The sequence below is a fragment of the Vitis riparia genome, chromosome 1 (assembly GCF_004353265.1).
Source record: "Vitis riparia cultivar Riparia Gloire de Montpellier isolate 1030 chromosome 1, EGFV_Vit.rip_1.0, whole genome shotgun sequence".
Taxonomy (NCBI): domain Eukaryota; kingdom Viridiplantae; phylum Streptophyta; class Magnoliopsida; order Vitales; family Vitaceae; genus Vitis; species Vitis riparia.
In genome coordinates, this window is record NC_048431.1 from 11,278,912 (window position 1) to 11,413,516 (window position 134,605).

The 134,605-nt window shown below is 32.1% G+C and overlaps 9 protein-coding genes, 1 long non-coding RNA gene and 2 pseudogenes across 12 annotated transcripts; 8 read left to right on the plus strand and 4 right to left on the minus strand.

The window, feature by feature from the left end:
• Nucleotides 1–16,705: 16,705 nt before the first annotated feature.
• LOC117920146 lies at nucleotides 16,706–23,199 on the plus strand. Its single transcript, XM_034837516.1, has 4 exons — nucleotides 16,706–17,038; nucleotides 17,146–17,517; nucleotides 22,125–22,472; nucleotides 22,566–23,199. Exons 1-4 carry the CDS (start codon nucleotides 16,721–16,723, stop codon nucleotides 22,944–22,946), a joined length of 1,419 nt encoding a protein of 472 aa, XP_034693407.1. The 5' UTR covers nucleotides 16,706–16,720; the 3' UTR covers nucleotides 22,947–23,199.
• Nucleotides 23,200–29,262: 6,063 nt separating this feature from the next.
• Nucleotides 29,263–30,935, plus strand: LOC117920154 (annotated as a pseudogene).
• Nucleotides 30,936–46,411: 15,476 nt separating this feature from the next.
• Nucleotides 46,412–47,479, plus strand: LOC117922110 (glutathione S-transferase U17-like). Its single transcript, XM_034840136.1, has 2 exons — nucleotides 46,412–46,796; nucleotides 46,922–47,479. Exons 1-2 carry the CDS (start codon nucleotides 46,479–46,481, stop codon nucleotides 47,303–47,305), a joined length of 702 nt encoding a protein of 233 aa, XP_034696027.1. The 5' UTR covers nucleotides 46,412–46,478; the 3' UTR covers nucleotides 47,306–47,479.
• Nucleotides 47,480–64,564: 17,085 nt separating this feature from the next.
• LOC117913829 (tetratricopeptide repeat protein 38) lies at nucleotides 64,565–70,677 on the plus strand. 3 transcript variants are annotated; one of them, XM_034828925.1, is made up of 14 exons: nucleotides 64,567–64,814; nucleotides 64,923–65,075; nucleotides 65,158–65,256; nucleotides 66,253–66,354; nucleotides 66,575–66,718; nucleotides 67,641–67,735; nucleotides 67,820–67,949; nucleotides 68,022–68,126; nucleotides 68,865–68,971; nucleotides 69,048–69,099; nucleotides 69,856–69,945; nucleotides 70,039–70,123; nucleotides 70,196–70,260; nucleotides 70,381–70,677. In XM_034828925.1, exons 1-14 carry the CDS (start codon nucleotides 64,722–64,724, stop codon nucleotides 70,465–70,467), a joined length of 1,407 nt encoding a protein of 468 aa, XP_034684816.1. In that variant the 5' UTR covers nucleotides 64,567–64,721; the 3' UTR covers nucleotides 70,468–70,677. The 3 variants fall into 3 exon arrangements, 2 of the variants coding, with proteins under 2 accessions (XP_034684816.1, XP_034684895.1); XM_034829004.1 differs by having other exon boundaries at nucleotides 64,723–64,814; nucleotides 64,885–65,075; XR_004651186.1 differs by lacking the exon at nucleotides 70,381–70,677 and having other exon boundaries at nucleotides 64,565–64,814; nucleotides 69,856–69,940.
• Nucleotides 70,678–73,010: 2,333 nt separating this feature from the next.
• On the plus strand, nucleotides 73,011–73,752 carry LOC117920161 (annotated as a pseudogene).
• A 3,334-nt stretch (nucleotides 73,753–77,086) lies between these two features.
• LOC117923793 (LEAF RUST 10 DISEASE-RESISTANCE LOCUS RECEPTOR-LIKE PROTEIN KINASE-like 1.5) lies at nucleotides 77,087–79,689 on the minus strand. The gene has a single exon (XM_034842247.1). It carries the CDS (start codon nucleotides 79,321–79,323, stop codon nucleotides 77,401–77,403), a length of 1,923 nt encoding a protein of 640 aa, XP_034698138.1. The 5' UTR covers nucleotides 79,324–79,689; the 3' UTR covers nucleotides 77,087–77,400.
• Nucleotides 79,690–84,033: 4,344 nt separating this feature from the next.
• LOC117920169 lies at nucleotides 84,034–84,639 on the plus strand. Its single transcript, XM_034837550.1, has one exon. It carries the CDS (start codon nucleotides 84,034–84,036, stop codon nucleotides 84,637–84,639), a length of 606 nt encoding a protein of 201 aa, XP_034693441.1.
• Nucleotides 84,640–87,771: 3,132 nt separating this feature from the next.
• On the plus strand, nucleotides 87,772–93,429 carry LOC117917899. Its single transcript, XM_034834368.1, has 5 exons — nucleotides 87,772–87,879; nucleotides 88,046–88,648; nucleotides 90,607–91,188; nucleotides 91,270–91,558; nucleotides 92,861–93,429. Exons 2-5 carry the CDS (start codon nucleotides 88,070–88,072, stop codon nucleotides 92,893–92,895), a joined length of 1,485 nt encoding a protein of 494 aa, XP_034690259.1. The 5' UTR covers nucleotides 87,772–87,879; nucleotides 88,046–88,069; the 3' UTR covers nucleotides 92,896–93,429.
• A 1,010-nt stretch (nucleotides 93,430–94,439) lies between these two features.
• LOC117912264 (pentatricopeptide repeat-containing protein At1g59720, chloroplastic/mitochondrial) lies at nucleotides 94,440–96,530 on the minus strand. The gene has a single exon (XM_034826795.1). It carries the CDS (start codon nucleotides 96,378–96,380, stop codon nucleotides 94,551–94,553), a length of 1,830 nt encoding a protein of 609 aa, XP_034682686.1. The 5' UTR covers nucleotides 96,381–96,530; the 3' UTR covers nucleotides 94,440–94,550.
• A 7,014-nt stretch (nucleotides 96,531–103,544) lies between these two features.
• Nucleotides 103,545–105,350, plus strand: LOC117921954 (dnaJ homolog subfamily B member 13-like). Its single transcript, XM_034839931.1, has 2 exons — nucleotides 103,545–104,048; nucleotides 104,591–105,350. The coding sequence occupies exons 1-2, from the start codon at nucleotides 103,669–103,671 to the stop codon at nucleotides 105,030–105,032; spliced, it is 822 nt and encodes a 273-aa protein (XP_034695822.1). The 5' UTR covers nucleotides 103,545–103,668; the 3' UTR covers nucleotides 105,033–105,350.
• Nucleotides 105,351–107,796: 2,446 nt separating this feature from the next.
• LOC117911573 (thioredoxin H2-like) lies at nucleotides 107,797–108,675 on the minus strand. Its single transcript, XM_034825984.1, has 3 exons — nucleotides 108,457–108,675; nucleotides 108,234–108,356; nucleotides 107,797–108,114 (listed from the first exon to the last, which is right to left on the minus strand). Exons 1-3 carry the CDS (start codon nucleotides 108,562–108,564, stop codon nucleotides 107,977–107,979), a joined length of 369 nt encoding a protein of 122 aa, XP_034681875.1. The 5' UTR covers nucleotides 108,565–108,675; the 3' UTR covers nucleotides 107,797–107,976.
• Nucleotides 108,676–126,299: 17,624 nt separating this feature from the next.
• On the minus strand, nucleotides 126,300–127,295 carry LOC117912551. The gene is made up of 2 exons (XR_004651026.1): nucleotides 127,186–127,295; nucleotides 126,300–127,102 (listed from the first exon to the last, which is right to left on the minus strand). It is a non-coding gene; the product is annotated as an uncharacterized LOC117912551 (long non-coding RNA).
• Between the last annotated feature and the right edge of the window lie 7,310 nt (nucleotides 127,296–134,605).

A 134,605-nucleotide genomic window follows, 5' to 3' on the forward strand; every position in this document is an offset into this window, starting at 1 on the left:
CTTAAGCCCACAAATGTGTCTATATAAACACATTTAGGGTTTAGAATTAGACATTTTGATTCACTATTGTTTTCTAAAGAAAAACTATAACCTGCACTACTTTAAAAAGAAGTCTACCATTTTCCATTACCAAGATCCAAGGAAGAGCTAATGGGTGGAAACATTTATCATTGTTTATTACATTGTCAATTTTGTAGTAAGGTAAAGGGAGACTTGGATGGAACCTATGTCATTTGTTGAATAACTAAAATAGATTGACTAGGCAAATGAAGGAGTTTGTTCCTTACATGAGACTTGAAGCGAAATTCCTTTATTAATAATTCAGTAACCATTGAATCAATTGAAAGAAGAGGTTTGTGAAGAAAAATAAAACCCCGATGTGCTTTAAAACCCGATCTAAGTGCATTAAAAATTGAATAAATCATTATTTGTCTCTACAAGTGATATAAAGTGCATAAGAACCAAGTGTCACACTTTCCATTAAATGCAAGTTAGTCTTAGAAGGTTATCATGATATTATAAAATTCTTGAATATCTCTTTTGTTTGTAGCTTGTTTACCAATATCTAATTGGAAGTACTTGTCAAGATTAGACAACATATATAACTTCTTTAGATGCTCTTAAATTCTTTAAGTAATTGGAAAATTTTTGTGTTGCATTTAAGAAAAAAACCAATAGAGTTATTAATCTAAGTGATAATCTTTGAATTATTTATTATCCAAATTTTTAATAATTAATATACTTTTTTACCGTAATGTTAGAGGGCTTCGCAATATCACCAGATGTATAACCCCACATTTTTCTTCTAATAAAATTTTTTTCGTAAAATATTCTCAATAAGCATAGTTATTTCTAGTCAACTTCACACTATGCCCTATTGGTGAAGTGAATCTTGAATATCTTTTGACCTTTTGCTTGATGGCTCTTTGGACCTTGGCACTAAAGAATGATGGATTTCCCTTTTATAGGGGTGAAGACTAAGACTTTTTTTTTTTGGAAGACAATGAATTAGAGTATCTAACCCAAAACTTTTAAGGGGGTCTATATAGATTTTTTTGTGAACTTAAGTGACTTAAGCCTATCTTGGACTTAGGTACTTAATCTAACTAATTGGGTCCTAATTAATTCATTAAATCTATTGATTTCCAATTAATTAGCCCAATCTAGAAAGATAATTCAAAATTTCCTATACTACCAAAACACCCTTATGCATACAGATGACTTATAAACTCATTGTTAGGATAGAGCTCTTAAAAGCATGACATGATATAATAAATATATGGATTTTTATTATTTATTTAATAAAGTTTTAGTTCACTTTTATTTATTCTATTTCCATGTATTATACCTTGTAAGCACTTTAACTTGCATATTTTACATTGTATATGATTTAGGTGTATTATAAGTTGTACAGAAGACCCAAGTCATGGGTTCCTTGAAAATAGATGACTAATTCACAACTGGTTCATGGGTATAAGAAACCTATTAGAGGTTATAATGCATCCATCACCTTTTAATTGGAGGGATGATTGATTTTGGCTATTGAGATGAGTTCCCCATGGTTAGTGTCTAGTGTGTATGGTTACACATTGGATAGGACCTACGGTGAGTCATGACTTAAGGTTATCAAGTAGCCATGACCTCACCAAAACCACTTCATTGAACTTTGAGAGAATATTAAGCTTGTGTTGAAATTGACAGTGACTTTGACCTAAGGGTGAGATCATAAGTTGATCATATATTCCATATGAATTGGGTCATTGCTGATAGAAGCTAGTAGCAATAGGTATTTCCAATAAAGGTACCATGATATCTCTTGGGATTGAGACAATGTGTCATCTTGGTTGATCATAAGGAGGTATGTTGATAAAAACTATGGCTATAGTAGTTCCTTAAGTGGAACTTAACATATGCTCTTAGAGAGTTAGGACATGTCAATTGAACACATAATAGGAGGATCTGTAACTCAAGGATAGTATGTAGAAGTAGTCTTGAAAGGTTGATAGTTTTCACTTTGTTAGACTACAAACACCAATTCATGGGGAGATTGAATGCAATGGATAGCAGGTCACAAACTTAAGCACATGGTTTCTCATTGTTATTTAGATATGATATTGAAGTTCAATTGATTATTTGTAGTAGAATGTTGAATCAACTTCAAAATTGAATTTTGAGGGAGCCAATACTCCTATCAATTTCAATAATCCTCTCTTTAATCTCATATACCGTGTTAACACAAGTTATAAGGATCAGATTAGCTTTAGGTTCACTTTTGTACATAAGGGAGTTTTGGTAATTACTTAAGATTGCATAGAGGTAAGTGAATAAGGTCTCTAGATTAGGGTAATTGATTAGTTAGTAGGCTTTATTAGGCTAATTAATCAATTAGGACCCGTTTAGGGCTAGAGTAAGGACCCAAACCCTTAATAGGCTCAAGTTACTTAAGCCTAGGTGGGAACTCTATAAATACCCTCTTAGGGGTTAGTGTTTCCATAACTTTTTTTAGAGAGCCGTTTTTCATCTTTAGAGAGAAAGAGAAAACCATAACCTTCATCCTCCTTTCCATCCCCACTGAAAGTTTGTCAAGATCAAGGTTTTAAGTCATTGAGTGGAAAACTCTAGATTTACGAAACTTCTGCGATTTTGTTCTTTATCTTCATTACATGGTTTTGATTCGGGAACATCCAAATTTTAGGTATGGTTTTCTTAACATATTCTAAATTCTTATAAAGTTAATTTTTTTTTCTACTGTACATATGATTTAGAAAAGCCTAGGATAGTTATGCATGCTTCTAACTTGATCCGAGCTTGGAAAACGAAGAGATTTGAGATTTTCCTATCACTCATAAGTTCTTGAAAATAATATGCCACTAAGGAATGTGAGCTTGAGCAGAAATTACTAAGACCCATAGGAAATATTAGCTATCTTGGAATCTAATTCTAAAATTGACTTAATATCCTCCTATAGAGAGTCAACTATACTTTAGTATCCTATGATATTAAGTCTATGACCTACTAACCATTGTATACAAGCTCCTCATGAACTAGTGTTCATAATCTAATGAAGTAGATGTTATTAACCTCTTAAGATGACCTCCTATTATATGATCAACTAACATACTCTAATTCACAAAGAACAAATATCAAACTCCACTAAAGGAATTACTATGACCATATATTTCATGATCACAAATCCTTAAGAACACTAAACGGACTTTTTGTTTCAAACCTATGAGATATCATGGTGGTTATCTTGAGAATACCTTTTGTCACTTGCCTTAGTCAATAGTGATCCAATTTATAAGGACTATATGACCACCTTAAGATCTTACCATAGATCAAAGTTATTAAAGACTTTAATATTAACTCAATATTCTCTAAAGGTTGAGAGCCTATACAACATAATAACTTGGTGAATCATAACTACACAGTTGTTAATGACTATTTATTTGATCTATAGCATTTGTGTAGGGTGGCTACACACTTCTTGAGGAAGAGATACGGAGATTAGTTCTCTAGAAGACCAATTATTTGAAAGATTAGAAAAAAAAAAAAAAAAGAATTTAACCATAAAACCCATGGGGTTTATATAGACTTTCCTATGAGCTTGAGTGACTTTACCCAAACTTGGGCTTAGGTTACCTAATCTTTCCCACCGTGTTATAATTAATTAATTTGCCATATTAGTGTCCAATTAATAATTAAACCGATCTAGAAAAAAAAAACCCATAAAAATTGAGCAAGTCAAATCTATAATATGTTTGAAGGCCATGATCCCATCTTTACCAACTTATATTCAAAAGTGGAGGAAAAGATAAATGGGCTTCAAAGCTTTTCATAGGCTATCCCCCCTTTAATTGAACAAATGTTAAGCTTTAATAGTAAATGTTTAACTCATTAGCACCAGTGGTCTAGTAGTAGAATAGTACCTTGCCACGGTACAAACCTAGGTTTGATTCCCGGTGCATACTTTTGACTATTTTATTTTTTGGGATCTTTCCTAACCCAATTCTTATGAGGCTATGTTAATATGATAATGAATCACTTATTGATTAAATCATTCATTACCATATTAACATATCTTGAGGCCTAATTTAATTTAAACGTGAAGATTTATGATTTTACTTATTTCAAGATGCACATATTAATGATAATATCTAATCAAATAAGCTATGTTGATATTTTAAACATAAGAAATTTATGATTGAACTTATTTCAAAATCCATATATTAATGATACCTAGTGAAATAAGTTATCGAGTAAATTGATAAATTTTATTTCTCCAAGATATAATATTATGATTTTATTTCAAATTGTTGAGGGATAAGAATTAAAGGGTATTAATGTTAAACATAAATATATTAATATAGTTTTAATATTCCCACTCAATAGATAACAAAAGAGGAATGCCTAAGAGTTTTACCAACAGCAAAGGGTATTTGCATCCTAACAAATTGTAAAAGAATATAAATACCCTACATTTCTATGAGAGGATTCTTGTCTCTTTTGTTTCTTATGGGCATTTGAGAGATAATAAAGAGAGGAAAAATCTACCAGGAACATTTATAAAGGAGAAGAAATAAGAGAGATCATCAAGAGGTGAACATTATTATGTCTCTTAATTGTACAGTTGAGGTAAAAAATGTCATTATCGAAAATTTAGTTTGCATAAATGCCTTTGTTCTTCATTTGGATTCATTTCATTGCAATCCCCAGAGGTTTAGTGTAAATATATTAAATCACTACTGGTTTCAAATTCCGTCAGTTAGTACTTTTATAGATGTGTTTCATGTATGAATTTTATTTTTTAGAGAAAAAAAATTATTTTTTAGAGAATTTTTAAGCATTCTATCAAAATATTTTTACCTGAAATGCTTTAAAAAATAAATTTTATAAATAGAATATATTTATAGGGGTGTTAATTAATGAAATTTGAAACCAATGGTGGTTAAGTGTATTTATACCAAACCTCAAGAGATCTTAATGAAATTAACCCTTATTTATTTTCATTCTACATCTTTAGGAAATTTTATTTAGAATTAATACACTTGGTCCACATGTCATGCACGTGAACTACTTAATTAGCTAATAGTATATTTTTTTAAATCTAAAAATACATAAATAAACCATTTTATACTATAAGTCTCTTATAATTATACAAAGTTAAAGTTTAATAGAATAGTTCTACATAATTAAAACTTAAAGAAGTGAATTTTATGTATATCCTAATAGATCATGTAGAACACATGTATTCTATCCTAGGCTTCTTTAGATCTATCTAATATGTAACCATACACACACTAGTGCACTCACAATAAGAAACTCATCCTGATGACCAAGACAAGTCATCTTTCCAATTAAAAGGTAGTACACATAATTTCAAATGGAATGCTTAATTTCATAAACTAACTAAGAACAAATTATCATATTGCAAGGAACCCATGACTTGGATCTTCTGTACAACTTCAAATGCATCCAATATTAGGTGATACGATATCTATTAGAGCTTTAGGTTACATTCATCTAAGATCCTAAGCATAATAAAAGTGATTAAAAAAATAAAAACTTAGGCCCATAGGGTGTATTAGAAACCATACCTAGGGTTTGGATGTTCCCAAACCTAATATATATATATATATTAGAAGATGTCTTGAAACCTAACAATCTTTCACTAGATGACCCATTCTTTGATTTATGACACTTGTGTAAGGTGGTTACACATTTCTTGAGATAGAGAGATGAAAGTAAGGTCTATGGAAGACCAAGTCTTTGAAAAATTAGAAAAAACTAAAGTTTAACCTTAAAACTCATGGGGTTTATATAGACTCTCCTACTGGCTTTAGTGACTTTAAGCCAACTTGGGTTTGGGCTACCTAATCTTGCTTATTAATTAATTTTCTCTATTAGGGTCTAATTAATTAATTAGCTCAATTAAGAGAAAAAAACTCATAATAATTCATCATTAAATCCTATGCAACCTTGTGCTTTTACCAAAATATCTTTTTACATGTAAATGATTGATTCTCCATAAAGCCTTAAAATAAATCATCATAAGTTCTTGTATAGCCTTGTGTCTTTACCAAAACACTTTTATGCACATATATGACTAAATCTCCAATTTCCCTCAAATCTTTGTGTTAACAAAGACTATAAGATCAAGTGGGGACCATTGAGACCCATGGGAAAATATTGGCTCCCTTAGAATCCAATTCTAAAGCTAACTTAACACTTTATTAAAGAGAATCAATTGCACTCAAATATCCCATGTCATTATATCAAGGTAAGAATTTATTAAATCCAATTTAAATTAATTTCTCCGATTTTTGACCTACTATCCACCACATATTGACTCCTCATGAACTAGTATTCATAATCTAACAAGGTAGATGTTATCATCCTCTCAAGATTGCCTCTACAATCCTTGAGTCTCAAATCTTCCTCTTATGTGATCAACTAATATACTTTAACTCACTAAGAGCATATGTCAAATTTCACTAAAGTAATTATTGTGACACTATAGATTTCATTATCACAAGTCTTTAGGATCACCCAAGGAGACACAATGTCTCAATTCTATAAGATATCGTGGTGCCTCTATTGAAAATGCTTATAGTCATATGCTTTAATAAATAGTAACCTAATTCTTAGGAAATATATAACCACTTTAAGGACTCACCTATAGGTTAAAGCCATTAAAAACCTTAACATTAACTCAACATTCTCTCAAGGTTGAGAATCTACGTAGCATAGTAGTTTGGTGAATCATGACCACCTGATACTCAATGTCATGATTCACCGTAGGTCTTGTCTAATGTGTAACCATACACATTAGTGCACTCGCCATAGGAAAACCATCCCAATGACCAAGACAAGTCACTCCTTCATTTAGGAGGTGCACTATAATCTTAGATGGATTGCCTAAGTCCATGAATATGTTGTGAGTAACTCATCAACTTGCAAGGAGCTTATAATTTAGATATTTTGTGCAACTCCTAATACATCCAAGTCATGTACAATACAAAAGATATGAGCCTAAATGTTCAATTAAATATCAATGCAAATAAAGATAGTACAATGGAAACTAACTTACTACCAAAAAATTAAGTATTGTCGACCCACTTATATTTACTTTTGCAATGGATTTAAGTTATCGCAAATGTCTAATATACTTATTTCATCACAAATTGAATTGTCTGTCACTTATATGTAACTAATTATCAACAATAATTGCAACAACAAATGCCCATTGGTAAAAATATTATTGTGATAAATTTAAACTATTGTAAATGTTCAACTAATATCCTTTGTCACGAAAGCAATTTACTTGTAAAAAAAAAAGTGAACTTTCATAAATAATTTTTTCTATGAAAATTATTACTCACAAAAACAATATTATTATAGTGGATAATAATACCACACATAATTTGTTCCAAAAATAATTGTTGTCTTATGAATATGAAATATTTTTACCATAATTGTATGATAAATATGATTTAGCCAGTGACAAAACAATTTTATGATTTTTTTTTTTAGTTTCATACAATATTTTTTTAATCATAACATTTTTAACATTTTAATATTTTTAACTACTTTTATTGTCCATTTTAGAAAGATATTAATGAAATTTTGTTGATATATATCTTGATGAAAATGTTGATTTTTACGGATATATTGGGAAACATTAGTGAATATTCTGACACAAAATATCGATGAAATGAAAATTGATCAAAACTTATGAAATTATTGAGAAAAAAATCTAAATAAATGATATAAAAAGTAATAATAGAAAGTTTGAGGTTGTTTTATTAAAGAAATTGGTATAGGTATGATATAATTTGTGACATCCAATAATAATATTTAAAATTTAAAAATACATTTTATCAAGATTTATCTAATTTGAATGTATCCAATAACATAAAAAAATGATAATACACACAGAAGTATTTTTATTTTAAAATATTGATAATTTTATGTATAAATTTATATTTATTTTATATTTAATTATTATACAAAATAAACAAGAATTAAAATTAATTAATTTATAATAATTTCATTTTAATTATATATATTAATTCATGCATGTATAATTCATAATATATATTTATATATGGATAATATTTATAATATAAATGCATAAGTATAGAATATTTGCATTTATGAATCTTATATATATTCTTCATTTTGCAAATAACAAAATTGGCCTAATGGCATGGTTGCTTCTTTCAAATTTGAGGTTTTTAATTATTTACATTTCCAACCAACTTAATCCATTGTTAATAGCTACGGTCTAAATCCATTAGATAGTCTGTCGACAGAAAATTCTCATCAATAGACTTTTGTCAACACGTCTTTCCTCGACTACCATGTGTTGGGGATCTTTTGATAAATGTTTATTTTGACAGTGTATATTAGTAGGAAAAAGTCAAATTTCTTATAGCACATCATGTCTTGTTTTTACGGGTTCTATTGTAACATTCAAGTCATGTACAATGTAAATGATACAAATATACATACTCAAATAATAAATAATGCAATCAATGATACAATTGGGAGCTAAAAATAATAATATATAAATGTACTAAAAAAAATTATTTATTTTTATATCATGTTATATCTTTAAGGTTTCTATCCTAACAGTTCTACCTTACAAACTCTTGTTCATGCTAAAATACTATAGATAATCTTCTTATTCAGTTTTTCCAATCTACTTACTAGTATAAAGACATTCTATGAGAGTTGTTTTGAGGAGCATGTTAAGCTTAGGTGTAGAAAATTTTGTCTGCATAGACTATCCCACTCTTAAGATATTCATGGAGCGTTATTGGGAACCTCTTACATCTATTCAGGAAGTGGTGTACCCTCATTATACTTGAATGTTCTATGTGTATATTTGTCACTTTAACTAATACTACATTTAATGTTTCCATATGGAATCTTACTATCATAGTGACCCCTTATTTGTCAAACTTTAGGACTTCATCCACATATTAGAATAGCTCCAATCATGATTATAATGTTTTGACACTTTCTCCCACTAGGATGAAGTTATGGCAAAGAACTTGTGTAGTGAGTGGAGACCTCATACTCCCTACATATTGACAAGTATAAAAATATTAATTTTTACAAAAGTATCGAAAATTGGATTTTGCTAAAATATTGGAATATATTGAAAAATATAGACGAAAATTTTGATAAAAAATTTTTGTGAGACAAAAATAATCAAATCTCACAAAAATGTTAAAAAAACCTAAAAAAATAACTAAAAAAATACTAATCATAGCGCATATTAAAATTATTTTGTTAAAGAAACATATATATATATATATATATATATATATATATATATATATATATATATATATATATATATATATATATATATATATATATATATATATATCAAAATAAGTGGCCTTGGTGAAGCCTAAAAAATATTAATGGGAAAATATAAATTTTATTTCATTAATAACATATCATATTTCAATATTTAAAAATTTAAAAGACATTATATTTATGAAATAAAAGTTAACCTTATAATTTATCTTATCAAATTAATTTTTATTTAAAACTTATATTTATAAAATTTTATAATTTCATTAATTATTTTGATATTTTAGTTATTTAAAATAAAATTAAAAATTAAAATGAAAGATAATTACGCATATTTCCCTCAAAAATGGGGAGAAAATCGCCAACTTATGCACAATAAAACCCTTATATATAATGGCTAATAATGTTATCTAATAAAATCGTTCCCCATTTTCGTCGGACAATTTTTTTGAACTTCATAGATTTTCGCCCTATTTTTTGCTTCGGTTTGATCCATGGGAAATTTCACGGGGATTTATTATGGTCTGTATATGACTCACAGACATGACCAAGAGGCAGCTTGTCTATTGGGTATTTTAGGGACCAACATATTTTATACTACATTACATAGGACATAGATACCTTGGTTGGGAGTTGATTTTGTTCAATATGTGCTTGTGCGATGTGAGCTTCCTGTTGTTCGGTAGCTTAATTTGTTGGAATTTTTTATGTGTGGACTTACATAATCAATGTGATAATGTCATAAATCAATGCTATTTTATTTTTGCATTATAGTCCATAATGAGGTTGGACACATATTGTTGCTTGATTTTTTATGGGCTCACCTTAATTCACTTGATTGACCCATTAAGTCAAGTGGTCCAAATAATGTGTGATATATATATAAGTGAAAAGACCTTCTTCTTTGGCTTATTTTTGGCTGGAGAGGGCACACACTCTAGAGAGAGCACACACTTGGATTGAATCTTGGGGAGGAAAGGACAGAGCTCATTGAACCCGAATTTTCATACCATCACTGGACTGAGTTTCTTCTTGAACACTAGTAGAGAAAGAAATGGCTTTCCATGACATTAATCAAGGTGAGCATTTCATTTATTGACATTTAATGCATGCTTTAATGTCTACATGTGATCCTATGTAGTTTAAATTTTCATCAATTGGTATTAGAGCACTACATGGATGACATTAGAGCTACATATTTAGGTTATTTAGGGTTTCCCGTTTTCTGGTTTGGAAACCATTTTTTTTGTTCGATGTTGATTCTCGGTTTTCAAGCCTGATTGATGTCGGAGACTTGTAGAGAATATCGTTTGGAGCAAAACCCATCATTTTTATGGTTTTTTGGAGCTCATTTGATGGGATTTAAAAAATTAGAGCTTATTTTGGTTCTTCCTTTTATGCGTTTTTTGGGTTTAGATTGAATGATTGATGTTTGAGAACGAAAACCTAAGTGTTTTTGTCGGAAAATGCACAAAATTTTGGCCGATTTTTTTTTTTCTCCAGAAGAACCAGGTTGTGTTCAGGTGGAGAAGATGAGATGACGTCATCATGACATCATAATATATATATATATATATATATAAATTTGGTTTTGGTTGTTTTGGTATTCTTGGAATTATTGTGCATTTGTTAAATTTGGTTTTATTGGGACAATTATTATTTTCATTATTCTTTATGGTATAATTTTTTTATTTTTTTTTATACCAATAATGTTGTCATAGGCCATTTTTGTTAAATATTTAAATTTATTATGGCAATGAAGAACACTTGTGTGATTGCCTATCACAATTCCAAGTGTGTCAAGTTGTGGAAATTAAATATTTGAGTTTGTCATGACAATAGTGAACATATATGTGGTTGCCTATCGTGATCCTATATGTGTCAAATCGTCTTTGTTAAGATATTTTATCTCCCAATTTTGGTTGCTTTATTATTGTGATTACTAAGGTCCATACGGGTATTGTAATTGTCATATCGATAATTATAATACTTGGTAGGGTGCTTAGATTGGTGAAGGAAATTAATCATATCTTATGAACCATACTAATTTTCATTTGCCCTTTCGGAAATAAAATTAGTGCATCTTGGTTGTGACATTTAATTAGTTGTCCTTACTGCTATGAAATTTCAAAATTCCAAGTTATTGCTAAATTGAGGAATTTTGGAAACTAGCAAATAGCATGATATTGGAGTAATATACATATTGTTTAATTTTGCTATTTTCCAGCTACTAGCAATCCTGGAATTACTCTACAATTATCTACCATCAAGCTTCTTACTGGAAATAACTTTGAGGAATGGTATGAATCTTTCAATGTGCATATGACTCTGCACAATTTAGACTTGGCTTTGAGAGTTGATGAGCCAAGTAAGCCCACTGATGTGAGCTCTGCTGATGAAAGATCCTTTTATGAGAAATAGGAGCACTCCAATAGAAGTTGTTTGATGGTGATGAAGTATACTATGAATAAATCTATTAAAGAATGTGTGCCAAAGACAGAAATGATCAAAGACTTTTTGGAATATGTGAAGGTCAATTATACCAAGATTGATAAGGCAGAAATGACAACTTATTTGAAACTTCTCACAACCACTATGTATGATGGAGTAGGTGGGGTTAGAGATCACATCATCAAGCTAAAACATTACTTCAACAGGACAAATGAGATGAAAGTGGAGTTGAGTGAGAAATTCTTAAAATGGTTGATACTTGAGTCTCTTCCTACTTCCTTTGATGCGGTGAAGTTGACTTATAATGCCTTGAAGGAAGAATGGACTCTGGAGGAGTTGATGTCCATTATGGTGCAACATGAAGTCTCACTAAAGAAAAATGAGACTCATTCTCTTGCTCTTGTTACTGACCAAGTGAGCAATATGAAGAAAAAACCTCCACATAAGAATTTTGGAGGCTCTAAGCAATTCAAGAGGAAAGGGAATTCGAGTCAAGGAACCTTTAATGCATCTGCTTCTTCTAATGCTACAAAGAATGGGAGATTCAAGGGGAAGTACAACTTTTGCCACAAGATTGGCCACAAATAGGTTGATTGCTTCAAGTTTAAAAATTAGCTAGAGAAGAAGAAGAAATGTGAAATTGTGGTTGTGGTTAATTTTAATGCAAACATGATTAAGACTAATATTGTTGATGTTCATGCCAATTCTTGGTGGTTAGATACTGGTGCCATTATTCATGTCACTAATTCTTTGCATGGGTTAACAAACAAAAGGAGTCTGTCAAAGCATGAAGAATGTGTGTATATTGGTGATGGAAGCAAAGTGAAAGTAGAATTTTTTGGCATGATAAAGCTAAGATTGACCACATAAAGTTTTTTGTTTTTACACAATGTTGCTTACATACCCTCACTTAGGAGGAATCTGATTTCTGTATCTATTTTGGATAGACAAGGTAACACTTTCCACTTTGGAGGAGGAAAAGTGGATATATTTAGCAACTCAGTTCTAATTGGCAATGCTGTTTTGTTTGGCAATCTTTATAGTCTCAGTTTGCATCATGGTCATTTATGTGATTCATCTTCTATTAATTCTGTTATTGGTTGCAAGTGTGCCAGAATGAATTTGAGTTCTTCCATGTTATGGCATAAATGCTTAAGTCATATTTGTAGGCAAAGATTAGAGAGATTGGTTAGAGATGGTGTGCTTTCTAATCTTGATTTTTCAGACTTCGAGACTTGTTTCGTTTGCTTAAAGGGGAAGATGACAACTAAGATCAGAAATGAGAAGATTGATAGGTGTGGAAGTACTTTAGACTTGATCCACACAGATATATGTGGTCCTTTGACACCAACTACTTTAGAGGGTTATAAATATTTCATCACTCTTATTGATGATTTCTCTAGATATGGTTATGTTGAACTAATCCATGAGAAATCTGACTCCCTAAATGTGTTTAAGACCTTTAAGGCTAAGGTGGAGTTGTAGTTAGGAAAACCCATTAAAACTGTAAAGTCTGGTAAAAGTGGTGAGTATTATGGGAGATATGATGAGATTGGACGAAATCTTGGACCATTTGCTAAGTTTCTGTTGGAATGCGGCATTGATGCTAGATATACAATGCTAGGCATTCCTCAATAGAATGGGGTTGCAGAAAGGAGGAATCACACATTGTTGGATTCCTCCTTACCAGAATTTCTATAGGGTGAACCCTTAAGGATTGCGACATATATTTTGAATCAAGTGCCCAGTAAGTCTGTGCCCAAGACACCTTATGAGCTATGGTCAAGGAAGAAACCGAGTCTTCACCATTTTCATGTTTGGGGATGTAAGACTGAGGTTAGGTCATATAACCCACAGTCAAAGAAACTTGATCCTAAAACCATTGGTGGTTTCTTCGTTGGTTATTGCATTGGCTCAAAAGGTTCTAGATTTTATTGTCCATCTCATACTACCAGGATCATTGATTCAAATAGGGATGTATACTTTGAAGATGAAGTTAATGTTGATCCCAAGTTTGTGTCTTGTGAGATACCTTTTGGAGAAGAACATGTTATAATTCCTTTTTCTACATCTAACGTTCTAGATGTGGATGTTCCTATTGTCCAACAACCGACCACTAATCAAGGAAAGCATGGTGATGGTACTGTTGTTGATGGGATTCTTTTGAGAAAATCGCAAAGGGTTCGTAGGCCGTCTATTTCAGATGATTACATGATTTATTTGCAAGAGCATGAGTATGATGGTTATGATGCTTTTGATCCAGTCACTTATTAAGAAACAATTCATTGTCCTCAATTCACTTCTTGGAAAGAAGCCATTAATGATGAAATGAACTCTATGTATATGAATTGTGTTTGTGATTTGGTCGAATTGCCACATGGTTGTAAACCAGTTGGATGCAAGTGGGTCTTTAAGACCAAACGTGATTCTAGCGGGCCAATAGAGAGATATAAAACTAGACTTGTGGTTAAAGGTTATAGTCAAAGAGAAGGAATTGATTTAAAGAAACATTCTCACCTATGTCGACCAATGACTCTTTTAGAGTGATTATGGCCATAGTAGCTCATTTTGATTTGAAGCTACATCAGATGGAGGTTAAGACAACTTTCTTGAGATCTGGATGAGGATGTGTATATGGAGCAGCCTACTAGTTTTGCAGAAGTTGGAAAGGAAGATTTAGTTTGCAAGCTCAATGAGTTAATTTATGGTCTTAAACAGGCTTCGAGGTAGTGGTATATGATGTTTGATAGGATTATCACCCAAAATGGTTTTAAAGAGAATACACTTGACATATGCATATATTTGAGGGTCAGTGGGAGTAATTACATATTTCTTGTTTTATATGTTGATGATATACTACTCACATCAAATGATTCTAACTTGTTGATTGAGATAAAGCACATGTTGTCAACCCATTTTGACATGAAGGATCTTGGTGAGGCTTCTTATGTTTTGGGCATAAAGATTCTTCGTGATAGGGCTGATGAGGTGCTTAAATTGTCTCAAAGAACCTATATTGAGAAGATATTGAAGAGGTTCAATATGCACAACTGTAATTCTACTAGAGCGCCAATTGTGAAGGGTGATAAGTTTCCAAAGGCTTAGTGTCCTAAAAATGATGATGAGAGAGAGAAAATGAGAACCATTCCTTATTCATCTTTGGTTGGTAGCCTTATGTATGCTCAAGTATGTATACGCCCTGATATTGCTTTTGTTGTGGGCATGTTGGGAAGGTACTTGAGCAATCCTGGGAGTCAACATTGAAAAGCTGCTAAGAAGGTCCTTAGGTATTTGCAAGGAACTAAGGACTTAATGTTGACATATCAACGCACCAACATACTTGATGTAGTTGGGTTTTGTGATGCTGATTTTGTTGGATGCATAGATGATAAGAAATCCACTATGAGCTATATTTTTGTGATGACAGGAGGAGCGGTATCTTGGAAAAGTGTCAAACAGACACTTACAACATCCTCAACTATGGAAGCAGAGTGTGTGACATGTTATGAGGCTTGTTGTCATGCTATATGGATGCAGAATTTTATTTCAGCTTTGGGAATTGTTGACTCCATTTCTAGACCACTGAAATTATTTTGTGACAATTCCGCAACTGTTGCTTTCTCTAAGAACACCAGGAGTACTTTTCACTCTAAGAATATTGATGTAAAGTTCTATTTTGTTAAGGAGAAAGTGGTAGAGTCTTTTATTGATATTGAACACATGTCCACAAAAGATGTTGGTGGATCCACTAACAAAAGACTTATCCATAGTTGTGTTTCATTAACATGTATCTCAAATGGGGTTGTTGGGAGCCTAGATTGCATTAAGTTAGTGGGAGCCTTTTTTTTTTTTTTTTTTGGTATTATAATATTATGCTATTGTTGGAAGGAATGCTACTGTTGTATATTTCCCTGTGAATCAAGCAATGAAACATATGTGATTGCTTTTGATTATTTGTTTTGATGAGATTCTATGAGATATTGATTTATGATTATGTATATGTTGTGATATTTGATTATGTAGTCCAAGTGGGAGAATTGTTAGAATTTTTTTATGTATAGACTTACATAATCAATGTGATAATGTCATAAATCATTGTTATTTTATTTTTACATTGTGGTTCATAATGGGATTAGACACATATTGTTGCTTGATTTTTTATGGGTTCACCCTAATTCACTTTATCGACCCATTAAGTCAAGTGGTCCAAATAATGTGTGATATATATATATATAAGTGAAAAGACCTTCTTCTCTGACTCCTTCTTGGCTGGAGAGGGCACGCACTCTAGAGAGAGCACACACTTGGACTGAATCTTAGGGAGAAAAGGGAAGAGCTCATTGAACCCGGATTTTCATACTATCATTGGACCGAGCTTCTTCTTGAACTCCAGTAGAGAAAGAAATGGCTTTCCATGACATTAATCAAGATGAACATTTCATTTATTGTCATTTAATGCATGCTTTAATGTCTACATGTGATCTTATATAGTTTAAATTTTCATCATAATTAGCACCCATAGATGAGATATCTTGGTCCAAAGGCATGTTGGTCATGCCATTTGGTGGTTCTGTAATTTGGAGCAAGGAAATGACTGGGGTCCTTCCCACCGTCGCTCTCGCTTAGCATTTTCTCACCTAGAAAAGATGGAAATTTAGGAATGTGCCGTGCTCCATTCTGATTTCTGAGCCACAATTCACCAACCATTTCTTGGGCTTTGAGAGATTCATACGGATCTTGATTAGATTCTAGAGCTACATTATGGACGGTTCTTATCCTCTTCGATTTCACTATACTCTCGATCTTCACGCCCGTAACAACGGCCTCAACACATGTAATACCTATTTACATTCCCTATTCACAGAGTGGCAGAGTTACTGATTATTTATAGCTTTGTGTTTGCTTGTTTTTTTGGTACTTCTTTCCAGATACAGTGGTTATGGCTAAGAACGATGTGAAGCTTTTGGGTGCATGGCCAAGCCCATTTGTGATGCGAGCACGCATCGCCCTCAACATCAAATCCGTCGACTATGAGTTACTCGAAGAGAAACTGGGATCTAAGAGCCAACTCCTCCTTCAATCCAACCCAGTGTACAAGAAAGTGCCCGTTCTCATCCATGAGCACAAACCCATATGCGAATCCCTCATCATTGTCCAGTACATCGACGAGGCTTGGTCCTCTGGACCCTCCATCCTCCCTTCAGACCCTTATGACCGCGCTATTGCCCGCTTCTGGGGTGTCTACATTGACGATAAGGTATGTTTAATTAATTCTTCGTGTTTTATTACTCCAAATATTATAGAAATGCATGCTAAGTGATTCTTGTTATTTGATTATGATCGATGCGATTCAAATGGGTGTAGTGGTTTCCGTTGCTGGGTGGGATCGGGAAGGCTCAAGGAGAGGAGGCGAAAAAGGCGGCAGTAGATCAAGTGCATGAAGGGCTTATGCTGTTAGAGGAGGCGTTCGGGAAGTGCAGCAAAGGGAAGGATTTCTTTAGCGGGGATCGAATTGGTTACCTTGATATCGCTTTAGGGTGCTTCTTGGGGTGGGTGAGGGTGTCGGAGAAGATGAATGGCGTGAAGCTGCTTGATGAAGCCAAGATGCCTGGTCTGGCTAGCTGGGTGGAGAAGTTCTGTGCGGACAGTGCTGTGAAGGATGTGATGCCGGATACCGATAAACTTTCGGAGTTTGCTAGGATGCTAATCCAGTTCAAGGCCAACGCTCATCCGCCGGCTTCTTAATTATAGATGGGAGGTATCCTAGCTAGGGTTCATCTTATTCATAGGATTGAAAATAAATTCTAATTGTTAAGTGATTTGATGCATTGATCATCTTATTCAGTGGCTACTTCTCAATGCTGTAAACCTTCCTCTTCACACCTCACATTTTTCTACTTGTTTTTTGGCAGCTCTTCACTTCATTTCGATTAAGGTTTTGGCCAAATCTAACCTGCGTTGATTTGAAATTTGATCAAATATCTCCTGTTGAAGTGAAAGAAGGGTATTTGTTGAGAATATCCCTTTATACTATGGTAGAGAAACCTAAATTATTAGCGTTCATAATTCTCGATTAGACTAATTAAGATGTGTCTATAAAGTAACTATATATATATTTTTTTTATGTAACTCTTTATTTTTATAAATATTAATCATACTTATTGTCTTCTGCTCAATTGTATGTCAACTCTCATCTATAATTTTTTAAAAATAAAATATTAAATTTGGCTCATTTGTAGCCGAATGGCCCTGACTAGGCTTGGACAATTTCAAGGCAAGTTTGCTGATCTTTAATTCATATAATACATTGTTTGAGCCACAAAAGTCGTACAGAAAATTGCATAACAGCCCTATGGAAGTTGATAAAGCTGATTGATTCTAGTAAAGCAGCGAGGTGGTGAAACTATTCTTTTCAATTTCTGGTTGGAAATAGACCTTTATTGCAATTAAATGAGAAGAAAGTGGACTACTTAGGCAGTGTTGTCACACTCGATTTTCACTTCGTTTTTTCTGAAAGATTCCTTAATTTTTACATGGCTTCTAGTGATATTCTCTGAATCTTCATTGCCGTATTCATAAGAAAATGACTTCGTCTTAAGTTCTTATACTCATGACTAGATAGGTTGTGTTCATAAGTACATGGATTTCTAATCGTGTTCTTATGAAAACGGCTTATTGTTTTTGTACATAAGAACACGATCTTTAATTCATTTTCTATTTTTTGTAGGTAAAAAAAGTAAGAAAGTAATTCAAAGTTTATTTGATAGTATTTTAATTTTTAGTTTAAAAAACGTTTTTGTCAATGTTTCTAAATTAACAATCTAATATTTATTATAAAACATCTATAAAATGGTTAAGAATGTGATTAAGTCTAAAATCAAAATAAAACAAAAGTTTGAAAATATAAAAATAAAATATTACTTCCACCTTATAAATTTAGGGGTGCCTTTTCTTTAGTTTTTTAAAGGTTGATTTTTTTTTTTAAATAATAGCTAAATAAAAAGTGACACAAAATGTAATTAAAGATGAAAACTCCATAATTCTTAATACTAGCTTTTTCTATTAATAAAAATGTAAAAATAAAACCAAAATTTTAATAAATTATAATGTTAGTTTGAATGTAGCACTACTCTATATTTATCTTACATCCCATAACTTCACTTATTATTTTTTAATGATTCTATCATCTTAATTTTATTATAAAAAAATCATGAATTTATTATCTTATTTTTATTTTTGAGAATAATCCTTAACACTTGACTAACTCCATTATTATTATTATTATTATTATTATTCTAACTTAAATTTTTTAAGCCTTAATATTTGTGTTAATTTCTTTTAGGCTATGTTTGGTTCCATAAAATTAGAGGGAAAATGTAAAGGGGAAAAAAATAGAGAGAAAAAGTAGAAAGAAAGAAAAAATGAAAGAAAATAAAATCTAGGTTTAAAATCAATAAATTATTTTTATTTACTATTTCAAACTTATTTCACTTATTTAACTTGCCGATGTAAAGATTAATTAATTGATTTTCTTTGGTATTTTTCATTAGACAACCAAATATGATAAAATTATATTTCTTAACATTTTTTTTTTTCTTTGTTAGAATTTTCTAAGAACCAAACATAACTTTAATGTTAAGGTATTCTTACTTTTATCTATTTTTTATCTATTTTTAAAAGTTTTATTTCATGAAATAGTGATGAATTAAAATGGTAGTTATCAAATTATTGTAGATCACTTGTGGACGAGGGAGGATTTTTGAAGTAGAAGATAATTTTCACTTGCAAAAATTCATCAATAATGATGGGTAACAACTCAAACAAAATTCCAATAGGTTTAATTAGCCTATTTTCTCCCGTAAAAGAAAATTTGTTAAAATTAAGGAACTAAATCCCTTAAATTAAGTAATTAAAATTGGAGAATTTGAAATTTAAATTCCCTATCTATCTTCATCTATATAAATAGAGGTGTCTTTTAAAGAAATTCAGAAATTAAAATAATTCAAAAAGAAAAATCCTAAGGAGAAAATTCAAAGGTAACTTAAAAAAGAGTTTGGCAAAAGAACTGCTATACGCATTAAAATTAAGAGCGTCATCGTCGTCTTCCAAAGTGTAATCAAGGAAAAAGCAATGCTATAAAGAAATCAAATCTAAAGAATTTAACTATGGGACAACAATTGATAAGAAGTGTTGTGTTCACATTTAGTAGAAACTCACCTCTAGAAACCGCTATCAAGGGTAGGTACATAAGGGATTCAACTGAGTCGTTACATAAATCTTTCTCTAGTACTCATCCCTTTCAACATAAGGTATATATTTGTGGTTCAAGCCTTCAAAAGATTGACAACCTATACACTTACGGCCATTTTTTTATTTATAGATAAGGTATATATCTTCTGAAGTAATTTAAAGTTTAAAGAGTTCTAGTAACCGTCATACAATCAGCAACCAAAAAGCCATTAAGAAGATTACATTGACAAAGAACACTTCAAATTTTCAAAAAGAACAAAAAAAATATGGAAGGTCGATAGTAACCCTTTCTAGCTATAGCCACAATTAAAATGGAAACATGACCAATCTAAGGAAAGAATCAAGCCATGATTCAAATGAGGGATACCATGTAAAAGGTGGTAAACACAACCAAATTTCAGCCACATAAAAAGGGTCAACAAATTGAAGCTAAAGATCAACCTCTCCCTAGGATTGATGCTTAGGACAAACTTGAGCTGGATAATCAATCAAAAGATCGACCCGACCATCATGTCAGCCTCAAGTCTTCAACTATTTCATCAATCACTAATCAGTGATTGTTTATCAATTGAAGATTTTTGTCAATGCAGACAAAAAAAAAAAAAAAAAAAGTCAAATATGGAAGCTTCAAATCTTCTACGTACGTTTTGAGTCGACCACCAAAATGTGCAAGAATAAATCAGTTATTGATTGATTAGATATGGCATGTAAGGGGGTGAAGTGTTTGACTTTTTGGGAAGAATTTGTGAACGGTTGATCTGCATTTGAAACTGTCCAATTCAAAATTATTTTATGCTTATTTGGAAGATATTTAGAATCTTTAGTCACTAAGGAAATATCCAAAGATTCCACATTAGTAAATGAAAGATGATCTAGAGCTACGTGGACTCTCTATATAAGAGAGAAACTTGAACAGTAATAAGCTCTCCTCTCCTGAGAAAAGACCCTCACGTCCCTTTCTGTTGATCTTTTTCCTTTTGGAATCATCAAGTTGAAAGATCCACGAGGTAAGAATTGAAAGTCAACTCTATTTTTCAGTTTTTGGGTTTCTATTTTTTTTTTTAATTTTTTGGTCTTGATGATATGAGGCTCTTGGGAATTCAATTCTGAATTTTCCTATTTCGCCCACCAGATTTAAGGTAATGAAAAAGATTCAATTCTGAACCAAGTAAAGGAGAAGTGTTCCTTCAAAAATAAGAGAAAACTAAACACGTGTTGGGAGATTGTTAAAGAAAATTGCCTTTTATACATATTTCTATATATATTTTTAAACTGAAATTAGTCTTTAAAGAATTTGTTTTGAAAATATTTTAATTTTTAAGAATAAAATTGAATTGTCTTTTTGGTGTTTCTTTTGTAAATCATTTGAACAAACAATTGAAAAATATGCAGAAAAATTGTGAACTTTTGACAAAATATGTTAAAATGATTATTTTTTACATTTACATTTTTCAATAAAATTTTATTCTTAAAAATAATTCAAAACTCGGTTTAAAACCTTTCTTTGAAAAAAATTTTATATTAGAAAATGTTGCCCAACAAACCCTAATTTTCCTTCTAATAAGGCAATGTGAACACGGGGAATACAAGTCCTGCAAGCAGGACTCTTCGACTTCTTGTGCGGTGGAAATTTGGAATCTGCGTGTTTCATTCTCGGCCACTTGTTTGGCTAGGATCAGTTTCAACCACGTAGACGTATCCTTATGGGGTGGCATCTTTCCGCTGTATTTTAAGTCAGCTGCAGCCTCGAGAAAACTGCTTTCAATCCTTTGATGATTCTGATCTACTCGCAATTAAACCGACTTAGCTCCATTCAACTGTATATTAGTTTCAGTCACAGTGGTATACCGCTTCACAAAATTCAAAAGTGGCAGCATGGTTCATAAATGAACTGCGGCCGTCCTTGTCCTCTGCCCTTCCCACATTTAATTTTGATATCTACTCTCTTCCATGTTCACACCTACATGTTCACACCTATAACGAAGCCCTCATTAACTCGTTCTAAATAAGACCTCTTTATATTTATTATTCATATACAGCGCCACCATAGATTTAATAGCTTGTGATTTTCTTTTGACATTTCTGTATTGTAGAACTCGGTTGCTCTGCTTGAGATTGTAGTCATGGCTGAGAGTGAAATCAAGCTTCTGGGTGCATGGCCAAGCCCATTTGTGATGCGAGCTCGGATCGCCCTTAACATCAAGTCCGTAGACTACGAGTTCCATCAAGAGAAACTGGGATCCAAGAGTCAGCTCCTCCTCGAGTCCAACCCAGTTTACAAGAAAATCCCAGTTCTCATCCACGATCAGAAGCCCATATGCGAGTCCCTCATCATCGTTCAGTACGTCGACGAGGCTTGGTCTTCCGGACCCTCCATCCTCCCTTCCGACCCTTATGACCGCGCTATTGCCCGCTTCTGGGCTGCCTATATTGACGACAAGGTACGATTTTCCTGTTCCATGGCTCAAACTATTTCGATAAGGCTGTGGTAATTCTTCTTGTTTGATTATGATGCGCAATTCAAATTGGTGCAGTGGTTTCCATCGCTGAGTGGATTAGCGAAGGCTCAAGGAGAGGAGGCAAAGAAGGCGGCGATGGATCAAGTGCTTGAAGGGTTCCTGTTGTTGGAGGAGGCGTTTGGGAAGTGTAGCAAAGGGAAGGATTTCTTTGGCGGGGATCGAATTGGGTACCTTGATATTGCTTTGGGTTGCTTCTTGGGGTGGCTGAGGGTGTCGGAGAAGATGAATGGTGTGAAACTGCTTGATGCAGCCAAGACGCCTGGTCTGGTTGGATGGGCGGACAAGTTTTGCGGGGACGATGCCGTGAAGGATGTGATGCCGGAGACTGATAAGCTTGCGGAGTTCGCTAAGATTCTTTTCCAGGCCAAGGCCAATGCTCCTCCGCCGGCTAATTAATTACCATGTATTAGCTAACGGGATCTTTTAAGTGGAGTATGGATTGGTTGCAGTGTTCATCGGCGCAAACTTGGTTTGTTGTGCCTGGTTTTTCTTTTTTCCCCCCTTTTCTACGTGAGTACATGATGATATTCTGGTTAATAGACGCTATCCTCATAGGTTTATTTACCACGATTATAGCTATTCCTCCTGTCAACATCCTTTGAGGCAAGGTTTTTATGATAAGATTTTATAAATTATCATTTTGATGAAACCTTACTTTTAGGGGTAAATAATGATCCATCAATTCATATAAAGTTACATGATCAAAATCCATTCTAGAAATATAAACTAATATGATTTGATAACCCTAAAGGATAATTAGTTAATTGTCAATTAACTAGTATCATATCAGAAATAAATAAAAACATTTCTTTTTTTTTTAAAAAAAAAAAAAAAGCCCAACTAAAACATACTTTTGATAACCTGTTACTAATTTATCTCTTTTAATTAGGAAAGAAACTAGAAAAACAATAAACCCTATAGGCTGATATCACAAATTCCACCCAAAAAGCCATATTTTGACTGTGCCTTAACCATATTAATTGTACTTGAATTGTTAGATATTCGTAATCGATGATAACATAGCTCTCATCCTTATTACAAAACTATACATGAGTGAAAATTTATGTCCTTATGCAATTAATTAGCATAAAAATAGATTAAATTTATGTCCTTACGGTGAAATAGTTAAAACAAAAGACAATGTCCTAATAAGACAAGTAGTAGCACGATAGACTTGTGGTTCAAATAATATAATTCTTTGGAAGAGGAAAACATATAAAAAAACTTGTCACTTTTGAAGAAACTACAAAAATGATTAATCAATTGAAAATTAATGAACCTATAGCCTTTGAAGAGGCACAAATGACCCAAATGATCTTTTAAGAGACACATATTGAACAAATAACTTTTGAAGAGGTGCAAATTCAACGAATAACTCCTCAAAAAGCATAGATACCTCCATATTTAAAAATAAAGAGATCTCTATTAGTCATGTACATGAAAGAAGAAAGATGATACCAAAATAATATTGTCATTAACAATACATCTTTTTAGACGAGTCTTGACATCATGAGGAATAATAAAGATTACAAATCATAAATTGTGCAAGAATATTGACATAAAAATAATTTTTCAAAATGGAAAAATCTAATACACATCAAGCTAAACTTGTTGACGAAACAAGGAGTACTTGGACCAAATACTAGAAGATGTGAAAATTGTTGGATACTAATAAGTTATAATACAAAAGTGTAGTTGAGATAAACACAAATATAATATAAGATTTCTTACAAAGGCCTTGTATTAACTTTTGTAATAAATCGGTCATATTCCTAACTAACATTATTAATCTTCCATGGAGGATTTGACACGTATTTTATAATGATTAATAGATATGTTAAAATCCTTGATGGATTCAAAATGCATAAAGTGAAAAAGTATTTGAAGGATTTAAAATGTTTGAAGCAAATATATCCTTGAAGGACTTAAGATACTTGAAGCACATAATTTGAAACCTTGTAGCATGTACTCAATTAAGCTACAATTAAATACCTTTATATGGATTAAAACAGCATGGATGCAAATGGTATAATCATCTTAATGAATATTTATTAAAAGAAGGATATGTAAATAGTTCTATTTGTCCATGCGCATTCATTAAGAAATCAACAACCAAATTTGCAATTGTTTTAGTATATGTAGATGATTTGAATTTTATTGGAACTCTTGACGGGATCATAAGAATAGTTGACTATCTAAAAAATGAATTTGAAATAAATGATCTTAGAAAGATAATATTTTATTTTGACTTATAGCTCAAACACTTTCCAAAGTCTTGACATGTTTTTATATAATTTTCTTATTGTTGTTTTTCACTAGATGTGAACATAAACCCTTTTGTCTTTTGTCTTAAAGAAGATAATGATGAAATGTTTGATGAAAAAAATACCATATCTATGATGCATGTATTGACATATACGACAAATTGTACATGACCAGAAATAATATTTTTCATCAATAATTTGTTAGCAAGGTATAATTTGACACTAACTTGAAGACATTAGAATTATATCAAACATATGTTATGTTGTCTTTGTGGAGTTATTGATATAGATTTATTTTCTCAAAAGAAGCACAATTATAACTATGTGGATATGCATGATAATGCTTTTTTTTTTCAAATCCCTATAAAGTTAGATCTCAGATAGGATATTTATTTATCTGTGGACTACTATAATATAATGGTAGTCAATAAATCTGACAATGGTAGTTATTTCTTCAAATCCTTAAGACATGCTTGCAATTCATGAACAAAAGTCGGGAATGTATGTGGCTGAGAAATGTAATAAAATATAATCAAGAATCATGCATACTATAATCTATTAAAGACAATATAATAATGTTAGATGAAGATAATGTTAAGGGTGATAGAGCTAAACGTATTTCTCTCAAATTTTTTTACACTTGTGAGCTCAAAAAAGTGGTGAAATCATTATTCAAAAAGTAAGATGAAACGACAGTTTAGTAGACCCATTCACAAAGTATTGCCAATTGTAACACTAAAAAAACTCATATATAACATTGGGGTGTAATAACTCAAAGATCTTTATATTGCACTACTAGAAAGTAGGAGGGCAAATTAATAAGGATGCTATTATGTGTATTATATTCATTTTTTCTTCATCTAAGTTTTATTCCACTAGGTTTTATTGGTAAGATTTTTAATAATGCAATTGTAGTGAGTGGTTGTCATCAAAGAGGGAATGTTGTAAATGTTTATTGTAGTTTATGAATGACTACACTTGTTCTCAAAGTTGTGTTACACTTAGCCTATAAATAAGGTTTTTCTGGATTAATGAAAGATAACAAAAACAACATACTAATACTCCCCTCTTGTTTTCTACTTTTATGTTTACTTTTAATCATTTCTCACAGAGAATGGATTAAAAGTTATGAACAATAAAACAAATAATCATGTAAAAAAATTACCACTTCACTTTCTATTATTTTGTAATATATAAAGAAACAATTATAAAACCTTAATAATAATAATAATAATAATAATAAACTCTTAATAAAACTAGGATTTTGAATCCTAACAAAAACAAAAAACTCAAATATTAATAAAATAATTGTAATAAATTAAGCAAACATAGATACTTTAATTAGGACTCTAAAATGTTTTCCTTAAACCAAATTCTTAACTTTAATCATTTTTATCTGCTTCTTCATGGGTTGATTGGTTTTTTTCTAGATGTCCGCGATTTAATTTTCAGAAAAACAAAACTTAAAGATATTTTTTGTTGTCTTTTACCAACTCACAAATATTGTAAATTTTGATGTCTATATATTTGCTTTTTCATGAAAAGTTAAATTCACTATAAAAAAAAATAGGGTTTTGCCATGAATTAATTTATAATTAAAAGAGAGTATTTCGTGCTTGAAGACTTATTTTTTATTTTTTATTTTGGAAAAAATTATTTGTTTCAATGTTACTATGAATTCATGAACAATTATATTTAACCATAAGATTTGAAGTTTATATATATAACAAAAAACTCTTATTGTAAATTAAAATTTGTGACAACACGTCACTTTCACGATAAAATAAAATTTATCGTGACATATCACTTCTCACTGTAAAACAAGTTAATAACAACATGTCAGTTTTTTTTTTTTTTTTTTTTATGAAAATAATCATGATAAATTTTTCCAAAAAAAAAAAAAAATCATGTTGAATGATCACCCTTCTATTTGCATGGTACAAGAAATAAAACTTGGGATGAAACGTATTTTGCCATGAAAAATATTCTTATGTATCTTACCTATTTTTGTTTTAATACATCTTCTATGTTTCCCTCAACCATCTAGCTCATCATACAATTTAAAATATGTTCTTCCTTGCCAATTCCATATTAGCCTTTTAAATTAAACTTTTTCTTACTCAACTTAACAAAAGCATGAACCATGTGAATTTAGAGTGACACTGTAAACCAGTATATGCCTGCTACAACCTATCATTCGACGTGCACCATAATGGTCCATGGATTCAATACTACTTCCCAAGAGCACCCTTCAATGCCCACCTACTTTTTGAACAAATAAGGTATACGATCATATTGACTGCTACCAACTAACCTGCACCAGATTGATCAATAGATTTAATGCTACTAATATGGGTATATGGCATTCTTGCCTGACAAATAATTGACGTTTCTATTAATGGAATGAGGAACGGTCATATCTATGCCTTGAGAAATTATCAATTTCTTCTTCCCACTGTGGAGGAAAAAAATAATAAATTCTAGACTATACTCTCTACCTTTAGAATTAGCCACTTGTCAAAAACATGTACTGAACCATGACTATTTTTATTTTATTTTATATTATTTTTTTATTTTTAATTGAGTCGGGAACCCACTTGCCCACTTCTTCTTTTTTTTTTTTTCTTTTTTTTCTTTTCTTATCTTTTTGTTTTTTCTGATTTCCCTTTTTTCTTTTGGTTTTTTCCATTCTTTAATTTCTTTATTTAGTTTTTTAAATTAAAATTGTTAATTAATTTAAAATTTTTCAAATAGATGGAAATTATAGAAAAAAATTATGTTAGAAAAAGCTATCTTAAAAAATAAGATGTATAAAAATCATTAAATATAAATTTATTATTAAAGATTAATGTTAAAGAATAAAGAAATTGTGTGTTTCGATAGGACTTTCTTAAGGGTTCAACTTAGGAGTACAACCTTGAAAAATAAAAAATAAATTAAAATAAAATTGTAGACTCTCTATTTTGTTCATCGCACACATATTTTTATTGTCATTTTTCCTCACACTTTGCTCGTTTTCAACACGTGTTTAGAATCCCTTTTTGCTCAATTTTTCATGGTCTTTTAGTGGTTTGCGTCTACTTAGCTCATTATCGATTTTTTGAGCTACATTTTGGGAGACCATTAGAGGATTGATTTGGATCCGAGCATGATTATTGAAGGCATGTTAGGATTGGTTATTTTAGAGTGTGTTTTTAGAGCATTAAAGCTCTTTTGGGCTGTTTGGTTGGGATGAGGACACATGTCCTCATCTTGGCCGTCTATTTTCTTTGTTTTTTTTGGTTGTTTTTGGCCTTTATGAGGCTTTTCCCCCACTTTTTAGAGACAGTTTTTTTTAGGAAAGTGGGAGACAATCTCTGAAGAGGGTAAGCTACGAGAGACACGTGGCACAGGACACTATTGTCTTGGGCATGGTGTGGTGGTTAGGAGTTCAGGTGAGATTCCTAGAGGAAGGGAGGAGAAGAAGAGGAACTACAAATGGAGATTCCGAGTGAAAAGTGAAGGGGTGAGGGAGGCATCATTAGAGGAAAAAAAAACACAAAGAAAATGAGGGATTTTGGGTTGAGTGTTCGTGAGAAAAGAGAGATAGCTATGAGTATAGGAGAGAGTTAATTTTTTTTTAGAGATGAACCAGAGTGAGTTGTAGAGAAAGATGAATAAGTGTTCATGAGAGTTTGGAGGAACCAGAGATAGTTGAGAAAGAGGGAGAAAATAAAGAGAGCTAGACCAAAAACAAAGGAGGACCAAAAGATAGAAACTGTTGATGACATGAAAGGAGGGGCATTTTGATTTTTCTGGTGGGTTTTGCTTGGTGAGATGAAAGAGTAGTGAGGATTCGTTTTTGGTGGGTTTGTGCTAAGCAAGCAGAAACTGGAGAAAAGAAAAACAAATAAGGGTTGCAAACTAGAGTGGGTGGAGTTCCTAAGCTTTCCTTGTTGGCTTCTAAGAGTGGACACATCTAGCTCAAATCCAAATAGACACTTGTTTGGAAAGAGGATCAAAACGTAAGTATGAGCTCCATGTCTCTGTTTTCTTTATCACTCTACATTGGTTATTGCTGGTTTTAGACAAGTGTGGGTCTAAGGTTGTACTTTTGATCTTCTTGTTGATCTTTAAGATGATTGTAGGCTTGTTGTTATTGTTTTATATATGTTGAAAATAAAGTCTATAAAAGACCAATAATTTAGAATTCCAAGTCCAATTTGGTATGCCCCGTGGCATCTCTCATGGCTATGTCATGTTGATTTTATATGAAGAATTTTACACCAATCTACGTCATTGTAGGCGACGCTGCCAACCGACAGCCACTTTCATTCCCATTTATATATTCACACATTCACCCTTACATGGCGACCTGAGTTCCAACTCTACGTTTACATAGCTTGTGTTTTTTTGTTGTAGTTTCTAACGACACTGCTGGTTTGCTTTTTGAGACTCAGACTGTGGCTATGGCTACAAGCGACATGAAGCTATTAGGTGCGTGGCCAAGTCCATTCGCCTTGTGAGTTTGTATCACCCTTGTTGGTGTTGAGCCAATTGAATTCAAGTTCGTCCACCTTCACTGAAGTCAGACAAACTTCTTCCTTGAACAGAAGGATGTCCGAACAGGTGGTTTGGGCACGCCCCTCCGAAACTTAAGTAAGAAATCAACAAGGATAATTCTAACTATTTTTTGTGGGAGAGAATGAGCGTGTGTACCGTATTGGTGCTTCTTAAGGGATTTATATAGAGCAGATGACATCGTCATTATAACGCTAATTATATACTCTAACCTTTCTTGTAATGATGATTGCTTGGTGGAAATCGAGCCTTGATAATACGGTCAACACCATCACTGCTGCGTGGATTGGGCAATCACATTAAGTAAGGGTTGCTGATTGGTGCCTTTTGCTGACTATCGTGCCGAAATCTTTGACCATGTAGCTGATTATCCATTTAGCTTGCCAATGTATGGTATTTTGTGTAACAATTAATTGACATTGATTTTTGGGTATAAATGACATTTAGTTTGTCACTCAAACATCAGGAGTTTAGTCCAGCGGTCAAACATCAAGCGTCTAGTCCAACACTCAAACATTATGCGTCTAGGCCAGTGCTCAGACATCATGCGTCTAGGTCGACGCTTAGACATCAGGCGTCTAGTCCGTCGCTCGAACATTTGGCATGGTTAACCATACATGTCAGAAATCCTGAGGACTTGGACTGAATTGATTTGCCTGTCTAAAAGGTCCAACCAACTTGGTATGTCCATTCCGTCTAGCATTATGGAAAAAAGAAAACTTCCCACTTCTAGTACTACACGGAGCTTATTTTGGTCCAGACGAAGTGATCCCAAACGGGTTACTTCTAGTGTCAAACGGAGTTTATCTTGGTCCAGACGAGTTATATATTTGTCTTGGTCAGTCAAAAGGTCTTGAGTCTGGGATGGACACATGTAGGGAAGCCCCCCACAACCCTCAACATCAAATCCATTAAGTACGAGTTATTGGAAGAGAACCTGTGAGCCAAGAGCCAACTTTTCCTCCAATCCAACCCAGTCCACAAGAAAGTCCCAGTTCTCATTCACTATGACAAACCCATATGTGAGTCCCTTGTCATTGTTCAGTATATCGACAAGGCTTGATCCTCTGCTCCCTCTATCCTCTCCTCAGACCCTTACAACCACGTTGTTGCCCGCTTTTGGGCTGCTTATATTGACGACAAGGTTTGCCTAATTCTTCATGTAGAATCACTCCAATTATGTATTTCAATAGGGCATGCAATTCCTCTTGTTTGACTATAGTATGGTTCAAATGGATGCTATTGTTTTCAGTGATATTTGGGGTATGGAAGATTCAAGGAGCGGAGGTAAAAGAGACGGCGTTGGATCAAGTATGTGAGGGATTAATGGTACTGGATGAGGAGTTTGGGAAGTGTAGCAAATGTATGGATTTCTTCGGCAGGGATCAGATTGGATATGTTGATATTGCCCTAGGGAGCTTGTTAAGGTGGGTGAATGTGATGGAGAAGATGAACGAATGTAAAGCTACTTGATGAAGATAAGATGCTTGGTCTAGCAGCATGGACTAAGAAGTTTTGTGAGGATGGTGCTATGAAAGATGTCATGCTAGACAAACGATAAGATTTTGGAGTATGTTGTACAGTTCAAAAAATCGGCCGAGTCCGGTACGACTCGACCGAGTCATATACGTCTCGACGCCGACTGTGACAAGTCTGATACCATATACAATTTATACCTAGACTCGGCCTTGAATCGGTTGGACTCGGATGACTCGACCGATATTACGAGTTAACTCGGTCAACTCGAAAAAAAAAAAAAAAACCAATCAACAGATTCCCTGCAAAAGAAATCCATCACAACAAGAATAAATTTTTCAGAGAAATTAGAGATTCCTTTACAAAAGAAAACCCGTGAAAATTTGAAACAAACCTGTGAAAATTTGAAACAAACCCGTGACCCTTTCAAAAGCCTTTAAAAAGAGCCTCGATTGAAAAATAACTTACTTAACCCTAAATCCACCATTGTCAAAGTGTAGAATCTTCGTCTTTGGTGTGTTGCCGATGGGAAAGTAGCAAATCATGGTTGTATGGTAGTAGTGGGAAGGTCCGATAGTTTGAGAGGCTACAGATTGTGGTATTCATGGTGTGTTGGGGAAGAAGATAGCAAGGCTACAGATCGGTCTTCATGGTCTTCGTGGTGTGTTGGGGAAGATAGCAAGGTTGCAGATCGATCTTCGTGGTGTTGGGGAAGAAGATAGAGGGCAAGGATTTCAAACCAGCATGTAATAACTAATAAAGGTAATTCCCCCTTTTTGCTATATAGTTGTACTTAATGAAGCATGTGAGTATATATATACTCCTCTATATACGGTTTAACACTTTATTGTTGCTATATATAATCTATCATTCCTTTTCAAATATTGGATGGTTATAACATTTTTGTTTTTAGGTGCCAATTAATTTGATTGACTTTCATCCATCACATAAATGAGAAAACATAAATGAATATCTTTAATATTTTAAAATTATTTTCACCATTAAATTATACATTTTATCAATTTCTCAATACTCTTAATAAAATCAATGATTATTTTTTATTTTATACAATGACAAGTGACATTAAATACTAATTTATTTATTAAGTGACTAATCAAAATTCATTTTAGCCCAGTTGGGTGATTGACCATCCTTGAGATGTGATCTATTTGTCTTTGGTTGAATGGTCTTTGATTTTTGTTTTATATTCTTCAACTATGGTATAATCTAATTTTCCATATATGAGTAAAAAAATTATAAGTACTTGTTTGTAATAGATATTAACCCTTCATTTAGGTTATATTTGATTCCCGAAAAATTATTAAGAAAATTTTATTTATTTATTTCACTATTTTTATCATAAAAAATATAAAAGAGAATCAACTGCAATTAAAAATTAGCTAAACATTTATATATTTTTAAATTATATAATCTTTATATAGAAAAATAAATAAATAAAATGAATTAAAAGAGCCATACAAAAATAAGTTATTAACCTTAAATTTGTTTAGTTTTCTTTCTTTTTTTCCCTCTAATATTCATAAACCAAATATAGCATTAGTAAATGACTTATTTAATTAAAAAGGTTATTGAAAACCCAATTTTGGAAATCTAACCCTTCATTATTTTTTTGGCATCATTTTAAAAAAACACTCTCATTTTTTTTCTTATAAAAATAATTATTTCTTTTAAAGCATTCATGTAAATACTTAAAATAATCAAGGGTATTTATATATATATATATAATATATATATATATATATATATATATATATATATATATATATATATATATATATATATATATCTATATATATATATATATATATATATAAATGAGTTACTCTTCAAATATAAGGATTATTTTCATCATTTTTAACTAATTAGGTTTTAATAAATTGAGTAAATCTCAAGATAATTTTAATACTCGATCTTTCGTTTGAATTAGAATTGCCTAGTAGTTACTCACTAACGGTAATCACCAATGTTACAACATAATTTCAAAGCATCTTATCATACAAGATATTAAAATAAATTAATTTTCTTTTCCTAGTTGTCTGCTTTATTTTTTATGCTAATAATATTTTTTTTTTAAATTAATAAGGAGAAAATTTGACATTTGACATATAATTAGTCAAATAGTATTGAGTAAAATTATCATCAAAATCTTTTATAATATTATTATTGAGTGATATCATGAGCTCTGAAATGTTACATTGCCTGGTTGAATAAATGTTATATATTTTATATAAAATTTTGTATAATGCTACAAAATATAATGTATAAGAAATTGTATTGAATACTTTAAAAATATCACTCAATTTTATATTCGTATAAATAAATTTACATTATATTAGTGACAAAAAAATTCCCTATTACTCAATTACATTAATACTATATTGCAAAATTAAATTACATTAGAAAATTAATAATTATTTAATTTTTTTTTCAAATAATCATAAATGATTTAATAATATGGAATGAAGGGTATGACATTTACATGGTAAATTACATTTATATTTGAATTAATCTTACTTCATTATATCATGTAGATTTTTTATTTTATAATATTCTACAATTAAATTACAATAGGAAATCAATAATTATCAAAACAATAAATTGGTTCACTAAATTATTTTTGTATGGTATAGAAATATAAAGTACATTTATATGGTAAACTTTATATGGTATAAATATTGTATTTTTAATTTATATTTTTATCTTATAATATTGCAAAATTAAATTACATTAGAAAATTAATAATTATTTAATTTTTTTTTCAAATAATCATAAATGATTTAATAATACGGAATAAAGGGTATGCATTTACATTTATATTTGAATCAATTTTACTTCATTATATTATGTAGATTTTTTATTTTATAATATTATACAATTAAATTACAATAGGAAATCAATAATTATCAAAACAAACTTTTTTAAAAGATTTTTTTTATAAAAATATTCATTTATTTAACTATTATTTATTTTAATTAAAAAAACATATAAATAAGTGGAATACAAAAGATGATGAACTTAGGTGAGATCGTGTTTATTGTTTTTTTAGTAGAATTTATTTTTATATGGTAACAATATGAAACATATAAGTGAGTGGAAAATTGAATATTATAATTCTTATCTAAATGTGTTTATATATATTTAATTTGAAAAGTAAGTTGTTTTCCTTTTATACATGATTATGTTAAAATTTCAAAATGGCTTCAAAACATGATATTGGTTGGGAGCATGTAGAACCTGTTGGTGGTAGTAGAAGAACCACAAAGTGTAAATATTATGAGAAAGTTATACATGACGGTATAACAAGATTAAAGCAACACATCGCACATATATCCGGACAAGTGGAAGGATGTCCACGTGTATCGGTAGAAGTGTCACATAGTGTTAAACAACATATGTCTGATACTTCAAAAGAAAAAGCACAGTTAAAGAAAAAAAAAAAACGACTTTTGAGTTCCTTAAATAGAGAAAATTTCTATGAAATTGATGAGGGTGCTTCTGATGATGAAATTGAGGAAGTTGCTATGGCTAATTTTGAAAGAAGACAAATGAAACAAGTAATGAAAGAAAGTCGTTGAATTTTTTAAGAGAGTGGACAAGAGCATCAGAAGGGTGGTAGTTCCTTACAACCTTCTAATGCTAGGATTAAACACGGACTAACGCGTAGCTTCTGTGTAAGAGAAAGAGCTAGCATACCTTCAAAAGGAATTGATCCCTACATGTTCCCATCAAAGCAGAAATCAATAAAAAGTTTGTTTTCTACTGAATGCGTGAAGAAAGTGGGTAAAGTTATTTCTAAATTCTTTCTTTTTAATGCAATACCCTTTAATGCAGTTGACAGTGGGCCTTACTATCAATCAATGATTGATACCATAGCAGAAGCAGGTCCATGCATCAAAGGTCCCACGGGATACCAACTTAGAAATACATAATGGAAAATGAGGTGCAAGAGTTTGAGGCATACATAACAACATTGAAGGCTAAATGACCTATATATGGGTGCACAATCATGTGTGATGGTTGGAGTTCTAGGACTAGAAAGTCTATCATCAATTTCATGATTTATTGTGATAGAAGTATGATATACCATTCTTCATTTAACACTACCAACTTACCTAAGACAGCAGACTACATCTTTTCCCTTATGGATAAAGTTGTAGAGGAAATTGGGGAGGAAAATGTTGTTCAAATAGTCACTGATAATGAGGCAAGTTTTAAAGCAACCGATATGTTGTTGATGGAGAAGCGGAAGCATTTGTTTTGGTCTCCTTGTGCAGCCCACTATATTGATTTAATGCTTGAAGATATTGCAAGCATGAAACAGATTAAGGAGACATTAGATCAAGCTAAGATGATCACAGGATTTATTTATAATAGCTTGAAAGTAGTGAATTTGATGAAAGTGTTCACCAATGATAGAGAGCTGTTAAGGCTAGGAATAACCCATTTTGCCACTAAATTCATTTCATTTGAGAGTCTTATACGTTATGAGGTTGATTTGAAGAGAATGTGCACAACAAATGAGTGACATGAATTCAATAAAGATAGGAGTAGAAAAAGTCTAAGAGATAAGATATCCAATCTTATCTTAACTGATCGATTTTGGAAGAAGACAGGGGAAGTTCAAACCATCATGGAACCTCTCGTCAAAGTATTGAAATTGGTTGATCAAGATAAAAAGGTCACACGATCAATCATTTATGAAGCAATGGATAGAGCTAAATTGGCTATCAAGGCATTGGTCAAGCAATGGGAAAAGTATTGGGAAGACATTGATAGAAGGTGGGAAGGTCAATTGCACAGACATTTGCATGTTGCAGGTAATAAAAAAATTCTTTATACATTTTTTATTTTTTATTTCAAGTACAAATTGTTATAAACTGATCTTTATTTAACTTATGCCAGCATATTTTTTAAATCCAATGTTCCAATATTCAAAGCATTTCTCCAACCATCTGAAAATTAAAGTTGGATTAAAGAAGGTTATCAAGATATTAAAGCCAGATTTGGATAGACAAGCAAAAGTTATTAATGAGGTATAATAATAGTTTGTGACCTTTATATAATGCATTTTGTATATGTAATGTGCATTAACAAAAAAAAAAAAAATTGTTAATGATGTAGGTGAAATTATTTGTTGACGGCCAAGGAGAACTTGGAAGTGCACTTACAAAAAAAGCAATAAATCAATTTCTTCCAGGTACTCAATACATTTACGTCATAAGAAATTATCATCATTTTTTGTTAAATATATCATAGTGATTAATAAGTATGCATTTTCTTTATTATAGCCGAATGGTGGAACAACTATAACAATAAAGGTCCACATCTACAAAAGATTGCTGTTAAAATTTTAAGCCAAACTTGTTCTTCATCAGGTTGTGAAAGAAATTGGAGTATATGGTCATTGATTCACACAAAGTTGCGCAACCATTTGGCAATGAAAAAGTTGCATAAGTTAGTATATGTGCACTACAATATGCGACTTCGAGTTAAGAATTTGATGCAAGAGCAAAGCAATGAAGATTTATACAATCCAATTGATCTGAATCATATCTTTAATGATGATGATATATTAGATGAGTGGATACGAGAAGGAGAGGAGCCTATTTTATCATCAGATAATTTGGATTGGTTGGATAGAGGTCTTCCCACTAATGAAGAAAGTAGAGAAAGAGATGTTGATTCCTATCATAAAGGTAAGGCTTCTAGAACAATTTCTTCAAGTTCTAGTAGTGATGATGGTGACAATGGGGGCAGTAGGCGAGGTGGTAGCACTAATGGGGGCAATAGAAGAGTTGGTGGCACTAGTGAGGGTACTAGAGGAGATGGTAGCATTGGGGGCGGTTATGTTAGTCAAGTATATCCTAGCATGTCATGGGCACAAAGAGGTGAAAATTACTATGCCACACAAGATATAAATCATGGATATCGACCAGGAATATGGGAACAACGAAAGCATTTGGAAAAACTAACTACATTTCCTAGCGATGATGATTATTTTAGTGGGCATGATTATCATAGATCAAATTATCACTGTATTAATGAGCACTTACAAAATTTGGGTATAGGATCAAGGCTGTATTTCAGAGGGGTAGATGATAGATCATATCACAACTTTAGAGATCGTGATAGCTCTTCTAGTACTTTTAGTAGAAATGATTTTGATCGATTTCCAATGATGCATCCAGAGGGATATTCAAATACTGGAACACAAGCTAATGACTCATATGGATATGATCAATTTTCTAGTAGCAGTAGCATTGCTTATCGAGGTTTTGGATACTATCAATATGGTGTTGATTCCGAGCAGCCTTCGAAACCATATTTTCCTGATTATGGATCATCAAGCCAATCATCTCACCTAACATATTCGAGTTATGAACAACTCTTTCAACCATATCCTCACTACGGGAATTGCCACCCTAATTTGTATACTCGTCGTAGGACTGATGATGATGATTTTGAATCCCCTCGTCATTCAACATGGAATTGATTATTGTATTGTATGTTTGTTAGTAAAAATGTTATTATATTTGAAATAAAATAACTTTCTTTTATTAGCATTATCATAAATAACTTTGAGCAGATACTTTTATAACTATTTAAATAATGTTAAATGTGAGACAATTTTATTTTATTAATTTTTGAGCTTATTTAATTGTATATGTTTTCTGATGATTTACATAATATTTTTATATTTTTTGAATTTTCTAATTAGCTTATTTTACGTATCGCCCGATACCAAACCGATACACTGAGACTGATACACCTCGAGACCCTCCGAGTCAGTGACCAATACCACGACTTTGAACCAAGGCCAACACCAATGCCCCTCATAACAATTAATTAGGAAAAGTTGTGATCAGATCAATCAGGAATACGCTACTGGATTGGTGACACCTTTTGCTTCATTTTCTGTTATTTTGAAAATAAATGTTGTTATTGTTTATGGAATTACCAAAGAAGAAACGTCTTGTTAGAATGAGGAAATCTGGTTTGCCACAATAACAATATTGATCCCTTCCTTTTTATATTGCAATTTCTTCTATGGTACTAATTGCCACTTAATTTCAAATGAATACTGGTTTGAAGGGACAGTTTCTTTAAATAAAAAAAATGAAAAATTATAAGCAAAAATAGTCTTTAAAGAGACAATTTCTAAAAATCTTCAAAAAAAAAAAAAAAAAAAATCCAACCACAATTGTCTCTTCAAGAGACCACTTTGAAAAAAATATAAAAATTGCTAAAGACCAAAATTGTCTCTTCAATCTAAAAAAATAAAATCCTTAAAGAAATGCTTTCTTTAAAAAAAAAAAAAAAAAATTGTTTTGCCCAAAAAAAATACAATCTAAATTTGTCTCTTACATGTTTTCTTATTTGGATAATATATATATATATATATATATATATATATATATGATATTTATAATGAGTTAAAAGATTAATTTATATTTAAATTAAAGATAATCTAGATAAACATGATCAAATTAATTTATATTTAGAAAAACATAACCCAAAATTTTTAAATCAGTTTTATTTTCATCAATTTAAATTTATTTTAAAATACATACACTTTTTCATAAATTAGATAATTATTTCTTTAAATCATCTTTTACTTGATAAAATTAAATAAAACTATCAAAAATTAATTTATCATTTTATGTTATAAAAGTATCTTACAAATAAATATATTATAAATTTTTATTGTATAATTAAAGGTACAAATCATTGTGAAAAAATTCTTGAGATCCTCCTGTGATAATAATTTTATATTTTTTATTATATAAATCCTCTCATCTTCTTATCTTTTTTCATAGAACTGAATAAAAAATTTTGTTGGTTGACACCAACAATAAAATAATAAATTTAATTTATTTTTTTTAAAAAAAAAAAAATTAAAGCTAAAAATATGAAAATAAAATATTGACTTTCACTTTGCTTATAAAGTACACTAATTGAAAATATGGATATAAAAAAAGAGATTAGAAATACAATGAGAATCAATATTTTATTTTTTATTTGTTAAGTTTTTTTTATTTTAATTATATTTAATTTTTAATATTTTAGTTTTAATTTTTAAAATTTCTTATTTTGTTGTTATTCAATATTATTAAGGACGTTTGTTTCTATAGGGAAAAAAAATTCTAAATCATGTCGTACAGTTATTTAAAAAAAAAAAAAAAAGAACTAAAACAAAAATTAGTTCTTTATAATTAAGCATCCAATTGTCTACTTGTTAATTAGTGTTATTAACATAACAAATAAAAATTCATTTTGAAAGATAATTATCTAATTTATGAAAAAAATATATAGATTTTAAAATATTTTTAAATGGATCAAGATAAAACTGATTTATAAAATTTGAAATTCTTTTTTCTATATTTTTTCAAATTAATGAGTCCCAACTTCTTTTATAAAATTATTTTATGGAGAGATTTTACTTTCAATAGTAAAGTTTTTTTTTAAAATTTATTTCATGTTTTTACATTTCTCTCATATCTCTTTACCTTAACATTCCAGATAATACATATTCTTTGGAGCATTACAAAAACTATTAGTTTACTTTTAGATTTTTTTTTTTTTTTTGTCTTGTGAATTTTTTCCTTTTAATATTTCCTCTTTTTTTTTTATCCTAATACTATTCATTTTTTAAATTTGATTGTATGTTTTGAGTTAATTTTTTTGTTTTTAACCTTTTAAAATATATGAATCAATAGGGATTAATCTTCATTAAACTTTCTTTTTTCTTAAACTTTTATATTATTGTACACTAAAATCAAATTTTCATTATATTCTCATTCATCTATAACAAGATTCTTGAAAAGTGTAAGTACATAAAATAAATTTTTAGACATATTTAATAAGATATATTATTGTATATCTTCTTAATAATAATAATGAATCATAAGTAGAATGCATTTCTTTAATACCACTTAAGGATACAAATATTTTGGTAACGATACATTATTCTTTTTCTTTGTATTTTTTTTTTTTTATAATCAAGTCAAACATTTGGTTTAATTTTATTTATATTTAAACAATATATTTAAGTGACTTATGAGTTGAATATGAAAACTCATAACCCAAAGTGTTGTTAGTAGTGAAAATTTTATATTGTCATCGTTTCAACTATGATTTGTGCACCATTTGAAACGTTGAACTCCTAACTTCTTGAGTTTGGAAAGATATGTAGCTTGCCTTAAATGCCTTCCAAGAAGTGGTATAGAATTCAATGCGAAGTCAAATGTGCTATAACTACTTTTGTTTGAGTTGAATCTTCATTTTAACTTTGAAATGAGACCTCAAAACTTCTTCCTTCATGGCTTCTTGCTCTCTAACTCTCTCCATAATATTCATTCCTAATATTTCATGCTCATGAATCACTCATTTCACTGTTGTTTGGATTCCTCAAGGTTCACAAGTCTCAAGTCTCTCATTCATGCATATTTAACTCATTCATCTTCCTTAGTTGAACTTGACACTTGTAACTTGTATTTTTTTTCTCTTTTGAACTTGAAATTAAGCTCAAAATATATGTTAAATCCATAACTAGAACCTTAGCACCAATTCAAGTTAACTTGAATAATTTGAGTCTTTTATGTTGTATATATCATATCATATATGTGCTATTAGAGCACATTTTTTTTTGCTCCAATTAATACCAATGTCCACAACAATGGAAGAAGCCTCCTTCATAGAGCACACATTGACAACTTTTATATCTTTCATTGAACATATATTGATAACACATTGATTTTTTTTGTTTTTTGTTGATTTATTTGTATTGATGATGCATGCATGTTAATATTTTGTTGGTTATTAGATTATTTATATTGATGACATAGGTTGATATGTAGTTTGTTAGCACTGAAGTTACCATTAATAATGTTGAATTTTAATTTTGTAAATTTGTTGGTGGTTAGAATGTTTGTTGGTTTGTTACTTTATTTATATGGATAAGGTATTAGTTTTTTTTTGTATTCATGATAGTAGTTGATATTTGATCATTTGGTATTTGAAGACATTTGATTGTTTAGGATTGAACATATTAATACTATTGGTTGATATTTTTTTAGTTGTTCGATGCTTGTTGGTTTGTTAGTATATATTCATATAAACAAGATTATTGGTTTTTCTATATTCATGATGGTAGTTGATCTTTGATCCTTTAATTAGTATTGAAAACATTTGATTGTTTAGGATTAGATATATATCCATACAAGTTATTTGATTGATACTTATTGATTGTTGGGATGTATGAAGTATTTTTATGGACAAGATTATTGATTTCTTATATTCATGATGCTAGATAATCTTTGATTCTTTAGTATTCAAAACAATTGATTATTTAGGATTAAACATATCAATATATGTTATTGGTGTTTTATGTTCATAATATAATGTATTGAAATTGTAAAGTTGTTATAAGTTGGATTTAGGTTTTTTTTTTTTTTTAAAAAAAAAAAAAAAGAAAGAAAACGTTTTCCTTGTTTTTCTGGTTAGTCTTTCTTTATTTGAACAATCCCTTTGAAACCTATCATACTAAAAATTTAGATAATTTTATTTTTGAATAATTAAAAATTGAATATTTTATTTCCCTCAATTTTTCTTAATAAAAATAGATTTTTTTAATTCAAATAAATAAAATTTGAAATAATTTAAAATTTAATTATTTTATTTCCCTTAATTTTTTTTTCCTAATAAAAAATTATTAACCATTATTGGAATAATTTAAAATTAAATATTTATTTCCCTTAATTTTTTTTCCTAATAAAAAATTACTAACCATTATTGGAATAATTTAAAATTAAATATTTATTTCCCTTGATTTTTTTCCTAATTAAAAATGATTAACCATTACTAATTTTAAGTGTATTATATTATTTTTAAACAAATATTAAAAAAAGAGCAAAGAGCTTACTTCTTTATCATTTATTTATCATTTATCATTTATAAATAATAAATACAAATTTTATTATACAAATTACCTTATTTTATTTTTGTCAAATTACCTTATTTATTTATCATTTATAAATAATAAATACAAATTTTAATATACAAAATAATTAATATTTTATTTTAAATTGAATAATAATTAAAAAAATCTTTTAATATTGAATATTAATTTGTATCAATTAAATATAAATATAAGAAATGAATTCATTTTTCTATATTTTTATTCCTTTTACGATTAATTTAACTTAAAATATAAATATTTTTAATTTTAAAGTTTTTTGATAAAATTAATTTAAAAATTAAAAATAAAATAAAATTATTCATTAAAAAAAATAATTCAATACACTAGAAAAAGAAATAGATAATAAATTTATTTTTAAAAAAACTCAAATAAAATAAAATTTATAATAGATTTATTTTTTAAAACTAAAAAAAAAATCCATAATTTATTTAAAACATTTTATTTTTAATTTTTCAAAATTTTAAACAATTTCTATAACAAGTTAAATATAATTTAACTTAATGTAAGGAAATCACTTATAATAAAATTTAAATTTTATTTATGTTTAAGATTCTAAATTGATTGAAAATAATTGTAATTCAACTAAAAATTACATAAAAGAATATTAAGAAGTAATGTGAAAGTGAAATGAGTAAAAAGGTAATAAATAAAGTTTTAAAAAATATTAATTATTTATTATAGAAAGAACAAAAGAGAATAAAACTAAATTAATTTCTATTTTTAATAATAATTAATTAAATTAATTTAAAGATCAAATTTAAGATTAAGACCAAAATATTTTTTTAATCAATATCTAATTTAATATAAAATATTTTTTTTTAATATGAGATGGTGATCATAATTTATACTTTTATAATTATTATTATTTATAAATAATATATCTATAATAGTTATAATTATTTTTATATAATGAATTTAGTATATAAAATTAATTAATTTTATAATACAAATATTTATTATAATATTATTATTAAAAGACATTACCAATTAAAAATGTTATTAAAAATAAGAAAATATGTAAGAGATGAATTTAGCATTGTATTTTTTTTGGAGAAAACATTTGTTTTTTTTTTAAAAGAAATCATATTTTTAAGAAATGAATTTTCTTTTTAAACATTTTAAAGATTTTTTCTAAGCAAAATCGTCTCTTCAAGAAGCAATTTTTGGTTGGAATTTTATTTTATTTTTTATTTTTTAAGAATTTTTAGAAACCATCTCTTCAAGAAAAAAATTGTCTTCTTCAAGATACAACTTTTTATTCATTTGTCAATTATGTGGCAACTCTTACCTTAATTAGTTCCTTGCTAATATGGCTAAAATGACGGTAGTTTTGAAAATATTTTTTTTACCACAGTATTTTACAAATTATTTTAAATTTGTCGTACAATTATCATAAAATCAAGAAAGTTGGATGTTGTGATAAAGCTGCCAATGTCCTAAACTCATAAAAATATGTCAAACCCTTTTTAGAATTGGGTTTTGAGATTTGTCATAGAAGCAATCACATAAGTCTCAACCCCTAATTACCGTTATATTTTTATTCTTTATTGTAAAACACCTCCTCCCATTTCAACCTTTCCTCCTTTGTATAAGTTGTTCTTTAAGTAACTATTCTTCTTTTTCTGAATGCATGCTTCAACCTTTAATCCCGCTAGATGTATATGCCACAGCTTCTTTTACTAAGGACCTTGGCATGCACGATAATCAAAGAATTCTCCATCTCTCACAAAAATCATAGCCTAGAATTTGGTTTTAATGGAGTTTTTTATTTTTCTTTTGTTTTTTATGTTTATTTTTTGTTACCTATAGTGTTTATGTTGGAAACTATCTCAAATTTTATTTTGAGTTAATTTTAGGTGATGTAATTGGGGTTTTGAGATTTAAGAGTTCTAAGACTATAATCTCCTTGAATAGTAACAAAAATTCTTCTTTATCTTCATTTCATGGATATAGTCTTTAGGTCAAATCATGTAAATCGGTGTATGCTTAATGTGCCTTCTATTTTTGTTTTCTTATTTTCTTCTTTGTTATTATTCTTTGTCATTGTTTTTCACAATAAACTAGTATTAAAGTTTAGGTTCTTAGCTTGGAATGACAACAAATTTTGAGGTAATTGAGAAGTTTGATGGAAGAAATGATTTTAGTTTATGGCACATTAAGATGCATATTTTGTTGGTTCAATAGAGGTTATCCAAAGAACTCAAAGGTTGAGAGATTCTACCAACAATGATGTGTGATGAAAATAAATATGAACTTATAGAGAAAACATATAATGTTCTTCAATTGTGTTTAAGTAATAAGGTATTTTATAAGATTACAAAATAGGTTAAGCTCCCCAGCTATGGTTGCAGTTAACAAGTTTGTATATAATAAAGTTTCTTATAAATTGTTTGTATTTGAAAAAGTGATTATTCAAGATCTAAGGGAAATAATAAATGTTTCAATTGCAACAGAGAATGACACTATGTGAGAAATTATACAAAACATTAAGAAAAAGAAAATGAAACAACTTCTAACCTTGGTGATGTGGTAGTTTAGAAGAAAATTTAGATGCTACAAATGGCCCTTCAATTACTGTTGGTGATAACTCAATAATGAGTGGATCTTTGATTCAAGGTGCTCATATGTTATGTCTCCTAATAAGGATTGATATAGTACCTACCAACTTATAGATGATATGAATGTTTTTATGGGAAACAACGTAGCCTCCAAAGTTGTTGATATAAATTCAATTCGAATTAATATACAAGATGCATGACATTATAAAAATAATAACTGATGTAAGATATATTTGAGAGTTGAAGAAAAATTTAACTTCTTTAGGAACACTTGACTCTAATGGATCTACGTATAAAATTGAAAATAGAGTTATGAAAATTTTAAAGGGTGCCCTTATTATGATGAAAAAAAAAACAAAAAATAATGGTCTTTATATATTATAGGGTAGCATGATTACAAATGCAATTGTAGTTTCCACCTCAAAATTGATTTCAAGGACGAACATATTATGGCATATGCAGCTTGAACATATGAGTGAGAGAGGGTTGACAAATCAGAGCAAATGAGGTTTGCTTCGTGGATAGAAAATAGAAAAATTAGGGATTTATTTGTTAACAATTCTCAAAAACATTTTTAGGAAAAAAAAAATCGAAGGCTCAATTCAATTTTTTGTACATAAAAACAGAAAATAAGGTGTTTTATTGATAACATATTTTAGTTGTTTTCCATTATTTTTATTTGTTTTATGAGGATTATTTTAAAAAATAATATGACAAATATGAAGAATAATTGAAAATAAACCACTAAAAATAAAATTTATTTTTAAAAAATATTTGAAAACATAGGAAAAAAGTTGAAAACATCATGAATTTTTATTCTATGAAACATTATAGATTATTTTTTAAAATCATCATGAATTTGAAAACTGTTTTTTGAAAATCATTTTAAAAAAATGTTCCTAAACATATTCTCAAATTTTGTAATATTTTAAATTTGGAAAACAATGCAAGATAAATTGAGTTCAACTAGATTTTTAATAATGCGAATATGAAGAATAATTAAAAATGAAACACTACATATAAAAATTAATTTTAAAAAAAAACATGAAAACATAGTTAATGAATTGAATAACATTCAAAGTTTCCAACCAAACCTTTTATTTTATAAAACATTAATAACTGTTATCAAAAACTATTTTTAATTAACCATTTTAAAAAATATTTTCAAATATATCCTAAATTTTTGTAAGCATTATTTGTTTGGGAAATAATGCAAGTGCATTGAATTTTTTAAAGTATTTGTTTAAAAGGTTATTATTTAAATAAAAAATCCACGAAGAGGAAGACCTCTATGGATGATAAGTTGATGGATAATTTTCTCTTTAATATAATAAAAAATTTCATTAAAAGGATGTAAAAGGATAAGTGGGTGCACATATAGAACTCGGATAGATTTTCTCTCTTTGGGGTTTAATCCTACATCATGTCAAAAGAAAATATTTTCCCTCATTTATGGTCCGGCGTCCTGGACCGACCGAACCAAGGCCTTATTCAACACAAGTTGACATTGCTGTGGGATTATTTATGATAATATATACCACTATTTTTAAATAAATAATTACATTTTCTCTCACTAACTTCCCATTGAGAATGAATTTTTATGTTTATCTTCTACTTAGATCAAGCATTTAACATGACGAATCAATACCTGCTATTAATTAATCTCTTGGATCCTTACTCTATGCACCAAGTCCTTATTTTTAATTAGATTGACATCCTTCTTCAATTATGACAGTTTTGACTTTCTATTTATAATAATGCTCAGTGTTCTATCAAATTAGTCTCTCTGTCCACATTGGTAATTTAGAAGGCCAAGTCCAATTTGGTATGGCCTCGTGGCATCCCACTGTGATTCCATCATGATGGTTTTATATGGACGTTTTACATCAATCTCCTTCATTGTAGGCGACACTGCCGCATCCAACACCTAGCCCCTTTCATACCTATTTATATTCACGCATTCACACATGGTGGCCCAAGTTCTAACTCCAGATTTATATAGCTTGTGTGTTTTTTGTGAGTTTCTCCAACGACTCTGCTGGTTTGCTTTGAGACTCAGACAGCGGCGGCCATGGCTACGAGCGACGTGAAGCTACTGGGTGCGTGGCCAAGCCCATTCGCCTTGCGAGTCCACATCGCCCTTAACATCAAATCCATTGACTACGAGTGTCTCGAAGAGAACCTGCTAGCCAAGAGCCAGCTCCTCCTCCAATCCAACCCAGTACACAAGAAAATCCCAGTTCTCATCCACCATGACAAACCCATATGCGAGTCCCTCGCCATTGTTCAGTACATCGACGAGGCTTGGTCCTCCGCTCCCTCCATCCTCCCCTCAGACCCTTACGACCGCGCTGTTGCCCGCTTCTGGGCTGCTTATATTGACGACAAGGTTTGCCTATTTCTTCTTGTTGAGTCACTCTAACTGTGTATTTCAGTAAGGCATGGTTCGCAATTCTTCTTTTCTAATTTTTTTTTTTCATTATTATTATCATAATATTGTTCAAATGGTTGCAGTGGTTTCCATGGCTGAATGGGGTAGCGAATGCTCAAGGAGCGGAGGCAAAAAAGGCGGCGTTGGATCAAGTACGTGAAGGGTTAGTGGTACTGGAGGAGGCGTTTGGGAAGTGCAGCAAAGGTAAGGATTTCTTCAGCGGGGATCGAATTGGATACGTTGATATTGCTCTAGGGTGCTTCTTGCGGTGGGTGTATGTGGCGGAGAAGAGGAACGACGTAAAGCTGCTTGTTGAAGACAAGATGCCTGGTCTGGCTGCATGGGCAAACAAGTTTTGTGAGGATGGTGCTGTGAAGGATGTGATGCCAGACAAAGATGAGCTATTGGAGTTTGCTAACATGATCCTTGAAGCCAGGGCCAAACTCAATGCCTCTTCTAATAATTAATTAGGACAAGCTGCGATCGGATCAATCAGGAAGACGTTACTGGATTGTTGACCATTCTTGTTCCTATTTCTGATATTTTGAAAATAAATCTTGCTAATATTTCTGGAACAAAAGAAGAAAAATATTAATAATATTGAATCCTTCCTTTTTATTCTCTCTGCTATTTTCCATATGTATTCATATGATTCTCTATTTAGATAGGATTTGATTTACAATCACTACTGTGATGATTTTTTCAAATGCATATGGATTGTCATATTGAATATATCGTGTACACATAAGGAAAATGTATTGGATATATTCAACTAAAAAGGAAAAATGTTTTTGAAAGAGAAATTAATCCCTTTCCAGAATTGGTGGTCTCAACCCATAATGTCTGTTATACTTTTCTTCTTTATGTAAAACTCCTCCCATTTCAACCTTTCCTCATACACTTATTTTTTCAAATTCAGCTTTAAGTAATTATTATTCGTTTGATTGCACGCTACATCCTGAATGCCACCCGGTGTGAATGCAGCATCCCTTTTGATTAAGACCGGAGTTTGGACAGAAGTATCATTTTTATTTAAAAAAAAAAAAAACATTTAATAAAATATGAAAGTTTTGAAACTACTCTAAATCGGAGACATTTTTTATGACACCAATTGAAAGTTAACTTTCAGTTGGATTCTTTTAAAATGTTATAGAATTGAATTTTTAAAAAAAAAAATTGTTAAACAGTGTTTGGTTCCTGAAAAAAAATTATTAAAAAAAATGATTTTATTTGGTTTTACTATAAAAAATATTTAAAATAATAATAATAAATATAATTAAAATTATTAAAAAATTTATATATTTTAAAATTATTTAATCATTATATAAATTAAAGAGTGAAATAAGTTAAAAGAGTTTTAAATAATATATAAAAAAATATTAATTTTAAATTTATATTTTGTTTTCTTTGATTTTTATTTTTTCTATTTTTTTCTCTTTATTTTCTTTCTCTCATATTACCCTTCAAGCTTTTCGAGAATCAAAGATAGCCTATATTTTAAAATTCTACTTTTTCTTTCAAATTTCCTTAGGACCTTGGTTTGTTACACTTGATAATTTGTTGAAGAAACCTTTTTCTGCCACAAAAATCATACCCTTGAACCTAGCTTTAATGGATGTTTTTCTTACTTTGTTCTGTAGTGTTTCTAGGATGAGTCAAAGAAGCAATGGACACCGAGGAATTCTGTCTGTCTGTTCCTATTGTCGTTTCTTTTGCCAACTAAATGTTCGAATCTTAATCATTAATTCAAGCACCCCTCTATTGATACCTTGGTATAGCACATTGGACAGCTCCATGGAATTCTCCCCAAAGGTTGGGCAAAGTCAGCAAATCCAAACCAAGAAATTGGACCCAATTCAATCGAATCAAGTCGGGGCTTTTTTGTCTTTCCTCTTTTTTATTTTCTTGTTTTTTAATTTCTTTTCCTTTTTATAATTTTAAATTTACTTAGTTAATTTTAATTTCAATCCACTTTACATGTTATCATTTTTTTTAAACCAATTGAATCCACTATACGTGTTTTTTTTTTTTTTTCACAAGCACAATCAGCAGCCGCTAACTCATTTCTCTTCATCCATAACCTACACATTACCCTTTTTAAAAAAATAAAATAAAAATTCTTAAGCATAGTATGATAATGTTTATTATTTAAATTTTATGACAAATTTGAATAGAAATGTGTGGACCCAACTTTGCCCCTACCAAATAGGGATGGCAATTTTGTGGGCTACTTGGGTAACTCACCCCTATGGGGATAGGTATAAAATATAAAAATCGGGTATAGATCAAGTTTGAAGATATTTTAAAAACCTGAATCGGGTTTGGGACAGGTATGGATTTTGTCCCAACTTGCCCTACTTTACCTTGAATATAGATTTATGAAATTATCCTTAAACTACTACTAAAATGCCAAAAAACTCTCAATATTTATACACTTCATTCTTCACATTTGCCTTAATTCCAATGGTCACTTCTTCTTCTTTTTCCTCTAATGCACTGCCTGAAATCCTATCTCCAAGATCAATTTGCTTCTTCTTCCTCCCTCACACCAACTAAAGACTCCAAAATCAATTCCATGTTGCTCTTATTTTAGCCTTAGCATCCAAAACTCCTCTATCGCGACATCAAACTGGTCATAAGTCACATTGTTCCTATCCACTACTCAATCGTACCCATGTTGGCATCTTCAAGCTTCCCTAATCTCTTTGCCCTAAATATGTGCGATGCAATCATCTTGAGCCTCACTTGAAGTCTTTGTTCGAGAGCACAACTCAAGAGGAATGCGAAAGGCTTTGAAGTAGTAGATTTGATTAAGTCTTGGTTCAAAGATTAGCTTGGAGAGGGATCCAAATCCATGGTTCATGTTGACCCATGTTCCTATTTGATTCAGTGTTCATTTTTTTCTCTTGTGAATTATTCATATGATTTTTATTTTTACTTTTTTTGTGTTTTGCATTAATTTTTAATCATTTAAGCTAACTATGGACTTAAGATTATTGATTGTTGTGATGTTAATCTGAACTTTGATATTGTTTTTTCATATTTGGTATATTATCAAAATCTCATTATTTTGCCATGAAAGAAAAGTGAATTTAGGTATGATGTACACTCATTACTAGTTAGGGTTAGGGCTTAATGCACATATGGGAAGGGGTGGAGATGGGGTTATTAATCCTTTTGTTAAGGGGGTGGGAACCAATCAACCTGTCCCGACATGGGTTTGTACAAGGAATAGGAGATAACTGTGTAATCGGGGGTGGGAATGGGATAGGAGTGACCCGTCCCAAACCCGCCCTATTGTCATCCCTAATACCAAATTAACCAAGCTAACCCAAATGAATAAATAGTAATCATGTTGGTTAGATCAATCAAATCATCTCAATACTCCAATTGATTAAAAACCGACTTAAATTGAACCATATACCCATTTTAATTTTCATCTATAGTATCATCCAATTTAGGTGGATGACTTGACAAATAGACATCACAAGCATTACTTGTCAACTCTTTGAAGTTTATTATATTTGGAAACAATTTGGTATTGAGCATTCCCTATAAATTGTGCATATTCTCGTAGTAATAACATATTTTGCTCATATAATTTTGTTAAAGAATGAACCATTTTCATTATTACTATCACAATTATTAAAACTAGGTCCGTTTGTCTAAGACTCAACTTCAATAAATCCAAGTCAAATTATGATCCCCATAATAAAATAAATTCAATAAAACAACATCTAAAACTATATTATTTTTCATTTGTTCGAATTTGTCTTATTGTATTATTCTAAGTGTTACTGAGCCTTTACGAAATTTGGTATACTAAGACCAAGAATGAAAATATTGGTTTTGACAGACATAGCAAGAAATATCGGAGTGAAAATTGAATAAACTCATATAGATTTTGGAAAAACTCTAAAATATATATATGTAAAATAATAATAGATATTTTGAAGTTGTTTTGTTAAAAAAAAGGTTAATATATATATATGATATAATTTATTATATTTGATAATAATGTCATGTGAGTCGATAAGAAATATGAATTTTATAAGAACACATTCAGTATTAAGTTACATTAAATATCATTCAATAATAATATTGTGACATTTGATTATAATATATCTAATTTTCAAATATATTTAATATTAAAATCATATTGCATTTAATTCAAATATATTCAATGACATAAAATAAGATGATATATATATCTATCTATCTATATATATAATTCTTTTAAATATTTATATTTTTTATTTAATTAAATATAAATAATATAAAAGACTATTAAGAAAATTGTCAGGATAGTTTTTATATTTTTTGTAATCAATTAAATGAAATTTAAAAAGAAAATAATTAAAATTTATTTATTTATTAAATCTTCTTTTAATATTTTATTTTTATGAGTAACTATAATAAACATATTTTAGTGCATGTACATAATTAAAAGGCAAACTTGCCCTAATGGTCACCCAAGATGTTGTGAAAACAAAAGCTATTTGACTAAGATTTTTTTCATTCTTGACTAAGACCATGCTTTGTTCAACTTTGGAGAAGTCAAAAGCTTTTATTTTTTTATAAAGTTCAATAAGAACTTTTATACCTGTTAAGTTAATTTTCTTTAAAGAATTTATAACTTAAAAAAAAAAAACAAAACAAAAACAAAAAAACCTTAATATGAAAGTAAAAAAAAATGTTGTTTTGTTGACTTCAACTTCAATATCCAATTAAAGCTAAAAATAAGAAATTATCTTGATTGTGAATAAAAACAACTTTATTGAAAGCTTAATATGAAGGGCTTGGGTATCTATGTAAAGGATATTTTGTATATCTATAATGTGAAGAGATCACACATTTCTCATGAATGGTATTTGTCACTTCATCTGGGTATGAGTTGTTTTATCACTAGGGCACCTTTGACCAACAAAGACCTTGATCGAGGTACCATTGTTGTGTCTGGAAAATGGGAATTTGGAGCTTCTAAGCAGAAGGGCTTCCTAGGGTCTCTAGAATTCATTAGGCATCAAGTTTTCTCTTTTTCTTGATATTAGATGTTTTTCTTTTTCCTCATCTTTTCTTTTAATTGTTTCTTTTTGTTTTAGTGGTAGAGGACATTGAGGTCTTGAGATTGAAAATTCCCGTTTAGAAGAAATTTCTAACTGTTCAAGATCAATTGTGTTTTTCACAATCAACAAATCTTATTGAAACCTTCTTAATTGTATCCCACATTTATCTCATTGAGTTTGATATCGCCTAGTTGCTACCTTTTGAAAAAAAAAATTACTGCCTCCTCCACCAACTACAATAGATCATTTAAAAAAAAAACACAAACAACTTTCCCTCAAGTCATCATCCTCAGAGAGGAAGTCTTAAAATATTAGTTTTAGTACGGGTGGCTCAATTAGGTCTCCTACAGCTTACAGTGTTTATTGTAGGGTTCACTCTAGTAAGAGGGTGACTAGGTCTTCTTTAGGGGTTATTAAGGGCAATCTAATATCATTTAATTCCCCAATTGACTATAGAGGAAAGTTTGGGAGGGTTCTTCCAAATATGAGACTTTTAGATTAGCTATTAGCCCATCCAAGGTACCCAATTCGGATGAATATCCATACCTATAGAAATCTTTTATTAAGTCTCATTCACTTTCTCATATAGGCTTGGAGGAAATGGAAGACTTTACTATTTGGGGTTGATGTTATGGATGAAGACTTACTACTTGCTATTGAGGTTATGAAGAGATAACAGGTTATTGCTATCTAGTTATGAAATTAGTTACACTGTTTACCTATTAGTTACTCATTGTTAGAAGTAGTTAGATACAAAGAGGGTTATTTAAGTTGTAAAACTTTATTTTCTCATTAATATGAAATACCATTTTATCAATTCTAATATGGTATTAGAGCCCTAAATGGTTGGAGAGAATTCATTTTCTTCTTCGTTGGAGAACTCTCCTTCCATGGTGAAATTTGTTCCAGTTGTATTCGTACACTCGTTGTCAATCAAATTAGATGATAGAAATTTTTCTTCTTTGGAAACAGCAAGTTGGAGTTGCAATACGAGGTCACAAACTGCAAAAAATTATTCTGGAAAATGAAAATCCACTAGAAAAGTTTCTTACGGCTGGAGATCATGTTCAAGGGAAGATAAATCCAGAGTCTCTTGACTGGGAACAACAAGATCAACTGTTCTTTTCATGGCTACTCTCTTCAATGACAAAAACAATGCTCACACGAATGGTTGGGTGTGAAACTTCCCGTCAAATTTAGAAAACTCTTGAGGTGTTCTTTGCCTCACAAACCAAAGTTAAGATATCTCAGTTCAAGACTAGGCTCCAGAACACAAAGAAGGATAATCTATCGGTAAATGATTATCTATTAAAGATTAAATCCTTAATTGATCAGCTAGTTTCTTTCAAAAATATTGTTACAACCAAAAATCATATAGATGCAATCTTTGATGGATTGTCTTTCAAGTATGATACATTTGTTGTTTCGGTGAATTCAAGAAGTGATCCGTATATAGTCGTAGAGATTGAATCATTATTGTTAGCACAAGAAAGCAGGATTGAAAAAAAATCTAAGGAGCTTGATTCAGACAATCAAGTGAATATGGCGAAGATTTCTAACAATCAATAGCCCCATAAAAAGTTTAATGGAGAACAAGGTGGTTTTCAACGCAATTTTACTGGACAAGGTAATTACAGATCTCAAAATTTCACTCCTACTTCTGGCAGACAAAATTAAGGAAATGGAAGAAGTGGTAGGCAACAATGGAAACCACAATGCCAGTTGTGTGGTAAAATTGGGCATGTAGTTGGAAAATGCTACCACAGGTTTGATCCAACCTTCATTCCAATTCAATTTCAGCAGAATGCAACTCCACAAATGCCTGCCCAGATGGCTGCTATGGTGGTTATTCCTAAGGTTGTGATAGATGATATCTGGTGTGTCGACTCTGGTGCAACCAATCACTGTACATCGGATCCCAATAATCTCATTATTCGAGACACATATGCAGGAAATGACCAAATTCATATGGGAAATGGTACTGGTCTTGAAATTCAACACATTGGTCAGTCAACTTTTCCTTCTCAATTTTCATCTAAACTTCTAGTTCTAAAACAGCTTCTTCATGTCCCATCCATTTCGAAAAATCTTTTGAGTGTCTTTAAATTTGCTCATGATAATAACGTGTTCTTTGAGTTTCATTCAAATCAATGTTTTGTTAAAAACCAGGTCACAAGAATTGTCCTACTTCAGGGTAAAGTAACAAATGGACTGTATGTTTTTTATAGCTCTAGCATTCAACTCCAGCCCTAGTCACTCCAGTCCTCGTCAGCTTATCTTGTTCCATGTCTTCCTATAAATCCAAAATGTATGTATGTACAAGCTGCAACAACAGTCTCTAATGCTTCAACTGGTCCTATTTTTCAACTCTAGCATAATAGGTTAGGTCATCCTAATGCTAAAGTGATTTAAAAAGTCTTGTATCTTTGTAATATTCCAATAATCAATAAAGACTTGCTTGATTTTTGTAATGCTTGTTGTCTAGGAAAGCATCATAAATTTCTTTTTCTTAATTCTACTACTGAGTACACTAAACCTTTAGAACTCATACATTCAAACTTGTGGGGACCTTCCCCTGTTTTGTCTTCTAATGGCTATAAACATTATGTTCACTTTGTTGATTCCTTTTCTCCTTTCAATTGGGTTTACTTACTCAAAAATAAATTTGATGCCCTATAAACATTTATTAGCTTCAAAACTCAGGTAGAGTCACAACTAGGTTGTTCTATCAAGAAAATCCAAACTGATTGGGGTGGTGAGTACCAAGCTTTTACAAATTATCTTGAGTCTAATGGCATAATTCACCGAGTTGCTTGTCCTAGAACCCATGAACAAAATGGTCTTGCTAAATGCAAACATAGGCATATCATTGAAACAGCCTTGACACTCTTAGCTCATGCCTCTTACCTCTACGATATTGGGATGAAGCTATTAGAACGCCAATTTTTCTTATCAATAGGTTGCCTTCTTCAGTACTTTCTGGTCAAATTCCTCTCCAAGTTTTGTTCAAACAAAAACCAAATTATTTCATGCTGAAAGTGTTTGGTTGCTCCTGTTTTCCAAACCTTAGACCCTACAACAATTCTAAGCTCCAATTTCGGTCTGTGGAATATACTTTCTTGGGCTATAGTATCAAACATAAAGATTTCAAGTGTTTAGATCCTCAAGGTTATATCTACATATCCAAATATGTTCAATTCAATGAGAAATCATTTCCTTTTTCCAAAACCAAGTCCATTACTTCTCTTTCCTCTATTCCTAGTCCAACACCCACTTTCCATTCTACTCTTATTCCTATTCATTCCTCAATTCTATTTGTACCATCACCTTTCACTTCTTCTATTACAAACACACTTGCTGACCAATCTAATTATGATCAAACTAGTGCTAAGTCTGTATCAAATGTATCTAGAAATGTTCATTCCATGAGAACCAGATCTAAGGTTGGAATATTCAAACCTAAAGTCATTATGGCTTCTAAAGAACTAGCTTCCATTCAATAAGCTTAACTATAAGATCATTGGAAAGTTGCTATGGCTGAGGAGTATTCAGCACTTGTTAAGAACAAGACTTGGTCATTAGTACATTTACCACCTAACAGGAAAGCAATTGGTTGTAAATGAGTATTTAAAGTAAAAGAAAATCCAGATGGCAGTATACTAAAGCATAAGGCACGATTGGTAGCAAAAGAGTTTCTCCAACTTGTAGGTTTTGATTTTACTGAGACTTTTAGTCTTGTAGTGAAGCCTACTACAATAAGAATTGTTTTGACAATTGCTTTATTGAAGGGTTGGTATGTAAGATAGTTGGATGTGAATAATGCCTTTTTACATGGAGATTTATAGGAGGAAGTGTATATGGAACAACCAGATGGCTTTGAAGATTCAAATTCTCCACACTTGGTATGTCAATTGCATAAAGCATTATATGGTTTAAAGCAAGCTCCAAGAACCTGGTTTGAAAAAATAAGGCATGTTTTAATTTCTTTGGGGTTTATGTCCTCCAAATCTGATCATTCTCTATTCATTAGACATTTTGCTAGTTGTACCATGTTTGTTCTAGTTTATGTTGATGACATACTTGTGACTAGAAGTTCCAAATTTTGAGATTCAAGCCTTGGTACAAAAACTCAATACCAGATTTGCATTAAAAGACCTTGGTGAAGTTGACTACTTCTTAGGAATTCAAGTTAAACATACTGCAGATGGTTTACATTTATCACAAACTAAGTATGTAATAGATCTTTTGTGTAAGACAAAGATGCAATATGCTAAAGAGTTGCCCACACCTATTTCCTATGAGAAAAATTGTCCGGCATTGGAAGCAATCCAGTTGGCAATCCACAACTCTATCGAAGCATAGTTGGAGCCCTATAATATGTGATAATTACACGACCAGAACTTGCTTACTCAGTCAATAGGGTTTGCTAGTTTATGCAAAATCCTTTGGAGTCTCACTAGAAAGTAGTAAAAAGGATTCTTAGGTACTTAAAGGGAACACTTGATCATGGTTTACACCTTAAGAGATCAATGAACTTAGATATTACAGGGTTTTGTGATGTGGACTGGTGATTACGTGCCTAGCTGGTGTACCTTGAGTTTGGTCCTCAGACAGGAGTAATCAACAAAATTTATAACCTATATCACCATGCACTAGGATAGTCTTAGCTAATATAGCATAGTGGCTCTAGGATCGTTCACTGGGAAGGGTTTTCAACTTACAACTGATACCAATTCAAAGCTGAATTGGTGCTTTTTCATTTCAAGGTTAGCTTAAGAAAAAACATAAACTTTGGTTGAAAAAGGATTTGTTTTAAGCTAACTAAAAAGAAAGTAATGGGAATTACTTATGAAGAAAAGCGTTCCTTGGAGTTTTAGGTTCACTAGGGTTAGGCTCCTCATGCAAAAACAGAGCTCCGATCACTTGAATCTTTTCCTCGCATTAGAGAATTAACATATAGTTAATTATTTAACCATTGTTGTACAGATGCTTCCCTTTTATGGATTTCAGCACTACTTCCATCTCACGGATGCATCTTACAATGGCTCGGGCCTCTTACCTAGCATTTTCCATTCAAGGTGATCATTAACCTTGGACTTCCCTTCTCAAGCTCACAAAAGATAACTAATAGATGTCTCCTTAGAGTCCAAAAGCTTACCAAGTGTTGGCAATTCTAGAAAATTCTACCTTCAAGTCACCTCCCAAAGGCTCGCAAGAAGTAAACTAGTGCATCTCCACGGACGGAGATCACTTGCCTTACCAAGTGTTGGCCCAAGTGAATTGAAAGTGTTTTAAGTTAACTAAAAACATAGAAATCATAAACAGGTCACATTTTCTCTTCATTAACAACTGAAACAACAAAACTTCCAATTCTTGCATTCGGAGCCTTACCCAGCTACCTTAGCTCCAAGGAACTAAAAGTCTAGCCACTCATTCTCTGAGGAAACATCCTCAGAGCTTGTTTGGCTAGTAAGAAAAAAGAAATACAATATAATCAAATTGAGTAGGTAAGGCAGAGCAAAGCTCTGTATTTTACTTCATTCAAAAACTATACAAAAGTTTGTCTCTAAGAACAAGCTCCCGAGATCATATCTCTGTAATGGAAGTTACAAACAATATATATGAGATTATTTACCCTTTGTTCTTGCTTAATAACTAAGGAATCCTATGATAGGTGGATTACAAGGAGAGAATGGGGATTTAGACATCAAATATCTAAAGCAAAAAATCTAAAAATGTCGGTCGCAAATATCAGGAAGCACTCAGGAGAAATCGCAGGCGTGCAAGATGGCTGTGAAATTTTGCAACCTAAAAGACACCATTTCGCAGCTAAAGGCTGATTTTGCAGCCTTCCTCTTGTGATTTTGCAACCCGTGAAATTGGTCTTCAACTTGGTGTGATTGGCTTCCAATGGCTCTAACTCCTTTATTTCAACTCTGAATTGCACACCGTTTGAAGCGTTGGATTGATGACTTCCCGAGCTTCGAAACGACATATAGTATGCATAAATTAAGCTTCAGGAAGTAGTCCAAAAGTGTTCAACAGTTGTTGTCCTCTTGAATTCTTCATGTTAGATTTCTCTCTTTGCTTTCCCTCCTTGCATTCATGATTTGCTTTTGGAAAAGGTCTATAAAGCTTCAAATCTTTGGTTCTTCATGTTACTAGGCTTCCCATTGCTTTGCCATGGATTTCAAAGAACTCTCCTCAATCTTAGATTGCTTTGATGATCAAATTACTATCAAAAACACCAAAACTTACACAATTTGATTAGAAATTATTGCAAAGGACCTTAATATGTTAATTGAGTTAAAAGGTAATAACTACTACTCAAAAGTGTTTAAAAGAGTTAATTACAAGCTATCAAATAGCACTTTTTGAGTAGTAATCAAGTGGGCTTCAGACCTGGATGATAGGAGATCAACTAACAGGCTTCTATGTATATCTTGGTTCAAATCTGATATCTTGGAATTCAAATAAGCAAAACACAGTCTCAGGGAGTAGTACCAAAGCTAAATATAAGAGTCTAGTTACTTTGGCAGCAAAAATTACCTGATACAATCCTTGCTAACATAATTACAAATTCCTTAAGGTCGTGTTCCAATACTATGGTGTGATAATTTGAGTACTGTACTCATGTCAACAAATCCTATTCTACATGCTCGCACAAAACACATTGAGCTGACCTATATTTTGTGCGTGAGAAAGTTGTGAAGAATGAGTTGGATGTTAGACATATCTCATCACAAAATTAGATTGTGGACATTTGGCCAAAGCTTTATCTAATACTCTATTTTTGTTGTTAAAAAACAAACTAAGAGTTGAACAATTATCCATTCTTAGTTTGATAAGGGTTGTGAAGAGATAACAGGTTATTGTTATCTAGTTATGAAATTAGTTACATTGTTTACCTGTTAGTTACACATTGTTAGAAGTAGTTAGATACAGAGAGGGTTATTTAAGTTGTAAAACTTTGTTTTCTCATTAATATGAAATACCATTTTATCAATTCTAATAGTTGCAAGGCGATCAACTCTCCCGAGGGATACCAAATTTATATGTGACTTATCTAACACGATTAGGATGAATAAATCTATTGGATTATGCTAGCAAGTTTAAGTTGGTTGTCTTTGTTCACTGTATCACTATGCTTTTTTACTGGTGTTTTTCCCGTTGCTTTTTTGTTTCCTTCTAACAAGTTTTACAGTTTAACTTGGATGTTTGTCATTGTCTTACTTCTTCTCATCTTAATTAGATAAGACTTAAGGCTCAAGTCAAGAGCATGTCTTCCAAAGTGGACAACCTTTCAAATGAGCTTTCTCAAGCTAAGGTTGAACTAGAATCAAAATGTAACATATCAGTTGACTTACACCAAGAAAATTTATGACTAAAAGATTAGTTAGAAGAATGGGAATCTCGTCTAACTTCTACGAATTAGAAGATGAAAGAGTTAAGTGACTTTCTTGAAAATACTAAGAAGGCCAAGGTGTTGTCTGAGATTGATTTGCTTCATTTACAGGAGAGTTAGGCTAAAGAAAAAGAATATTTATACGATAAAGTATTCAAGCAGTTGATCAAGGATCATTTAGCTCTGGATAAGCAAAATCAAAATGAGGGATACGTTTTGGGCTAGGCTGAAGCACATTTAAGTTGGGTGTCAAATCCTTCGACCCCGAGATTGGTTCAGGCAATAAATATGATGGATCTTCCAGTTAGTTTTTGGTGGATGACTTGTTGTTGAGCATAGGTGAAGGTCTAACCAAGTCCGATCTGGAGGTAGACTTTTCTAAAGGAATTTCTTTTTTTTTTTCTTCATTTTTCTTGTACAATCTATTAACTAATATTCTATTGAATATCAAGTTCTTAGTCTTACCGACAATCAAATGCTAGAAATAAAGAATTGGCTCAAAGCTTGAATACGATAGCTAGGGCTTTTTAGAGTGCAACTGAAGCCAAGAAATGAATCCATGCAAGAAATGAGGTTCCTCCAATTTATTCAACTACTAGTTCTTTTTTTGTCAAGAGTAAAGGCAGGGTTTTGGAGATTAGCATGAATTTGTCCACGAATGAGACGGATATGTCTTAAGAACCAATGAAGGCTAACCCACCTTTGTTCAACTCTATTCCTTTCCCAAAATTGTTTTGATGCTTGTAGTGGCTTTGTTTGTTTTACCTCCCTTTGTGATGGGAGTTTTTCTTACATCAAACCAATATGGTTTATTTTGAACAATGCTTAATTTCATGCTTTATTTCTTGTTGATAGATGTTTTTCATGCGTTAAAAAGTTTGTTTGGGTTTGGCGAATAGTTAGAAGAAGTTATAAGCGTTGGGATTGAGCCTTCATAGTATAAAATATGTACATTTGTTTTTTATTCTTTGTGGGTTATGTTTCGAGGATTTAATATAAATTAATGGTTTGGATGTTGCTAAGTTACCTGTGATGATACAATTTAATTAGTTGAGATGTGGTGTGAATTACAAAAAGATTCAAGAGACAATATATATATATATATATATATATCAAGGATTTCTTATTATGAACACTCTTGAAAAAAGGTTCAACATCATTAGAGTTTAAATAGACCTAATAAAAGGAAATAAATAATAATTTACCTTTACTCATAAAAAAGAAAGAGGATAATTCTAATATAGTAACTAAAATGTCTTAATTAATTTGAAAAGAATTTTAAATTGAGAATTTAAAAGGAAAAATCTTTCCAAATAATAAAAATAATTTGGAAAGAAATTTTAAATTAAGAATTTTAATTTGAAAAGAAATTTTAATTGAGAATTTAAAAAGAAAAATCTTTACAAATAATAAAAAAAAATGAATTTTAAATTGAGGATTTAAAATTAAGAATTTTAAAAAGAAAGCTTTTTCAATTTTTTTTGAATTTAAAATATAAAATCTTTCCAAATCCTTGTAAAACTCTTAAGTTTCTAAATTGTTTTTAGTAAAATATAATTCCTAAATTGATTCTAATTCTACTAGTTTTTTCCCTATATATACCCTATTTAAATGTGTTTTTTAGGGAATACATTGAGAGAGACTCAACCTAGCTTGCCCTACCCTTCCCAATCTCTTAAGAAGGATTCAAAGTGTTGAATCTTGAGTTGTTTGAAGACCTGCATCCCTTCAGTGAGGTTAAGGTGTATTCGTTGGAGCAATTGGATATTATTGTGTCGCGAGCATAGATCAAGTTGTAGGTTTTGAAGAGTAAGTCTTTAAGGTAAAGCGGTCAAGTAAATATGTGTAACTTAATCTCATATAGCGGATTTAGATTTGAAATCTTAGACCCCGTGGTTTTTTATCTCCATATTTAGTGTAGAGGTTTTTTCATGTAAAAATTTATGTGTCTCTTGCATACTTATTTGTTTATTTTGATTATAATGATTATCCTTGATATCTCGTAGGTTAAAATTGGGTTAAGAATTCAACTCCTTATTTAATTTTTTTTTTAAAAAAATCACCCATTGACCCTCTTCTAGGTGTTATCCTTCTAAACAACGGTTTTTCATAGTGCCCGAGAGATACTGCAAAATACAAAGAACAACAACTCAATGAACTATAGTAGGAGAAGCAACAAACTGACTAATAATGTGAATAACATGAGTAATCCGAATGTATAATGGTGAGATAAACCAAGCTACCAACAATGGTACAATACAAAGTAGGGTTTGGCAAGGGGTTACTATTAGAAGAAGAATATCGAACATTAACCTCAAGGGGATTATCAATAGTCTTAGTATCAATAAGGTGAGATCAATCAAGAATATCAATTGTATACTTAGACTGTGAGAGAATAAATTTTCGGAGAAAGAGGCTACCTCAATACCCAAAAAGTATTGTAGAACACCTAAATAATTCATTTCTATTTGAGTCCAAGAGTGAAATACCTTTCAAAATTTTCTAAAATGCTCTTAGCTATCAATAATAATAATAAAAAAAAAAAAAAAAAAACAATGGGTTTCCACTTCTCTCTCATTCTCTCTTTCACTTTCTCTCTCTTCATTCACCTTACCTTTTTCTCACATATTAATCGGAATCGGTGAGACCATGTAAATTAATTCCTAATTAGGGAGGTGTCACTATTTCCACCAATTATTTTTCTCTCAAACCATGCCTAAAATAAATTGTATATTGGAAATCAATGGTTAAAAATGATTATTACTACATTTTTTAAGTAAATATTTTTTAAACACCTCATAAATTATTTTTTTCAAACTTACAAAATATATAATAAATATTTCTTAAACACCTTAAAAAATATTATTATTCTTTTTTATCTAATGTATATAAGTTATTTTTTATATAAATATCTTTAAAATTAGAGACACTTATTTGAATATTTTCTCTATTTTATGAACAATATATAAACATTGTCTTAATATATTATTTTTTAACATGACCATCTTTTAACTAATAGTGATAATTAATTTTTAATTGAATAATATATTATAATTTAATAATTTGAAAAATATTAAAATTCCTTTTTAAATATGAAATAGATTTGAACTTAACATGCTTTAAATTATTAAAACATAATGTCATTAAGGCAAGCAAATATATCATAATTTTCTCTTCTTTTTTTTTTTCCTCATACATGATTTCACAAAAAATGTAGTACCTAAATATTATAGTTAATTTTCCTTTAGATGAGATGTAAATGTACTTTAAAAAAATATTGTTAAAACTACTCAAACGAAATATACAATTACAAATTTTGGATGATGAAATTTAAAAATTCAAATTGTAACAATTTTTAGGTGAAGGAATGTGTGGGGGGAAGTGTCTAATCCTTAGGTGACAAGAAAAAAATGGTTCAGAATTGATTGAAATCTTGCATAGAGAGTAGTTTTGTACACCTCTTGTACAATTAGTATATTTATCTTACATAATTAGTACATTTGTCTTGTATAGTGAGTGTAACACCCTTGTATAGTAGTGCAAATTTTATATACGATCCATAGGTAACAAGGAAAATAAAGACGTGATTCAAAATTGATTAAAATCTTTCACAAATAGTAGTCTTGTATACCTTTGTACATTTAGTACATTTCCCTTGTACAGTTAGTGTAATATCATTGTACAATGACGCAATATATTCCTCCTAAGTAATGTGTCCATGTACGTGTGTTAATCATATTTCTAATGGTTTAGCTAAGAAAAAAGTGGATGAATCAGGATTAAATTTTTTTTCATCAAACATCATTATTGTGGAAAGTATCGGAATTTTTATGTGAGAGCTAAATAAAGAACATGATATAAGTACGCAATTTGTGGGTGACAAGGAAAATAAAGGAGTGGTTCAGAATCGATTGAAATCTTTTACACTTCTTGTACATTTAGTGCATTTCTCTTGAACAATTAGTGAATACCCTTATACAGTGTTACAAATTAAACATGATTTTAGTAGTTTGATTAATAAAAAGAGTGAAAAACTTAAATCCAATTTTTTTGCGAACACATCATATTTTTGTGAAAAAATATACAATTGACTGATTCCTTTATTTAATTGTGAACATATTATATTTTTTATTTTATTATTAAAATAACTAATAAAAAAATAAAAAAAATAATCAATAAATGAAATTTAATTCTTTTTATTATTTTCATACAAAAAAATAGTATTAAACAAGGTATTCAATTTTCATTTTTAAAAATAATTTTCATTTTTTAATTAAACATATTTTCAAAAAGAGATAATATAGAAAATAAAAATTATTTTTAAAAATTAAAAATTAAAAACTAAAACAAAAAAATATTTATAAACCAAACTCAAACATAATCTATATAATTTTTAACTACTTATTTTCATTTAAAATGAGTAAATATATCATTCAACCCTTTTATCTAAAAAAAAAAAATCAATCTCTTATAATATGTATTGATATAATTCATTTCTAAATACGAAAACATTTTAATTGGATATTTAAATAAAAAGTCTTCATTCATCTTCTTTCTCTTTTTTTTTTTTTTCCTTATTTCAATAAATTTTCAATTAATTTAAATCATTAAAAAACAAATTTAATTTTTTTTCTTAATAAACAAATTTGTAACATTTCATATAACTTATCACAAAAAAAAAAAAATCTATGTTCAAAAAATTATTTAAATTAAGAAGGAAGAAGATTAAAGAAAATAATGTTTTTTTTATTTTATAATAGTAAAAAAAAAATTAAACTTTAAAATATTTTTTAGTATAAAAGAAAAATAAATACATTTATTTTAAATAGTGTTTTAATCATTAAAATATTTACTTCTAAAATGTAAAAGATAATTTTTATTCATTTAATTTTTTTTAAAGCATTTTCAAAAATAGTTTTTAAATCATTAATATAATTTTTGTTTATTTATGATTTAAAAATAGAGTTCATTATTTTTAAAAGAGCTTAAAAGAACAATAAAAAAATGATTAAATAAAATGAAGGGAGTAGGTTTTAATTATAGATATTTGAAAGATTTTTTATTAATTATCAAACTCGGGTTGGTATAAATCACAATTCTCCAGTACAAAAAACAGTATCAATCAAGTGATACGGAAATATAAGTTTCGATGTCACTATTACTTTTATCTGGACCCGTTTATTTGTACTCTGTTTATATCACTTGGTAGCCTTCATCCTCCTACAAAGTTTCCCCATAGGAATTGGGCCTATACGTGTAGGCGCATCCATTGTGAATGAACACTCGTCAACAAAACTCCGAAAACTTGTCAGGGAAGCAACGACAAGACAGAGACATCTGGAACTTTTATCCGTCTTCGCACCTCCTCTCTACGCTACTTTCTCGCACCTTGACAGAAAGGAGAAGAGGCCAATGGGGGAGGAAGTGAAAGTGGATAAATGGGGGTATGAGGTGAACACCTCCTCCGATGCTTGCATCTCTGCCATCAACGCATACTACCACCAGGTTTGGCCTCTCTCTCTCTCTATATATATATATATTCAAAATTCAGAGTTCCAGAATCCTTGCCTTCCAGTTCTGAACTCAGTTTGGTGTTTTGGGAACTAATTGAAGTTGATGATTTACGGGAGAGAGAGGTCCGTGATTCTGGAAGCGCCGCTTCGCGATCAACACTGCGTATTAGCCAACATATTGGCTGCTCATTTCCTCTGCTCCAACGATCCTTCCCGTGCTCCGCTCCACATTCAGGCCGCCAAGTCTCGCCTCGTGAGTTCTCTTCTTTCTCCTTTTTTTTTTAAGATTAAATTTTCTAATTTCATTTTTTTTTTTTTTTTTTATGTATGCACAGCAACAAGCCTCCGCATATGAGAAAGCGGTTTTCGATGCCGTCAGCTGTTTGATTTCCCAGGACAGGGATGATGATCTTGCTCTGGAGTTGCACTCTAAGGTTTCTTTATTTCTTCAATTTTCAATCAATTTTTATTTCTTTGTTTTGGATTGTTCAGTATTGGAGCCAAGCTCAATTGGCCTGGTAGGACTTCATATCATTTCAAAACCGGTTCAGCACATTCCACAGGGAATCCTTTCAAATCGGATTAAACCAATCTTAGTGAATGATTTTGCAAGGAATATTCTCAATGGCTTTTTAAGCAAGCACCCGATTTCTGCCCTAAAAATCTGTCTTAACTTTTGAATTTTTCCACAAAAGGATGTGTCAACTGAATTCACTATAAGAGTGACGTTTGATGCATGGGAATAGGAATGGAAAAAGGATAGGAAAGGAGGTGGGGAATAGGAAGGGAGGTGAATAACAATACAATGTAAATGACAAGAATCAAAATTCTAGTGAGTGTGAGATTGGGTTTCTATGACAATGAATTCCTATTTCCATTCTGGAAAAACAATCCCAACACATTAATAAATGGGAATGGAATTGATTTCTCATTCTCTATTCCAATGTTTCAAACATGGCCTAAAAGAACGAGGTTCATATAAGTGTATGCTTAGATATGCATGATATGAGTAGTCACATCCCTTATATCTTATTATGTTATGTATTAACTACTCTAATCTTGCTACAATCCTCTGATTGCTGAATATTACATATATCAAGATGTATTAACTACTCTTTTCCATGTACCAGTAACAGCACATTACCTGATTGTAAGCCCCCAAATAGAAGTATATTATCCATGTGAAAATATCATGATTGCTCAAAGATGGTTGAATTGGCTTAATGTTAGAAAATTGTCTTCTGTTTATAGTTTGAAAAGCAATGAATATTGAGAGCTTGATGGTTGCATTTCATGAATTGAAGAGACTGTTGCTATTGGTTGTACCATGATAGAGTGATTTTATCATAAAGAATTTAACTTGAGTTTTACTCCCTACCTGTGATGTGCATAACTCAGCCATTCTTATGCAAATTCATACTCCTTTGCAGTTATTAAAAGATTTTCCAAGAGATCTGGTATCTTTAAAGAGGGCTCAAGTGTTTTGCTTTTACATGGGTCGACCTGATCTATCTTTCAATCTTGTTCAACAGGTTCCATTCTACACAAAATAAAATAAATGTATTTATTTATTTATTTTATTCAGTGGAAACATCATTATTAAACCATGCTGCATTTTGCTAATAATTTCTTTCCGAAAATTTATGGTTCTTTTACTAATACAGGAATACATGTGATACATATCTTATGTTTTAACTGATTCTCCATCTATTTCATGTTGATTAGGTACTTTATCATTTATGTATTTAACAGGTTCTACATGAAAACCAGAATGAAAATTACATTTATGGCATGCTTGCCTTTAGTTTATTAGAGTGTGGTCAAATGGAAGATGCTGAAAAAGCTGCAAAAAGGGGATTTGAGATCAACAAGCAAGATTGCTGGTCACAACATGCTGTGAGTAAAAACTATTATATCTGCATAAGATATACTTATTTGTCTCTTTATACTTCAACTTATTCTTTTCACCAATGTTTTAACTTAACTTTGCATGCATTCACCATATACTAGAGAATATATGTTTTTGGGTTCAAGTTGATGCACAGTTGTTGGTTACATGACATGTATTGGAAAGTGTCCCAAATTCCTAATTAGTATAGATTCCTTTTTGTAAAGAATATTGCACAAACTATTTCTTAAGTTGATATGTTATTGTAATATTAGATTTCTTTATAGAATAAGAAAAGTTATTAGGAATATCTCCATAAATACTCTAAATCATAAGGGGGGGAAGTTATGAGATGGAGATGGACTCGTAAAGACTATATGAGGTGGATAGAATATGAGAAATAATAGGAGACACTTGGTGGAGCGAGAGGCTCGTGGTTCAAAGCGTAGGTACAAGGAGTGGGAAAAAATGAGATGTTTTAGAAACCTAATAGTTGTACCTAGTTTCTGTCCTTGATAATATTCCCTATGGCTTAATGGAATGATTCTCTTTCATCTATGGATGTAGGCATATTAGCCAAACCACGTTGAAACCTTGTGTACCTTTATGTAGATTATTTTACTTTTGTGTTCTTGAACTAATATGTTTCCATTAAAGCTTCTGCTGGTACAACAACGTGCCCATAAATATTTTAATGCTATGAACATAGAAAGTTTGTTATTATCATCATCTTTTGGAAAAGTTCAACTATTAATATAAATATGACTCCAAGTTTCATGTATGGCCTAAATATAAGTTGTTAGTAACATAAATTTATGTTGTTATATTAATAACTGGTTGCAGCTGGAACCTTGTTCCTTTCTCATTTGTAAGAACCCAAATTATTTTCACTCCTTAGTTGATTCTTATAACGGTAGGACTTCTGTGCAGTTGTGCCATGTTCTTCAATATGAGTGTCGTTTCAAAGAAGCAGTAGAGTTCATGGTAGAATGCTCATCCTCATGGAGTTTGTGTTCATCTTTCATGTATGGATTGTTATGTCCTTTAAGCAAGATTTTACCATTAAGTTTATTTTACAATTAAGATGGCTAAACAAATTTATACTTCAGGTTGACACACAACTGGTGGCATGTTTCTCTTTGTTACTTAGAAGGTCATTCCTCAATCAGAAAAGTCCTGGAGGTTTATGACGATTATATCTGGAAGGAGTTGGAAAGACCTGACGCTGCATCTGCAGAGGTAAATTGTTCAATAGTCTCGTAAATATAGACCATTTTATTGTAGTAAGTCCTAAATTTCTTGTGAATTCAGGTGTACTTGAATGCTCTGGGATTGTTATTGCGGGTATATGTGCGAGGTCATGCTGTTGTCTTTGAGGACCGTCTGAAGACCTTAGTGAGCCGTTTGACAGATCAAGTAAGGATACATTGCCTTTATTATGAGATGTCTAATATCTGATGTCTGTTTAGAAATTGAGGCATGAAAATTCTATAATTTAAAGGATGTTTCAGACAGCTGGTTCTCATACATACTTGTTGAGTTTCTCCAGCCAGAACCAACGATTCTACTTCTTTATTGTTACTTTATAGAAAATAGGCATTTTGAGATCATGTTTGAATGTTGAATATTCTTACACATTTACAGGGTATTCAGGGTTTTTATTGAACAGCCTGATATTTGGTCCCTGCACTGATTTGAAACAAAAATCTAATTGGAATCCTGAGGAGCATTTTATGTCATAACCCCTTTCATCTCAGGCCATGTTGGACTAAAAGAAGAAAGGGCTTCCCTATTTGATCCAACTTTCATGATCAATATCATGCATGTAGGCTTTTGTAAGGCAATATGTAATATTCCAAAAGGCATGCCAATCAATATCACTCAAGAGAAATTTTTTTAAAAAATGAAAGAGAAAAAAAATTGCTATTGGTGAGAGAAGGATGTTCATTTTAGGCCAAAAATTAAGAGTGTTGATGCCCTGCACACCTTTCGTGCTTGCATATCAATTTTTTTATATATTCTGAGTACTTCTTCCCAATTTGAATCTGCTTTGGGGTGATGTAATTTCTATGCTATCTTATTTATTTAAACCCTCTACTTTTTCATGATTTAACCAATCATTCTTGATTTTTTTATGCACATTACAATGTTCAGTCCACCTGGTATATAGAATGGCACCTTGATTTGCTGACAATATGGGCTTTGGCTAGCACTGGAGAATTGGTTAAAGCAGAGGCTTTACTCCAGGGCTTGAAATCCAGGTTAGGGATCTTTCTCCCTCTCTCCTATAAGTTGTAGCCTGACATTTAGTTTACTGTAGATGTTTTCATTTTACAGGCTTTCTAGGATGAGCATGAAGAAGCAACAAACCATGCAGAGAGGGATTCTGGTTTGTTCCCAACTGATTCATGTCTTTATTGATTAGTTCATGCACTTCCCTATTGGTTGGTCCCTTGATAAATCAGCATCACAAAACTCTACCTGACCCTCGCTATGGATGGCCATAGGAGTTGAATTTGTTTGGATATATTAGAGCTGGCGCTGAACTTGCTTGAATACATTCGAGCTTGAGTTGCTGATCCACTAAGATATTTACTCCATCAAAACAACTTTGTTAAAACCAGAATAGATGAAAATGCTTATTCTTAAGTTGGGTGAGAATTGTTGTTAAATTATCTGATAACACTTCACAATATGTATGATATATTTTTTGTTCTTAGGAAAACAAGCAAAACAAAACAAAAAGCAAAAAACCAAATTCATGGTACCATTGTATATAATGTCTTAAATATTGTTAGTTTAAAACTTATTTAGGCCTTGCTTGGATTGGTTTTTGAGAAGCCAAAGATCATTTTACAAACTTAAGAAGATCATTTCTACTTGTTTGGATAATTTTGTTAAAAAAGCTTATAGCTTAAACCCTATTTTGGTTTATGCAGGAAGTTGACTTATATGTAATGAAACTTTTACAATACTAATATTACTCTTTGAAAATTATGGCTTGGGCTTTAGCTGCAGCTTTAGTTTAAGCTAAATCCAAAAACAGAATGTTATCTCAAACAGAATGTTACTCGGAATCTGATCTATTTCAAGGTTGTTTTTTCTTGCAATTTGAGGCATATTTTCATATTTTATACATACCCAGCTTGCAGAAGCCCTATACGAGTATGGTAGGGGTAACCACAAACGAGCACTGGAATTGCTTGGTCCAGATTTTAATGCCAATCACTGTAAGGTATTTTCATCAAGCACTATTGTTGGTGTCTATATTCTGACTACATTATTATTTATTCCAGGAAAGAAACATGAATTTACTTCTTTATTCCAGATGATTGGGGCATCAGATGAACAGCTTGATGTTTTTAATGAACTTTGGTACAGCATGTTGCTGAGCACGGGACAAGCTACGAAGGGTATGATTTCACCCTTTTGTTTTAGTAAAACATTGTGATGATTTATTTCTGACTCCGATTAGTCACTTGCAGCAATTGAAGTGATTGAAAAGCAGGTTAAGAATAGGGAAGGAGTCCCTTTCTTGTGGCGTCTGTTGGTATGTCTCTGCCATATGGCCCTTTTTGCTCTGGTATAAATTTTGTGCAGGAGGGTAGGAGGGTTGAATATTATCATATATGGATATGAATGGATGTATATATCTGCATTGTTGGTACAGGAGAGAGGTTACTCCATGACTGGCAAGCAGGAAGCGAGGGTTGCAGGCGAGAAAGCTATGGCTTTGGAGACTTCATATTTCAAATAGCTGGCATGAATCGACCGGGCTGACATTTTTTGCTCTGCCAGCCCTAGTGCTTAATGAGGGTGAACTGTTGCTCCCCTGATCTCGGGCATGTCATCATATAGTTTAAATCGAATATTTAGCACATTTCTGGTGATGTATCATAATCAATAAATATGTAATTTGACATGAGCGCATTTCCTCTCTATATTTAGGTGGTATGTGTTTTTTTTACTTAAATAGAAATTAAAACTAAATAATGTTTAATAATGTTAAATAATAAGTTGTTTGACTTTTTAATATTTTTATATTTATTAAGTATTAAAAAGTAAAGAAAAACTATCAAATTCCCTCAACATTTTTTAAAAAAAAAGTCAAATAATTTAGCTTTTTTTATTCAATAAAAAAATTAAAAAATAAGTAAAAAAAAAAAAAGAAAAGAAGAAGAAAGGCAAATGAACTAAATTGTGAAAGTAAATTACTTTCAATAAAAATTTAAAAATAAAAAAAACACCTTATTTTATGTTCTAGAAATGAATAAATATGTAAATAAACATTTAAAAATTTGCTTCCTTGTGGTAGGTATTGAATAACTTGGTTATCTATGTTTGGTGTTTCAGAACCTTGTTGATTTTTCAGGCTCCATTATAGGAGGAGAATAAGGGTTCAAGATCTGCTGATGCAGAGTCCTTTGCCCCATGGTGGACCAATGGGATTCAAAGGTGCTCCCTTTAATCTTGTGAGTTTGCATTTTCTTCTCTTTGGCCTATTGCCGGATAATGGAAAAAGCAAGGGAGTATTGACCAAAAAAAAGGACTTTAAAAAAAAATGATAAAGTAAACATGATTTCAAAATAATGCCTAATCTTGTATCACCGTCACATAGACCTTTACGTCATAAAACCGTAGTTGATGACTATGATTTTGAATTTTTAAAAGTTATCAAAATCGTAATTACCAACCACGACTTTAACTTTTAGGATAATTTGTGTGAAATTTAACATTCTCCCACAACAAAGAAAACCTTTTCTTTTGTTAGTTTCTTTTTATTATGATTAAATATCTTTGTTTTAGTTTAGTTCAATAATTTTATCTTAATAGAAACTAAGTTGTTTAAGTTTCAAAAATAATCAACTAGTCTAATATAAGTATTAGAATCATCAAAGCACATTTAGATCAAATCTCGAGGACAACAGCATGGCTTACTACTAATTGTAGTAGCCTTGTCTCTAGTTTTTAATGACCAAGGCTATTATGTATTAACTTTATATACTTATAGAGAGTAAAGGTTGAGTCAATGGTCCCTATGTTAGGCTAAAGGCACACTTGCCATGGACACCAACCCCTACCTTAGTGGATGTCTGCCTATGCCAAATGTTCAGGAAGTGTACCATCACCTTCCAATTGGGAAGATATTTTTTATGTAAGATATTATTGTTTAGTCTGCATGAGAAGAGGAATGAAATCTTTAAGTGTGTAGAAGTGGTCTTACAAGGTTAGTCAATTTGAATTCCCATAAAGTGGTGTTGACTTGATCTATCATGCAAGATTGACATTGACTTACTCCTAGTAGGTGGTGTTAACCTCACCTTTCATATAGGTGTTATCGACACACCCCTCTCATTTTATGAAAATTGGGGGCATCTTCTTCAAATTTGTATCATTTCATGGTCTCTTCACTTTATCTCCACAATACCTAGAAAATGTCCCACTTAGGGTATAACACCTTAACTCTATTACGATTGCCCATTTAAAGATTTGCGCTTAATAGCTCCTGCATGGACCTAATACACCTCAATGCTAACTTAGTCCTCCCATCATCGAGTCTTAATATATGTTGAAGGTCTTGTGTAGACCCCTCTTTGGATCGGGAGAGTTTGGTCTTTTAGAGTGAGCAGGGCATTTCATTTTCAGGAGTGGGGGACGGCTTCCAAGGGTGAGCAAGCTGTTGAGACATGTGACAAAGACATTACCACCTTGCCATGGTGGTGGTTAGAATGGAGACACCTTTGAGCAAGGAGCAATAAAACTGGTAGAGAACGTTGAGGGAAGAAGTAGAGTGGGTGAAGGCTTGGGGAGTGAAGCAAAAAAAAGAAAAAACAGAGGACTACCAATGAGGAAAAGAGGAGATTTTTAGAGCAAAAACAGAGAGCCAGAGGGAGGCGGGGTGGAGACTTTTTGGAGAGAGCTTGAGAAAGGGAGTTGGAAGTTGGGCTCAAGGGGAGACCTATCAGGGACTACTATAGCATCTCTTCTTCTCCAGCTTTAATGGTGTGAGGCCACCGTACCTGTATGTATCTACGCTACACGTAACCGTATACAATCCTCCATCTTTGCATGCCTCACCAACTCCTTCACAGAAAAATACCCAAAATCCAAATGAGATGATTTCAAAATAGTATGCAATTGAAATTCATCACCAAAACCACCTTTATTTCAGTGTCAATTGCGACCTAGATGATAAAAACTGGTAATCGCTTCTGGGTATTTGTTGTTTTCCCCTCCTTGGATCGCTATCTAATGTGGTTTGTATGATTTTTTTCTTGAATCTATGCATTTTGTTTTGGTTGGTGTCGTTTTCCTTTGCTTTTTTTTTTTTTTTTCACTGTTCCATTTTATTTGTTTGTTGTCGTTTGATGTTTGAGGGTGTTGGGAAGGCATCCATTTCTGCATTCAGGTCTGGTGTTGTCATGGGTTTTCTACTTGTTGCAAACGGTCTTTTGGTGCTATACATTGCTATTAATCTCTTCATGCTCTACTATAGTGATGACTAGGAAGGCCTTTCTGAGGCTGTTACTGGTTATGGACTTGGTAGATCTTCCATGGCTCTCTTTGATAGAGTTGGTGGTGGAATCTACGCAAAGGTTGCTAATGTTGGTGTTGATCTTGTGGGAAAGGTTGAGAGGAACATTCCTAAAGATGATCCAAGAAATCCAGTTGTGATAGCAAACAATGTTGGTGATAAAGTTGAGGATATTACTGGAATGGGATCTTATTTTTGTGGCTCTATGCTGAGTCATCCTGTACTGCTCTTGTTGTTGCTTTCATCTCATCATTTGGTATCAATCATGATTTCACTGCTATGTGATATCCCCTGCTTGTCAGTTCCATGGGTATTCTTGTTTGTTTGATCACCACTCTCTTTGCAATGGATTTCTTTGAGATCAAGGCTGTCAAGGAAATCAAACCAGCATTAAAGAAATGGATTATCATCTCCACTGTTCTTGACTGTGGGAGTTGCAATTGTCAGTTGGGTTGCCCTTCCATCATCCTTCACAATCTTCACTTTTTGGGTCTTAGAAAATTATGAAGAATTGGCAATTGTTCTTGTGTGTGGGTGTTGGTCTTTGAGCTAGGCTTATTATTGGGTTTGTAACTGCTTATTACATCAACAAAGTAGCCACCTTTGCACCCTAGCCCACACTCATGCCCACCTTTGGCATGCAATCCCAACAGCTACATCCCATCCTTTTTATTCTTCATCCTCATATGTCAAAATTAAATTTTCAAAAATTCAATTTTCAAATAATTTTTAAAACTCCGATTTTCAAATACTTTTCAAAACTCCAATTTTCAAAATTTCAACTTTCAAATAATTTTTAAAACTCTAATTTTCAAAACTTCCATTTTCAAATAATTTTTCAAAACTCCAATTTTTAAATTTAATTTAAAAAAATTCAATTCTCAAATGATTTTCAAAACTTTAGTTTCTTTCAAATTTAATTTTCAAAACTTCCATTCTCAAATAATTCTTCAAAATTCCAATTTTCAAATTTAATTTTCAAAACTTCCATTTTCAAATAATTTTCCAAAATTCAAAATCAAATTTAATTTTTAAAAAATCAATTCTCAAATAATTTTTCAAAATATCAATTTTCAAATTTAATTTTCAAAACTTCAATTTTCGAATAATTTTTCAAAATTCCAATTCTTAAATTTAATTTTCAAAACTCCCATTTTCAAATAATTTTCCAAAATTCCAATTTTCAAATAATTTTTTTAAAACTCCAATTTTTAAATAATTCTTCAAAATTCCAATTTTCAAAACTTCCATTTTCAAATAATTTTCCAAAATTCCAATTTTCAAATTTAATTTTAAAAAAATTCATTCTCAAATAATTTTCAAAACTCAAGTTTCTTTCAAATTTAATTTTCAAAACTTCCATTCTCAAATAATTCTTCAAAATTCCAATTTTCAAAACTTCAATTTTCAAATAATTTTCCAAAATTCCAATTTTCAAATTTAATTTTTAAAAATTCAATTCTCAAATAATTTTTCAAAATTCCAATCCTCAAATTTAATTTTCAAAATTCCAATTTTTAAATTTAATTTTCAAGATTTCAATTTTCAAAACCCTAGTTTTTTTTTTCAAATAATTTTAATTTCACTTCGGTTTTCAAATCATTTTAAGTCTTTTCTTTTCTTCTTCCTTCCTTAGGGTTTAGAGTCACCAAAAACCTCATTTTAAATAAACTTACTACATTTTCCTTTAGGTAAACACTTTCATAAATTTTGTTGATCTTCAAATAATTTTCCGTTTTTCTCAATCTTTAATAAGTATGAATGATTTTTTCATAATTTCAAATAATGAAACTCATTGAACCAATTCATGCAAAAGTAATTTGGGCTTTGGTGGGAGCCCAACATCCATAATATTTTCTTTGAAAATAATTCAAGTGAAATGCATGATTGATATTGTTTGATTTTGACCAGTTTTGTGTGAAATATTTTACATTTATCATTATGAGTTAACCTTGTTTTCATAACAACACATTCTTATTTGTTGTTAAGGTACGCTCCTATTCTTACTTTATTTATTTATTCATTCTCATGTTCAATTTTTTTTATTATTTGATCATTTCATTGGTATCCATTAATTTCCTTATTAATTGTTATATTTGTCTCACCTTATTTAGTAGAGACCCATTTTTTGGGACTTAGAGGGATGCTTCGGACTTTCGTCGTATCTTCCTAATAAGTAATCTGACCTCTGAATCTGACTTTGGTTTTCTATAAACTGTCTTTTCTAAATAAGAAGTTACACTTAGAGTTTTCTTTCTTATTTTTTTTCCCTTCAAAATAAAACAAAAATAAGTGACGACTCTAAATCTTTTCTAAAAATCATATTTTTCACCAAATAAATAAAAAACAAGTCTTACCATTGAATGGGGACTTACTTGAAAAACGTGGGTCCACATCTTGATTTAGTGGATGAAGTTTGGGGTCGAGTTAGCTTGTGCATGCATCGGAGTCATTTCAATTAGCCTGATAGGAGGGGTCATGTCATCACTAAGGGACCCTCTGCTACCGAAGGTCATATGCATCACAAGAATAAGAATGTTTATACAAAAGTTAGTTGATACAAGTACTTAGAAGTCTCTCATTGGTTGTGTCTCACTAACCAATAAGATTCAACCTTAGGCTTCTGTATAAACAGTCCAAAGCTTCATTTATAAATAAGATAATAAAAAATAATTAAAACTATCATTAGTTTAAGAACCCTTGGAGCCCATCTCCAAAGGTCCCTCTAGAGTGCTCCTTGATGCTTCATCCCCAATTAGGGACTAATATCACTTCCTCTCCCCAACTCTCCTCCTAGTCCATTCTACTCCATCTTTGGGCCTTGACTCCTTATTGTTTTTGTGGCTCATCTCCTATCCTGCTAGGAACCCATCATCCATCGGTTCACTTTAGAGATCCTTTGTTTAGTATAACTAGTTTGGTTTGTGGCAAGGCTGGTTTTACCAATTGAGGTGACTTGACTTGTCGATTACTACAACAAACCTAATTCCGTGACATTTGTGTAGACTTTAGTTCTCAGTAACTATCTGAAAGTAACCTCAACCCTCCCTCCTTGTTGATATTTTGATGCAGACACCTTCTTGGTGGATGGTTATGAAACTTCAATATCACTATTGGGAACACACCCTCGTTAATTCGTACTTTGTGGCACATGGGGGAACAAAGTATGAATGATTGTATTAAGAAAATAAAATAAAGGGTGCTTGGAAGCTAAAGGATTTGTCGATGTAAGTAATGATGAAAAAAAATAATTTCTCTGATCTGGTTGTTGGCTTGTGAACTATACATAATTAGAAACTGAAATTCATGACACTTAATGATGCGGGGTATGGCTGGTGCCAGATGTATTTCCCTTGTTTATATAATTGGCAGATGAAGACGATCCCCCAAAAGAAAAACAGCAAGATGTTTTGATGGATTATTTGCATGAATTCTGGTTTTAGTTAATGCCAAATCATGTGTTTAAGTTAAGACCTGATTTGATTAAGTGCTTCGTATTTGGCCAAGACCTGATTTGAAAAAGTGGACCCATGCATCTGACATCCTTGGAAATTTCTACAACCGTTGAAAGGCATATAATGCCATAAATGATAAGGGAATGAAGGGTCCCCACGCCTCTCTATTTCATTTTGACTTTATTTTCTATTTGTTAACAAATAAACACCAGCCTGAGAAATGGAATCCTATGTAGAGACAATGAGGCATGGTGGTGTTGTTTTGATCTTGACGAAGGTGCCACCTGACCTACTTACGCAAGTCCCATTTTTAACCAAACAAAACACAAGGGAGAATGGTTTTTGGAACCGGACCAGCTCTACCCAGGAAAATTGAGACACTTGTACAAAAATTTAGTGAGAATTGAGTGTAAACTTTGAAACTCAAGATAATTACTTATGGATGCACGTAATCTTTGAATCTTGTCTACTGCTGGAAGTCACAACAACATCACACCACACGTGCTACAAAAAGACAACAACACGTGCTATTATATTCTGGATACTCCACACCAACGACCTAGAGAGAAGTTGGTTTGGTATGACCTTTGAGTATTTATAGCCGTTAGATGTATTTACATTCCCCCCTTTTTGCATCATCTACGTCTCAGTAACACCCGTTGGTCATAGTCAACCCACCAATCCCACGTCTCATAACTTCTTAAACATTCTCATCTGCATCCTGAGTGGACCCGCGTTGGATACGTGTACGATTCCTGATCCGTTTCAGCTCTGCCACCACCTCCTTGGAATCCGGCCGGTCGTCCTTTTCCGTCTGCACGCACCGGAACGCAAGCTCCGCCACTGCATCGACACCGTTCATGGCGTCTGTGTCGAGCAATAGAACTGGGTCCACCACCTGGTGGAGCAGACCCATCTGGATCTTGGACACCATCAGATCACCCAACGTCATGTCTCTCTTGTCTCTGGTGTGGTCCACTGCCTTCATTCCAGATATCAGCTCCAGCAACACCACTCCTAAGCTGTACACATCGCTCTTCTCCGTCAAGCGGAAGGACCGGTGGTAGTCTGGGTCCAAGTAGCCCGGAGTGCCTTGAGGCCCAGTCCAGACGTACCCAGAGGAAGAGGATGACGTCGCTTCTGGGAATACCAGAAGCCTAGACAGTCCGAAATCTCCTACTTTGATTCTCATGTCTCTTTCTACAAAGATGTTTGATGAGGTAATGTCTCTGTGAACAATGGCTGGTTCGACTGAGAAATGGAGGTACTCGATGGCCATGGCTGTTTGTAACGCTATATCAATTCTGACTTGCCATGTTAACGAGGCTTTGCGGTATAAGCTCTTTGGGCCATGGAGGTGGTCGGCGAGTGTCCCGTTTGGGACGTAATCGTAGACGAGAAGAAGCCCTCTTGGGTCGCTGCAGTAGCCGTGGAGCTTCACTAGATTGGGGTGATCAATTGACGACAGTATCAAGATCTCGTTGCAGAAGGATTTCGTGGAGAAGGCTCGCCCAGCGGCGGCCGCTGGGTGGTGTTGGTGGAGGTGTTTAACGGCGACGATACGGCCATCACAGAGCTGACCCAAGTAGACAGAACCGAACCCACCATCGCCGATTTTGCGCTTGGAGTCGAAGCGATTGGTTGAAGTATCTAGCTCTTCGTACGTGAATACGGGTGGAAGGAGACTAGCGGAGCGGTGGCGGTGGAGGAAGAGTGTGGTTGGATCTTGTTCCGCGGCTGAGTTTAGTTTTTTTGAACGCAAGATAGCGGTAGCTACCGCAATGGCAAGAAACACACAAGTCAACACGAAGATAGAGCACAAGATAGCGATTCGATTAGGGCTATCCTGACGAATCCATGGTGGCGAAATTTGATTTTTCAAGTGAAAGCATATGAAGGGCTGTCTGGGGTCGGATGAATTGAAGCCACAAACTCCATTCTTGGCTTGGCATTCCTTGCAGTTGGTGAAGTAGGCATCTTGATCTTCATCCCACTCGACCTGGATCCCCCATTTCAGGAACCTGTCAAGAAACCCCAAAACGTCTGGTTGGCAACCCTGTTCTGAAAGCGTAGCATGGGTAGATCCACAGTCATGTAGCAGTTGAAGTGGGTTCTTGATGAGCCGACATTCCCAAGAACAACGGCTGCAGTTGGGCAGATTTGGAGGGGGGCAAGGACGGAGAAGGGAGAGGCGAGAACAGGAGGCGTCGGAGACTCGAAATGGGGAGCCGGAGAGGTTGATGGAGCGATTGGGAATAGAGAGCAGCTGAGGCAAGGAGCAATTCCGATGAGCGGTGGCTGGAATGAGGGGTTGAGGAGCGAGATTGAGAGAGGATGAGTTGGGTTGGTACTGAACGAGAGCAAATGAGAGATTGTTAATGGAGATGATGGAGTGGGGAAAAGAGCACCTAATCTGGAAAGAGGGATGACCACAACCTGGGGTTGAAGAAAATGGGAAAGAAGGAGTAGAAGTGAAGGGTGGACAGGAAGATCCGGAAGTCCCCGGGCGTGAAGAACATGCCTCAAGTGCAGGAGCAAAGGAGAGGAGCAGGAGAAGCGAGAAGAAGAGAGCGGCGGAAGCAATGCGGTGGAGGCACGGAGGAGCGGCAGCTACAGTAGTCATGAAAAAGGGGATCTGAATCTGAGCTAGTAGGACTGGGTGTGTGTCTAGGCTGCTGAAGCAGCACGTTGAGGCTTGGGAGAGACAGAGAGGTCACGTGAAGAGAAGGGGAGGGTGAAGCCAAAATCGGGGTAGAGAAAGAGAGAGATAAGGCGGGTGTGGGTGTGGAGGAAATATCGACCTCTTTAACTTTATTAATTGGGGGGCTGCTTTTGCAATTTACATCACTCGTACGTTGTGCTGCCTCAAAAACTGCACTGCGCCCTTAAGGGGTGAGTTTCCCTCTCTTTCCCTTCTCCCTTTTGCGTGAAACTTGGGACTTTGGGATGCCCCTCTCACATTCTCCCACTCGTGTTGGAAAAAACACCCCCCACTGTATTTTCTAGTCCACCCACCTTTTTTTCAACCAAGAAGATAAAAAATAAGAGGCCATTTCCCAATTGTAGGAGAATAATCTCCCCACCCTACACCCTGAATTGGAAGCATCAAGGATCTCGATTCGAATTCAAATTCAAATTCAAATTTAGGGCAAAAAAAAATCAATTATGAATCGACTATTTAAATAATTATCGAACATTTATAGTAAAAAAAAGCTTCAACGTGAACCTCTTGGCTCTCTTAATAGGACGTGTTGACAGTCGAAATCTGTCTTAAGAGTAGTTTAAATTTTAAGATAATTTGCTGAACCCCTCCGCCCACCACCACAGACTCACAGGTATATTTTGGGCCCGGAAATGGCTACTTCATTGTCCGTTATATGACTAGGAATGGGCGCTTGGGGTGGTCCAGGAATCAGAAAGGATGGAGGTGGTCTCTCTCTCTCTGATTCCCCTGGGCAGACACAACCTGAGGGCATTTCATCATTTTGGTTGCCAACTTCTAGCGTTCATGCAATAATTGAGATGAGATTGAAAGATTGATTTGGAAACGCTTGGGATTATTAGATCTGGTGTTCTTTGAATAAAGAATACATGAATCCATTCCCCACCAACTTTTCAGAGTAACCAGAATTTTAGTCATACATTTAATAAAGTTTATGGAATTTTGAAAATAGTAAATTGAAAAATCTATAGGACTCAAATTTATTACATACAATCACATCATACTGACCAATTCAAATCCAATCGCAATTCAACATAAGTCTAGAAAATAATGCTTAAAAAATGGACGAATTTAATTAACAAAGTATAAATTTGAAACATATTTTAACATTTTCTTTTGTTCCTATTTTCTGGAAAATCGAGTTCAATGGAAAATGATTTAGCATTGTCAAAATATTTTTAAAAAGGTAAAAACAACTTTTGAAAATATGAAAACATAGAAAATAAAACTATTAAACATGTTAAAGGAACTTGAATATTATAAATAATATTAAATTTTCTTCTTTTTGCTATCTTTGTAGATCTCCGAAGCAAATTAGTTTTGAAATTTTAAAAACCCTTTTTAATGGTAAAATTATGTTAAAATTTGAGTTTTTATCATTCCAATAATTAATCTTATTTTTTATAAAAATTAATAAAAAAATATAAATGAGTTCTATAATTTTTGAAATCTCATAAGATAAATTCCTTAAGACTATGTTTGGTTGACAAAATAGGATAAAATAGGAAATATATATGTTAAAATATTATATCTCATTAGATAGAAAATCCATATTTTAGGATACCGTTTTCAATAGAATATGATATCATTGTATATTTTGTTTAATGAACAAAATTTCTTAAGGTAATAAATGCAATGAAATATGTTATGCTTATATTTAGTTTGTAAAATGAATAAAAATAAAATAAAATGAAATACTCTATCATTTTTCAATGTTTGACATTTGTTTAAAATAAAAATTATATTAGACTCCAATCTTTGTTATTAAAAATATGAATTTTCTTTTACATTTAAGAAGATTCATGGTTAAAATATTTAAAAATTATAAATTAAAAAGTTTATATTATGTTATATATATATATATATATATAATATTTTTTAGTTCTTCTTTTTTAACCAAAAATTTACTTATTTTTTAATCATAAATTTTTATTTTACAAAATAAATAACATAAAAAAGTGACGAAAAAACAAATAAATTTATAATATATGGGATATGTTTATACCATATCTTAGTTTATGATTAATATATTTCATGTAAAAGAGATAAAAATATGGTAGATAATATATGCTATCAACTATCTCATCCCATATTTGATTAAATATAGAATACAATAAGCTTGATAGTAGTAGGGATGAAAGCTTAGGAGGCAGAATATGGAGAATGAAGAATTCATCGATGGAGGACGCAAGGTCCATTGTGAGGCTTCCCAAAATTGGGTTGAGGTTCACTAGATTGGCGGAGGATGGGAGGATGGCACTGATGATCGATCGGGAGTGGTGTAAATTGAGCTCCTTATTTATCAACTTTTGATAGAGTTCATCAAATGAAATTAGTGTTTCTCATACCATTGATGACATCAACAATTGGTTTGTAATCATCATCTAGTACATCAAGAATTTTCTTAATGAAAATTTCTTCATCCATAGGTTTTCTTAATATCGCAAGTTCATCTGCACGACTCTTGATGAATTGCATGTATTTGGAAATGCTTCAGGATCCTTTGATGACATGCATGACTTATTTCTTGTTTTGTTTAATGTGACCTTAAGTTGGCTTTGCATATGTGTTGTTGGCAAGAATAGTCCATGCTTGTGGAGATACTTTAGCCGTGGAGATAAGCGGAATAATTGGTGTAGATAGAAATCTAACAAGTGCACTAAAAATTAATTTGTCTTGTTGAACGCATATTGGATATGTAGGAATTGGAGAGGTGGTGTTGTTTTTTGAAATTGCGGCAGATGGTGTTATTTTTTGAAATTGCGACATATGTACATGGGTGAGAACCGTCTATAAATCTTTTCAAAGCCTTAACCAATGAATGTGGCTCAAAATTGCATTTGCCAAGAGAGATAATTGGTGGTGTCGAGTGTGATGGTATTGTAGGTAGAGATATTGATGGCTATGATTGTTTAGTTTGTAGGTGTTTGGAACATTGATGTTGGTATTTGTTGTGGCCATTAGAGTTTGACTAAAATAAGTCCACCAACGATAGAGAGCTAAGGTTTCGACATGAAAGTGCAAAAGATAGAAAGAGACGGGCAATTCCTAGAGGATACTACTCTAATACCATAAAGATATAAAGATATAAAGAAAATTTTGGAAATTATAACTTAACCTTTCTATTGATTTGACTGAATATATAGAGGTTACAAACTAGCTAATTTATGGAAACTCATTAGATAATCATTGAGAACTAGAATCTATATTTAAAAATATAGGATAATTTAAACATTTAAATTTGTTAAGTTCTTTATTATTCTTTTATCCTATCTATTATATATCTAATCAACCAATAATCTAACATTTTGAGAAAAAAAACTATAAAACACTAAACAAATCGTTTTCATTTATAAAACCTTGATCTAATTTATAAAAGAATAAAACATAATTAGAAATTTCAATGATTTTAGATGTTTTAATAAAAATGTAATAAAAGATTACTATTCTCTTTGAATTTTTTTTTTTCTTTTCTTGGTTTGATATGTTTTTTTGCTTGACACATTTAAATATAAAACATTAAATTTAAAACTTATTTTATTATCATCAAAACTGATATTAATCAAATATTTATTTAATAATTTTATTTTATTTAATCAAACACAATTTTAAGAAATAATTTCAAAAAATAAAACTGAAACAAAAAACTAAAAAACATTTTTCAAGTCAATCACACCCTTAGTTTTTTAAAAATATTTTTAGACTTATATATGTAATTTTTATTAGACTTCAAGAACTTTTTAACTTTAAAGCTACATTTAGTTTATGGAAATTATTATAAAATAAAAAAAGTTAAAAAAATGATTTTGTCATATTTAATTTCACCGTAAACTTTTTAGAAGTCAAACATAACCTAAACATTCGATACTTTGAAACTTTTATTCAAAGTGAAGTTTTATTTAAATTGCAAATAACTTGTACCCACATGTTTATATAGGAAAATCGATTTTTATTGAATGAATTTAATCTTCTACAAAGGCTGCATATTTAGATATGCAAAGAGTAAAATAGGAGGTAAATGGAAATGCAAGGGAAAAAAGGAGCTAGTTAGAAAAAGTGGTAAATAAGGAGTATTATTTCCCACTTGAGAAGGCTGAAATTTCATTTCCTTTCTTTTAATCATATTTGGCATAAAACATATTCCAATGCAAATATTTCATTTTCATTATTAATTTTGTCAAGACAAAAAAAAGAAAAAAGAAAAAAAGGAAAAGCAATGTATTATAAGTAAAATATAAACTCCAAATGTTTTTACAAATTAAATGAAAAATGTTAAATTATTTCTACTTTTGTGCATTTCACCTATAGCAATGCTTTTATTATTAATTATTTATTCGATTTGTAAATTTCATTTATGGTAAATTTCTTGTCATTCTGAATATGACAAATGAAAAGGACTTCACGTGAAGCATGGGAGGGTAGATTTTGGATTAATTCACGCCAAACAGAAAATGAAATATAAAATAGGAGAAGGAATTCTTTAAATCATATCAATAAAAGAAAATTTAGTGTTGAAAATTATGACATTCATATTTTGGGTCGTCTCTTTAATCAACCTTGAGGCCTTTCTCCACAAACAGGAGAAGTGGGTGTTGTTGATTGATTAATGGTATGGAGGTCTTCAGCATTGCCAAAGCCGTCAGACTTCGAAGCCATCTGGACAGCTACCTGGTGGCTGACGACGACCAAGAGACGGTTCGCCAGAGCCGCAACGGCTCATCCCGTATAGCCAGATGGCTGGTCGAGGCCACCGGCCATGTCATCCGCCTCAAGAGCTGCCACGGCCGCTACCTCACCGCCTCACACGATCCATTTCTTCTGGGCGTGGCTGGGAAAAGGGTCACTCAGACTGTGCCCGGGACTGTATCAAACTCGTTGATTGAGTGGCAGCCTACATGGGATGGGTTCCAGGTGAAGTTGAGAGCTCGAAGTGGCCAATATCTGCGCGCAAACGGAGGGACGCCGCCGTGGAGAAACTCCATTACTCACGATCACCCCAGTGGCATTATGACAAGAGACTGGGTTCTTTGGGACGTGGAAGCTGTGGAGGTGCCGGAGTGTGAGTCGGTTGTCGATTATCTTTCGGCGGTTTCGGGGTTTCCTCCAATTTCTGACGGCAGATCAACGATGGCGTGGCCCATCTCCATTCTCGCCTCCTTGTACTCTTCAAAGGTATCTATCAATCTTCTCTCTCCCGGAAAAAATCCCCCTCTTTAATTTTCAAGAAACAATTAACAAGATTTATTCCCTGAGTTTTTTTTTTTTTTTTAGTTTTTTAAGTAATAATTACAAAAATCTTCCCTTCAACTTCCTGGATTCAATTTACACCCTTCTATGTCTGAAGAACATAAATAGTTGATATAAAATTTAATAGAATAAGAGATAAAAAGGATGAGATAATATAAATATGAATTTTTATTATTAACATATAATAAGTTATCTTATCATTTATTTTATTATGGATTCAACCAAATAACAAATACATATATTATTTTAATTATTTTATATTATTTATTTTTCAAAACAAAAAAAAAAATGATTCTAAAAATTAAATTTGTAGTTAAAAAAGAAAAATTAAAAATTTTATATAAATATATTGTAAAATAATATTAATACATGTATTATTTAATATAAAATTATTTTCATGAATAAAGTAATGTAAATTTTTATTTATAAATTTTAAATATTTTAATGATGAAAATTATAAAAATAAATAAAAACTTATTATTAAATTTTAAATTGATGAATATTTTTAAAATAAAACTAAACACAACATAGACTTATAACTTTTTAATAATAAATATTAAAATGTAATATAATTTTTATTCTAAACAATTATAGAACAGTGAAGGATAATCCTTTCATTTTATTTTATAAATTAACATAAATATTATATAGTATTTCCTATTTAGGGGTGTAACTTGAACTAGTTGGCCCAATCCAATGTGAACCTAATTCGATACTTGGACGGGGTTGGACAAATATTTTTAATATTCAGGTTGAGTTTAGGTTAAGTTTTCTCAATCCGAACTCAATTTGGGTTGGGTTAAGGTTTGAACAACTCAAGCCTAACTTGAATATGATTTAATGTTTTTATAATATTTATAATATTATATTTTATATAATAATATTCATTTTCTTTTTAGATTTTAAAGAAAAATATCAAATTATAATTATATCATATACTTTTTCATTTTTTTAAAAGATATATAAGTTTATTTTTACTTTTTCATTATTATCTTGAAATTTTATCTTATTTATTATTTAAATTTTGATATAAATATATAGATTTTTTTTTTTAAAACTATGCATGAATTTTGAATAATGCAACCTAATTAACTTAACCAACTCGAGTTTAATCTGATCAACATGAGTCTAATCTGATTAACTTGAATTCAACCCAAGTTTGGAAAAATAAGGGACTTGAATTAAGTATTATAAGTTAGAAGTCGGATGTGATTGAACTTGAATTGATTATTTCTTAATTTGAGTTGAATTTAGATTAGCTATCAAAAGTTAGTATTTAATATTTAGGTATAATGCAACAGTGGCATTACTAAATTGGGAGTTATCCTTTTTTTTTGTCTTCTAATTCTAGTTGAAATATTACTTTGTTGGCATTATTTATATGCTTAAACATTTTAAAAATATTTTCTTTTATCTATATAGTATTTGAAATTAATTTTAAAAATAAATTTTGGTCATCTGCAAACCATCACATCCTAAGAACAAAACAAAATTAACTTGAAATAAATTAATATTGAAAAATAATCTAATTTTGACTTTATTTGTCTGCATTTTGTAATTTGTAGGGGCATTAATTGCCTCTAAGGCCGACAAAATGAAACCCTTCGTCTTGTTATTCAAATCAAATCAAAAAATATATTTAAACCAAGTTTAAGGATGATTTAGAAAGTGTTTTTAATATTTTTAATATTTTTTTAAAAAAATTCTTTTAAGTACTTCTTAGGATTACTATAAAACATATTCTTTCTAATATTTGAAAAATAAAAAATTTAAATATTAAAAATACTTTTTAAAATCACTAAAATATGCATTTTTAGATAATGTTATTTTGCTTTCAATTTTTTTTAAAAAAATTGTTAATATTTTCAAAAAAAAAAATAATTAATACATTAAAAATAAATAAAGAAATAAAATTAGAAATATGAATATTATAAAAGAAATGTTAATATGAATAAAATATTAAAATCAAATATTATCTTTAAGAGTATTTTATTTATTTATTAAAATATGGATTATTATGAGTGAATATATTTTTAAATTAGAATAATTTAGATGGTTAATTATAAATATATTAGAATATTTTAGTATAAAATATAGTACAAAATTTAAAAGAATAAAAAGTTAATACAATATAAGAATATATATATATATATATATAATTTTTATTATATTTGTCTCACAATTTTTACATGAATGGAAATTTAAAATAAAAGAAGATCATACAAATTTTATATTTTAGAAACCAAATTAAAAAAAGAAAAAAAAAAGAAAATTAGAAACTCTGGTTGACTTCTCTTCTTCGTCCATTGTATGCTTAACTTTTCGTGATGGAAAATTTTCATTTAATTAAAAATAAAACAGTAGAAAATTATAAAATACAAGAGCGTACGGTAGGGGTGTGTTTAGAAATTTAGAATTAGCGATTGGGAATTGGGAGAGAAAGTGGCGTCGCTTCCATCTTCAACGCGGTAATTTTAATTCTTGACGGCTACCACGCGGCTCTGCTTCTGGAAGGATCGTGAGTCTATGAGCCAATCCCACGCGCAACTTAAAACTACCTCACCCACGCCAACCATCCCCTTTTATGAATGCAAGGAAGTTATGGCAACTTCCTTTCTATTTGAAGTAAAAAAGGAAATATCCTTTTATTTTTTATTTTTTATTTATTCTTATTAAATGGTAGTATATTTGGGAGTTTGAAGTTGGAGTTGGAGTGGATGTTTGGTAATTCTAAGAAATATTTATATCATTTAAAAAAGAATTATAAATCATTTTAAGTTTCAAAAAATTTAAATATACTGTCTTATAAAAGGAAGATAGGGTTGTTGCTGTATAGGATTCAAAACTTCTTTAAGGGAATAAGAGAGATCACGTCGTTAACTAAGTTTGGAAAGAGAGTAATGTAGTTGTGGTAACAGAAAGTGGTTTATGTGGTGTGTAAAAATTTATTTGATTTTGGGAAACCTTGGATTAAATGGAAGCACATTATACACGTTTACAGATTTAGTGGTGATGAAGTGAATATGTTTCTTGTACTCTATTTCGCAGCGCGTGGAGTTTAAATGTTTCCTCTTTCCCTCCTCTATAAATAGTCTCAATCCAATATTTCGTCGTCAACGCATTCCGAGTCTTGGACGCATAAGGCTTAGAGATTTCCTGCCCGTTTTCGTCCAGCTTTCGCTGTCTTCTTTGCTAAGAAACCAATTTAAAGTAAGAAGTTGGGATCACAAAGCCCAAGCCCTTCCCTCTCTTTTTCTTTCTCCGGCTCTGTTTCCCTCCTCAAGCAAAAAGACAAGCACTCCTTTTGCCTTCTTATATTAATTTAATTTATTCCTTAATTAATTCTCCGCTATCTCTTTGTTTCATCCTTCCTCAGAAGCTGTTGGTGTGTATTGATCATATGGAGTTGTTCCGTACAGCCAAAGCCGTCACACTCCGGAGCCACCTAGACAAGTACCTGGTCGCTGACGACGACAAGGAAACGGTTCGCCAGAGCCGAAATGGTTTGTCCCGGAAAGCCAAATGGCTGGTCGAAGGCAGCGGCCATGTCATCCGCCTCAAGAGCTGCCACGGCCGCTACCTCACGGCCTCCGACACGGCCTATCTTCTGGGTATGACTGGGAAAAAGGTGACTCAGACGGTGCCGGGGAATACATCGGACGCGTTAATTGAGTGGGAGCCAATACGGGATGGGTTTCAGGTGAAGTTCAAGACTCGGGGTGGGAAATTTTTGCGAGCGAACGGAGGGACGCCGCCGTGGAGAAACTCGGTTACTCACGATTACCCTAACAGCAGTGCAACACGGAACTGGATTCTTTGGGACGTGGAACCCGTGGAAGTGCCGGAAGTTGATCCAGTGGCGGACTACCTATCCTCGCTGTCGAGCTTTTCTTCGATTTCCGATGATCTCTTTGGTTCGGAGCCGGCGTCGCCGATGTCGATAACGGCCACCGAGCCATTCGGCCTGTCTTCGAAGAGGGTATGTTCTCTGACCTGTTAGCTGTTTCTCCGAAAGCCCTTTTTCAGTTATATAATCTTGATCTGGCATATCATTAAATATGATAAGGTTTGGTAAGAGGTGATCACAAAATTGATGACGAGCTCATGGACTCTCCACAGTTAGGGCTTATGAACACGCCAAAAGGCATATCATCGGAAAAACATGTGAATTAGTGTGAACATGGGTCACCTAACCCTTGGAACACTGCATCTATCATATATCAATCATGGATTATGAGTCTACCTACCATAATGTCAGTGCAATTCCCCCTTCTTTACCTAACTTTTAGTTTGTTTTTGCATATCCACTTTATAAGCTTTTCCGTCAATTAGTATTTAGACCAATTTTTTGTCATAGTTGGGTCCTCCATGAGATCCCTTGGTTTTTCAAGGGGCCCTTCCTACGAAAACCTTAATAAGATGGGTTAAAGGATAGGAAATCAATGATTTAGAGATGGGGTTTTGAAGAAAAATTGAAATTTGATAATATCAAATAACCGTTCCATGTTTTAATTTTTTTTAGGATATAAATAAAAATAAGTTAAAATAATACATATGAGTCAAGATGGGCAACCCCTCGTCTCTCTCGTCCTCCACATCTCTATCTTTAACTTTTTGGATATCACTTTTATCTTTAATGGATTCGGATTAGTGAAGAACACATATACACGTATAAAGCATTTACTTTTCGAAGTGGATTTGGAAGTGCTTTGAAAATGATAAAAGAATATCCCTCATTCCCAATCTTTTATGTTTGTTTTTTTTTCCTATAGAGCTATATAAATACCGTATTATAATGTCTTAAACGCGTAAGCACTAATCAAAAGGACTTATTTGGTTTGTAGTAATGTTCAAGAATGGATTATAATGATTCCTATAAAATTATAACTTTAATGGATCTATTTACCATAATGTGTCACACGTGCCACAGAGTAAAATCATTAACCATTATTTAAAGATAGATTACTATTTCTATCATTTTCACTCTGCCGTATGTAGTCATTAAATGTGAAAATGCCATTTTTATTTATTTATTTATTATTGCGTTACTTTGTTTGATTCGGAAAAAATATGTAGTACTTTGGGATAAAATAATGGTTGGCTTTTGTTGGGGGTTGGCACCTGAGAGAGATGGAGAGCTTATCAAAACTGAAGTTTCCTACTTTTAAGTTATTGGTACCCAACCCAACGCAACGCAACGATTGCGTACATGGTTGGAGAATCAAAAGCAGGGTTGGAAATTTGGACTGGTAAAAGATTAGTGGAGAGGATCACGAGCGATGGGCTTAGTGGCACTCCTTTGACCTATCCCAATTCAAAAATAAATGAGTCCCAAGTCCACCAAAAATAACTCCACTGGTTTAAAGGGCGCATTAGCGCCAATCAGGTTTCCACCCACTCATATTGGGCCATTACCTTGTTAGGTCATTTCACTCATCGCATCACCCATTTGTCTTCGAGTGGAAGATGCTCATTAAGTTCTTGAATGGAGAATGTCACGACTGTTTCCCATGTGACAATTCAGCTTACAAAATAATATGGTTTTGTTTTTTTCAATCATAGTATAAGATTAATAGGGTTTCTAAGGAATACAATCATAAAGGTAGAAATTTCTGGACAAAACCGATGTTTCCAAGGAATTTAATGAGTGAGTTTGACCCACCGAAACAAATGGGTGATCCACGTCGGGACACCATAGTTGAATTGTATAATTGAAAGCATCCCCTTTCCCACCCAATGTGTCGCGGATGGGCCGCGTGAGGGTGTCCGCGTCCCAGACGGTGACTGGGACTGCGGTTTCATCTTCTTATGTAGTATTCCAGCGCGGCAGTTACCTATTAAAATTTACAATTATAAAATTCTAGTACTGGATAGAAAAACATATTCAACCGGAGGCTGGTCTTCACCTTCTCCTGATTCTGTGCTACGTTTTTTCAGATCGCAATGGAGTTGTTTCACAACGCCAAGGCCGTTCGCCTCCGTAGCCATCACGACAAGTACCTGCTGGCCGACGACGACGAAGAGTCCGTTATCCAAGATCGGAGCGGCTCATCCAAGACTGCGCGATGGACCGTGGAGCTGGTCAAAGACGCCGACAACATCATCCGCCTCAGGAGCTGCTTTAACAAGTACCTCACCGCTTCCAACCAACCCTTCCTCTTGGGCATGACTGGTCGCAAAGTCCTCCAGACTCGCCCTGGGAGGCTTGACTCCTCCGTCGAGTGGGAACCCGTAAAAGAGGGCAACCGAATCAAGCTCAGAACTCGCTACGGTAATTTCCTCCGAGCCAACGGAGGGCTGCCGCCGTGGAGAAATTCGGTGACCCATGATGTTCCTCATAGAACGGCTACCCAAGATTGGATCCTTTGGGTTGTCGATATTGTTGAAATTCAGATTCGGTCTCCCACTGCTAAACCCCCGCTCCAATCCCTCTCCCATTCAGATTCTTTTGCGAGCGCATCTGATTCGAGTTCGCCTTCCTCCGTATCATTACACCCTGCCAGTTTTTCAAGACAAGAGGTATGAATTTCAAGATTTGGGCAGCTGCTAAAGACTTAATTTTGAATAATAATCATAACTCTTTCTCTTTTTATGTGGCAGTCCAATGATTCCTTGGAGAATTCTCCCCCAAAAACTGAGGGTAGGACCATATACTACCATGTTGCTGATGACAATGGCAATGTGGACGACTCTGCCGGAGGGCAGTATTTCACACTGAAGGAAAATGGGGTTTTTGAATTGACTCGCAGATTGGAGGAAGAGACGGGGTTAGAGGATATCATTGTCTGTTCTCGGAGTAACTTGAATGGAAAGCTTTATCCCCTGCGCTTGCAACTTCCTCCAAACAATGCAACTATGCATGTAATTGTAATCCAAGCATCATCAAAAGGTGAGTATCTTCTTTTACTTAGTTTCGCTATGTTTGCTTGATGCTCCTTCTATCAACTTTGTGGTACCACACAATGAGATACTGAACCCCTGTGCTAATCTTGATGAAAATCCGGGAACTGTGTTATCTAGTGAACATATTTTAGCCTTCTAGACTGCTCAAGGGTTCTAAGTAAAATAAACTAATTGTATCAGTTTGTTTCAAGTATGGTATACTGGTTTTGTGGGTTGCTACACTCTCAAACAAATACTTCATTTCATCACCCATTTGCATTTATGCTCTATCCGGCCACTGAGAAGACAAGATGAAAAGAATTATCTTATAATTAATTGGGGCCTATAATTTGAATTGTGTGATGACAAGTTGATGTTTTTGCCAATTAGAAACCTATCAAAAAAAGGTTGATGTTTTTGCCAATTAGGAGCAATAGGATAGGTGGGATATTCAGTCAAAACGAGCACATTACTACTGTGTTGGGTCGAGTAGATTGATGGTTATGTGCTATAAAGACTAAGAATTTGGTGCAGTCTTGTTATGCACCGTTAGAGGAATCCAAGAATGTGGTCAAGGTGCTAGAAAGAACCTGTGAAGACTCAAACTTACTATTTGCTTCAATTTGCTTTAGGGTTTGTTCCATGTGATTATCATTGGATCGATGTTTAGACAAATGTGGTAATTCCGCTTAGTATTGAAGTTTACCAGCAGTAACTTTAGATTCATATGATAGATACTGAGATTGGGGCATACACCTGAATTTCCACTGAGATGCCGCCATTACTTATGTAGTTCATACAAGGTTTTAACACCTAATGAGATACCTTTCACTAGTAAGTATTGTAATGAATTCACTGCATTTTTTCCCAAGGATGAACCACCTTAGTAAGGTGGGGATGGTGGGTGGTTGGAGGCAGGTGAGGATGGCTGTTGGCCATTGTTGTAAAAGTAAAGTGATCAATTTTCTTTTTCTCTTGAGATGCTGGGCAAGTCTGGTGCATTATTGGAAATTTGGAAGATGTATGCACAAAAGTCATGTGATAGCTAGTATTATATGAAGAAACCTACTTTTGAAAAAGCAGGGCAGTTGAGAGAATTGTTGAGCAAAAGAAAAACCATTAAGATCCTGTCAGGGAAACTCTTACCAACATGGTCCTTATCTCGTATCTTCCATGCACATGAGGCTCTTTAGCTGCCATAATCATAACTTACTGTGTTTTGGGTTTCTCATTTTGCATTCATTGAGTTGATTTATTGGTTGTATTTCTCATGCTAACTTTCTGCCTTTTTGCTCCTTTTGTTTATCAGCTGCAAGAAGTTTTGCAAAACCTGGGATCCCATGACGAAATTCATTGAGTTGGCATCACAGTTTTGTTCACAACATAAATGCTCAACTACATGTTCTGTACATTCTACTTCAGGCCTGTTCATAAGCTAGCTGAGATATCCAGGAATCAGCTGTGTAACGATTTGCCCCGCAGCAAAAGTCGTGGATGGAAGCTATAAAAGAAGAAAATGGAAAACACTACAGCTACTGTAAGGGGGTCATAAAACCAACACTGCCTCCATCAGTGATTATTATTCTCTTAAATATTGGAACCTATTTTCTTTGAGGGCTCTGCAACTGAGTCTGTTGTAAAATTTTGTGGTTACTTTTGGACATGGGCTGATCACTTTTTATCTCCTGATTTTCTTCCACAGCCTGCGCAACGGATTCTGTTGTAAAAACCTGTTTGCTAATCCTTTTTAAATTTGGATTGATGGTTTCATCTCTTTCCTTTTCTAATGTATCAACTACACTTGTAAGAAGTCTTCGAAATAGGACTTGTGGTAAACGTACTCCTATCATTATTTTATTTATATTTTTTTTTAAATTATATTTATATTGACTGATGTTAGGGGATTACAGCTAAGGTAGTTACAATGGATTACAGCTAAAGAAAACCAAGTAATTTTTTTTTTTAGCATTTCAAAGAAGTAATTGATTGAGCCATTGATAGATGATCTATGATAATTTCTTCGGATTTCGAAAAGAAGTATAGTAAAAGTAAAACCCATATAAAGCATAAATCCACCCAAGACAAGATCTTATTATGTGTAATATCTCACTGAACAACCATCATGTTTATGTTCTTTCCCATAGAAAATGCATATCCACTTAATAACATAACGACTTCCCCTTTCTCTTTGAACAGTAAAGAGGGAAACAACTAAAACAAATAAGAAAAAGAGTCCGTTGTTCCTCATTGTCCATATAAAATTCTGGTAAGAACTAGTTCATCAAAATAGAAAATTTAGGAAGAATATAATTCAAATTTGGTTGGAATAAATTTCTTATCACCTGTATCCCTTTTACTTTACTTTCAAAATACAAACATGGGAATCATTGAAATATTCCTTTGATTGAAAAAGTATTATTCATAAAATACATTATTCCACTAGAATACAATGGAATTTCGAAATGAAGGTATTTTTATTTATTATATAAAATAGTTAAAAAAACACTTTGCAGATCGATCTATAAAATAATTGATACAGTTTGATTCATCAACTAAATCAATAGTGCCTCTAGAGTCCACTTCTTCCCCATACTACGAGTGAAAGAGAAAATGTAAAAACTACCATTAAAGCAGCCCAAGTGAGACTTACTATATCCATGTGAATTATGTCCCCTATCTTTATGAATATGAAAGAAATTTTCCATTATTGCTCGCTAATAATAGTGGAATCGGTGGTGCAGAGTCAAAAAAGGATTCTGACCCAAGACCATTGATGAACCAATTCAACAAATCTACCTCTTTAACTGATTTTTTTCATTTTTCAAAATTTATTCTTTCAATTTAGTTTTTGGATGTGGCAAGCACATGGTACATAAAGAATGAATGTGTATATACAAATTTGGATTAGTCTTTTTTTCACACTTACTACAGATTTTGTATTTCTTTATATGTCAACAAAGCATATTGGTCATGATACAAGTTGCAAAGAAGATTCGGTGTCACCAATAATCCATGCAGGAACAGGCACCATCTTTGAAGTGATGGAATCTAACACGATCTCTCACAATTATCTCTCTGTTAAATACCCGAGAGATTAATTTGGTCACCTGGTGACAGTTATTGCAGACTCGAAGGTTCTTAAAAATGCGAATCGGCATGCCTGGTTTTGTCTTCAATAGGCCAAAGGCAATGGCAAGTCTCTCACTATGCAGCCTAAGTGAGTATTGTTTTCCATCAATGGTCTCATCAACCATGGGCGCTTGTGAAGAGTCGGGGGAATACCCTACCCTTTCCACCCTCTCTTCAATCACATCCAAAGCTGAATATATTTCTTCAGTTTGAGGATGAGATGTGTCCCCTGCAAAAAATTCGTGGGCGACACCGTCTATCTCTATTGAACTACATCCAGGCTCTTTTACTACACCCTTATCAGTCATCAGTTTCCTTACCATCCCAACATCGTTCCACCTGCTAGCTGAGGCATATACTCGGGACAGCAGCACATAAACACCGCTACAAACACCCCCTTCTGCCTCAAGGACTCGTCTGGCCATTTCTTCACTTAGCTCAACACCTGCATTTTGCTTGCAACACGCGTCCAGAAGACTCCTCCAAATGACTAAGTCTGGTCTCATGGGCATGTTTGACACAACATCTAAGGCTTCATCAATAAGCCCAGCACGCGCAAGAAGATCTACCAGGCAGCCATAGTGCTCTAATTCAGGTTTAATTTTGTACTCCGTTACCATCACATCAAAATACCTGCGGCCCTCACTAACCAAGCCTCCGTGATTACACGCACTCAAGACACCTACAAACGTGATGGCATTGGGCATCAACTTTTCCGTTCTGACCATGCAACCAAAATATTCCAATGCGGCCGCCACCTCGCCATGGGTGGAGAATCCTAGAATCATCGAATTCCATGAGGTTACATCACGCTTAGGCATTCTGTGAAAGAGTTGCAGAGCAAGTTCTAATGACCCACATTTGCAATACATATCTACCAAGGAAGTGTTCAACAAAACATCGTTAACTCTATCAGCGTCAAACTTTTTCAACAGAAAAACATGAGCCCACATCCCCAAAGACAAAGCCCCCATACCAGCACAAGCATTTGCGATACTCTGAACAGTATACCCATCCGGTTCAAAAAACTTCTGCATCTCGCCGAATAAATTTAATGCAGCATCAAACTCACCGAATCGAACAAACGCGTCAATCACAACGTTCCAAGAAACCAAACTTCTCTCAGACATTCTATCAAACACCCCCTTTGCAAAGTCCAAACGGTCGCACGTGGCATAGAAATGGACCAAACTGTTATTAATATAAACGTCTGAATCAAATCCAAGTTTCAAAATCTGGGCATGGATCTGTTCCCCTTCTGATAGAGCAAACAAGTAAGCACAAGCCTTGAGAACAAAGGGGAAAGTGTGCTTATCTTGCATAACACTTCCTTGCCCCAACATTCTGTGATAAAGCGCAATGGCATGTTGTTTGCGGTCAGTGCTTCGTGCACAGGCCCTGATGAGGGCGTTCCACATGAACGAATTGGGGTTCTCAATTTGATGGAAAACCCGAAACGCGTAACGGAGATCATGTAAGGAGGAGAAATGCAAAATCCGACTGTAAAGAAAGAAGGTGTTTGGATGGTGGAAAGATGTGGTCCGAATTGTCTGGGCGTGAAGTTGCTTGAGCTGAGACATGCAGGTGCATGAATTTAGGAAGAGGAGAAGGCGGCGGTGATGGGTGAAGGAGTCGCTGTTGCTGATGGCGTGGGGAAGATGGGAAGGTGGAGCTGTTACAGCTGCGAGAACCATTGCCATATACAAGGAAGACTCACCACTCAATCGTGCACAACCATTGTTTCACTAGCCATATTCGGCTAAACTGAGCTGGACAAGCTTCGGCTCCTTTGTGAGAAAATTCTCAGCTCACCTGCTAAAAGCACCGGTGCAATGTTTCGTTATTTTGAATATTTTCTTTCCTCACCTATTAGATCTAGGCGTCCTGATATTATGTACTTTAAAATTTTATAAACAAATAAAAAATAATAAGAACTTTATATAAAATATAATATTTTTTAAAATTAATTTTAAAAATGATTTAAAATAGAAGATATTAAAAAAAATTACCATCTTAAAATTTACAAATTTTGAATTCATTTTTTTTAACATAAAAATTACTATATTTTATATAAAAATTACTATTATTTTTTATTTAAAAAACAAAAAATATATTCAAACAAATATATACTTTTCTATTATTATTATTTAATTCTGCTTTATCTTTTGGGTTTATGTTTATAAATCCTTTTGCAAATATTTCTTAATAGCATTAACAAGAGGCTTTCATGTTATATGGGGTATGTTGCCTGGTTGCAAATCAAGTAGGAGAATAACAAGCACAAATCAATCTGTGAATTTTTCTCTTAAAACATGCAACCCATTTTTATAAGAAATGAATTTATTTGTTTTAATCTATTGACGAACCACAACAGTTTTAAGGGGTAAAACATTAAGTTTGAGGTTTGATTCCCCTTATGAGAAATTAATTTTTTATTTTATTTTATTTTATTTTTCTACATTTTCAGGGGGGTAAGGCCTTGCCTAAATCTGCCTTGCTCAGGAAAAGACAAGTTAATGATATATATTAAAAAAAAATTCAACTTTCTTAACTAAAAAAGAAACAATATAAACATAAATATGAAGAAAGTAATAAGAGACTATTTTTAATTTAAAAATAAATTGAAGCTCTAATGATGATACCAAAGCTTTTACACAGAAATTATAATTTTTTTTTCTCTTGATCTTTACTCTTGCCTTTTGCCCTAGAGGGCAAAGCTTATTTACAAGAAGGTGCTTACACATTTTTCCTTTTTATCCTTACTATTTACCTTCAATGAAGGGTAAGATTATTCATATAGAGACTAATGTAAATAATAGTGATTTTATTATTAGTATTTTTTTTTTTAAATAATGGCTTTCTATCTTTTTTGAGACTAGTTGGGGATCCACTTGGCCCAAGATTTTTCTCTTAAGATTCTCAAATCATTAGTTAGAGTTATCATTCTTCCTAAGGATAATAAGTGTAGTAGTGTAAGACTTCTTCAAAATGATTCATTTTATGTGCTTTCTATTTGTTTAGATATTCATATTGGAATTGCAATTCATATGGCACATCATCATAATAGACTACAACACAAGTTGGTTTAAAGAGCATATAATCTTGATTAGATCATGACCTATCTAATCTTCCTCCACCATAACCTTCCTTATATGATTCATGCTAGCCTTCATTGACCGTATAATTTAGTCGTAATTATGCATACATTCAAGTCTTATAATTATGCACACAATCAAGTCATTGAATATTTCCATTTTTTCCTTGTACAACTTTATATATACTCTATAAATCAATGTGAATGAACAAATATTTTCTGCATTATTGTGCTTTGATATTTTATGGTATTAGAGCCCCATTACTTCAATGAGAATCCCTGATCTTTCTTGCTCCATATCTCATATTTTTCTCTTTCTTTACCATAATGGTTTAACATTCTTATATAGTTGAATCAAACCAAACTCCTATTGTTGTCACTCTCAGAGGAAATCCCAACATTTTGGTGGCTCTTTATTGAACTACATAACTACCAATAAAACTCAATAGCCCCACTTGGCGTACTTAATTTCTAATCTTGCTATATGGCTATGATCTAATAAGGTATATAGATGGCACTTTGCACCTCCTATAACCATAAAGAAGAATGATATTGATGTTATAAATTCAAAGTACAAACTTTGGAAGAAGCAAGATAGTTTCCTCCTCAATGTCATGCTTGCATCTATTAGTGATCAAGTTACAACTCTTGTTGCTTACGTTGAATCAACCAAAGAAGCATGGGATCGATTGCATAAGACATGCCAATAGGTCATGATCTCGCGTCTTCAGTCTCAAAGAGTTTCTTGCTAAACTCATAAAGGACAAAATGAAAGTTACAAAATTTATGCAAACTGCTAAGACCATTGTTAACGAATTAACACTTGTTGGAAGCCTTGTTGAGGATGATGATTTAGTAATTTTTATATTAAACGAACTCATAGAATAATTCAAAGAAATAAATATTGTTGTTTAAACTAGAGATTTGCTAATTTCCTTGAAGAATTTTATGAGAATTTGGCAAATCATGAATGATATCCCGAGAGACATACTGCTCAATGAGAAAATGTGCAAATAACAACCCAGTTCAATTAGAAGAATTCCCACAACAAGAATAAAGGCAACAATTTGTATGGTAAGAAAGACAACAACTACAATTATGGGAATTTGCATTTGAATCAAGGAACCAACACAAACCGTAATCACATGGGACATTTTTGCACTCAAACAAATCATCTCAATCTTTGCAATTAGAATTGGTGTCCTTAACATGGGAACCATAATCAAATTGTATGTCAACTATGTGATAAGATTGGTCACTCTGCCAAAACTTGTCATTCTTGATATACTCCTTCACTTGAACCATAGGCTCATTTCATTGCTAGCAACTCTAACAAACCTAACTAGATAATGGACTCGAGTGTTTTGTACCACATAACATTTGATCTTTGGAACTTGTCTCTTTTCTATGACTATAGGGACACTGATGACATTATCAATGACAACAATAATGGCATTCCCATCACCCACATTGTTCTACTAAGTTTATTACTCCTAACTCCATTTTTCAACTTAATAATGGTTGTGTGCTCCTTCCATAAAAAAGAATTTGTTGTTTGTTTCTCAATTTTATAAACACAATAACACTTCCATTAAAATTTTCCTTACTTTATTTGTTATGATGGATTTACAAGCGAAAGTTTTGCTTGTCTAAGATTGGAGTAAAGGAAATCTTTATGAATTTTCAAACCAAAAAAAAAAAAAAGATAGTCTTATTGCCACATTTCCCTTCATACCTGACTCTATCATACCAACTACTTACCTCAAAGCACAAAAACATCCTTAATGGCGTTTGGCTATAAGCGATGAATTTGATGCTCTCCTTTGAAACCACACATGGACCTTTGCCCCTTCTTTTGACACGAGATATAGTTGCTTGTAAATGGATTTTCAAGGTTAAATAAAACTTGAATGACACCATTGCTTGTCATAAAGCTAGTTTGGTTGCTAAGGGTTTTCATCAATGCCCTAGAAAAGACTTTCAACCTTCAATCCAATGGTCAAGACCACCACTATGAGACTTGTCCTTTCACTTGTTCAGTTTAATTGGCTACTTCATCAACCGACATCAACAATGCCTCTCTTCAAGGTACCCTTGATCATGATGTCAACATGCAACAACTTCCTACCTATGCTAACAAACAATTTCCTAATCATGTTTGTAAGTTAAACAAAGTCATTTATGGATTTTGTTAGGCTCCATATACATGGTTTCATGAACTACGAACCTTTCTCATTAGTTCTAACTTCATCAACTCTATTTTTGACACTTCTCTTCTCATCATGCATCAAGAAAAATATGTTTGACTACTTCTTGTTTATGTCAATGATATCATTGTCACTAGAAACAATTTATAGGCAATGCAACAATTTGTCACTTCCTTATCTCATTGTTTTTCTCTTAAAAATCTTAGATCATTGAATTATTTTTTAGGTGTTGAAGCTATCTAAATCAACAATGGTCTTTTCCTCTCCCAATACAAATATATTTGGGATCTATTAGAGAAAACTCATATAAAATACAAAGGAAGTAACCAACCCCCTCTCCACCATTGAAACTTTAACACTGCATGATGGTGCTCCTCTTTCAGATGTTTCTCAATGCCGCCAAGTTGTAGGTGCCTTGTAGTACTTATCATTCAATCGACCCTATATTTCGTTTGCTATAAATAAGTTGTCCTAATTTATGCATCATCTTTCAATGAATCAATGGATAGTAATTAAAAGAGTCGTTCGCAAAGGCACCTTGCACTACGACATTTTTCTTTATAAGTTTCTAACTTGTCTTTCCATGCATTTTCAAGTGTTGATTAGGTTGGAAATGTTGATGATTGTACTTCAACATCAACCTTAATTTTTTTTCTTAGTATAAATCCAATCAACTAGAGCTTCATAAAGTAGCATACTATTGTTTGATCCTCTATTGAAGTCGAATTTAAGACAATTGTTAAAAACAATTAGCTTTAAAATATGATTCATGAGCTTTATCTCCATCTTCATGCTATGCTTGTCATTCACTATGTTAGGAGCAACTTATCTTAGCATCAACCTTGTGTTTCACTTATGAATGAAACATATTGTTGTTGACTTTCATTTTGTTTGTGATCAAGTTTCCAAGAAGCTACTTCCTTTTCACATGTGCACTTTGTTGACCAACTAGCTGACTCATTAACTAAACCACTTTCTCATCAACAAATGAATTAACATGGTAGCAAGATTGGTCTTCATGATAGAACACATATCTTGAAGGAGGATAATAGGAAATGCACAACTAGATCATGACCTGTCCAATCTTCCTTCACCATAACCTTGCTTGTATGATTCATGCTAGCTTTCATTGATTGTATGATTTAACTATAATTGTGCACACATTAAGACCCTATAACTGTGCACACAATCAGGTCATTGAATATTTCTAGTGTTTACTTATACAATTCTATATATACTCTATTGATCAATTCCAAAGGAATCGACTTAAAAATTAGCATTTTACATGTTTTTTTATTTATTTATAATTTTTTAGACATTAAGAAAGGAAAAATCATAAATCAACTTTGTTATATACAAGTAAATAAGTATATATACTTAGACATACATACTATGTATATTATTTCAAAAAATAATATATAAAACTTTGTTATATATTAGTACATAAGTATATATACATACTGCATGTATGTATGTATATATACTTATATTATTTTTTGAAATAACATATGTAGTTTATTTTTTGTTTTTATCATTTTTAACACAACCGAAAGAGTGGTAGAGTGGTGCAACTATTCTACCTTGAACTTGTTGTACCTTGTTCAAGTCCCCTCTTATAGCTTCAAAGTTGATTATCATTATAATGATCCCACATCGGAAATGAAGAAATTTATAAGCCTCATTCATTCTTCCTAAAGCAAACAACCATTGGGCTATGAGGCTTGGTGCATGGGCAATGGCCCATTTTGCAAAATAAATGGGGCATTGAATGCTAGGCCATGAGGGTCAATCTAGCCCATTTTGCCAAACCGCTTGGCTTACCAATCTAATTGTTGGTTTAGGCGGTTTGAAATCATTCAAATAAGTCTAATAGATAAATGGTTCAAAAGGGAAATTAGACAAAAAAGAAAAAAAGGCCACTAATTGACAATTGGACCAATTGGATCGATTGATCCAACCGATTTTCAAAACATTGATTGAAATAACCCTCTAAAGTAATACTTTTTAAGACTTAATCATTTTAATATATGGTTTAATTTAATAATTTTTGTCATACATATGTTTTAACAAGTGTTTAATTTATATTGTCATTATTAATACTCAATATAATTAATCACATTATGTACATTATAGGTGTGTGTGATTATATAGAGGACATAACTATAAGATTCTTATGGTTTGATAAGTATGTTCACGATAATTTATGAGTTTGGGCTACTAACAATTGACGATAGTATATTATTTGGGCAACTCAATAATGACTATAATACGTTCACCTCGTGGGATAACTTCTCTTAATAACCTTATATTATCATTTCAAGGAAATCCAACAAATTTTAACGTTTTTCTAACTTTTGGCAATGGAAGACAATCAAGATAAAGGAATGTGAGAAAGCTTGTAAAGAGACTAAAGATTATATATAAATATAAAATATTTATATTAATATTTTAATATTAACTTTATAAAATGGTTAATAATAATAATAACAAAATAAAAGAAAAGAATGAAGAAAAAATAAATTATAAAAAACAAAGGTGTAATAGGGGAAAAAGACAAAAAAGAGACAATTTTTGTATTTTTTTTCATAGTAATATAATCAAATATACTTAAAAAAAATGGTAGCATTTGTGGGTTATGGGATGAAACACTAACTTTTTATATCTATTGATATATCATTATCAAATCCTATTTACATTTGAATGAATATGAATCTATTTAAACATTATTTTAGGAATTTGATTGCTTTAGAAAGAATAAGAAAAAAAAAAAAAATCTTCCCCCATAATCATTATTTCGATTTTTTTTCTAAAAAAATATTTTATAAATATCAAATTAAAGATTTGAAATCAAAATTTAATTCTATGCAAAGCCTTTGATTCCAAATATAACGCAAATGCGTTGGAGGGCAAACAAGGAAAGTAATAATTTTTTTGACACGGACTTAGATATCGCATTTATTGTTTCCAAAGGTTCCTATCACAAAAATTCCCAATAAATACAAACTTGTTGTTTGAAAGAAAAAGAAATGTGATGAAGGTAGATAGGTTGTGCTAATCAGTCACGATTTTTAATAGTTTGTAATGAATGAGAACTGTAGGAAATGATAATGGGAATCCACAAAAATGGGTGGTAGAGACGGGAGACTAAGACTGGGCAACAGCCACACACAATGCACATGACTCTTGCATTTAAAGTATTGTCCTTCTCAATTATAGCAAACTGACAAAGTCTCTAACCAAAATCAAACGGACCCATCACGATAACGAGCGCTTACCCGTTACCATAATGATAGAAACGGCACCGTTTTAACCAAAATTATCCTTAAATCTCACTCCGTCGCTCTCTCTTTTTCCTAATTCTCTTTTATAAGGAAGGAATCGTGAATTTTGAGCAATTATTAATTTATTTATTTATTAAATTGTTGCAATTAAGATATTGTGAGTAATAGGCATTAAATTATTATACCTTTTTCGTATAAGAGCGTTTCTTGATTTTGTTTAATTTTCTTTATTAAGGAGTGGGACAATCCAGTCGAATATATGGGACGCGTAGCTTGGCGCGAGGTGCGCTCCACGGAGTATTATACCAGGGGTGTGGGTTGGGTTGACTCATGAGTTAAGACTTAAGACTTAAGAGTGAGATAGAATCAATTGGGAGTTCATAGAATTGAGTTGCAGAGGGGAGCGATGGCCGTAGATTACTACACGCTACTGAGAGTGAATCGGAACGCGAGTGCGGAAGAGTTGAAGAAGGCGTACAAAAGATTGGCCATCAAATGGCATCCAGACAAGAACCCTAATCATAACAGGGTTGAAGCTGAAGCCAAGTTCAAGCAGATCTCCGAAGCCTATGATGTTCTCAGTGATTCCCGGAAGCGTCAGATCTACGATCTCTATGGCTATCAATATGCCTCGTTCAATCACCGGGACGCTCGGGATGTTTTCGCCGAGTTGTTTGGTAGTGGTGGCAAGGCCATGGAGAAGAGGCTGGATTGTAGTTTGGAGGAGCTATATCAGGGTTCCAAAAGGGAAATCAAGATTTCCCGGACTGTCATTCGTGAATCTGGGTATATAATTCTTTCTTTCTTTTTTTTTTCTTTTTTAATTATTAGTTATTAGTTAATCATGATCATTTTTAAAATTTTTTTTTTTTTTCAAATCCGAATTATTTGCTTTTGGAAATGGGTTTTTGGGCTTGTAATATTAAATCTGATCATCTTGTTGGATGAGTACGAAAATAAGGGAGAACGGGCAAAAGGCATAATAAGGGTTTTTTCAGTTTTGAAAGCCAGAATTGTATTAGAGACTCGGTAATGAGGAATTAAATGGTTGGCAATTGCTCCAAATATGCCAAGAAAACGTTTTGGTGAGTGCCATTGTACATGGCACTTGCGTTTGGGGGGTTTCTTGATGACAGGCCTCATCCTTGTAGTCAGGGAGGAGCTCCTGGGGAAAATGGACAATTTCTTCTGCTTTGCTCCTCAATAGTCTCTTTTGATAAATGCAGTGTTGTTTAACAATTTGATTACATTACATCAGTGTTTCTTCAACGAGGATTAATTGATGAATTTAGTCCTTTGGTTTTATATGGTATGAACTCTTATTGCAGGAAGGCCAGGATTGTTGAGGAAACCCTGCTAATAACCATTGGACCAGGATGGAAGAAGGGCACAAAAATCACTTTCCCAATGAAAGGGAACCAAGAACCTGGCATGACCCCATCTGATCTCATCTTTGTGGTACATGAGAAGCCCCATGCGCTGTATGAGCGGGAAGGGAATGATCTGGTGGTCAAACAGAGTATATCATTACTGGATGCTCTCACAGGGAAGACTCTCATTCTGACAACCTTAGATGGAAGGAATCTCACAATCCCAGTGACAGACATTGTCCGCCCTGGCTATGTTATGGTGATTCCAGATGAAGGGATGCCCATGTCCAAAGAACCCACGAAGAAAGGAAACCTCAAAATCAAGTTTGATGTCAAGTTTCCACCAAGGCTTACTGCACAACAGAAATATGAAGTGAAGAGGGTGCTGGTTGGGGGCTGATCACTAATTTAGATTATAAGTTAGGCTTGATAAACTATGGATTAACACTTGATGACAGAGATGTTAATTGAATGTAGATATCATACCCTTTTATATATATATATATATATATATATAGAGGAAAATTGTGCATAAGAAAAAGCTTTGAAAGTAATTATATGTTTCGTCCTGGGTATTAGTTGTGGTTTCTAGTTTGATACAAGCAAGCTATTAGTAGTTGGAAATAGGCTTGTTTGCCTTCAATCTGTAAATTCTGTAATTTTGTACTAGTGAGCGAATAATACTATGTTAAAGAATAAATCTTTTAGGTCATGTTCAGATGGAGTGCCAAATGAAAGAGATGTATGTATGACATTTCATTCCCATTCCCCAGCGCCCCAACCCATAAAATGTTGGGTTTAAAAGCACATTATTCGAAATAAAGCATATCTTTTGACTAAATAAATTTTGTTATCTAATTCTGATTCCTCTCAAATTTGACTTTTCCTCCAACCAAAAAAAATGAGGGTGTTTGGGCTGAGCTGGAGCCCAACCTTACAAATGTGGTATTGGCCAACCCTTGTGGCCACTTTTCCTTTTGTTAAAATAAATTTAAAGTATGATAAAATATAAACTTAACGACTTGCGAATAAAAATAATAAAATATAATATTAATGATAGATTCCAAAATTTCTCTCAATTTTATTTTTACATTAATTTTATCAATAATTTTAAATCCTTAATACATCTAAATTTAAAATTTTTTATTTACTGATATCCTTTAATTTTTAGTTTTTATTATTTTATATTTTATTTAATTATTTATTTATTTATTTATTATTATATCATATTTTATTTTATTTTATTTCTCTCCTCTTTACTTCTCGTTTCTTCGTATTCTTTTCATTTTTATTTTTCCTTTCCTTTTTCTTCCCTCTAATCCCACCTAACCCCCTCTTTCTCCCATTTCCAAGACCACCGACCCCCTCCCCTGACTTCCCCTTTTCATTTTTCATTTTTTCTTTTTTTTTTTTCTTTTTTTTTCCTACCCACTTTTTCATTATTTTCCCTTCAATTTTTTTCTTCTCCCGGCAACCCTTCCAGACACTCCACGACTCCCATTTTATTTATTGTGAAATTTATATATTTCTAGATATTTATATTTGAGTTATTTTTATTTTTATATAGGTTTATTCTACAATTCTATCGATTGAGTGCAAATTTATTACATGGGGAGTACAAACAAAATTTCTTGAAAGAAAGTGAGACTCGAAAAGTCGTAAATGGAACATTGAACTTGTTATAAGCTTGTTTGGGTATATTTTATTTCCCATTACTATTTAGTTTTATTTTTATTAGTTTGTATAAATATTTGTTTGTATATATTTACTCTTTGTGTATAGAATTAGATATCGAACAAACCAAAAATTTTGATTGAATAAGAGGTACAATTCAAGTAAACATGTTTTAATAACATAATAGTTGAGAAATTATTCTTTTTAATAAAAGTAAGTTTTTTTTAATAAAAATCCATAAAAGTGTTTTTAGGAGAATCTAGAAAATCATTTTTAATAAAATTCAAAAAATTTGTTTCTAGTAATAATTGTTCAAAAATTGTTTTGTAAATAAAGTTATCCCAAAATTTAATTTTTAATAAAATTGTTTAAAAATATTTTTTAAAATAAATTCTCTTTCCTTAATTAAAATGGGATTAAAAGTCATTTTTAGAAATAAAGGATTTAATTTTTTCTTTTTAATTAAAAATTCTTTTGCAAATAAAGTTATATTTTTTTAATAATTTGTATAAGTCACTTTCTTTAAATTAAAATAAAAGAAAAATAAATCGAAACACTTTTTTAAATAAAATTGTAAAAATTCATTCATTTGTAGTAAAAGCAAGTAAAAATAATTTTTGTATCAGAATTGAAATTTTGTAATATTTTTTTTTTTTGTACAATAAGTGTAAATAATTTTTTTGAAAACGGAATACAAATGAAATTGAGAAAATAAATTGACTTTTTTTAAATAAAAAATTGAAATCATTAATTCAAAATCGTTTTTAATAACATCTTTTGAAATTTTTTGAAAACTAATTTTTTTAATATCTTTTTTTATTTAGTTTAATAAATAATTTTACATAATTCTATTGCTATTTATTTTGTTTATTCTTATAATTTGATTTTTTTTATCATGATTTGTACATACTCATATATGACATTTTTTTTCTTGACATTTATGACTAATTAATTAATTGTCACAGTTCTCTTAATTCGTTTAAAAAATACGGTACATATACGGGCTTAAAGGGATGTTACGACCCCTGACCCCCAAAACTAAACTCGATTTTTTACAAACCTGTTTTTCCTTTCAGGAGTCATATTTAGGGTTTTTATTTTTTATTTTGTTTTTTTCCTTTTAAAAACAAAACAAAAATAAATTGTGACTCCAATTTTTTTTCTTCTATAAATCATATTTTTTACCAAATAAATAAAAAGCAAGTCTCACTATCGTGTGTGAATGCACGTGAAAGATGTAGGTTCATAATATATTATATATATTTTCAACAATTAAACATTATAATTTTGTTACTTAATAAAATAAAAATATTTAAATATTTTTATTTCATTTTCAATTTATTAATATTAAAGATAAAATGATAACAAAATTTTAAAATAGTTTATAATATTAATTTTTTATAATTATTTTAAATTTAATAACATATGTAAATTATATAATTAGAATGTTTTGATTGAATTTGAAATTGAAAATATTGAATTTTGTGGGCTATTCTTGAATCGGTGGCTCGAATAATTATTGATATTTATATTGATACAACATATATAGCAAAGACACGATCTTATTTAAACGTAATATATTGAGATTAATTAGTAGTCATAGGCAGAGTCTTATTCTGCTCGTGCTTCATGCTCGTCTCCTTTTGCTAGTTCATAATCATGGGCTAGAGTCACCAATTTTTCCTGTGAGCCTCGATCTTCTTCTGGAGTTCTTCCTTCTTGGCTCCCACCACTTTATCAACTTCTGTTCCTCTCTTGATCAGTAAGAATGTTGGCATTCCCTGCACTCCAAATTCTTGAGCCACATCCTGTTTTTCATTTACTAGTCGTAAGCATCCCCATGCCCAGTATGCTGTGAAGAAACAAAAGAGAGCAGAAGGAAAAGAAAATTTATCAAACACGTCCTAGAAAGTGAAGAGAGCAATACCGACAACTCGTCCACATCAATCTTGACGAACTCCACGTCTGTATATTTCTCAGCAAACTCATTAATGACGGGTTCCATGAATCGGCAAGGTCCACACCATGTAGCCGAGAAATCGATAACCATCTTCAACGCAAAATTTAAACATCAAGAGAGTAAAAAATATGGCCACATGCCCATATGCTGAGCGTGTAGTATATAGAGATAATAGTGATTGTTGTGTTACCAGTTTGCCAGTGCTTTTGGCTTCTTCAAAATGTATCTTCCATGATGCTGAGGAATTGAAGGTAAGGACACGAGATGACTTTGAAGAAGACGAGTGGCTGGCTCCCATTTTCTTCCTCTTTTTGGAGACTGCTGGCAAACCAGAGCCAATCGTATTTGAAACACACAGCTGCCCTGTTGTGGATATATTTTTGGTGGAAGATGTTTGGCGTGATTTATGGGAGATGGTGTGAACGCCTTTTTATACGGGTTGATGATGATGATGATGATGATATAGTAGGAAAGTTCATTCAGATGGGTATGGGTATTGGATTCGATTTCCTTGATGCAACCCGCCGTTATTTGGACGGTTGTAAGCAAATTTAATTGGAAAGAGTTAAGAGCATAAGTACCCACTAATAACTCCAAAAAGGTGTGGGGTGATGAGGGAAAAAGGGTCCTCCCATAGCTGGCCATCACTTGGGTGCTTCTTCTTTTGTTTCTGAATAATTGTAAGACTAAATAATTATATTTTTAACGTATGGAAATGGCTTTCGTGTATATGGTGGCAGGGCTGCAATCACTGATGCTAAGCAAAAGAATCACGACTACATGTGGGGAATGATAATAAATCAGGTATGACTTTTGAGTATGATACAGCTTGGAACTGACTTCTTCCATATTAGATTTTTGGGATACATATAACCTTGTTTATCTCTCGTACCGAATGACCCATGAATCAGGATATTGACGTGTAGAGCTTGGATACAAGTAGAAATTGTCCAATAGGGCATACATTTGGAATGTTCTTGGATGACATCTTTCGTGTTCTCTGTACTGGTTCATTAGAGGTGAATCCCCATCCCCATCCCCATCAGATAGGGAATCAAACATAAGCTGGAAATTCTCCCTTCTTCCATAGCCGTCTATTTATGAGCTCACACACACACTAACACTTCTGTGGCTGAAGGTTAAGCAATAGCTCCAGCAAGGCATCTCCTTTCACAGTGGTTCCTTTCTCAGCTTTGGGTCACCACCACCACCCACCTATTATCACCGCCACTTGCCTCAAATTATATTCCCCCGTTCCATGATAAGTATTCCCTCCACGCGCGTGCTACTTTCCCTTTGAGCAAGGCCCAATGGCAAACATTGGCTCAAAGTGAAAGCGTTACATTTGTACGAGACCAGGGGCCCCAAATCACTCATACCCGGAAAGTCTCTTGAAAACCTCAAAGCTATCTATCTATATATATGTATACATGTTTCATTCCACAGTGTCTTGTGTTCCTTCTTTTTTACTTTCTTCTATCAACTTTTTGTTTTGGTGAATATAATTTCAATAAAAAAAGGAAAGAAAAGAAGAGGTGTGTTTCAACTTCGCTATCAACCATTACTTGGCCACTAAGCACAGCCAATGAGTACAATTATTAAATGTTTCAAGCGATTCCCCCTTACCATTCATGGTGATTGTCTCTGTCCGGCATCGCATTCTTCAGATGAATGAGCTGCGTGCCACCGCCGATGCCCTGAACAATTGAAAACTAAAATGAACGATGCATATAAAGGATTCTGCCCATCCTGCTCCAACTTTATACTTAACATGCAAAAAACGTTGGCATCAATATCATTATTCGTCACACATGATGTGTTTAAAACGTGTTGCTAAGGCGCACACCATGGACGTCTCATACGCATAAAGCACATTCCTTGTTTTGAGCCTTTTCAAATTTCAAGTATGATACGTGCTGGTGCTTTGAATTTTGCAGGGTCTTCATATGATTTGGTTCAAGTATCATAAACCACTCTCTATTTTGGAATTTCATTTGTGGCGTCAGTCATAAAAAGATTTTATATCCTTATAGTCACCGAACCTTAAAATTTAGCGTCAATCAATGAATTATGATATCATCCAAGCTAGAGTCTTGTGTCAAAAGACATTTAGTAGCTACAAAATGTAACTATTTTTGTTCCAATACGTTTTGCATTGAAATATTCTACTTTTAAAAATAAATAATAGGAAGTATACTCAAATGTTACATACCTTTTAAGTGTTGGTTTGGATATATTTCCTTTTTAAAAAAAAAAAATTAAAAAATAATAGTAACTTATATATAAAATTCAAGAACCCTTAAAGCTTATATTGAAAAGGTAATATTTTTTTTTTAAATAAACAGGTTAAATAATTAAGATATTAAAAAAAATTACTTTCTCAAATTTAAATTTTTTTTAAAATAATTTAAAAAAAATAGAAGATCAACTTATGCTTTTAGTATAAAAATGTTTACCTTTTATATAGCTGTTATTTCATATTTTTTGTTTTTAAAAATGAAAAATAGTAGCAACTTATGTATAAGATATAAGAACTCTTTAAGGTTTACATTGAAAAGACAATGCATTTTAAGAATGGTTTGATTATTTAAGATATTTAAAAAAAAATTACTATCTCAAATTTAAAAATTTTTTAAATTACTAAAAGTAATTGTAAAAAATAAAAGATTGGCTTATACTTTTTTTTTTTATAAAAGTTTTTACCTTTTATATAAACCTTACTCCCTACTTTCCATTTTTTTTAAATAAAAAAGATTAAGACTATGTTTGATTCCCAAAAAGTATTAAGAAAATAAAAAAAAATTAAGAAAAACTATTTTTTTTCTTGTTTGATTGCACCATAAAAATAATTAAAAATAATTTGAATTTTATGTTTTTTAAAATTATTGAATTTTTATATAATGTAGTAAAATACGTGAAATGAATTTAAAGAAATATATAAAAATAATTTATTGATTTTGAATATATTTTTTATTTTTCTTCTTTTTTTCTTTCCTTCTACTACTTTTCCTCTTTTTTTTTTTCTCTCACATTTTCCAAGAACCAAACACACCTTAAGGGTATCCAATCAAAAAGAGTCCTACTTATTAATAAGGTAAATTATAGTTAATTAAAAAGATTCAATACCATATACCCATGACCAAGTAGCATTACCATCTAATGTAACACCTTAGCCTTAAGTCAGCCCAAAGTTATATTTTGGGTCGTAGGCCTGGAAAAAAAAAAAAATACAAAAATCTAAAAGTTATGAAACTAGAGGACGAAGTGTTTTACTCAAGATGGAAAGGAGGCGTATTTTCTCTTCTTAATAAAATCTTTAAAGTAAGAATTTTCTTTCAAAAATATTTTCTTTTTCCTTAAAATGTAATTGCTTTTTTAGTTTTAAAAAACCTATGAATAATTAAAGTAAAATATTACATAAATAAATTATTGAGTAGGCAAATCTAAAGGCATGCATCGTAAACCAAGATTCATTTTGATGAATATCTAAGAGGAAAAAATAAACCCAAGAAGAAGATGAAAATTTGATTCAGGGGAAGGAAAAAACGAAGAATAGCAGCGAGTCAAATCACATGCACATGATATTTGGCTATTATGGTGTAGGCGCAAATGTTTCAACCAAAATGATATATACATATATATTTTTTTTTACAAAAAAATATCCATCAAATAGATTACAAACAAACTAATTCCCAAACTAATGCATTTTAGCTAAGTGAGCATTTTTGGGAAGTTAAAAGGGGAAATTTATATCACATTCCTCCACAAAATAACAATTTCTCAACAATAATAACAATTTAACAAGAGTAAACAATAATAATCTAATAACATCCAATAAAAAAAAAAGATACCAAATGTAATGTAGAAAAACCTCCAAATTGAAATATTTGGTGAATATAATTTGTTTTGGTGAATATAATTTCAATAAAAAAAGGAAAGAAAAGAAGAGGTGTGTTTCAACTTCGCTATCAACCATTACTTGGCCACTAAGCACAGCCAATGAGTACAATTATTAAATGTTTCAAGCGATTCCCCCTTACCATTCATGGTGATTGTCTCTGTCCGGCATCGCATTCTTCAGATGAATGAGCTGCGTGCCACCGCCGATGCCCTGAACAATTGAAAAGTCAAAATGAACGATGCATATAAAGGATTCTGCCCATCCTGCTCCAACTTCATACTTAACATGCAAAAAACGTTGGCATCAATATCATTATTCGTCACACATGATGTGTTTAAAACGTGTTGCTAAGGCGCACACCATGGACGTCTCATACGCATAAAGCACGTTCCTTGTTTTGAGCCTTTTCAAATTTCAAGTATGATACGTGCTGGTGCTTTGAATTTTGCAGGGTCTTCATATGATATGGTTCAAGTATGATAAACCACTCTCTATTTTGGAATTTCATTTGTGGCGTCAGTCATAAAAAGATTTTATATCCTTATAGTCACCGACCCTTAAAATTTAGCGTCAATCAATGAATTATGATATCATCCAAGCTAGAGTCTTGTGTCAAAAGACATTTAGTAGCTACAAAATGTAACTATTTTTGTTCCAATACGTTTTGCATTGAAATATTCTACTTTTAAAAATAAATAATAGGAAGTATACTCAAATGTTACATACCTTTAGGTGTTGGTTTGGATATATTTCCTTTTAAAAAAAAAATTAAAAAATAATAGTAACTTATATATAAAATTCAAGAACCCTTAAAGCTTATATTGAAAAGGTAATATCTTTTTTAAAAAATAAAAAATAAAACAGGTTAAAAAATTAAGATATTAAAAAAAAAATACTTTCTCAAATTTAATTTAATTTTTTTAAATATTTAAAAAAAAAAATAGAAGATCAACTTATGCTTTTAATATATAAATGTTTACCTTTTATATAGCTGTTATTTCATATTTTTTGTTTTTAAAAATGAAAAATAGTAGCAACTTATGTATAAGATATAAGAACTTTTAAGGTTAAAATTGAAAAGACAATACATTTTAAGAATGGTTTGAATATTTAAGATATTTAAAAAAAAAATTACAATCTCAAATTTAAAATTTTTTAAAATTACTAAAGGTAATTGTAAAAAATAAAAGATTGGCTTATACTTTTTTTTTTTTTATAAAAGTTTTTACCTTTTATATAAACCTTACTCCCTACTTTCCATTTTTAAAAAATAAAAAAGATTAAGATTATGTTTGATTCTCATCAAGTATTAAGGAAATAAAAAAAATATTAAAAAAACTGATTTTTTTTTTCTTGTTTGATTTCACCATAAAAATACGAAAGAAATTAAAAAATAATTAAAATTAATTTGAATTTTATGTTTTTTAAAATTATTGAATTTTTATATAATGGAAAAAAATATTTGAAGTTGTATATAAAAATAATTTATTGATTTTAAATCTATTTTTTATTTTCCTTTATTTTTTTTCTTTCCTTCATTTTTTTCTTTCTTTTCATCAAATTTTCCTAGAACCAAACACACCTTAAGGGTATCCAATCAAAAAGAGTCCTACTTATTAATAAGGTAAATTACAGTTAATTAAAAGGATTCAATGCCATATACCCATGATCAAGTAGCATGACCATCTAATGCAACACCTGAGCCTTAAGTCAGTCCAAAGTTATATTTTGGGTCGTAGGCCTGGAAAAAAAAATTACAAATATAAATAATAAAATAAAAATCTAAAAGTTATGAAACTAACGTTGTAGAGGACGGAGTTTTTTACTCAAGAGAGGAGTATTTTCTCTTCTTTATAAAATCTTTAAGGTAAGAATTTTCTTTCAAAAATATTTTCTTTTTCCTTAAAATGTAATTGCTATTTTAGTTTTAAAAAACCTATGAATAATTAAAGTAAAATATTACATAAATAAATAATTGATTAGGCAAATCTAGAGGCATGAATCGTAAACCAAGATTCATTTTGATGAATATCTCAGAGGAAAAAATAAACCCAAGATGAAGATGAAAATTTGATTCAGGGAAGGAAAAAAACAAAGGATAGCAGCCAGTCAAATCCAATGCTCACGATATTTGGCTATTATGGTGTAGGAGCAGATATTTCAACCCAAATAATATATACATATATTTTTTTTACAAAAAAATATCCATCAAATAGATTACAAACAAACTAATTCCCAAACTAATGCTTTTTAACCAAGTGAGCCTTGTTGGCAAATTAGAAGGGGAAATTTATAACACATTCCTCCACAAAATAACAATTTATCAACAATAATAACAATTTAACAAGAATAAACAATAATAATCTAATAACATCCAATAAAAAAAGATACCAAATGTAACGTGGAAAAACCTCCAAATTGAGGTAAAAAATGGTAGAATTTTTTTTTTTTTTTTTTTGCACTTTAATAAAATAGGAATACAAATAATTGAGTCCTTGTTGATTTCTTCACCTTGAAAACTTATATAAATATATATTAATGCTTGAGGTGAGCATCCATCACCCTATAAAATAATAAACCGAAAGAAATAAAAATAAATAAAAAATATCCATACCATAAAAACTTCCCCAAAAGGTTGATGAAGGGACTTGTAACTTCACCCTTAAGCCCTACAACAATGCACAAAATATAACTCTAATTTTTTTTTCCTTTTTCTTAACACCTTTTTTGTTCCAACATGCCAAAGCTCAAATGTTATTTATATATGAGCTTAAAGAATACCCAAATATAAAATAGCATAATATATAGGCTTAGGAAACTTTCATGGGTTGGATAAACTTAGCCCAACAACCTCCCTTTCTAACACATGAAGGAAGAATGTCAATCCATATTCGAACATGTTGTGCCAATGCACAACTAAAGTTTATGATTGGAAACAACCTTTGTCAACATGTTTGAGGCATTCTTGTTTATGTGAATCTTTTTTAACTTGGCTACACTTTCTTCCACTATATCCCTAAACCACTTGAACACCCATTTGTTTTTCAATGATTTCTTCCTTAGGAAGTTGTACCAACTCATAGATTTCATTTTTCTATATGGAATCCATCTCATCTTGCATAGTTTTCAACTAATTGCTACCCTCATGAGACTTCACTTCTTGAAAACCCTATAACTCCTCCTCATTAGTTACTAACATGTACTCAGAGGAAGGATAATTGGAAAATGGATGATGTTCTCTAATAAACCTCCTAACCTAGGGTACCAAATCCTCTTAAGGAGATGACTACTCCCCCTACTCCTCATGTTCAACTGGCTCTAGTGTAGATATGTCACTTGCACCATCATGTCTTACTAGTTCATCAATTTCCTCCTTTTCATTTCTAGGTTGCTCTAATGATGGAGGTTTAGGTACCAACTCAATGAAGTCATCATTTGCACCTTTGGATTGATTAGTTCTATCAAAATTTCCTAATGTTTGATCATCTTAGAAGACTACATCTCTACTTTTCACCAATTTCTTCTTGGTTGGATCCCACAACTTGAATCCAATATCATCATACCAAATGAAGACACGTAGAACCGCCTTATCATCAAGTTTGAATCTCTATTCTTTGGGAACATGCACAAAAATTTTACACTCAAAGACCCTTAAGTGGGAATAGGAAACATCTTTTTCTATCCACATCTTCTCTGAAACCTCAAAGTTCAATAGACCTGATGGAGATCTATTCATCAAATAACAGACGATCTAAGTAGCTTCACCACAAAACTCTTTAGAAGCTTTACAGTCTTCATCATACACCTAATTCTCTCAATAATGGTGTGATTCATCATTTCAACCACACCATTATGTTGTGGAGTGCTAGGGATTGTTTTCTCAAGGCTTTACACCATTATTAGTGTAGTAAGTTTCAAATTCCCTTAAGGTGTACTCACTTCCATTATCAAACCTAAGGCATTTCAATTTCTTTCTAATCTCTTTCTCAACCATGGCATGAAATTATATAAAATACTAAAAGACTTGATCCTTTGATATGAGCAAATAAATCCAAACCTTATTGGTAGCATTATCAATAAAGGTGACAAAATATATGTTTCCTCCAAGAGTTTCCACATCAATAGGGCCACAAACATTAGAGTATACTAATTCCAAATTCTCTAACTTCTTCCTAGATCTATTATTAAAGAAAACCTTATGTTGTTTTCTAACCAAACACTGATCACCAGAAGATAAGAATTCATTTTTAGCCAAGGGAATTAAAAACTTCCTTGCCAAAACTTGCAATCCTTTCCCACTCATATCTCACCTATAGGTTCTTTGTAGGGTGATGAGTAGTCCATAGTCGATTCATGGATTTGGGCAATCCATTTGAGATTGTAGTGCATTGTGTCCTAATTGAAGAGATGACTTATCTTAATTATTGAGATAGTTTTCCCATGATGATGGAATTAGTGTATATGATGCACACTAGATAGGACCTACAATGAATCATGACATAAGGCTATTGATTTTCATAATTCATTAAACTTCTATAATTTATGGACTCTCAACCTTAAAAGGATATTAAGCATGTGCTAAAGTTAACATGAGGGTTTGACCTATAAGTGAAACCCTAATGTAGTTATATATCCTTATGGATTGGGTCACTACTGATGGAGGTTAGCGGAATAGGCATTCTCAATAGAGGCACCATGATATCTCATTTATTGAGACAATGTGTCTTCTTGGGTAATCTAAACAACATTTGATCTAGAAGACTATGACCATAACATTTTCTTTAATAGAAATTGGACATATGTTCCTTAAAGTTAAAGTATGTCAATTGATGACATAATGAGTGGGATTTATAACTCAAGAATTGAAAAAGTAATCTTGATAGATGATAACATTATCTTGTTAGACTATGAACACTAGTTTATGGGGAGTCTGCATGCAGTAAATAATAGGTCATGATCATAGACTTGAGCTTTGTTTCATTGTTATTTACATAGGGTACTAGAGTGCAATTGATTCTTTGTAGTGAGATGTTGAACCAACTTTAGAATTGGATTTTAAGAGAGCTAATACTCCTATGAGTCCCACTGGTTCTTATTCTAAACTCATATACCATGATGATACGATTTATGAGGGATGAATTAAATTTAGGTTTCAAAGTCCATTTAAGGGTGGAAAAACATCTTAAATCACTTCCGAGAATCCCCAAAGGAATATACAAGTCATAGTAAGCGTCATAGGGATCCTAGTTCCCCTTGGAGAAAATATACGTATTTTTGTAAATATATATATATATATATATATATATATATACTTATTTTTCTTAGAGATGTACATGGGGTTTTAAAGTCCATTTTAGGGTAGGGAAATATCTCAAATCAATTTCTGAGGGTCCCTAAAGGAATATACAAGTCATAATAAGGATTATTAGGGTACAGGTTCTCCTTGGAAAGAATTTACTTATTTTTCTTAAGGATGTACATAGGGTTTTAAAGTCCATTTTGGGGTGAGGGAAGACCTCAAATGACTTTCTAATGGTTCCCAAAGGAATACATAAGTCATAATAAGGGTTATTAGGGTATAGGTTCTTCTTGAAAAGAATTTACTTACTTTTCTTAAGAATGTACTTATTTTTCTTAAAGATGTACATGGGGTTCCAAAATCCATTTCAGGGTGAGAGAACATCTCATATCACTTCATGAGGGTCCCAAAGAAATATATAGGTCATAATAAGAGTGATAGGGTTCGTGGATCCCCTTAGAGAAAGAAAATGTGTGTATTTTTGCAAAGAATGTACTTATTTTTCTTAAAGATGTATGTGGGGTTGTAAAGTTCTTTTCGGGGTAGGGAAACTCCTCAAATCACTTCCTAAGGGTCCCTAAAGGAATATATAGGTTATAATAAGGGTGATTGGGGTCCTAGTTCTTCTTGGAAAAAATGTATGTACTTTTGTGAAAAATATACTTATTTTTCTCAAGGATGTATGTGTGGTTGCAAAGTCCATTTCAAGGTGGGGGAATGTTTCAAATCACTTTTCAAGGACCCTTGAAGGAATATATAGGTTATTATAATAAGGGTGATCAGGTCTGCTTCCCCATGGAAAAAATTTATGTTTTTTTATAATGTACATATTTTTCTTAAGGATGTACGTGGGGTTCCAAAGTCCATTTTTTGGGTGGGGGAACAATTCAAATTACTTCCCAAGGGTCCCCAAAGGAAAATATAGGTCATATATAGGTCTTCCCCTATAGTGAAATGCGATTTGGAACCTCACGTACATGCTTAAGAAAAGTATATACACATTATTCACAAAAATAGGTACATTTTTTTAGAGGCCAACTAGGACTTCATTAAACCCTATCTGGGTCTAAATATTCATTGGGGGAACTTTGGGATGGATTTAATTCATTCCCTCATCCCGAAATGTGATTTGGAACCCCATATACATTTTTAAGAAAAATATGTACATTCCTTGCAAATATAAGTATATACATTGGGAATGGATTTGAGGTCTTTGCCCATCCTGAAATGTGATTTGGAACCCCACACGTATATCTTTAAGAAAAATACGTGCATTCTTAATATATATACCAAGGCTCTATTAGACTCTATTAAAGAATGTATGTATTTTTATAAAGGATGTCCATATTTTAACAAATATAAGAAAAATTAATTGAGAGAAAAATTAATATAAAATGTTAAATATATATTTTTTTTCTTATGAAAAAATATATTTTATGTTAATAAAAAAAATTAAAGATTTTAACTAAACAAAAAGTTAGAACCACAATCAAGTTAAAACCATAATAAAAAAAAATGAAATCACCATCACTTACTATGATTTTGATATGAAAAATATAAAATAATATAAATAATAAAATAGTATTACAAAGATATTTTTACTTTTACATGTGGTAAGATTTACAAAATAAATAAATATTTTATTTAACATTAATATAAAAAATTATATCATAAACCTCTAAATAATAAAATATTATTTTTAGTTTTAAACCTTAAACTATTAAATGTCTTATTGTAATTAATATTTAAAATCGTCAAGTATGTAGTTTGTGGAATAATATTTTCATTTTTGTCCATTATGTATTTAATTTGTCATTATTAACTATTTATTATATATTATCATTTTAAGTTTAATGTGCCCAAAAAATGATTAAAATCAATAAATATGATGAGATTAGAAAATGAAAAGGAAAAAAAAAATCAAAGAGGTTTTATGAGAGAATACATAAGCATATTAAAAGAAATATCAAAGAAAAATAATAATAAGAAGTATGATAGGTGGCAATGGATATGATGGTGAGAGAGGAAAAAAAAATGTGACGGGTAAATTAAAGAAGGTATGGAAGAAAAAAAATGGTAAGCGTAATTGTCATAAAAACTTTTGAAAGTAATTTTGAAACAAATTCAAAAATATTATTAAAGCGCATGAATAATTGTTTCCTCACTTTACCCTCAAATTGAAAAGATAAGAGTAAAGTTTTTAAAAGTTTTTTTTTTTTTTTTTTTGTTAATGTATGATTGCATAATCCCCTCTTAAGAAAGTTATGCACATTCTTAACAAAAATATGTACACTTTTTTAAGGTGGACTAGACCCCATTAGATCTTATTAAGATCTAAATATTCATTTGTAGAACCTCATAAATGAATTCGAGCTCTTTCTTCTCCTTGATGGTCGATTTATTAGCTTACATATGTCTTTAAAAAAAATATGTGCATTCTTAACAAAAATACATACTTTTTTTAAGGTGTGTCGGGACCTTATTATGTTTTATTAAGGTCTAAATATTCATCTGTGGAACCTCAGGGATAAATTTGAGTCTTTTCCCTTCCTTTATGGCCAATTTCTAAGTCTATGTACGTATTTAAGAAAAAAATATACATTATTCCTAAATATTGATTAGTGTATAAGTTTGTGAAAATTTTTAAATAAAATGGGAAAGGACATCGATATTTTTTTTTTAAGTTCTGCATGGCTATATATGCAATTCCAAAGCATTTATAATGACTACTAAAAAAATATATAATTTATTTTAAACTCTAGTTAAGTAGATGTTAAAGTCTTTTCCTAATCCTCATTTAAAATAAATTACTATCAATCTTAATTGAAAGAGATGCCTAATTTTATATTACAAGGCTTATAATTATTGTCTTCATTATCTTTTAGTCTTTTAATTAAATTTTTTATACAACAGTGACATCTACACAAAACATAAATCAATTACAATTAATAAATAATTCAAATCACAAAAGGTGTACAAATTACAATTTTACAATTATAATTACTTCATTAACTTCTCTTGTGTCTTCCATATAACCAATTTGAAATAGGTCATGCATAATAATTTCATTGCAGTTTAGATTGTAAACATCAAAATCATATTATGTAATATCAAGTACTATAGCTCTATAAACATATTCAAAATATGACCATTTGAATGACCCATACCCATTCATAATGGGTGACCACTTATTTAGTCTAACTGCAACAACAACACTATTATCTGGGGATGAAGTTGTTGGTTCTTCAATATTGACAAGTGATTGTATGAAATGCAAACTAGTTTTGTCCATTAAAATATAATTAATGAACATCGATGTATGTACATCCCAAACTCTCTGTCTTTGTGCCTAATTAATGTAACACAATTTAGATAAGTGGGTTACCAAAATAAAAGCAAATGTTAGTGTTTCATCATTTTATTTTCTAAATGTATTTTTTTCTTTTATAATATTATGTTTTTATATTTAATGTTTATTTGAATAGAGCAATATGTGAATGTCAATCACTAGAGTGGATATTCAAACAAGTTTCACCAAAGTACCCATTTTGTTAATAAACCTCTATTATCATGTAACATATTTCATACAATTTATGAACAACATAAAGTAAAATTTACTTGTTAGTTATATCTATACCAAACATCACAATAACATTCAATCAATACCTAATTATAGTAAAGGAATATAACATTCAAGATAAAAAAATTAATAATAATAATAATAATTTAACCACTAAATGAAACTTACGTGAAGATTCATGGCAATAGGAGTAATTTAACAATGTTCACGTCTTAGGATCAACCCTTGATGACCTTTATTTTGTCTACTATCTAAGTCAAACCAAAATAATATTTACATCCAAATGTCATTATTTGAAATAAAGTCGACACGTTACATCAAAACAATGTTCTAGTCCTAAGGTCAACCCCTCATACAAAGGAACGACCTATATTTTATCCACTACCTACATCAAACCAAAATAATATTTTCGTCCAAAGGTCATCCTTTGAAACAAAGATCGACTTCTATTTTACCTACTATCCACATCAAATGAAAACAATGTTTACATCCAAAGGTTTGGCTTCTTTTATTCTACTTATTGTCCACATAATTTAATCCATTTTCTTTTCTTTTTTAATAGAGGTTTTTCATTAAAAATTGAAAAAATAAATGAGGAAAATGATTCAAAAGATTGAAAGTACAGATGCAATACACATTACAAAACCAAAATTTGATTTTCCAAAAACTAACATATTCAAATGAAAACTTAAAACTCATATTTTCGATAGCCAATTCTAGAAATTCAATTTCTACTCATTCACATAAACACCAACAAACCAAAATTGATTTTCCACTATTCTCTCAACTTAAGCTTGTGAAAGTGGCAAAACTCACACTCAATCTTATCAACACAATCGTAGAAACTTTCTCCAAAATATCGACATATGAGAAATCCCAAGATTTTGGATTTTTAATATAAACCTACTACACAAGAAACTAAGGGTCTCCAACGGGCGGCGGGCCGGGCCGGGCCTGAAATAAGAGGCCCGCGGCCCAGCTCGGGCCGGGCCTATGGGCCCGTTGACCATCAACGGGCCGGGCCGGGCCGGGCCATGCAAGAATGGTAGGCCCGCGGCCCGGCCTATGAGCCCGCGGGTTGGCGGTGGGCGGGCCTGGGCGCGGCCGGGCCGGGCTTTTTTATTAAAGCCAAAATGAAAGGGAAGGGAGAGGGGGGGATTCGAACCCCTCCCCTCATGGTTAAAGTTTAAAGCTTTAACCAACTAAGCTACAAACTTTTTATGTTTATTAATGGACTTAGTTATATGTATATAAAAATACAGTATATTATTTTTAAAAAAAATTAAAGGCTCCAACGGTCATGTGACCGTTGGAGCCTTTAGCTCCATCCCATTATTCCCATATGACCGTTGGAGGCTCCAACGGTCACATGTCAATTTTTTTTTTTTTTTTTTTTTTTTTAAATCTTCCTATAAATACATCTTCTTCCATTTCATTTTTTCATCAAATTCTCTCTATTTCTCTCTCTATTTCTCTCACATTCTACAATATTTCAAATTCTTTTATTTTTCCATCAAATTATACAATATTGTTGGTGGTGCAAAACAAGCATTGGTGGCTCCAAGAGTTCAAATTTGCTAGGAATTTCTGCATCGGTTCTCTAATTGAGTAACATACTTCACCCCTACTACTTTATTTTTTTGTTACATTTTTTTTTATATTTATTACTTTATTATTTTTGGCATAATATTTTATCAATAATTATAATATGACAAGTGCTTCTTCATCTAGTCCATGTGATGAAATATCATCAAACAAAAAATTTACTTCAAATATATGGAATTTTTTTGATAGAATAGAAATAATTTTAGAAAATAATAAAAAAGAAATAAAAGCAAAATGTAAAATTTGTAATAAATTTCTTACTGGTGGCTCAAATGCAGGCACAAGTCATTTAAAAAGACATCATGAAAATTGTAAAACTAAAAATAATGTAGATATTAGAAATTATATGCAATTAGGTAAAAATGAAAGTGGAAATTTAAAAACATTTTCTTATGATGAATCTAACTGTCGTGAAGAAATGATTGATTATATAATAAGAGCAGAACAACCTTTCAACATGATGGAAACTCATGATTTTGTAGGAACAATTCAACGAGGTATTAATCCTCAATTTAAAGGTTGGTCTGGAAATACAGTTAAAAGAGATATTATGAAAAAATTTTATACACAAAAAGAAATTTTAAAAAATTTTTTTGCAAATTTTGAAGGAAATATTTGTTTAACATCTGATATTTGGACATCTTTAACTCACACTGGTTTTTTATGTATAACTGCTCACTACATTGATAATGAATGGAAATTAAATAAAAGAATAATTTCATTTAAATTAATAAATGCTCCACATAGTGGTAAAAATATAGCATCTTTAATAAATGATGAAATTATAGATTTAGGCATTCGTGATAAAATATTGACAATAACATTAGATAATGCTGCTAATAATGATGCAGCAATACATAGATTAAAACTATATTGGCAAGTAAAAGAAGATCATGCTAAAATATTTCATGTGCGTTGTTGTGCACATATTTTAAATTTAATTGTAAAGGATGGATTAAAAAATGTTGATAGTACATTGGAAAAAATTAGAGGCATTGCATATAGTATTAATAGTTCTCAAGCAAAACATGAATTATTTTTTCATTGTTGCAAAATGTTAAATATGAAAAGAAAAAATATAAATTTGGATATGGCCATTAGATGGAATTCCACATATAAACTTTTACAAAATATTACAAAATATAGAAAAGTAGTCGAATTATATGAAATACAATTAATTAATAATGATTGTGAAGCAGATATTTATGCATTAAATGATTATGATTGGCATATTGCGGATCTTTTAAGAGATCTTTTTGAAGTTTTTGATATTTCAACAAACATTTTTTGTGGTGTATATTATCCAACTTCAAATCGAGTTATTACGCAAATAATATTTTTCTTGTATTTCAAAAATATTTAAGTTTTGAAATATTTAATGATACAATATTTGCAATGATAGAAAAATTTAGAAAATATTGGGGAGAAATACCTTTAATTTTTTATATTGCTTTAATTGTGGACCCTAGATTGAAATTTGAAGCTTGTGATGAATGGTTAAAAGTTATTTATTTTAATGACCAAATAAAAATTGAAGAAATTAAAAATGAAATAAATTCATTATTATATAATTTATATAACTATTATAAAGAAAAATATGGTAATGATATTAATACTATTAAATTGCCACCTACATCTACAAACTCCTCATCTTTTTATAAAGGAGCTCTAGAAATGTTGAAAAGTCGAAAAAAGACAACAAATAGTTCTCCAAATAATACATCTGATTTAGATAAATATCTTAATACTGATACAATTTCATTTGAAGATCAAGAAGATTTTGATATTTTAATATGGTGGAAATCACATCAACACAAATATCCTGTGCTTTCTATAATTGCTCGTGATGTACTAACAATTCCTGTGAGTACAGTTGCATCAGAAGCTGCTTTTAGTGCAGGTGGAAGAGTAGTTAGTAAAAAACGATGCAACTTAGCGCCAGATGTTATTGAAGCAGGGATATGTGTGAAAGATTGGGAAATAGCAGATAAAAGGATGTATGATTCCATTCGAGAAACAGAGATGCTTGCCGATATGGAATCTTTAAAATTATCAAGATCTTCATGGATGCATGATAGTTCGCCATCACCGCCAGAAAATAATGACTAAATGTATATTATATTTTTATTTTTATTTTTTGTGGTTGAAAAATACAGATGATTGACAAATAAATAGGTGCCAACCTAGTTGGGATGTATTTATTTTGTAGTGATGTAAACTTTTCCCACATTTTCAAATGTAATTATATATTCAATGAATAAAATTTTGAAATGAATATTTTTTTTAATAATTTTTATTTTTGTAATTTTTTTTTAAAGGGGCGGGCCTACGGGCGGGCCGGCGGCCGGGCCTACGGGCCGGGCCTATGGGCGGGCCCGCCGGCCGGCGGGCCCGGCCGGGCCGGGCCCTTAGGCCCGCGGCCCGGCCCGCCCAAAAACGGGCTCGGGCCGGGCTTGGGCCGGGCTTTAGCCCGTCGGGCCGGGCCGGGCCTAAAGCGGGCCACGGGCCGCGGGCTTTTTGGAGACCCTTACAAGAAACCTCCAAAAGCTAGATAAGAACTTCCCTACACGGCAACAAGGAGTGGTTGTCGACCAAAAAAATGGATCTTTCTAATGGCCGGTGTAGGACTATGGAGCAACGTCGTCCATGGGAAAGTGGTTTCCGTGGTGGAGAAGAAAATGGGTTTGACGGTGGAGAGAGGGGGAAGACAGGTTTTCTGTTTGGAAGAAAGTGGTGATTTTAAGAAAATAGTTGAAGAAATGGGTTTGGTTGGATGGTTGGATGCAATGAGGAAAATGGAGTCTGATATGGATAGAGAAGTGGATAAAAAAAAAGGGGTTTGGCGACGAAGAGAGGCGAAGATGGGTTTGTTGTTTGGAATAAAATGGTGGTTTGAAGAAAATGGGTTTATTTGTGTGGTCGGATGAAATGGAGAAAATGAAGTTTGTTGTGTCCAAAAAAGTAGAGGTGAAATTGGGTTTGACGATGATAAGAGAGGAGAAGACGAGTTTGCAGTTTCAAAGAAAAAGATTATTTGAAGAAAAGGAATTTGTTTGTTTGTTTGGATGAAATGGTTTTCTTATTCTGGGTTTGTTTCTCTTTGATTTTTTTACTTCTATTTTTTAAAAATCCTACATGAAATGTACATATAGTATGCTAACATGTTAGATGGCATAAGCTTACACCGCATGCTGGGCTTATATGGTCATTCCAACTTGGTCACCCAAAGTTAGGTTTTTACGAGTATTTTGGTTAGTTTTTAGCAAGCATTCTTAGTGTTGAATTAGGTTTCTTTTTTTTCTTTTCTTTTTTTTTTCTCCCTACTTCACTCTCCAACTGAAAGGAGAAAAGTTCAAAGTCAGATCTTTTTGTTCCCCATATTTTAATTACCAGCGGCCCAAATTCCCCCCTCTTCAGAGAGATCGATCTGCGCCGTGCGTACCTAGAATGTTTTGCGAGTGTTTGCCCATCTGCCAAATTTGTAAAAACAGGAAAAGCGGTGAAGTATTAAACCAGGTATAAATGGTAATACAATACAAAGTTGAAAATGAGTGCATCACGGAAGAGGGTAAATGCTAGTATTAGCTGCTGGCAACCCTAACAGAAAAGAAGATAAAGGTGGAGAAGAAATTGTAGCCAAATGATTCCTCACTTTCAAATTCTTCATTTAAAGGCTCAGAAGCTAGAATACAATATTTAGCGAGCATCTCGATATGCTTATGAACACATTGGCTAATGTATGTAGAATCTCATAAGCTGGCAGAAATTCCAGTAAAGCAAAATCAAAAAAGTTTTAATAAGGTATTGATAACTTCTTTTCCGGACTAAATGGGAATTCTGCATCGATTGAACTACAAAAAAAGGGGGTCAGGATGGCTCATTCATCAACAGCAACCCACATCCAAATCATGTTCCATAAAAGGTTAAAAAAAAAAAAAAGACATTTTCACCACCCACCTACAAAGCTAGCAACCAAACATCCTATAGACACCTAAAAGAGTAACAAGTTCAAGAACCCAACCACTTACAAAAAAATGGAAAAAAGAAAAGGTTCACGAACCCAACCTAACTTCAGTGGGAGCATGACCACCTTGAATTCCCAAAACATGGTTATTGTAGGAGTTTCCACCACCCCTGCCACCTCTTCCCCTATTGTTATGGTAGCCCCTCGAATAATAATTTCCAGGCTGGTCATAATATTGGCTGCGGCCATTCTGATAGGATCCACCTACCCTGCCACCACTTCGACCTCCACGACCGTTGGGATAACCCCCCCTGCGGCCACTCCCCCCACCACCACGGCCACCTCTTGTATTCTGATAATTTCTTCGAGGAACATACTGCTCCTTTGACTCCACATCTCCTTGATTCCACTCCACTTCTGCCTGTTGTTTGGCTTGTTCTTGTTGAACTGATACAACCTCTGCAGGATTTTCAATCTCTAATTCATCCTGCAAAGCAGAGGACTTTCATATTTATCAAAAAATAAAAGTAACACAAAAGGACAGGATGTGTTTATAGGGCAAAAAAGAACCTGGTGAAGTTCCTCCACAGGACTAGATTGGTCATCACCAGTTTCATGTCCTTGAACATTTGAGTTGTCTTCATCCTGAAGTACATGTAGGATTAAGTAATCAGCAGAAAACCCCTCGCCAAAATAGCAAGGACACCAAAAATAATAGACAAATAAATTAATTAAATAAATCTAATAATAACATAATAATAAATAATGGATTGGGTAAACTGTACTATGGTCTGGTTTCTAAATCTTCTGGTCCTTTCCTAATAAACTGCTATCTGCAGAAGAAAACATTTGAATATGTAAAACCATTTAAAAATAAATTGGTGCAATCCAAGTACACAGGAATACATAGGAGATACACCTAGAATCTAGAAAAGGAGAAGTGACAAAAGGTCATAAAACAGAAGGGATTTTTGTTTCTATGGGCAAAAAGGAGATTCAAAAAAAAAGAAGCGTCTAGCCAAGATGGGTCCCAAACAAAGAAATCATACAAGGAGCTCTGAGGCCAAAAGAAAGAACAAAGGAGCGCCTCATCAAACCACCCTAGGCCCATGTACCATTATACTACTATGTACAGTTCAAACAATAAATGGAGTCGGTCAAAGAAGCATCATCTATCTTCCTTAGAGTCAACATGCATACATAATTGTCAAAAATAATCTCCTTCAGCTTCAGTACCAAAAATCAAGTCCTTCAAAATTTACCTTGTTTCACTTTTTCCATGCACAGAAGGCACACCAGAATGCTTTTCCAACTTCCACAGATCAATGCCTCATCAACTTTCCCAACAAATAGGAGATAGTGAGAGGCTCTTACCTAAATTTTGGATGTCAATGCCCATCAGAAAAAATGAGCCTAATTTGCATGCATAATTGAGTACAAGAAAGTTTGCAACTTTTTCTCCAAAAGCTCCCCATATAATGAGAATGGAACCTTCAACCAAGCACAGCTAGATTGATGAACCCTTAAAGCCAACATTGGCATGCAAGGAAACCAAACAAAATGCTGAAAGAACAACTTCCCATGGTTTCTTATTATCACAGGAACCAACCATAGTGTCTCCAGAATAACACTAGCCTCTCATCTGATTTAATTATACTACCAGATGCTATACTACCCTGCTAAAGCATAAAAGTTTACAATGTTAAGAAAATGATATATATATATATATATATAGCCTTTATTGGACCACTAACTTAAATAATAACTACCACCTGAATCCGTCTAATGATAATAATTTTAGTATTGATAACAATTACAATTTATTAGAAAAACAAACAAAAAAACAAAAACCCACCTCTTGGACCACCATCAAGACCATCAACTTAAATCTTGTATCAATCCTCGTTAGAGAAGAAGAGTCTCTAGACATAATAGAGTTTGAGACTTTTCCCAACTTTTTCTTCACAAGCTCCCTATATAATGACAAATAGAACCCTCAACCACCAAGAAGCCACAGTGATGGACCTTCAAGGTTACATTTGGCATGCAAGAAAAGTAAGCTTTCAAAGGAGAGTTTGGGAAGTGTTGAAGGAGCCACACTTAAATCTCTAAGAGATTATTTACTATTATAGGGACCTAAAATGCTGTTTATGAAATAGCACTAGCCTCCCATCGGGTCTGATGACTAAGACCGCCGTGCTTCACTACACAAGTTTTCAATGTAAAGGAATGGAGAAGAGGATTGGGGAAGACAGACTTGTCTTTATTGAACACCAACTTAAACCATGAGAGCCAACCTAAATCCACCTCTTTCAGAGCAACTCTCAAGAGCCACCATCCACCACACCATATTGACAATAACCACCATATAAATCCACTTCCATTATAGCCCAAGCCACAACCACCTTACCCTTCAAAATATAATCCTCAACACTCCCCCACTAAATCAATGACCCCAATTGATACTCAAATCACAAAAATTGTCACATCACAGGACATCATCATCAACCTTCATCTCAACCATTATCTTCACCACAGAACTAGCCATCATTGTTGCTAGCGTTTCATATGCAAGAAGGTTATCATTTTGTTTAAGGATTAGACTTTTGGTGAGAAACTGAGAAAAAAATAGGACAGTACAGTGACACAAAATAGATGTCAAGGGAGCAAGCCCTTCCCAATAAAAACATCACCACTTCCCTTGTCATCTTCATACCTAACACCACTAACACCTACTTCAACCCACCATTTTCCTAACTTCACGTGCTATCATCAAAGCCATTATCACTTCCAGCTGTTGCCTTTGCAAAAGAAGCACCAATCTCAATAAACCATCATAGCCACCACCACACCATCAGATTTGATCAAATCTCAACCCTTTCCACCAAATCCATAGTTTCAAAAGGTGTGCTTTAAGTGCACCTAGGCTCAAGGTGCAATCACTCCCTAGTTATAGAGCCTTGTTTGCCAAGACATGCACCTTATTGAAAAGGCACACCTTCTCAACTTTACTCTTCCTTTTTAAGCATTTTTATTCTTGATATTTCTAATTATATATTGAAATTTATATGATTTCATTACTTTTTTATTGAATACTTCTTTTTAATGTTTCGAATCTTAAATTTTTTTTGATTGTGTTAGATTTTGAATCATATTTTATAAAATTGATATGCATCATAAGTCGCATTTTACTTCACTCAGGCACGTGCCTTGTGCTGCGCCTTACGCCTAAGCTATAGGACATTTTTGCGCCCTAAATGCACCTTGCACCTTTTAAAACTATGACCAAATCACTTCCATCCACTGAACACTTGATTGTCCTATTACTAAGATCACAACCTCATCACATACATACATATATGTACACATGATTCAGAAACAATCAATAATACCAACATGTACCTGTAATTATACAACTGTCAAGTGGACTCAGATCCTTCCTCAAAGAGAGAGAGAGAGAGAGCATCTGAGGAAGTAGCTCATTGTGCGTGTACAATCAAAAAAAAAATTCATCTTAACTAAGCATTGTTAGGGTACTGGTTTTGGAATTTCACACAGAGATAGGTTCTTAAGAATGTTGATGGCGGATGTGAGGGGAAAAAAGAGCATATATGATCAAGTGATCTTCTATGCACCTAAGATCAAGTAATTTGCACCACTCCAGTCTCTCTTATTTGCCACCACTCTCCTTTGAACCCATGCTCAAACTTCTAAGGTTGGCTCAGAGAGAGAGAGAGAGAGAACAACAATTTGCTCATTTTTGAGTTAAGCATTGTCAGGAAAGCAGCTTTAGAGGTTGACAAGTAAATGGGATAGGATCTGAAGGAGAATGGTGGAGGAGAAATTCAGGGCTGCAGAATAGGGCAAAATTCTAAGCATATGGGAGGGGCTTCTACAAGCCATCAGGGAGACATTTTGCTTCACATCTGGAGTGGGGCTTAAAAACTAACTCCAAGACCACCTCATTTTGGTTTCTCATGGAGAGGTTTCAATTGATAGGAAAGGTGGCTAGAATACGCTGAACCATTGTATTCTCTCTGCTTCTGGTATATCTTGGTTCCTATCTAAAAGGATTCTTTGTTAACTGGCAAGATGGTTTAATGGAGAACTGTGCCTCTTTGACTATTTCAGTCCATTGAGACATGTGAAATTAGTGCATTTTTCTAAGCTATTGATCTTAAAACCAAAAGAAAGCAAATATCATCCTAATCTCAAGAATCTAGTCGTATACCAAGGTTCACCCTTTTTATCTGCTTTCTATGAACACTATTTACCTATAAATAATTTTTTTTTTAAAAGAAAGAAAGAAAAAAAGAAAAGAAAGAAAAAAAGAGAAGAAAGAAAGACATAGACTAAAGCTCATAATCAACAAGTAAATGCTTTAACAGACGACAGTCTTGAGGTGTTTTGCCTAAATAAGGCAAGGTGTAAGCCCCGAGGTAGAATGAGGAGTAAGCTCAACTTTAACAAATAAATAATCAAAAATTAAAAAAATACTCATAAACTCACAATAAAATTGAGTAATAAAAAGAAAATAAACTTCATAATGATAAAATTAATTATTTTTCATTGTTAATAGTTCTATTTAGTTTCTTTTTCTCTCATAAAATTTAGCTCTCTTCTCATGGTTTTACTAAATAATTTTCAACATTACTATTACTATCACTAGGATCCTCCAAGGAATACAATCATATCCTATTGCTATATTACCCTCCCCATTGGTATTAATATCCACTCATCCTCCTTCTCCGTCCACCAATCGTAGTGATATCTTTTCTTATCTATCAATAATTAGATTATATATTAGATCAACCACTAGAATAGTCAACAATTTCCTTATTCTTCTCAATCTCTCTTTTTTTCTTTCATTTAAAAAGTAAATTAAAAGTGAAGTAACCCTTATTTTGTAAAAGGTATAACCAAGTAGGGACTCAATACAAAATTCATGAAATCTATATCAAAAGTCCACAAAAGCATACATGATAGAACCCATTAAAACTCATTAAATATTGAGACTTTAGCCTTTTATAAAATATTTGTTAAAAGCCCATAAAGGCTGAAAATCCTTTAGATATTTGAGGCTTAAGCCTCAACAATCTTGAGGCTATAGCATCAAAGCTATAAGCCTCGATAGGGTGGGGATTAAGCCTCAATTACCCTAACTAAGGTTATAGCCTCAAGGCTAATTTGTAGGGTCTTGCCTTGAGACAATGATGAAGACTTCAAATAGTTATAGAGTATATGGGTGGTGAGCCTCGAGGCGTAAGCCTTAATAACCTTTTAAAACATGGCAGCAAGTCATCATCATTTCCATCCAATCCACCCAATGATGTAGAGTTCAAACAGTTTGCTTAAGCTCAACTCTCTCCCTCATGTCCTTTCCATTACATCCCTTCCCTTATGTGGTATTAAAGGAGTTTTAACTTCTCTTCTTATGAACTCTTTAACATTATCATATGTGGTTGGTCTCCCCCATGTAATATCACTTTGAAATGTTATGACATCTAATCAACTATTTGTGTATGGAAGAAGAGTGGAATTTTGGAAGGATAGATAGTATGGTGAAGAGCCTTTATGCATTGCCTTTCACCCTTGTTTGCCTTAGCTAAGAAAGAGGCGTAGGTGGCAAATGTATGGGAGCAAGGGAAAGGAGGACATTGGAATTTTCATTTTGCAAGGAATTTAAATGATTGGGAGTCAGATACCATGGAGAGTTGTTTTTTCTAAACTTCAAGTAAAGTCAATGAATAGGGAGGAGGATAGTGTGGTATGGAAGTACGATAGCAAGGGGAGTTTATCTTTGAAAGCCTATTTTGGAGCCAAACTATGTCATTCCTTTTCCGCTTGGGATAATTTTAAACCCTTGGATTCTATCTAAGGTGAGCTTTTTTGCTTGGGAGACAAGGTATTGCTTTAGACCAGCTTCAAAGAAAAGGTTTGTCATTAGTAAACAAGTGCACACTTTGTAGAGAGGCATCCATTGTTCTCATAATTCAGTATTCATGGGTTATTTATACCTCGATTATGGAAACTCTTAGGATGACATGTCTCCTTTGTGGGAAGAAAGCAAAGGAATGCATGGAGAACCGCTCTCCCTCACCTTTTCTGGACTATTTGGAAGGGAAGAAACCTAAAATCATTTAAAAATGGGGAGTTGTCAAACCAAACACTGAAAAGCACTTTCCTCAATAATCTCTATCTAGATCTTAAGGTGCACATAGATGAAAGCTTGTCTTTAATTGATTTTGTAGATTAGATGGATTTCTATTGAGGGAGAGTAATTTTCAGTTTTCCCTCATTTTTGTTTTGCCGCTTGACTCCTATTGTATACATCCTGTGTACTCCCATGCGCAAGCTCTTTTAGCACTCTAATATATTTTCTTATTTATCAAAACAAAACCAAAAAATAAAAAAGAAAGAAACTATTTGTGTACATTAGGGCATGCAACTTGTTGTATGCAGCCATGTTCTTGCTCCCAGCTGAGGAAGAAGAGAACTCATGGGCTCCTTCTAATGACTTCTTTGCTGGGGAGGTAGTTTGGGGAAAGATAACAACTACATAAACTTATGACATGGAACAAACTCTTGTTAATAGGTGATATCCATCTAAGCAAAAGGAGGAGAAGGAGAAACATGTTCTCCATTATGGCTGGTTTTGAGGTCTTCATTACTCATATTTTAGGTACTTCCTTGGTGAGGAAATATTGCGTTTTTGCATTTTTGGTTTTTTTCATTTTTTTTCTTTTCTCCTTTTTTGATATGCAAAGGATTGCATAAATAACATCAACTTTGTTGGTAACAGTTGAAAGCACATGTAGAGAATGGCAACCCTTGATTTGTCTTGATGCATTCGAAAAGATTGTAATCAGAGGTTTTTTAAAGGCTAAAAATAAGCAAAATCAGCAATGAAATACATCCTTCTAAAATCCCTGTGCAAAGGTTGGAAATGTTTTTTTTTTTATTGGAAACGACACAAAGATATATTGATAGAAAAAGAAGTACAAGAAGAAGGATGAGAAATCCTCCCACCAAAGACAACTAAATTACAGGAAAATACACATAAAACAAACGAACTCCCTCTAAGGACCAATCCTTATGGAGTACACACCGCTATCCAATCAAGTTGAATCACATTAAGGGGAGTCCCCTTAAATGCCTTGGAACAGAAAGCCCAAAGAGAAGCAAGGAAAACAATAGTCTGCGTGCACATGGTTTGGGTTCCTTTTTTTATTGGGGCCACTCTAAATATCTCTAATTTTCCTACTCAGTAAATAAATAAAAACATGTCCTTCAACTTAACATCTACAACATAAGCCTCTAGACATATTATTGCAAAAAAGTTAACGAAGCTCTTTTTGTTTAGAAATGTTGGAAAGCATACCAAACTTTAAAACAAAAATATTCACATGTTTATTCGTATATTATTATGATCTTTAACTTTTTTTTCCTTTTTGAAAAACTATTAGTTGAAATTGATCCAAGAAGCCCCACTATCACCACCTCAACCCCTTCCCATCTAAGGTAGGCCTAAGGTAATCTTCAATTTTTTTTCTTTCCATTAATCAAACAAAGGTTTGGCCACATAACAAGATTAAGAATTTTAAAGAAATACAAGGCAACTCCTCTGATCGCAACAATGACTTTCTAGCCTTCAAAAACTTTAAAAAAACAGGTTCACAAACTATATAGTGCTTAAAAGGACAGAGATCTGCCCCATGAACAAACTCAAAGGGACTAAAGTTCCAGAATAGCAGCACTAAACAACATCCAACAGCTCCAAAAGTTCTGATTTTCATTAAAGTGCCTTAAATAACCCTCAAGGATTCCATTTATTCTCCCAATCTGAACTTTCAATATATACCAACTGCCAGCATTTGATACCTTAAGTTCCTCCACCAAGCCACTTTTCCCAGATTAAATACCATAAAGGAGTCTTAATTACAAAGCGATTTCTTTTTCAGAGCCCATTCCTCCAATGAGAATGAATTAT

What these genes read in the sequence shown, in the direction of transcription:
- LOC117911573 (XM_034825984.1), bottom strand. Translation starts at nt 108,564, where the DNA reads ATGGGAGCCAGCCACTCGTCTTCTTCAAAGTCATCTCGTGTCCTTACC. An exon ending in CCAAAAGCACTGGCAAACTG is followed by an intron (nt 108,357 to 108,456) that starts GTAACACAACAA and finishes TTTGCGTTGAAG; the next exon opens with ATGGTTATCGATTTCTCGGC. An exon ending in TTGATGTGGACGAGTTGTCG is followed by an intron (nt 108,115 to 108,233) that starts GTATTGCTCTCT and finishes AATGAAAAACAG; the next exon opens with GATGTGGCTCAAGAATTTGG.
- LOC117920169 (XM_034837550.1), top strand. Translation starts at nt 84,034, where the DNA reads ATGGAGGTCTTCAGCATTGCCAAAGCCGTCAGACTTCGAAGCCATCTG.
- LOC117913829 (XM_034828925.1), top strand. Translation starts at nt 64,722, where the DNA reads ATGGGGGAGGAAGTGAAAGTGGATAAATGGGGGTATGAGGTGAACACC. An exon ending in TCAACGCATACTACCACCAG is followed by an intron (nt 64,815 to 64,922) that starts GTTTGGCCTCTC and finishes AACTAATTGAAG; the next exon opens with TTGATGATTTACGGGAGAGA. An exon ending in AGGCCGCCAAGTCTCGCCTC is followed by an intron (nt 65,076 to 65,157) that starts GTGAGTTCTCTT and finishes ATGTATGCACAG; the next exon opens with CAACAAGCCTCCGCATATGA.
- LOC117923793 (XM_034842247.1), bottom strand. Translation starts at nt 79,323, where the DNA reads ATGACTACTGTAGCTGCCGCTCCTCCGTGCCTCCACCGCATTGCTTCC.
- LOC117920146 (XM_034837516.1), top strand. Translation starts at nt 16,721, where the DNA reads ATGGCTAAGAACGATGTGAAGCTTTTGGGTGCATGGCCAAGCCCATTT. An exon ending in AGGCCAACGCTCATCCGCCG is followed by an intron (nt 17,518 to 22,124) that starts GCTTCTTAATTA and finishes TCTGTATTGTAG; the next exon opens with AACTCGGTTGCTCTGCTTGA. An exon ending in CTGCCTATATTGACGACAAG is followed by an intron (nt 22,473 to 22,565) that starts GTACGATTTTCC and finishes AAATTGGTGCAG; the next exon opens with TGGTTTCCATCGCTGAGTGG.
- LOC117921954 (XM_034839931.1), top strand. Translation starts at nt 103,669, where the DNA reads ATGGCCGTAGATTACTACACGCTACTGAGAGTGAATCGGAACGCGAGT. An exon ending in ACTGTCATTCGTGAATCTGG is followed by an intron (nt 104,049 to 104,590) that starts GTATATAATTCT and finishes CTCTTATTGCAG; the next exon opens with GAAGGCCAGGATTGTTGAGG.
- LOC117912264 (XM_034826795.1), bottom strand. Translation starts at nt 96,380, where the DNA reads ATGGCAATGGTTCTCGCAGCTGTAACAGCTCCACCTTCCCATCTTCCC.
- LOC117922110 (XM_034840136.1), top strand. Translation starts at nt 46,479, where the DNA reads ATGGCTACGAGCGACGTGAAGCTACTGGGTGCGTGGCCAAGCCCATTC. An exon ending in CTGCTTATATTGACGACAAG is followed by an intron (nt 46,797 to 46,921) that starts GTTTGCCTATTT and finishes AAATGGTTGCAG; the next exon opens with TGGTTTCCATGGCTGAATGG.
- LOC117917899 (XM_034834368.1), top strand. Translation starts at nt 88,070, where the DNA reads ATGGAGTTGTTCCGTACAGCCAAAGCCGTCACACTCCGGAGCCACCTA. An exon ending in CCAGTTTTTCAAGACAAGAG is followed by an intron (nt 91,189 to 91,269) that starts GTATGAATTTCA and finishes TTTATGTGGCAG; the next exon opens with TCCAATGATTCCTTGGAGAA. An exon ending in AATCCAAGCATCATCAAAAG is followed by an intron (nt 91,559 to 92,860) that starts GTGAGTATCTTC and finishes TTTGTTTATCAG; the next exon opens with CTGCAAGAAGTTTTGCAAAA.